This window comes from Cotesia typhae, unplaced genomic scaffold, assembly GCF_013202065.1.
Source record: "Cotesia typhae breed Kobodo isofemale line unplaced genomic scaffold, CoteBio_Ctyphae contig_48, whole genome shotgun sequence".
NCBI lineage: Eukaryota > Metazoa > Arthropoda > Insecta > Hymenoptera > Braconidae > Cotesia > Cotesia typhae.
The window spans coordinates 1,110,721-1,254,899 of NW_027423756.1; the positions used below are offsets into that span (position 1 = coordinate 1,110,721).

Consider the following 144,179-nt stretch of genomic DNA (forward strand, 5'->3'; position numbering starts at 1 on the left):
ATTAACTTATTTTTTTCAACTAATTTTAAAGTGCCGTCGTCTTCGAATAACATATTTTTTTTTTGTTAATTCATATGACAGTAACAAATCTCATGGATAATGACGCTCGATTGCTAATGCTAAAATTTTTTGAATTTCTTTCATATCATCCCTAAGTTTTGTATTTTGTTTTTTATTTTTATTGTCTGTAGAATCCATAGTTTTTAAATTTACTCTTTCAATAGGATCTGATAATAATTTTTTTTTTTTAATATCAAACGTTCCACGAGAAAATTATTAAAATTATTACATCCTGTGATCCAAATTTTGTTTAAATCTACTGAAATATTCAATACTGGCACTTCATCGGTTATAATATTTCTTAAAATTTGATTCCCTGCTTTGAACGGGTTAACATATTTATTGATATAAGTAATAATTTTTATAACTGATAAATTTGATGATTCGGTATGACTGTGTGATAGTTCATGATGATATAATTCATAGTTGTCTTCGTCAACAGATATTAATTTTCGAAAAAAATTCTTAATATCGAGTTCTTCATGATATACTAAATTCCACGTGGTTACGTATAATTTTTGGGCAGTAGAACCTATTATTTCAGCGACATTTTTTGCCGAATGGTTAATTGAACACTCTAAAGCTTGGTCCACTGGTATTGATGAAAAGGGTGTATCAGAATTTTTTATTGTAAAATGGCCCGACATAAAAGCATGGAATAATTCTGGATTGTCTTCTTTTATTTGTAATACGTCACCCACGTATACTGGCAACCAACGGGCATAGTTTGTCCGATCTAAAACATGGAATAAGGGTTGTAATTTAACCACAGTATCAATGTGTAGTAACCAGTCTCCAGTTCTATCAGCTTTCACAAGATTTTTCGCTAATCCTATCATTACAATAGCATTATTCCAAAAAGAGAATAATTCGGACTAACTGCATTGTTTGACAATGAAAGATTCAAAGTCTGATTTGAATTTGCAAGATTTTTTTGTCAATTGCTCGTAAATAGCTTAAACTTCATCGTAACTTCCTTCAAGAATTGTATCTCTTAGCATATTAAAGGTTACAATATCATTATCATGAACAGTAGTAGATTCATCATCCAAAAAAGCTTCAATTTGAAGACGTTGAAGAGCTTCAGATATTATACAGAAACCTTTAAAAGATCGTGCGTAGTTAGAGCCGCTCAGTACTTGTTCAACAGTTCCTGGTCCAAATGTTTCTGTTTTCAACTAGAATATTTTCAATTTCATTACCTTTCAAAAATTTACCAATACAACTTAAAACAAATTTGTTTAAGTGAAACGATCCAAGCATCACGAAAATATTGTTAAATTCTTCAGATTTTAGGAACTTTATGTGACGGGCTATCCTATATACTCCTTCATCACAGAAAACTGGCAAATATTTTTGATTTAATTGTAATAAAACGTTTTTAAAATTACATAAAGACGTGTAAACAGTGGAACATTCAGTTAGTGGGAATGGTAAGATGGGCAAATACCCACTTATTTGTATTGGCCGATTATCAATCACTAAAATCCACAGATTCGGTAGAATCTGGCGCCAAGTTCCGTTTAAAAATTCCGTTGTAAACGGAGCGCCAGACTACCGACTGTGTTTACTGTAAGCAGAATGGTATTTCGAGGTTGCAAAATTTTATTTAATTATATGGTACTCCTTTTTCCAAAATGATATATCATAAAAGTAAGTCATACTCTATTTTACTGATATCAATTAATTATAAGCAATTATAACATTTAATTCACTTAAAATTATTAAATTTTATCAGCACAAACTATAGTAAGCCCAGAAATTTCGATCCTGACTTTTTTTTCATGGAGAAAAGTCACCACCACAGACTAGATAAAATAAAAATGTGTAGTAATCTTACTATAGATACCCAACTACACTGAAAAAAGTTAATTCACAGCTTGCATCTACAACCACCAGAGGGCACTGGAATTATTTCTACATAAACTGTAGATTCAACGGGATAGATCACTGAAGTTAGAACCCCAAATTTTTTTCTTTTAATTTTTGATTTTTTTTTCTATCACGTTTTCAGCTTTTCGTTTGTTCTTTATTATTCACTCTCAACATTTGATCGTTCTCCATTTATTTATTTTAAAAAGAATTTATTAATAATGTATCTTTAAGTTAGCCCCCCTGTCGCATTTTTTAATATTTTGGTAGCAATTTGGGTCATCAAGCCTCTATTTTTGATTGTTCATGTATATTTAACATTTGTTCCTACTTCACATTTTTTATTTGTTGTTTAATTAACATTTTTAATTAGCTGTATGTATGCATTCTAAATATTTGCACTGCGCATGCATAAACTTTACGTATATAGACTTTTAGCGCGGTCTTTTGAAAATTATAGTGACAAGCACATCTCATGCAGTGTGGCCAGATCGTGCGATTTTTTTACCCCCTCTTTGGCGTCGCGCGCGCCTCGGACACAAGCAAGCGATGCGTGTCTGTGAGACGGAAAACCGAGCGGAGCCGAAGGAATCCGAGAAAGTCGAACGAATCGAGGGGAATAAACCTCCTGCCACACGAAACAGAGGAATAACTCACACAACAGTAGCTCTCTGTTCGTGTGAAATTCTAAGAATCCGATTTCAGCCGAAACATACAGCGGGAAAAATAATGTTTTAATTTTTATTAAAATAAATAAATAATGCTTTTTTGTTAAAAACATGTAGGTTTAATTTTTTTTTTTAATATAAAAAATAAATTTTTTTTATCAATAAAAATTAAAATACAAAATTTTTTTTTCTTAAAAAAATTAATATCAATTTTTTACGCTGTTATTAATAATAATAATTTATTATTAAATAACACTAATAATAATAATAATAATAATTATTATGGTAACTAGAAATTCCCAAACGCAGTTTTTATATTAATTCTTACTTTTATTCGATACGACGTCTGATGGCTACGCGGCGTAAGTGAAAGCTTACTTCGGCGAAACTTTTGAGATCGAGTCCTCGCTGAAACAATTTTTTTTTCTTAAAAATTTTTTTTTACTCGATCTCAAAAGTTTCGCCGACGTAAGCTTACACTTACGCCGCGCAGCCATCGTAGGACCTGCCGTGGAAACGTAAGAACTGAGATAAAAACTGCGTTTGAGAATTCCCAGTAACCAAAATTATTAATAATAATTATTATAAATAACCATTGTTATTATTATTTATAAAAATAATAACAGTTATTATTATTATTATTATTATTATTAGTATAGCAACAAAAAAAAACACAATTTTGCTGTCATCAAACTGTCATTCTCAACAACCTGGGGAATATCTCCTGGCAGATAAGGCAGCACTGGTGTCACGTCAATACCGTAGCAATGACGAAGATAGTAGTACAGTACTCTCAGGGCAGCATTGTGACGCTGGATATATGCACTCCTCGCCAGCACTGGACATGCCGACAAAAGGTGCATAAGCGTCTCCGGATGTTGTCTACACCTCCTACAGGAAGTGTCCGGTAGCTGCACCTGGAGCACCTTGCTACGGTACTCAAGAGTGTTAATGACACCATCTTGGCAGGCAAATATGAACCCTTCAGTCTCGGACATCAGGCCAGCTGACTTTAAGAAGGAAAACGTCAGCTGGGTGGACAAGCCATGATCACGAACGTGTTTAAAGAACACGCTGTGCATGGACTTGTCCATCAGTTCGCCAAGGAGTAGTTTTTCCTCGGCGTTCCTGATGACGCTCTTAAATTCCTCCTTTCGGAGTTCCATAAGAGCGTTTATTTCTCCAAGACCAAGGGTTCTTGCCGCATATATTGCTGCCTTATACAAGAATGACCCCTTATGCGCATTTTCATGATTATGTACAATTTGCATAAGAAAGTCATCCTCGTCTGCAGTGAAATTGACAACTTCGTGTGTTAAACCCAGGACCAAACGGTCGTGAAGCCGCTCCAAACTCTGCAAACCTCTCCCACCGATGGACCGAGAGAGGTATAATCTGGCGACAGATGAATTAGGGTGCATGCTTCGATTCATATTAATGATCTTACGGGTTTTAATGTCAAGATCGCGTAAATCCTTTCGGGCTCATTTCAGGACACCGAAAGAGTATAGTAAGACTGGGACAGCGAGCATATTAGTAGCTGAGACTTTATTTTTGCCGGAAAGTTCGGAGGTCCAAATTTTCCGGAGTCTCCTAACATACTCGCTCTGGAGAGTTGCTCGGACTTCAAAGACCGCATGCATACGGTGCTCTTCCATTCCTAGGTATCTATACAACTCTCCGGCGTCTAATTGGTTTAAGACGCTCCCATCTACTAACTCGACATCATCCCCGTATCAGAGCACTTACCCCTCGCCAGATGTACGACCGCACACTTATCCAACCCAAAAGACATTCCGACATCTCGTGTGTACTCTGCTACGATGTTGAGGGCCGCTTGTAGATGATCTTTATCAGCACTATAGAGCTTTAGATCATCCATGTAAAGCAGATGGGTGATCGAATAGTTTCGATCACCCGGAGGCCCCACAGAGTACCCATGAGTTTTACGGGGTGCAACAGATATAGGCAGCAGTGAAATGCAAAACAGCAGAGGGTTCAAGGAATCGCCTTGGAAGACCCCCCGTTATTATTATTATTATTATAATAATTATTATTATTATTATTATTGTTATTTAATAATAAATTATTATTATTAATAACAGCGTAAAAAATTGATATTAATTTTTTTAAGAAAAAAAAATTTTGTATTTTAATTTTTATTGATAAAAAAAAATTAAACCTACATGTTTTTAACAAAAAAGCATTATTTATTTATTTTAATAAAAATTAAAACATTATTTTTCCCGCTGTATGTTTCGGCTGAAATCGGATTCTTAGAATTTCACACGAACAGAGAGCTACTGTTGTGTGAGTTATTCCTCTGTTTCGTGTGGCAGGAGGTTTATTCCCCTCGATTCGTTCGACTTTCTCGGATTCCTTCGGCTCCGCTCGGTTTTCCGACTGACAGACACGCATCGCTTGCTTGTGTCCGAGGCGCGCGCGACGCCCAAGAGGGGGTAAAAAAATCGCACCATCTGGCCACACTGATCTCATGTGTAAAAAATTAAAAAATTTACGAGTGTAATTTTTTAGGAATTACTATTTAATTAATTCAAATAATAAAAAAAAAATTGTTAGACGTCAGCCAATATCAATGTCATTAAGTAAATAAATAAATAACGAATAAATATTCATTTCATTCTAAATTTCGTAAAAAATATCGAGAGAATTGTTAATCAATGCATGTACATTTTTGTTTTATCTTCATCAATTCTATTTTCATGAATACTACGAACTATTAAAAAAAAAAAAAAAAAAAAAAAGAAATCCATAACAATTAACAAAAAATTTCAATACTTTATTAAAATAAAAATTATTATAAAATTATTAAAAACTACACGTTGCCCTTTTGTCCTGTGACCTGTATAATTGAAATTACAAGAAAAATACACTTACTCTAATCACTGTGCTGGTCAATATAATTTTCAAAAGTCCGCGCTGAAAGTCTAAACGTAAAGTTGACGCATGCGCAGTGCAAATATTCAGAATACAAATACTCAGCTTATTAAAAATGTTAATTAAACAAGAAATAAACAATTTGAAGTTGGAACAAAGGTTTTTTGTACATGAACAATCATAAACAGAGGTTATTCCCATTGGATAGTGTAGCATTCTATGATTTTGTGGTCGTTGCCGATAGGTTGCATTGTTATCTAATCAAATGGATTTCAAATAATTGTAATCTTTAGGTGAAAAGTCTTACAATTATGCGCATGGTGTATTGTGTCATTTACTTACAATAATGTCATAATAACAATAACACTAATAATAAAAATTATGAGACTGAAATTAATTATATCGGTAATACCAAATTGAGGTTAAAAATATCATTATCATTATTATTACTGAATGAATTATTGTTATTATTAAATTAATGTGTATTAGAGTATTAAATCCAAATCAACAACTTTTTTAATTCAAAAAAATGTTAAAATTTTTACTGTATATAAATAAAAATGTAAAATCCCTATTAATAAGATAGTTAATCGCTTTTAACCGCGGAGTTTACTCGGATCAGTCACGATAAGTTTTTTAATGCTACTAGCTACTATGAGAGAAACAGAATTTCAATTTTTTTATTAGGATTTGATCATCAAAATTAACGAATAAACAACCTATCATATTAGAATTGCTTTGCCTGCATTAATTTATTCATTTATGAATTTTCAATTTTGCGCGGGAAAAATTTAATTTTGAAATTAAGAATGTTAAAATACTTTATAAATACAAAATTTCTACAACAAACTATCAAACAACTTCATATGTGGATGGTTTTCAAACCTATTCTTTCTACTGAATTTCATTTATTAACTAGACTAAATACACAACAAGCTAAAGATTGTTTGAGTTTTACTTTCTTCCTTCAGGCCAGCAGTTCAAGATTTAGGCAATTCTCATTGGATAGCGTACACATTCTACGACTTTGTAGTCGTTGCCTGTAGGTGGCATTGTTATTCAATCGAGCGGATTTCAAATAATTGTAATTTTTAGGCCATAGGTATTACAATTATGCGTATGATGCATTGTCCCCTTTATTAACAATAATGTCATTGTAACAGTAACAATAATAATCATTATAAAATTGAAATTTATTATATCGGTAATGATAAATTGATGTTAAAAGTATCATTATCATTGTTTATCATTACCAAAATAATTATTGTTATTGTTAAATTAATGTGTAGTATACCATTAAATCTAGATTAACAACTTTTTTAATTCAAAAAAATGTTAAACTTTAACTATATATACATAAAAAATTTAAAATCCCCATTGATAAGCTAGTTAATTGATTGAAACCGAAGAGTTTACTCGGGTCGGTCACGTTAAGTTTTTTAATGCTACTAGCTACTATGAGAGAAACAGAATTTTAATTTTTTTGTTCGGATTTGATTTTCAAAATTAACCAACAAATAACCTTTTATATGATAATAGCTTTACCTGCATTAATTAATTTATTTACATATTTCTATTTTTGCGCGGGAAAAGTTTAATTTTTAAATTAAGAATGTATTAAGAGGCGAGCTAAAAATTACACTTAACAAAAAGATATGAAATCCGAACAAAAACAGGTTCACTGTTAAAAATTGCGCCAATTCTACGTTCATAAAACTCATCTCAATAACATCTGCACTTTGCAAAAAAAAAATAAGACTCGTTACAATAATTTTCATTCTATACAAAAAAAAGTTAAATACAAAAAAATACCAAGAAACCGTCATAATGTTGAAAAAATTGAAAAAAATTTGTTGAAAATTTAAAAATTAAGAAAAAATTTTTTTATCGTACTTGGCGCGCGTCATTGAGTACCCCAAATTTTTTCGGACGAATTTCAACCCGAGAAAAAAAGATTTCGCTTGAATTTATGTAAAGTAATTATATATATATATATATATATATATATATATATATATATATATATATATATATATATATATATATATATATATATAGGGTGATTCAGAATAATCTTCACAGCGGAAAACTGTAGATAGAGGAGACGATTCTAAGTATAAAGTGCCTTAGTCGCTTTTCGATATTCTCAATAGTTTTTGAGTTATTTTAAATGTAAATTGATCAATCATAGACAAGCTTTAGGAATTAAAAAAAATAAAAAAGAATAATAAATAAGTTTAGCAACACTGCCACAGCAGACTTCAAGTGAAACAATATTTATTTAATTTGAAAAGTTCGATTTCTCACAGAAAAAAAACAAAACATGCAATTACAATCTAGAACGTATTTGTTTATTTTTAAAAATATAATTTCCGGAGAATTGACAAAATAAATTATGTATTTTTAAATATATAAACTTCAATCAAGAATGAAAAAAAATTTTTATACTAATAAAATTGTCTTACTGAAAAAATATCAATTTCAAACAGACAAAAATATAGATATAGACAATACATAAAATATTTATTGAAAAATCTCTGGTTTGCTTGCTCGGTCTTGCTCAGGACTTCGCTAAGCGCTTGATGTACGTCATAGCATATTTGCGAGACGGCCAGCAAGACGTCCCGCGAGCTGTTTTGTAGGACGTCTCGCTGGCCGTCTCGCTAGGTGTTTCGTTGACCGTCTCGCCGGACATCTCGCTGAGTGTCTCGCTGGACATCTCGCTAAGTGTCTCGCTAACCGTCTCGCCGGACATCTCGCTGGACGTCTCGCCGGACATCTCGCTGGACGTCTCACCGTACATCTCGCTGGCCGTCTCGCTGAGTGTCTCGCAAATATGCTATGACGTACATCAAGCGCTTAGCGAAGTCCTGAGCGAGACCGAGCAAGCAAAATCAGAGATTTTTCAATAATCATTTTATGTATTGTCTATATCTATATTTTTGTCTGTTTGAAATTGCTATTATTTCAGTAAGACTTTGGTTTTTTCTTCCGGTGTTCAGATTTGTTTTGAAATAGGATACATACAGTATTGTGTGAACTGTCTAAACCCGACAATGAACCTTCATTGTGGTCAAAATTATCAAATGCAGCAACTGTGAATTGATTAGAATCAAAGTGTGATGGCAAAGGGACATTTCCTTCTCCACGTTCAATGGTATATAACGCTAAACGTAAACGTACACGACGGATATCATCATATGATACAGAAAGGCCAATTTTATTAAAACTTGTGATTAATGAAGCGCTCTTACATGTAGAATGAATTGCAATACCAGTAAGTAGATGAAGTGGAGTTTTTTTTTTACCATTATGTAAAATAAAGTACATTATTTGATATAATGATTTTATTCGAATAATGTCATTTTGTTTTTGTTTATTCTTCATATTGTGGTAATTGGAATTTGTTGGTTCACTATTTTTACAACTTTGAATATCTTCCTCTGAATAATTAAAAAGAATAGAAAAAAATTTTAATAAAGGGTCAGGAATTTCTAGATCATTCCAAGCATCTTCTAAATCTAACTTGTCACAAAATCGGTCGTTCAAATCGAAATGTATTTTTGATAATGATTCTTTAATCAATTTTGCACTATTTTCAATAATATTTACAGAGCTAAGTCGTCTTATAGCATCATCGCGTGTAATTGAGCTTTTGAAAAAAAGTGCTGACTGATTACGTTGAGTAGAATTTATAAAACTAATATTGTTTTGATAACTATTTTCAATAAAAGTTCGAAGATCACGATTTGTAACTTGACATTTTAAATCTAATGACTGATTGATATGATCTGTGATTACACTCAATTTGAATATTTCACCTGCATCAAGTTGTGGCTGAATAGATACTAGTTCTTTTGAGATTTCTAATTTTTCTCTTTCAGAGATATTTTCATCATATTCATTACACATTTTTTTTATTTTCATTTGAAATCAAGTAAGCTGTCTTTTTTTCACAATTCACATTAACATTATTTTTATCAATATCACTGTCAAAATCACTATAATTAGTACCGTCACTTTCAATGTATATATTATTACTGTATATAGAAATATTGTTGCTATCATTATTATGATTACTACTATCGTCACTATCACTATTTTGATCCAAATGATTATCAAAGATTGATTTATTGAATTGTCTTTCATAATTTATAATATACGAACGCATACAATTATTATGATAATGAACGTTTTTTGTTAAAACATCTTCTGGTGTTTTAATCGAATTCGATGTCATACGTAAATAAGTTAAGTCCGAATTAAAATGACAGGCTACAAGAAATTTTTTAGCCTTTTCAAATGAACTTATCTTTAATTTGGTTCTATCTTGTTTGTACCGTTAAAATCCATAAATAATGCAAATTTTTTCGAAGTCTTGATTACTAATATTAACTGGTAAGTCATGCACAATATGCGCGATATTAGTTTTTGATGTATATTGCCTGAAACACTCATTATTCATATGGTAGAAAATTTTATGTTCCAAATTTTTCACCCTACCATAAATATCATCTTGCCTTTTTAATGCCGAACATTTAATTTTTTGGCATCCTCTTATTGTTGAACACAACCTTCCGGCAGAAGATAAACAAATAATACACAAATAATACACAGAGCGTAACTGATTTTTATTACAACTATTATTGCTAATTTTATCCGTCATAATTGTTTTAATAAAACTATTAGCATCAAATAAGATAAAATGAAATATATAATAATATGCACTTAATATACGAGATGACACTCAAACACATTTTAACGAAATGACATTAAATAAAAGAATGACAATATGTAGATCTATGAATGTATATCGGGTACGAGGTATATGTATATATTAGGGTGATTCAAAAAAAAAGAATATTTTTTTTTTCGTTTGATACTCTCAAAAATAGGTTCCTAGACACCTCTAAGAAAGCCTCTCCAAGCATGAGTTCTTAATTGTAACGGGAAGGTCCTCCTTCTTACAGTTTTCTATTTTTTCTTATTATCAGATAGAAAAATTTATATCTCGCTTCCAACTACTTGAAAAAATATCTTGTTCCTTAGATTTTGTAGGAAATTGAATGCTCTACAAAAAAGGTCTCTTACGATTTTTTCGTAAACCCAACCGTTTAAAAGATATTAACGGTTAAAGTTTGATTATTTTTGGGAAAATTTTTTATTTCTTATGAATTTTATAACTCAATGAAAAAAATCATTATGAATGATGAAACTCATAGTTTTGTAGGAAATTTACTGCTCTATAAAAATGGTCTCTTATGATTTTTTGATCAAGTTGAGCGTTTACGAGATATTCATCGTCAAACATCAATGCATATCAATTTTTCTAGTTTTTGATCAATAATTCGAAAAATTTCAATTTATTCTGTGAGTTTCAAGGAAATTTAGACAAATTTGAGTTTTTATTATAAAAGCAACTCCTATAGATGTTTTCAGTTCAAAAATTCATTTGAAAGTTTTTATTCTAATAATATTTTTTTAATTTTATCTTTAATAATTTAAAATCTTAATCGCGTTGTCATTTATTATTATGAAATTTGTTCAGTGCGTATTTTTAAATTGTTTTTCACAAAATATACATAAAATTTTCGTTCGAGGGGATTTTTGTTTTGAATTCCATTTCTTCTTCTGTTTGTCTTCTGAAACTAACGCCATCTATGTTTTTTACTCTCAACTATCTTCAGTATCTACCCATTTAATACCGTATTTTCAGTGTTCCTAAAACTGATCATCTTGAATACGTAATAAAATAATTCATTTTAAATAAGTCTTATAATCATCACATAAATTTATTTATCATCAATTAACCTACAATGAATAAAGAAATACGTTTTATCGGAATACCTCTACAAAGAATTTCGGAACGTAAGTTACCAAAAGTGAAAGAGGTTATGCGTGTGTTTTTCTACCAACTTAAAATTTTAAAGTATTCAATCAAACAAAGTGCTAAAAATTCAGTTGACCAAGTTATTGAACTGTGGAGAAAAAATTAGATTCCAACTAGTGGAGCTCCTAATGCAGTCAAAAAATTTCTTCGCTATCACAGTCAATGGTTAAAATTACAAAAAAATTTCGATAAAAAGAATTCAGCGCAAAACCAAAAGGAAATGAAATTTCAGACTGATCTTGAACAATTATTCGACATTGTGAGCGAAAAATCCTTAAAAGTGCTTGATGATAATATTAGAAAGTTGTATTTGGATCAAAAATTCGGTACCCATAAAGAGATTCTTTCTAATAATGTACCTGTATCAAACTTAACCACAACTATGATGATAATAGATGAGAGTAGTAAGTATCTGAGATATTTAATTATTATAAAGTCAGGTAGTAGTGTAACTTTTCATAGATGACTAGATGACATTTGACTAGACAATTTTTGGAGTCCTTTCTTAATTATTTGTCATCAAAATGAATAAATTCTATACATTTTCTTCGTTTAATTTATAAAACAGATCTTATTCCAGACTTAGATTAACCGTCTACCAGTCATGCGATTGTTCCAAGTGAAAAATCAGAGTCGTTCTCTACGTATACATTAAGTGGAGTTACAAATTTTGGATCTGATTCAGAGTATGAACCTCCAATTCCGACAAAACGAGCAAAACTTGATGTCTTAACTCCTGAAGTCATTTTTGGACTCGACCGAGCTAATGTCAGCAGTAGAAATGCGATGTTTATTATTGCTCCGGTTTTACTAGCAGTAGGTATTAAAATTGAAGATACAACGCTCAGTTATAGTTCAATTCAACGAGCTCGTATGCTTCAAAGAAAGACATTGCTAAAGGACTTAATGACAACTTTAAGACACACGATAAATACGTTGTGCATTGGGACGGAAAAATGCTGAATGACCTTGTTGGATCAAAATCTGTGGAACAGATTATGATTTATTTTAACTGCAGTTATTTATTTTAACTGCAGCTACCAGTTATTTTAACTGCATTTGGTACCGAACAATTACTTGGGGTTCCAAAAATGAATTCTGGGACGGCAGACAATCAAACATCAGCCATTTTATCGACATTGAGTGAATGGGGTATTACTAATTATGTTAAGGCGATGTGTTTTGACACGACGGCAGTTAATACAGGTAACTTATCAATGATAATTTAATCTAAAAAATATTTAATTATTAACGTTCTAGTTTAATTTTTATTGCTTACTGAATTTCACTTTTGAAATTATTGAGAATTATTTACTCATTTGGATTTTAAATATAATCTACAATTTGTTGAAAATATTAAATTTAACGATAGTTATCTATTTTCTTTATACAGGAATTCATAACGGTACATGTAAGGCAATTGAAAAGACTTTGGGAAGAGAGTTAATCTAGTTACCATGTCGTCACCACATTTTTGAGATCATATTGAGAAGTGCATTTGAAGTATATTGGCCTGTGTCATCTGGGCCAAACGTACCAATGTTCGGAAGATTTAAAAAATCATGGGATGAAATAAATAAAACAAATTATAAATCTGGAATTGAAGATAATGTTGTTGCTGATATCATTTTGGATAAAAAAAATGAAATATCTAGTGTAATTGCACAATCCTTACAGGTATGATTTAACTGCGATTTTAAGAAAAAAAATTTTCTTGTTTCTGACAAATTTTTAATTGTTTTTGATAGTTACTACAACCCCGAGATGACTATAAAGAATTGTTGGAATTGTCGTTGATTTTCCTTGGAGAAATGCCTCAAGAAGAAATTTTTTTCAAACGTCCTGGTGCAATTCATCATGCTAGGTGGATGGCGAAGGCAATTTACAGTTTAAAAATGTTTCTATTCAGAAATGAATTTAAACTTTCTAATAAAGAATTGGACGGTCTTCGGCAAATTTGTATATTTATAGTTACACTGTATTTAAAAGCTTGATTTTCATCAACTTCTGCAACAACTGCCGCTAATCATGACTTGCAGTTTTTGAAAAATTTATTCGAGTACAAAAATATCAATTCATTGATTTCTTCAGCAACTTGTGAAAAAATGATTTTGCATTTATGGTATTTAAGTGATGAACTTGCCATTTTATCATTATTTGACGTTACCGTTTCATTGGAAGTAAAAAAATATATTGTTGGAGCTGTTAATACTCGTAACGATACAGATTCTAAAGCTAAAAAATTTATAATTAATAAAAACGATTTGAATTCATTAACGCAAAAAAGTCTGAGTGACTTTGTTTCTAAAAAGTCTTTAAATCTCTTTAAAATCTTTGATTTACCATATGACTTCCTTGATAAAGATATTGAATCGTGGCCTACTAATGACAATTACATTGAAAATAAAGAATACTTTAACCAATTGAAAGTTGTTAATGATTCAGCAGAACGAGCTGTTGCATTAGTTAGTGAGTATAATCAATGCTTGACAAAAATGAAGAGCAATTCCAATACTTATTGCAAATTATCAAAGAACATCGAAAAAACTACCCAAACTGCAATAGAGGAAATTATTTACAGTAAAAGTGTACCGTTATGTTGAAAATATTGAAAATTATATGGCAGTTGATAATTAAATAAATAAATTCTTCGATAAAAAAGTGAAACACATGTGAAACACACTAAATTGAATTATATATTTAAAAAAATGCACTAATTTTTTGTTTTAATGTAATCAAACATGTCCAAGACTAAAAAAACTAATTAAAAAAATAGTTCATAACATATTTCTATTCATAGAAACTCAAATTTGTCTAAATTTCCTTGAAACTCACAGAATAAATTGAAATTTTTCGAATTATTGATCAAAAACTAGAAAAATTGATATGCATTGATGTTTGACGATGAATATCTCGTAAACGCTCAACTTGATCAAAAAAATCATAAGAGACCATTTTTATAGAGCAGTAAATTTCCTACAAAACTATGAGTTTCATCATTCATAATGATTTTTTTCATTGAGTTATAAAATTCATAAGAAATAAAAAAATTTTCCCAAAAATAATCAAACTTTAACCGTTAATATCTTTTAAACGGTTGGGTTTACGAAAAAATCGTAAGAGACCTTTTTTGTAGAGCATTCAATTTCCTACAAAATCTAAGGAACAAGATATTTTTTCAAGTAGTTGGAAGCGAGATATAAATTTTTCTATCTGATAATAAGAAAAAATAGAAAACTGTAAGAAGGAGGACCTTCCCGTTACAATTAAGAACTCATGCTTGGAGAGGCTTTCTTAGAGGTGTCTAGGAACCTATTTTTCAGAGTACCAAACGAAAAAAAAAATATTCTTTTTTTTTGAATCACCCTAGTATATATATACATATACCGTGAAACAAACGATCGTCGATTTCTCAGTATTGAGAGAATTTTGTTTCTTATCGCGGTATTAGCAACAAACATCTTTGATGAACATACTCAGACATAAATTTTAACAGTTACATTTTCTACTACATCCCAAGCGGCACAAAAAAAATTGTTGACTTTATACTAAATTTAAGTCAACAATTGGATACTTGATCAACAAATTGTCGCTCTAAGTTTAACAAGAAGTCAGCAATTTTTTTAGTGCCGCTTGGGATACTCAATGTAAAAAAAATTCTTTAAATGAATTAAAATAAAAAATAATCTTAAATACTATCTAAAGTAACAACAAACAAATTGTTGCTATTACTTCGCTAAAAATAATAATAAAAATTTTTGGACAGCAGATTTTAAAGAAAATTAAATTTCCTACAAAATCTAACTTATAGATCATTTTCAAACAACTAACAATTTACAAATTAGACTGTCAAAAATAATGATTTTAAACATTTTATTTTTTTTAAAGTGCTTGAAACTCTGTGGGAAATTGACCGAATTGAATTATAATTTTTTGTCAACTTTCGTTTTTTGATGTACTAAAATTGTCGATTTCTCATGTATATTATGAAGATTTTAAACTTGATTGTGATTCGTTTAACTTGAAAATATAAATTTATGTCAAAAATAAACCACATTAATTTCTTTTCCAAAAAATACATTAAAAAACAGAAATTTAAAAAAAGTAATAACTCAGTTAATAAAGTTTTTGAAATAATAAACTTTGATAGTTTGTAACTTTTGAACTGTTTGTTGTCGAAAAATTTTATCTTCATTTGTTACGAAGCTAAAAAAATAAAAATTCCTATGTTAATTGTATGGACAAAGTGGACCACCTTTTAGCAAGCTTCGTCATTAAGATCGAAATTATTTCCTTGGTGGAAATTTTTTTTAAATTTAAAATATATATTTATAAAGTATAATAAAAAAAAATTCTATTAATACATCCTAATTTATATATATACATATATATATATATATATATATATATATATATATATATATATATATATATATATATATATATATATATATATATAATAATTTGATTAAAAAAATGTTGAAATTATTTTGCATTGTTTATTTATAAATCCGAATATAACTAAAAAAAAATATAAGTAAAATATTAAATTATTTAAGCTGGATGAATAATTTTTGAAAAGGCGCGCTTGTCTGCGCACGCGTAGACATGTTCATCAAGCCCGACATATTTTATTTTGAGTGACGTCACATATTGCCGCTCAACGCAGCATGAGTGTAAAGGACAGCGACATAAAGTACATTAGTTGGAGCGAGAGGTCTAATACAGCTATCTACTTTTTCGCACAATTTTTACAATATCTTAATAATTAATCATTTTATCAAAAAAATCATAGATATCTTTTTTATGTATTTTGAAGTCACGAAAATTTTTTCCTGAATATATTTTCCTGTGAAATTAACCGTTCGGAAGTTATTACCGTTTAAACAATTCAATTGTTTATAAATTTTGTTTGCACTCGAATTTGAAAAAAATTCTTGCAAATTCGGATTTCCCATCTAAAAATCTAGATTATTTCGCTGAAAAATTTTGCGGACACTATTTTGCATACGGCATACCCTATCCAGCCGATGGACTATATAGTCTTCTAGTCACTAATTAGTATTCTGAAACCGGGAATGCATGATGCTTAGATTTTTCGAAAAATTATGTATTTCTTTTTTTTCAATTTTTTCTTATTAAGGGGTCCCGGTGGTCTAGCAGCCTAAAATTTAAGATATTTTAAAAATTTTAGTTCTATATGAAGGGAATGAAAAATGCTTTCAAATTTTTTTACACTTATCCTATTACTTATCAACTACACAAAAATAAAAATCAAAACAAAAAAAACCTTTTTTTTTAAATCAGAATAATGGCGTTGAAGTCCCCCTCAAAAAAAATGGACTTGACTGGTGGAGGTAGATTGATCTCTTCCTCCGATCTAAAATTAAAAAATATGACTGATTTTTAATTTGTAAAAGTACAGTTATCGTCGATAATAGAATGAAACAAAAAAATATATTTGACAAAATGGCACGTAGTTTAAAGTTAAAATCTAAAATTCGTTTTTAAAAAAATTTTTTAACTACGCTCTATCTTGTCAAATAGTTTTTTTTTCCTTTCATTCAAGTATCGACGATAACTATACTTATAGTGATTAAAATCGGTTATATTGTTTGATTTCAGATCAGAGGAAGAGATCAATCTACCTCCTACATCACCAGTCAGGTCCATTTTTTTAAAGGGATTCTTTAGTGCTATTTTTCTAATTTAATAAAAAAAAATTTTTTTTTATTTTTATGTTTGTGTATAGTTGATAAGTAATAGAATAAGTATGAAAAAAGTGGAAAGCATTAAACATTACCTTCACATAGAAATAAAATTTTCTAAAATAAGTAAAATTTTAGGCCGCTAGACCACCGGGTCCTCTCAATAACGTTATAGTAAAATTTATCATAAATTCATAATTTTTGAAGTCTTTTGGCAACAACTCTAAAATAACTCAAGAAAAAAATCTGGAAAACGGTTGACCCTGCAGGCCATTACTGGAACATGCCACTTACTTTTAAGCGTAATGCTCGAAAATCTATTCATTTTTTCAGCTCTTCGAGCTCTAATTTCTACTCTCAAATATTTAAATAACTAAAATTTTCAAACGTGTTGTTCGACTCCGACTTGTTTGGCGGCATTCGACGAAGTTTCTTCAGTACAAAATTAATCTAAAAAGAAATGGAGGAGCTATGTGAATTAAACACTTGTCCCCAAACTTTTGATCAATGATATCTCTCGAACCGATTGTAACCGATTTTAACGTTTTCGACGGCGATCGACGTGGTTTTTTTTGGTTTTCAAACTTATTTTATTACATAGAAAATGATCTGATAAGAAGTGCTGGAGTTAAGTAAAAAAAAACACTGTTTTTCCAATTTTTCGTCAAAGATTTCTCTCGAACCAATAAACCGATTTTGACGTTCTTGGAGTTAATCAATATGGTTGTTGACGGTTAAGATATGATTGGTTTATGAAATTGATAGGTTAAATATTTAAAAGTTATTTTAAAAAAAAACCACATAAGAAAAAAATTGTTCGCAGTTTTTTTAAGATTTCTCACTTTTTAGATAAAAGTGTAATACATTATAGTTTTGATATCAAGATTTGAATGTATTGATATAATATGATTCCTTTCTTAAAACTAAAAAAGGTCTATTTTATATTATTTACAACAACTTACCTTGGATTGACAACTTTTGAATGCATACTTACTTCAGTCATTTCAGTCATCACTATTATTTTGTATCCATTTCGAAAATAATAATGATATAAAATTGCTTTAAAATCAATAATCAATCTATTTTTTCCTTTGAATATAATAAAGAATAGAATTTATCATTTCTATAGATACTTAAACGATTATTTATAAGAATTGTCGTTTCAATCATAGAGGCATCGGATTTTCATTCAGATTAAAGTGCATATCAGATTTTTCTCTAATTTATAAAAAGTAGCAGAAGTGAGTGAGTAATTTCAACAAATATAGAAATTAAAGTTTTTACGTTCAAAAGAAAAAATTTTTCCAAATTCAGAGTCGAACATAAAAAAATAATTATCAAAGTCCAAGTATCATGGCAAGAACTCAAGCTTAGTGATTTGAGATGGGAAGTACAAAACACCCCGCACGATTAAGTTATATAAAGTTTCAATGAAGTGATGTGAACACTCTACGCGACTTTCGAGTACTTAGAATAGGTACTTAAATATACATTACAAAAACAGCTGCATACATCGAATAATGAGCTTTTTTAGACCAAATATATGCAATAAAAAAAAAAAAACTGAACTTTGCGTCCGCAAAAACCCCACAAGACATACATACATACATACATATATTAGGGTGGGTCAAAAAAATCGAATAATTTATTTTTGATTTTATACTCTGAAAAATAGGTTCGTAGACACCTAAAAAGAATTCTCTCCAAGTATAAGCTCTTAATTATAACGGGAAGGTCCTCCGCTTTGCGGGTTTCTATTTTTTTCGAATAATCAGATAAAAAAATTTATATCTCGCTTCCAACTGCTTGGAAAAATATTCCGTGGCATAGATTTTGTGAGAAATTGAATGCTTTACAAAAAGGTCTCTTATGACTTTTTCAAAAACTCAACCGATTAAAAGATATTCATAGTTGAAGTTTGGCTATTTTAAGGAAAATATTCGTTTTTATTATGAATTTTATAAGTCGATGAAAAAAATTATTTCGGATTGCGGAACTCATGATTTTGTAGGAAATTTACTGCTCTACAAAAATGGTCTCTTATGATTTTTTGATTAAGTGAAGCCGTTACGAGATATTCATCGTCAAACATTAACGAATATCAATATTTCCAGTTTTTGATCAATAATTCGATAAATTTTAATTTAAACTATGAGTTTCAGGAAAATTTACATAAATTTGAGTTTCGATCGATAACGAAATGTTATAATAAGTTAGATAAAGAATTATTGGAATTATCATTGATTTTCCTTGGAGAAATGCCTCAAGAAAAGATTTCTTTCAAACGTCCTGGTGCTGTTCATCATGCTAGATGGATGGCTAAGGCCATTTATAGTTTGAAAATGTATCTATTCAGAGATGAATTCAAACTCTCTCAGAAAGAATTGCATGGTCTTCGTCATTTCTGTATTTTTATAGTCACATTGTATTTAAAAGCTTGGTTTTCATCAACTTCTGCAACAACTGCTGCTTATCATGACTTGCAGTTTATGAAAAATTTATTGGAGTACAAACATATCAATCCTTTGATTTCTTCAGCTACGTGTGAAAAAATGATTTCGCACTTATGGTATTTGAGCGATGAACTTGCCATTTTATCACTGTTTGACGATGGCGTTCCATTAGAAGTAAAAAAAGTATTGTTGAAGCTGTTAATACTCGTGAAGGTACAGATTCTAAAGCTAAAAGATTTGTAATTGCTAAAAAGATTTGAATTCATTGGCGCAGAGAACTCTGAGTGACTTTGTGTCTAAAAAGTCATTAAATCTTTTCAAAATCTTCGATCTACCGTATGACTTTCTTGATGTCGATGTTGAATTATGGCCTACTAATGAGAGTTATCTCGAAAATAAAGAATACTTTCAACAACTAAAAGTTGTCAATGATTCAGCAGAGCGAGCTGTTGCATTAGTCAGTGAATATAATCAATGCTTGACAAAAATGAAGAACAATTCCAGTACTTATTGCAAGTTGTCAAAGAACATCAAAAAACATTCCCAAATTGTAATAAAAGAAATTATTTATAGTAATAGCGTACTGTTATGTTAAAAATATAGACAATTATATTGCAATTGATAATTCAATAAAAAATTTATCTATAAAAAGTTAAATACTGGTTGTTTCTCACTTGATTCAATACTTTTCATATTAAATTTGACAAAGAAATATGTCATTCACTTCAAATTAAACTAATCATTGGCTATATGTCGAAAAAATGCTCTAATTTCTTGTTTTAATGCAATCAAACAAGCTCAAGACTGAAAACAATATTAAAAAAATTGTTTATAACATTTCTTTATCGATCGAAACTCAAATTTATGTAAATTTTCCTGAAACTCATAGTTTAAATTAAAATTTATCGAATTATTGATCAAAAACTGGAAATATTGATATTCGTTAATGTTTGACGATGAATATCTCGTAACGGCTTCACTTAATCAAAAAATCATAAGAGACCATTTTTGTAGAGCAGTAAATTTCCTACAAAATCATGAGTTCCGCAATCCGAAATAATTTTTTTCATCGACTTATAAAATTCATAATAAAAACGAATATTTTCCTTAAAATAGCCAAACTTCAACTATGAATATCTTTTAATCGGTTGAGTTTTTGAAAAAGTCATGAGAGACCTTTTTGTAAAGCATTCAATTTCTCACAAAATCTATGCCACGGAATATTTTTCCAAGCAGTTGGAAGCGAGATATAAATTTTTTTATCTGATTATTCGAAAAAAATAGAAACCCGCAAAGCGGAGGACCTTCCCGTTATAATTAAGAGCTTATACTTGGAGAGAATTCTTTTTAGGTGTCTACGAACCTATTTTTCAGAGTATAAAGTCAAAAATAAATTATTCGATTTTTTTGACCCACCCTAACATATATATATATATATATATATAATATATATATATATATATATATATATAAATTATATATATACATATATATATATATATATATATATATATATATATATATATATATATATATATATATATATATATATAATATATATTATATAAATGTATATATATATATATATATATATATATATATATATATATATATATATATATATATATATACAGGGTGTCTCTGAAGTGGCGGGAGTAATTGTTGGGGTCGATAGAGAAAAAAATACTGAATCGAAAGTTCCTGAGCCAAAAATTTTTTTGGGCCATAGAATTTGAGTTATGAATTAAAAACGATAGCCAATCAGAAGCGCGCTATTCGAGAAATGAAAATGAGCGGGGAAGTAGAGGAGACGCGAGAGTGAGATGCTGCAATAGCAGCTTACTCGCTCACACAAAGCCGAGCATGAGAGGGGATTGTGACGCTATGAGCCGAGTACGTAAGTGTGAATGAGTGGATGTATGAGGTCGCAAGCGGACGGCTTAATGTATGAGTGTGTGTCCGTGTATCGCAGCATTATTGGAGGCGTTGTAACGCTGAATTAAAGCTAACCGGGTACTCTAAGACAGAGGAAAAAATTTTAATTTTTATTTTTATTCGAAAAAATTTAATAAAAAAAAATAAAAAGGCCCAAGATTTAACCAGACCCACAGAAACGGAGAGTAAATTTTTAATTCTCATTTATTTTGCTGGGGATTATTTTCAAATACAAAAAAAAAAAAAGGCTAAGATTCAACTGGAATCCAAAAAGAGATGGATGAAAAAATTTTATTTTTTATTTTTAATCAGCAAAATTATTTTTCTTTAAAAAAGAGCCCAATCTCGACTGGAGCAAGAAAAAATGATTGAAAAATTTTATTATTAATTTTCAATCAACAAAATTATTATAAAAAAATAAATGGGCCCAAGTCTCAACCGGACCCAAACAAACGGATAAAAATTTTTATTACTAACTTAATTTGCTGGAAATTATCTTTAAAAACGAAAAAATGCCCAAGACTCGATCGGATCCAAAAAAATAACAGTACAAAAATTTTTTCCTTATTTTCAATCAGCAAAATTGTTTCTTTTAAAAAAGGCCCAATCTCGACTGGAGCAAAAAAATGATTAAAAAATTTTATTATTAATTTTCAATCAACAAAATTATTTAAAAAAAAAAATAGTCCGCAGACTCAACCGGACCCAAACAAACAGATAGATAGTTTTAATTACTTATTTATTTTGATGGGAATTATTTTAAAAAACGAAGAAAATCGCCCAAGACTCGACCGGACCCAAAAAAAAAAAAATAAATTGAAAAATTTTGTTTTCATTTTCAATCAGCCAAATTAATTTCTTTTCGAAACAAGGCCCAATCTCAAACAGACTAAGAGAAACTAATTAAAAATTTTATTTTTTATTATTAATCAAATATTATTTAAAAAAGAAAATAAGCCACAGACTTAACCGGACTTAAACAAACGGATAGAAAATTTTTATTACTTACTTAATTTGCTGGAAATTATCTTTAAAAACGAAAAAATGCCCAAGACTCCATCAGACCGAAAGGGAGATGAATAAAAAAATTTTACTATTCATTTTTAATCATCATAATTAACTTTTTTATAATAAAAGGCTCAATTTCGACCGGACCCAGAAAAAATGATCCAAAAATTTTATTTTTTATTGTTGATCATCAAAACTAATTAAAAAAACAAATGAGGCCCTAGACTCAACTGGACCCAAACAAACGGATAAATAATTTTTATTACTTATTTATTTTGCAGGAAATTATTTTTGAAAACGATAAAAATGCCCTAGACTCGACCAGACCCGAAATAAAATAAATTGAAAATCTTTGTTTTTCTATTTTTAATCAGCAAAATTATTTTCCTTTGAAAAAGGGCCTGATCTCGACTGGAGCAAGAAAAATAATTGAAAAGTTTTATAATGAATTTTTAATCAACAAAATTTTTTAAAAAAGAAAATAGGCCCCAGACTTAACTGGACCCAAACAAACGGAAAGAAAACTTTTATTCCTGTTTTTTTTGTTGGGAATTATTTTTCGAAACAAAAAAAATTGCCCAAGACTCGACCGGACCCGAAAAAAGATAAATCGAAAAATTTTATTTCTAAATATTAATTAACTAAATTATTAAGAAAAAAAAAAATAGACCCAAGACGCAGCAGGACCCAAATAAACGGATAGAAATTTTTTATTACTTGATCACCAAGATTAATTTTCCTTGAAAAGAAAGGCCCAATCTCAAACAAACTTCGAATAACTGATTAAAAAATTTTATTATCAATTATTAATTAACAACATTATTCTTAAAAAATTAATAGGCCCCAGACTCAATCGGACCCAAACAAACGGATCGAAAACTTTTATTTCCCATTCATTTTGCTAGGAATTATTTTTAAAAACGAAAAAATGCCCAAGACTCGACCAGAGCCAAGAATAGAAGAATGCAAAAAAATTTATTTTCTCTTTTCAATAACAAACAAAAATTTATTGAACAAAAATCAGCCTAATCTTGACAAGACGATAAAAAACTGATTGAAAAAATTTATTATCAATTATTAATTGACAAAATTATTTCAAAAAGAAAATAGGCCCCAGACTCAACCGGACCAAAACGAACAGATAGAAAATTTTTATTACTTATTTCTTATGCTCGGAATAATTTTTGAAAACAGAAGGAATTGCCCAAGACTCAACCGGACCCAACCAAACGGATGGAAAACTTTCATTTCTCATTTATTTTGCTGGGAATTATTCTGTAAAATAATTTTTCAATTAATCGTCAGGTAAAATGTCAAAAAATAAATTAAAACAAACATTGAACTCAAGTCCCAATAATTTTGATATTTTAATTAAAATTATTTTTTAATTAATTGACAGGTAAAATGTCAAATAAGGAATTGAAAAAAAAAATCGCTCTCGAGTCCTGATAATTTTGATATTTTTATTAAAATTATTTATCAGTTAATTAACAGGTAAAATGTCAACTAATAAATTAAAAAAAAAAATTGAACTCAAGTCCGAATAATTTTGATATTTTAATTGAAATTATTTATCAGTTAATTGACAGGTAAAATGTAAAAAAATATACTAAAAAAAAAATCGCTCTCGAGTCCTGATAATTTTGATATTATTATTAAAATTATTAATCACTTAATCAACAAGCGAAATGTCAAATGATAAATTAAAAAAAAAAATTGAACTCAAGTCCGAATAATTTTGATATTTTTATTAGAATTATCTATCAGTGAATTAACAGGTAGAGTGTCAAATTATAAATTAAGAAAAAAATTGAACTCAAGTCCGAATAATTTTGATATTTTTATTAGAATTATCTATCGGTGAATTAACAGGTAGAATGTCAAATTATAAATTAAGAAAAAAATTGAACTCAAGTCCATTGTTTGTCCGGTTGATTCTGGGCCCTATTTTTTTTTTCAAAATAATTTTCTCGATTAATAATAAAAAATAAAATTTTTCAATCAGTTTCTTCTAGTCCGGTTGAGATTGGGCCTTTTTTTAAAAGAAACAATTTTGCTGATTGAAAATAAGGAAAAAATTTTTGTACTGTTATTTTTTTGGATCCGATCGAGTCTTGGGCATTTTTTCGTTTTTAAAGATAATTTCCAGCAAATTAAGTTAGTAATAAAAATTTTTATCCGTTTGTTTGGGTCCGGTTGAGACTTGGGCCCATTTATTTTTTTATAATAATTTTGTTGATTGAAAATTAATAATAAAATTTTTCAATCATTTTTTCTTGCTCCAGTCGAGATTGGGCTCTTTTTTAAAGAAAAATAATTTTGCTGATTAAAAATAAAAATAAAATTTTTTCATCCATCTCTTTTTGGATTCCAGTTGAATCTTAGCCTTTTTTTTTTTTTTTTGTATTTGAAAATAATCCCCAGCAAAATAAATGAGAATTAAAAATTTACTCTCCGTTTCTGTGGGTCTGGTTAAATCTTGGGCCTTTTTTTTTTTTTTTATTAAATTTTTTCGAATAAAAATAAAAATTAAAATTTTTCCTCTGTCTTAGAGTACCCGTTAGTTAGCTTTAATTCAGCGTTACAACGCCTCCAATAATGCTGCGATACACGGACACACACTCATACATTAAGCCGTCCGCTTGCGACCTCATACATCCACTCATTCACACTTACGTACTCGGCTCATAGCGTCACAATCCCCTCTCATGCTCGGCTTTGTGTGAGCGAGTAAGCTGCTATTGCAGCATCTCACTCTCGCGTCTCCTCTACTTCCCCGCTCATTTTCATTTCTCGAATAGCGCGCTTCTGATTGGCTATCGTTTTTAATTCATAACTCAAATTCTATGGCCCAAAAAAATTTTTGGCTCAGGAACTTTCGATTCAGTATTTTTTTCTCTATCGACCCCAACAATTACTCCCGCCACTTCAGAGACACCCTGTATATATATATAATATATATTATATAAATATATATATATATATATATATATATATATATATATATATATATATATATATTATGATGGGTTTTTCTTCACGATGCTGGCGTCGACAGCGCCGGGGAGTTCTAACTAAATGTGGGCTTACCTGGTTCGTAGTTTGTTGGGCGCCAGGAACGTTACGTTCCGCGGTTCGAATTCAGCAATTGATCGTCGTCGGGCGGCAGGTCAACGTCGAAGAGATCCTAAATTTTGTAGAGCGAGTGTAGAAATCGAGGCGGAATATTTTTACCACCAGAGAATAGAAAAATAGAGACAGCTCAAAGAAACAAGTAATGCGCAGGGACTATTCAATTAAAATAAAAGAATCTGAATATGATCGAAATTACAGATAATGAGTTATTCTTGGTTCGTTTAACAAACAAAATTTCGAATTAAGAAAATTTATTGCATTCGCTTTATTATCGCCAACAACAAATAAAAAAGAATTAACACAAAAAAAAACAAAACAATTAATCGTTTCGCTTATCGTATCGTAACAACAAATTTCGAATCTCTCAATAAAACAAATTAAATGTCGCCGCTGCGTATTAACCAATTCAAAAAAAATTAACAAAGAGACGGAAAAAAAAATGTTCTAGTTCGCGTTTATTTTCCTAACAACAAAAATTTCGACTTCATCAATATAATCAATTATCGCCACTTTCTTCGTAACAAATAAATTTGAGTTTTCAAAAAAAGTTACAAAAATATAATTGTCGTAGCCTTTCTTTCGTAATAACAAATTTTTAAATAAAAATTAAATCAACAACAAAAAAAAATATACTGTTTCGTATTTCTTTCCTAACAACCAATTTCGCATTTATCAATAGCATCGATTTGTCGTATACTGGTTCGATGATACAAGCGATCGATCAATTATCAGCCGCGGCGGGTAAGTGAACCGTCGGTAACTGTTGTTACCCGGCGGGCAATCTACGGGACAAAGCTCGAGGTATAGTTCCTAGTTACGTTCGTAGATGGACCTGGGTTCGCGCCAATTTTATTCGGCATGCAATCTCAAACTTTGGTCAATTAAATTGACACTGTACACAACATTCCTTACAACGGATTAAATAAATTTTTTTTTGGCACCGAATACCTGGCTGACGTCACCCCGAAGCCGAAATTCAACAACGCAATTGCTGAATTTCGGTACGATTTTACTTTCTGACTTAATTACAACATTCGTAATTATCTGAATTTCGATAACAATAAAAAAAATAATCAATTAATTGCAAATCATAACTCTCTGCGTAATCGTGGACCGCGGTGAAGTCACCCAGGTGTATTAACAAACGGCGACCGCACTTACCTCGTTCAGTCGACTCTCCAGGTAGATGTGAAAGTCCTTGCAGCAAGTGTCGGCGGTACTGATGGCGGCAGAGGCTCTCGGCGATGGCGTCACGCAATTTTTGTTGTAGGAATGACCAAAATTTTGTTCGAATTCTTGACTGCCTGGCAGTTGACAATTACAGCAATTTACGAGAGAAATTCTAGCGTCGATTGGATCGACACTCAAGATAACAATAACTCAACAAAATAATTAAATTCACCACATAAGCGGCTGAATTTTCGTAATAATAATTAACACTCATTTTAACTGTATTTCGTAGCGTAACAATAAAATAATCAGCGGTTCAACAGTGGCTTTTACGGTGTCCGGCCCAGAATTGCTGGCTTTTTCGTTTTCCAGCAACATGTGGTGTTTTCGCTAGCGCAGCTACAAAGCTGCGCGTCCAATCAGCCGTTGTTGGATAAATTTCCATAGTCGATGGTTGGTCGATTCGCAATTTAGTACTCCATTCGGCGTTCAGGTGGAGCCCTGGTGTGCTCCCGTTGCTTCATGGTACGGTGATTCGTAGATTCCGATTCCGGGTTTTCCTCGTTGCTCGTTGTCACTCCCAGATGTCTCCCTGGTCATTGATGGTAAACTGAACTGCGGGTTCGCCCGGTCGCTTTTGTCATTCGCTCTCTCTCTCTCGCTCACACACTCTTAATTACATAGTAAATTTATTTCGGACGCATCCATTCATACTCATTTTGATAATTTGGCATGGTTCGGCTTAATTTTTAATTACCTCGAGCTTCGCCTTCTGACCGGAAACCACTTGGGGCGACACAGGCGCGTCGAATCTCAGCAGTCCATCAGCATAGCCAACTTTATAGACTAATTAATACGTAAAAAAATAATCTCTATTAATTTTTTAATCGACATGTCTACTCATCATAAGTAAAAAAGTCCTGATAAAGCCACGCTGCGTGAATATAAGGGCCTTCAATCCACGTTGCGTGAATATAACAGCTCTTATATTAACGCTACGTGGCTTTATCAGGATTTTTTATATGTGAATAAGTGGACACTTTTTTTTTTTAGTTATCAATAAAAGAAATGTGAAATTCGATATCATATTTTAACACCGCTTTGATATTTAGGAAAGCACGCTGAAAATTAATGAAAACATCGGTGTCAGTGTAATAATTCAACATCGAGACCGTTTGGACTTATTCGCCAAGCGTCACAAAAAATAGTTGACCTTTTGGTAAATTCTGCTTACCAAGAAGTTAAACATTAATAATTATGTCAACTTAAATTCAATAAAATATTTTTGTGCCACTTGGGGCGAAGTTTTATATTTACTGTACATAAGTATTTTCAACCACGGAGGTTACCTATTTTGGCATTTTTAGCTGGGAGTTTTATAATTTAATTTACCAAAAAATAATAATAATAATAATAATAATAATAATAATAATAATAATAATAATAATAATAATAATAATAATAATAACAATAACAATACTAATAAAAGAAAAAAGTGAACTCAAAAACGTGGACTAGAATATGCGTGCCTGAAAGTGAGTAAGAAAAGTATTTCATAAGAGTCTGGTTTTTCCAGTTGAATTATTATCGACCGAGAATATATGCAGAACTTGTATTTTTCTTGCGTTACTATTATTATAATATCATTTTATTCTCATCGTTTTCAATTGATCTTATTCATGAGTTATTTTACTATCATTACTTAAAGTTGTAACCGGGGGGGGGGGGTTAGCCCAGGTCCAGTTAGCTACCCCTTTCCTCTTTAGAAAGGGCGCCACTGGGATTTTAGACACGGTGTCCCAGAAACCGGGGAAGCATGAGAAGGAAAGGACAGGGTCGTGAGAAGTTCGAGAAAGGCTGTAAATAAGACTGAGAAAATTTATTTATAAAAATTAAACTGATTTATTAACCAACTCCACAAACTTAACAATCTCCTTAAAACTAACTTAATTGTGAGAACCTCTCACCTACGTTGGCCCTTGCCAATTTTTTCCATAACTAATTTACCAATTTATTCAACCTCGTCACTCCGACGGAATACCTTAAAATCTAAATTTTCCCTCGTCAACCTGACGGAATACCATAAAATACCAATTAATTACCTCGTCAACCTGACGGAATACCAATTAACATTATTTACCTCGTCAACCTGACGGAATACCAATTAAAACCTATTCCCGACTGCGCCCCCGACTCGGGCGTCTACGCAGCGGTTTCCTAACTTAATCCGTTGTACCCCCGACTCGGGCGTCTATACAACGTTTCTAAATAACTCCCTAATTCCATACAAAATCGTCCACCGGACGCTAACTCAAATTTTCTAACTTTTACTCGATGTGCTAATTCTCTCAATTTTAATTCCAATTAACAATTAAATTTTTCTAACAATTCTCAATACAAAATTTATCTATCTCACAAAATTTAACACTTGTCGGTTTTCTAAATTATTAATTTCTTACTTCCAAAATTCTATCAAAGTTTTTCAATTAAATTTCACTAAATATCTTTTGACAATTTTCCTTTAATAATTTACTAATTCCAAAATTTCATCAAAAGAAATAATTAAAATTGTTTCATTAAATTTAGCCAAACGGCCTTAATTTATACTTCCACAATTTCCAAGAACTTAACACATAACTGTAAATGACCTCTATTCTAAACTACGTACTTTTCGAATTTACCAAGTTTTCTAAACTAATTGTCAACTAATTTTGAATATTTATAACAAAAAGACCGAATTTATTTTAATTAATTTCTTGATGACAGTTATTTGATAATTATTCTTAATTCTATTTTCTTAATTTCTAAATGACCTTGACGAACTTAACTCGATTGGAATTTGCTAATACGTAAAGACTACCCGAGACGATTATATTTATTCTCAATAAAAACTTAGATTGGATAATTCGGCCTAATGACGATTAGAATGGCCTGAATAACCAATTTACCTGAAGTTCCAATTAATTCTGTCGACGATGGAGTTATCCCGAGCAAGTAAAATTTTGCGAATAGCAACTTTCCTCAGCTTCTCGAGTCCGTCAATTCTTTCCTTGTCTCCTCGATCTCAATTATCTCTCGTACAAATTATATGTTATTTTGATGGTAAATCACTGGGCACTGTACTGCCACAAGTCTCGTCCGCCAAAAAGGTCGTGTTTTTGGTCTTCGTCGGCTCTTTTATAACCTCTCTCTCAGGTTCTCGAATTTTCCCCGTATCTCGTTCCCGCTTAGATTTTCTGGGGAACAGCGGTGGGGACTTAGCGATCCGTACGACCCGGTGACGAGTCTTACAACTAGCTACTCACGCTCAGAAGGTACGGAGTAGTCCCTACTCACCGCGACAAGATAACAGTGACACTAGCCCCGCGCGGGAATTCAAATTCCCTGTCACACTCCCCCCTGCCAGACTGTCACCAGGGCGTATGTATCGCGAAGGCCTGACCTCTAAGGATAGGGTATAGCCGTGGGTTACAAATCACTGGAAGAAACAAATTAGAAAACAGTCCTTTATTTCAGACAGCCACCGTTAGTACAATTGGTCATCATCCGAGCTAGGATGGATGTTCAGTACATCGTCTAACTCCCATCCGGAGTTCGCTGCGAGTTCATCCTCCTCCTCGGCAAAGTCCAACTCGAACACTTCCATGTTGGCCCAATCGGGGCCTCTTTCTAGGTTCTTCCTTTTCTTCTTTTTCTTCTTTTTCTTCTTCTCCTGAGGTCTTTGGGCGTATCCACCTGGGACAGGAGGACTTGGGGCCTGAACATAAGCTCCAGCCAGTCCTTCTGCTATGGGCATTGGCGCTGATGACTCCGCTTCAGGAGAAACCGGAAGAGCTCTGGCCTCATCCTGCCAGCCTGCAAATTTTGGAACACTCTCTGGTACCTCCCCTGGACGAGACGCCTCCGTGGAAGGACCCTCTGCATCAGGGTAAGACAGTCCGTTCCTTAAAAAACTTCGGGCAGCAGTGGTACCATGAGCCAGATGTCTACATAAGTTTCTCAACCTCTCTGGACTAGCATCGGGTCGTTCCAACCACTCGCGCAGCTTCCGCTTCCGATACTGGCGACGTTTCTGCCCTTTAGTACGACGTTTACTAGGGCCAGCGACGGGCTCTTCTAGTGGATATGGGCTCGACGGTGGTGACTCTGCTTCAAGCGTCTCAGTTGACGTCGTTCCTGAACTTATCGGCTGGGTATCTGTCTGAGGATCGGGTAGCCTTGCGGCCTGCTCCGAATCCCGACGGACAGTAATCACCAAACCACGAAACGGCAATTGTTCTACCCTCGGCTCCGTTAAACCTGGAGCAATTGATCTGCTCGAGGGGATCACCGGACCAAGTCTATCAAAGACTGACCGGCCAGTGAGTACAGCTCTTCCCTCTGGAGGTTCACTAATAGTGCCGATCTGGAATGAGCTAGACCGAATCCTGATGGCTCGACGCGCTACTCCATATGCCCGACCAAATCGGGGCACTTCCCGGCGACTGACACATCGTCTCATCACCTCTGCTCTGCCAGCCCCTCTAGACCGGCGTCCTTGTCGCTCCATCTAAAAAAAATTTTATATTAGCAAATTCCAATGTAACACAATTTAACTTCTTAATTAGTCATTTTCTTAGCTAGTCTATCACTTCTACGAGGAATTTTCAGATCTGGAGTATAATGAAGGCCTGCGAATTTCCCTGACTCGTTAACTAGTTCAACAACTAATGGACTAACTACCCTAGAAATCGTAGCCGGACCAAGATATTTATTCCCCAGACTAACACTATAACCCTGAGCTTTACTACTAAGCTTCCTATTCGGATAGTAGACTTTATCCCCGACCTGAACTTCCGGTATCGACCCAGCCTGATTGTAGTACCTAGCCTGTCTTTCACTCTCTCTTAGCATATTATCCTCGATTTTATGCCTAAGCTCGTCTAGACGAGCAACTCGCTGTTTCCAATCATCCTGATCCAAATCGAGGTCTCCCAATTCGAACTCGGTCAAGTTCCCAGATAGACGAGGTTCTTGACCATGGACCAAAAAATATGGGGAAAGCTTCAGCGCAGCATGATATGAACTATTATAGGCTAACTGGAAGTCCCCCAGGTGTTCATCCCACTTGGACTGATCCTTATTAATGTATGCTCGAATCATGGGTTTTAAAGTCCTATTTATCCTCTCTACTGGATTGGCCTGCGGGTGAGCGACTGCTAAGAGAGTAAATTTTACTCCTGTAGTTCCTAGATATTTCTTAAGCGTATCATTAACAAATTCTCTGCCATTATCCGTTATTAAAAATAACGGATAACCTCTCAAGGAGAAGGTACGCTTTATCGCATCAACAACCGTAGCCCCAGTATGACGACGTAATGGGTGTAACTCCACAAATCGGGTGTACAGATCCTGAATCACCAATACGTACTGGTTACCTTTCCGGGACCTGGTAAATGGGCCTGTAATATCCGCAGCTACTGCAGCCCAGGGCCGGATAGGTTGCCTGTTCTGCATCGGTGCCTTAGACGGGGTTTGTTTGTATTTTACTCTTTTACATACTTCGCATGCTTCAACAAACTCGCCGACATCTTGATACATCCCAGGCCAGTAATACCGTACTCTGATACGCTCATACATCCGATCGCGACCCAAGTGCGCTGCATCAGGATCCTCATGATTCCTTCTCAGAATATCGGGTACTTCTGAGTCCTTCAGGACCAATTTCCAAGCCGTCTCATCCCCGACAATTGATTTTAAAGGATCTGGGCGATGGTAATTCAGACGGTCATCTATTATTCTCCAGTCAGGAAAATGTTCTGGGTTCCTTCGGACATTATTGAGTTTCCTTTCATACCAATCCGCTAACTGGAGTTGAAGACAGCCAGTGTTACCGAGGCCTTTCTTCACATCCAGCCAATCTTCCGGGTCTTGATCCTCATACATCCGGGACAAAGCATCTGGACCTTCATTTTCAGTCCCCCTGCGATGTTCAATGTTGATCTGGTGAGAGAGGAGCTCTATTGCCCATCTCGCAAGCCTACCATTGGGATCACGCAATGAGTGTAACCATTTCAACGACGCGTGATCGGTCACGACTGTAAATGGGGCACCCTCCAAATAACAACGGAGTTTGCGCACTGCCCAAACTACCGCCAAGCATTCCTTTTCGGTAGTAGTATATCTAGTCTCAGCACCCCGAAGTGGTCGACTGAGACAGATAATCAAATACTCCTTACCGCTATCCAGATCTTTTTGCACCAGGAATGCTCCCAATCCAGTGTCACACGCATCTGTATATAGGTAGTATGGCAGTCCCAACTGAGGAATAGCCAGTGGACGAGCGTCCACTAGGGCCTGCTTCAACTGTTGAAAAGAATGCTCCTCTTGCTCTCCCCATTTCCACTCTGAGTTTGCTCCTGTCAGTTTATTCAGCGGCCCTTGTGCTTTTGCCACATCTTGTAAATGGCGATGATACCAATTTACAAGGCCCAGAAAACTGCGTAGCTGCTTACGGTTTGTTGGTCGAGGAAAACTGACGACTGGGGCTATCTTCTCCGGGTCAGGGTGAAGACCATCCCTGTTGACAATAAATCCTAGGAACTTAACCTCTGGGCGGCAGAATTTCGATTTATCCGGGTTAATCAGCAAATTGGCCTCTCTGAATACTTCAAAGACCAAACTCAGGATACTTTTATGCTCTTCCAAGGTGGTACTGATGACAATCCAGTCATCCAAGTACGCAAAGACTTTATCCAACCAGTCCATATGTAGAGATCTTTCCAACAGCTTTCGGTGAAAACGTTCCTTCAGCTCATCCATAGCCTTTTGGAACGTACTAGGGGCTCCAACCAAACCATAAGGCATCCGCAGCCACTCAAACTGGCCTCGTCCTTCCACAGAAAAAGCGGTAAGGGGAATGGACTCGGGAGCCATGCAGATTTGGTGGAAAGCTTCCTTTAAGTCCATGGTGCTTATCCATATTGCTCCATATAGAGCACTCAATATCCGCAGCATGTTGGGTAGCGGATGAGCTGGAGGTATGGTGACCTTGTTTATAGGCCTATAATCAACACAAAACCTCCAAGTGTTATTAGCCTTGGATACCATGACTGGAGAGCACGACCATAAGCTACAGCTCGGTCGGATGAACCTTTTCTCCAAAAGCTCGTCAATCTGTTTATTAAGTTCTTCATTTACCACTGGACTCCTCCGATATGGCCTGATCCTTACAGGAACGGCCTCGGGTTTCAATATTATTTCGTGCTCAACAATATTGGTGAGTCCTTGGGTTGATAAGTCTTTGAATTTCTCCAACTCGCATCTGAGAAACTCCTGGAATTTCAGCGCAGTCTGAGAGTCTTTCTTTACAGGAAACTAACTGGAATGGGTGAAATTCTGGACTTCCGCTAAATTGCCAGGTCCTCTTTTTGCTGTCAATTATCACTCCAAATTGGAGAGCAAAATCCATACCCAAGACTATTGGGTGACTGAGATCTTCTAGGACACTTAGATACTGTTCTCCAACAACAGAGCCGAACTGGATGATAAATGGTGCTCCACCTTGACTTTTACACCGAGTGCGATTCGCCAATAAAATCCCTCGTTTCTGAGTCTCGTCTGCCCTGAGCTCTCCTGAAGCAAGTTCCTGAATATTGTCATATATCTTGCTATTGATATACGATCTCTCACTGCCCGTGTCCAAAATACCACTCAGAGTAACTCCAAATATCCACAAGGACACAGGGATCCTAGCCGTAATACTTGGAGGCCTAGGACCTGTTCCTGGAATAAAAATTTTTCTCTCTGCCAACTTATAGTTGATCTTATTTATCAAAGGTCCACCCTGGAGTATTCTCGGGATGAAAGCTGCTCTAGATGTCGTTTCTGGTGTATTGTTCGGGGCCTGTTGGTCCGAAACCCAGCCACCAGGTCCTGTGTTTTGGGACCACAGCCGAGTCTTGTCATCTTCAACTTCGAAACCTGGGTCCAGTTCATCTTCCCATGAGGTTTCGGGTTCATTGTCCTCCTGATGAACTTCTAACGAAGATAAATTACAGTTAATATTTATTTTATCATCAGTATTAATTATAGAAAAACCAGGATCTTCAAATACCCTTAGAACCTGCTGAAGAAATTCTGGTTGATCTTCTGGTAGATCATCTTCGACCCAGGAGATAAGTTGATTAATGCTGCCTGTATCAGCGGACACTTTCGTAGTTGATGTTGGTGGGCCTACTTCAGAGCGAGGTAGCCGATTGGCCTATCCTGGTTCTGAGCAGCCAGATGTCTCATTCGTTAACTTGTCATTACTAGACCCCAATATTGCTCTTCTAATGACCTGGACCGACGGGGAATTCGGGACAGGTGAGGTTAGTTTTTTGCTTCCTCTTCAGTCCGAGGTTCACTTTTATGCTCACTAGGTTTTGGACTATTCTGAGGACTCCTTGAGTGGATGTCCTTCGACAACAACGGACAATTCTGTCTGGTGTGACCAATCTCGAGGCAGTTATTGCATATGTCCTGTCTGGGATTAGTACAGGTATCAAAAGAATGTCCCAGGAGACCGCAGTTATGACATGGTCTAGGAAATCTCGGGGACTGGGGCCTATAAGGCTGGTGATAATAATTCTGGTTAGCTCTAACTCGAACCCCATACTTATTATTGTATGAAGTGGTCGGTGATGCTAACGCGTTGCAACCCAGCAGTTCCGGCTCTTCCTCCTGGTAATTCTCTTTATCAAACTCCATTGTCCCAAATCTGGGTTTGTCCTGGAATTTTACAGATTTCTGAGTCTGAAAAGGCTGTGTAGCCTCTCCGAGGCATCTCGTGGCTTCGTGTAGAGCGTTCACCAGATCTTCATAGGAAAAAACCGGCCTGGAGAAAACCAGATTTCGTAGTTCATCTGTTAGATGGTTTCTAATATTTGACACCTGATCCTCTATAGGTGGTGGATTCATCATTGTCAAATATTTATGCTGAACCTTTAACACAAACTCTGTAACGTTCTCTCCAGGTTTCATCCGCAGTTTACCAATATCGTGTATGATTTGATAATCTGTTGACGCACTTCCTAAGGCCTTACGAAATTCTATTTTGAATTGCATATAAGATCCCCATCGCTCGTAGTTGTTATCAAACCAGCGTGCCGGAGTTCCATGTAGCATATATCCCATGGAGCCCAGGATTTCATCCTCTGTCCAGCCCTCGCGGTATGCTCTGCTCTCCACTGCTCGGAGAAATTCTTCGGCCGAAATTCCATCTTGTGGGAAGATCAAGTTACCCACCGTCAAGCTTGATAAAATGTCCTTCCGCCTTCTTTCGTGCAGGAAATACCTGGTGCCAATGTTTGGGCTTTTGTATTGACTTTGGAACGGAGGTGGAGCCATCCCCGGCCCTGTGTTTTGGCCTTGGGAGTCTTGGCCTGGACCTCGTCCAGAGTGGTCTTGATTATTAACCGCAGAGTCGCCTCGTGTGTATGTTCGTTGTTGACCCTGGGACAGTTGAAGCTGATTTAATTGTTGTTGAAGGTAATTGATCCTTTCTGGTAAAGGAATTGTTTGGACATCCTCAGTCCTGACCCTGTTATTCTCCGATTGATTTCTTAAATTGGGCGGTGGAACCGTTCCTTCCCCCCCTGCCAAACCTTGACCCGGAGGGGCCAGGGTTGTACCACGTAGCTGAAGATCAGTAGCGTTGAAATCAACCGGTGAACGTGACCACCCCGAATTGTCACGACTGTCAAACTTGTTCATCAGCTCATGTTGGGAATGAAGTATCTCCTCCAGCATATGCGACAAACGACCAATGACAAGAGAATTTTCTTCGTTTATTGTCCTTTGGTCCGTGCCCATTTGTCTAACCGCATCTGATGCTCGATCCATACGGTTGAAAATTCTCTGCATATCTGGAGGTACAACCGTTTCATCTGAGCGATGATCCACTGGAGGTTCAAAGTATTGTTCATTGTTCTGTACAGCGCCTCCAGCCAGAGTACTCTGTCGGAGTAACTCATTATAGGCCTGTGAGGTGTGCTGACCCATAGAACTCTCAGCAACTCTGCTACTCATCGTAGTTGTAATCGTTGAGGTCGTAGTTGTTGCTGTTGTCAACGTTGGGGTTAGTGAGTACATGTCTGTCGAGCCTGGGTTAGCCATGGCATTATACCGGCCTTGCCCGCGGCCTGCAGACTGTCTCTGTCTGTCCGATGTATCCTTATTATTTTGATTGCTCATAATTGACTCACTAAGTAATACAAATCACAATAAAATGAGAGAAAAAAAAAAAAAAAAAATTTTATTAAAACTTGACAAAAGTTGAATTTTCTCAATCGACTACTTTGAGTGAAATTAAATAAACTTAATCCCGCAAGGTATTTTAAGTAGATAAAATATACTACCTTGACGAAAATTTTAGAATTATATTCGAAATTACTTTCTAAAGAAATTTTTCAGAGGATTAGTACACAATGAAAACTTTTGCTAAATTTACTCTAAGCTTGTAGCTAAAATTTTCCAATACTTATTTTCGGTCTTTGAATTCTAATTTTAGTTGTCGCTAAATTTATTTTTAAATTTCTAATCTCCAAAATATTTTTATCCTCAGCCTTTTGTGAAAATTCTTTCTCATTCTTTCTAAAACCGACAAAAAAAAACTTTTATTTTTTTCCAAAAAAAAAAAAAATTTCAACCAAAATATTTCTCAGCAATATTAACCCTTCTCAAACTTCTCAGGGGTTGTTAGAGTAGTTGGGCGCCAATGTAACCGGGGGGGGGGGTTAGCCCAGGTCCAGTTAGCTACCCCTTTCCTCTTTAGAAAGGGCGCCACTGGGATTTTAGACACGGTGTCCCAGAAACCGGGGAAGCATGAGAAGGAAAGGACAGGGTCGAATGTTGTAGGTCGAAAATTATTGTGGATATAAATTAGATATTGTAAGCAGATAGAATTATTTTAAATTACTAATAAATTACATTTAAAGATAAATTTATTTAATAATATTATTTTATTTATTATCATTGGGCTTTGAGAGTGTAACAAAAAATATAAGCCACCATTGATATAAACATATCTAACAAACCACTGTGAATCTAACACATTTATAATTTTTTGAAGACCAGTCTATAAAAAAGACTATTGATAATTTTCTTTTTAATAGAATATCAACAATACTAGCTGACAGCTAAATTTTTTTAATTTTTGTATCAAATCAATTACAATAAAAAAAAATGCTTCTAAAAATGTTCACTAATTATTTTTTTAACTTTCAAATGTGGAGTTGTTTTTATTAAATTTTTTTCATAATAATTTTAATTTTATAAAATTAAAAAAAAATTTTTTCAATATCTGTCAATTTTAGTTTCATAAATATTATCAATTATTAAAAACATCGCAGTTTTTTCGGAAATGAAGTTATACGGTGTTATTGTTGCTTAGACAAGTTTATATATTTGATCTCTCCAGTAGTTAATTATCAGAACACAATAAACAAGTGTAATAATCAGATCCAAGTCTTAACAATAATAAGTCAAGACAAAAAGGGTTATTAAGTAGATAGTACGCTAACATTTTTTAATGTTATCATTAGCTGCTTTATTAGCTGAATACTAAAAATCAGTTATCATAAATTGTTTTTCAGTTATTGGAATTTTTTTCTATTAAATCAGTTCTATATTTACCATGAATACATTCATAATTATTAATAACAATGGGTTCATTGTAGAAAAAAATTTTAAGTACATTACTAATTTTTATTGCTTAACCAGCTTAAAAAAAAACTAGCTAGATTTTTAAAAGACCAAATTTCGTCTTTATCTTTATATTTTTGTAATTTGTGCCAAAATGAATCTACAGGATCGATAACTTCAATATCTTCTGGCAAAGTAAAATTAGGTAGCTGTCGCCACTCACTGTCGATGGATTGGTAACATTCTTTAGTAACAAGTCGCGGTAGTTGTTGCATTAGTGGTAATAGAGAAGGTGTTGTGTTCCGAGTGGATTGAGCCATAGCTTCTGCAGGATTAATAATGGATAAATTTTTTAGTAGTATGTTATCGAAATCATACCTTTTTTTTATTGCTAGGCAGCCTTTTACTAGAAAACTTCTGCAATTAGTAAGAAATTCGATTTTGACTTCTTTTAGCGGAGATTTTGAGTACTCTGGCTTGTTAAAAAAATCAATAGAATTAACACCAGTGTAAACATTCAAAATATTCAGATATTTTGATTCATCGGCAGGATTAATTTCACTTAACGGTGTTTTATTAACGTAATCGGCGACTATAAAGTTTTTAAGTAATTCTATATACGTTGAGCTCATAGTTTTATGTACGACAGTAATAAAAGGTTTCTCGGACTGAAAAAGTTTGCTTAAAGTAGAGAATTTAGGTAAAATCCACTCAAGAAAACGGTAATATAATTTTATAATCGGGTCATTGAGTTATTGAAGTATAAGTACCTCTGTTTCAAAATCTACAGTCTTCGAAGTAGTTTTTGTTTTGCGGGAGTTTAATCTTTTTAATTCAATATCGTAAACAATATTATTAAAATATAAAATTAGTGCGTCCCACTGCTCTAAAAGCCTGGTAATTACAGCTGTTACTGATAGCCATCGAGTCTCCACTGGACGCAAAATTTTATGACTTTTCAGCTCTAAGAACTGTTGATACTGTTTAAATTCATGCTGCCGCTTACAACTTGATGAGAAGTGATTGTAAATAGAATGAAATAATTTTTCACAATCAGACGATATTGAGTCACAAGCCTCACTGGCACACAGGTGAAGTGAATGACAAATACATGTCATGATGTAAATGTTAGGACAACATTCTTCAAATCTTGTTCTTACTGAATTATTTTTACCCATCATCGCATTACATCCGTCTGACCCGAAACCAATAATTTTATCAAAAGATACTGAGAAGCGTTGAAAGGATTCCCGGACACAATTAAAAAGATGATCTGCTGTAGCAGATACTTCTCTAGAATCATCATTAAAAATTCTATACAGCTCGCAAAAATGACTAACTATGCGTCCTAGATCTTCATCGTAATAACGTACTACAATAATACACAATGTTTGAGTCATTAAAATGTCAGTTGATTCATCTATCATAACACTGAAAAGAGTTTTTTGTAATTTACTAGCTAGTTCTTCTTTTTCAGCATATCCTATTACATTTTTAATAATGCACACGCTCTTAGAAGATTTTAACCGCATTTGTTTTACAATGTCACTATCAGAAAAACATTCTTGAAGTAACGATGTTAAGTGATTCATAACCCTAAAAGATAAATTGTGTTCTGCAAGAAAACTACACAATTTAATTTCTGCGCGAGAAATTTGAGTATCCAGTGATTCGTTTCGAGCTTCACTTAAAGCTTTATCCGTGAAACTAACAATTCTTTTTTGTTTATTTAAACTTTTTAGCCTGCTTAAATGATTTTTGCTAGTTGCATGTTTGCGAATAACTGTTAACTCCGCAGTGATTGTCGCTTTGCAGAGTGAGCATTGAGCTTTTAATTTATTGGAATCCGGCAGCAGCCACGAACAAAACTCCGAATTACTAAGCCACTCCTTACGGAACTTTTGTGGCCGTCGGGTGCTTGGTTTTTTTAATTTCGTAGGAGACGTGTTATCTGTCATGGTGAATATAATCTATAAAAAATACAAAAGATAAATAAAAACCTGAATAATTAAAGGAGAGGTGTTTGACAAATCAATATTTAACAAAAAATGTGCAGCAGTTTAGAATTAATCTTCTCTTTTATCAATAAAACTTAAACGTTCGTCATTATCTAGGAAATAAATTTTTAGGTTAAAATAAAACATGTATAGATGAATACATAAAATGTGATTAAATCATAATTTTTTTACTATGAACTTCTTCATTAGATGATGCTGTTGACACTACGGATGAATTGAAGCTGTTATTTGGACTGCAATCTTCGGATCTTAATTTTTCTGGTGCAACAGCAATAACCTCTCCACCTAAATAATGCATAACATAATTAATTCACAGCGTTCATTGAATAAATTAAATAATAATTTAAATGTAGAAAAAAAGTATAAGATTTAATTCAATTGTGAGGTTATGTTAATATTTTTTTTAATTACCTGGATTAACAATCATCAAATATTCACCAGCTCTATTTTTAACCCACTTTTTTGTTGACTGGTTTAATAACGGTACGATAGATTTAATGTTATTTGAGTTCGACATTTGATGAATTATAAAACATTTAAAGAAATCAAATAATCATTCACAATATATTTTCTTCGAAGAATTAGACTTGAGAGAAGAGACTGCAGACTAGAGACAGTAGAGACTATAGATAAAATATTATTTAGTCGGTAAAGAAAATTACATATGCATGTTACTATAAGACACTGTGTAGGGTAATAGGGCATCCGTGGGGCGCTGCATCCGTGGGGCGCTAAGCGGGTAATAAATAAAAGTTAAGCCACACGGATCAGAATGAAAATCAAACATATCGAAAATTATCGTACAATTATCGTACAAGACTCATATTATCGTAACTTTTCGTCACATAATCAATGTTGGATGTACGATCGTACAATGCTTCAAATTATGTGACGTGTACGATAATTATGTGACGGATGGGAACGCTGCATATTATATTCTCAACATATTAGTGATGATTTTTTTGAAAACATTTGACATAAATTATTTTTTTTTTAATAAATAATAATAATTAACGTTTCTTAGTTTGAAATTACGCTAAATGATATCAACAATCAGTAAACAATTTTAGTCACAAGAAAATCACAATATTTTCAGAATTGTAACATTTTAATTAGGCACTAAGTAATATATTTTCATAACTACGTATAGTACTTTAGCTTAAATAACAAAGTTTAAGTCATCTTTAAAAAAAAATTCTAATGACATAAACAAACAAATAATTTGCTAAAGAAAATTGCGTTTCATAAATAGAAATTAAGTTGACATAAAATTTTTTCTTCATAAATTAAAATTAAATTATAATTGTTTATTAATAACCGTAATAATATCAGACTTAGTCATTTAATTAAAGTTTAATTTCAACATTTTAAGTAAGAAAATAGCCTCAATGTTTTAAACATTGTTACATTTTAAGTATTTAGCAATATTCTTTGGTAATTATGCATCATTTTTTGGTAAAAGTAACCAGATTTATATAATATTGCATTTTTACCTAAAATCTAAATTACAAGTCATCCTTGGAAATCAAATTCGAATCACAATCAGTACAATATCTCACTGTATGTTGATTGCATAGTGGTGTATTGCAAGATGAGCAGCTTTTAGTTGTGTAACTATTAGCTCTGCGTGGACAATAACAGCACAGACGACGACTAGACACATGCGTTTGTTTTTCTGGTTTAATATTATAAATTTTTAAAATAATAGATCGTAATTCTAACTTCAAAGTACGCAACTGACTACGAAGGACTAACTGTGGTTGCACTAGTTGAAAAAACAGTTGACGTAAAAATTCTCTTCGAACAATTTTCTTCCCCTCATTTTCTTCGTAAATAATTCTCGAGTTTATCCCAGCGATGTTCAAGATTGCGTAAAATACAACCATTGGCCATCGACGCGTGTCGCGAGCAACGTTGTAATCTCCTTGAAGCTGATCAACAACATCTACGCCAGCTTTTATCTAATTATAAAGAGTGATAATTTCTGGCTTCATTTTTACTCCAGTACTATTGTCAATGCTTTCAGAATTATGCATAGTGGAATACATCAAAACATTTTGTGATTTTTTAGGTATGTACGAAACTAACACGCTATTGTCGGTAAATACAAATTTACTGCTACATATACTCCGATTCTTAATTTCTAACAATTCTCGTGGGAGTTCACGCTTGTTGCGTCGAATCGTTCCAACAATAGTTGTTTTGTTTTTCAACAAATAATTAGCGAGAGGTACGGAGGTAAAATAGTTATCACATGTGATATTTCTTCCTGTATTGAGTATTGGAGCAGTTAGTCTTTTGACAACATCAATCGCAGAGTTAGATTTTACATGTGGACCTGGTGGCTGTTTACCACAGTAAATTTCCATGTTGTACGTGTAGAATCGTTTAGATTCAGCCATGGAATAAATTTTTATTCCATATCGTGCAGGCTTATTCTCAATATATTGACGAAATTTACATCTACTATGGAAAGCTTGAAGCATCTCATCAATGGTCAAGTATTCACCTGGAGTATAATTCTGCTGGCAACGCTCAATGAAACTATCTGAAAATTCTCGAATTGGTGCTAAATTGTCCACTTTTTTGCGTTCCTCGCGGTCATTGATATCATCAAATTTTAATGCTGATAACAAAGTGCAGAATTGAGACATAGACATTACAGCACGATAACAATCAGGAGCCGTCCCATCAGTGGCCCAAAGCTCTTTCAAACTAACACGAGAATTTTTGTGAACACCAAGCATGTATAACAATCCAATCATAGCATTAATTTCTACATAAGACGTTGGTTGAATATCTGTTTTCTTTTTCTTCGACAAGCGTAGTTTTTCTAAAAAAATGTTGGTATAAGCAACAATTTGTTCAATAGTTTCAGCCGGTAAAAATAAATTCCAACAATCTTTTGGTGTTTTTGAATTTTTTGTTAGTTTTGTAGGTCCAATCAAACCAGTGACAATATTATGTTTTTGAGTCCGAACCTTCGGATTAGGAGGATCACTGAACCACCGAGTACTTTTATCCTTGCCGAGAACATATTTGGTATTGACAACTTTATTTTTTACTGACTTATTGTTATTCGTATCTGTATCTGTATCACTGTCATCATCGGAGTCGGTTGCTGATTGTTCTGTTTCAGAATTATGTTCACTGTGTTCTGACTCACCATCAGACATAATATCCAGATCAGAAAGATTTTCCTCTTCAGACAGTTCGTCATCAGAATCAACTGAGAATCAGCCCATGTTTCTTAGCTTTGCACCTGTCAAAGGAAAAAAAATTCATTTTTTTAATTTAATACATAAATTATATCAATAAATGTGAGAATAGAAGATAAAAAAAATTTTGAATTGATTTTTATGAAAAGCGAAAAAAACAATAAATTATACTTCTAAAGTGCTATAATTACATTTTTTGATATTTTTTGTACATTAAAATATTTAAACATCCTTATTACTTATAAAAAAATCATCAACACACGTTTGTAGGTTACATATGTTTACATGTCAAAGTACTCAATTAATTCCTGGGAAAAAAAAATTTTTTTAAATTTACTTACTTATTTAATGCTTAAAGAAGAATTGTGTCACTTAAAATAAATTACAATAATAATTAATTATCACATTTTTAAAATATTAAAACAATCGCAACAACAGCAGCATAAAAAACACGGAGTATTTATATACATATATATCTAATTTAAAAGATGGCGACTAAAAATTACGGAAATAACCGAAGTATAACGAAGCCATCCGAATAGCGTTTTTTTTTATCAACGACTTGACTGGTGTGATGAGAGAAATTCTCACAGCTATTAATAAATATTTTTATTTTATTTATACTTTCGAGTTTTTAATAAAGTTTTTTTGTTTATCCTGTAAAGCATAAAATTCTGTAAAGGTAAAAAAATTTTCAAATGGTCATTCCATTTGAAATTAAAAAGAAAAAAAAGTTTTAAAATGAGCGTGAGAGATTCTCTCTACGCAACTGGTACGAAGGGTTAAGAATTAGTTTTGTCTTCTCCGGGAGTTAATTTTTCATTTTTACGACTACTACGACGCGGTAATTTTAAATCGGGAATATAATGAGCTCCTGCAGATATTCCCGCCCCATTTACCAATTCTACGACAAGTGGACTAATTATCTTAGCTATAGTCGCGGGCCCTAGATATTTCGTTCCTAAACTAGCGCAGTACCCTTCACTCTTACTAAGCTTCCTATTCGGATAATATAATACGTCTTCAACCCGTACTTCCGGAATCTCGCGGCTCGCGGACTTATAATTAGCCTCTAACTTTATTTACTGATGACTTCCTCGACTTTATGCCTGAGTTCGTCTAATCTTTGTTTTCTATCTCCCCAGTCTGTGTCAGTAAAATTTATGCCAGATAAATCTAGCTCAGTCATGGTGCCTGCTAAGCGTGGCTCTTGTCCATGAACGAGATAATAAGGTGATAGTCTCAAAGACGAGTGGTATGAACTATTGTACGCGAGTTGAAATTCTCCAAGATGCTCGTCCCACTGAGTCTGATCCTTGTTGATGTAGGCTCGTAGCACTGGCTTCAAAGTTCGATTTATCCTCTCTACAGGATTTGCCTGTAGATGAGCCACGCCCACCGGTGTAAATTTTACTCCGACTGTCACGAAGAACTCCTGGACTTGGCTATTAATGAACTCCTTCCCATTATCGGAGACGAGAAACAGTGGGTACCCCCGGAGAGAGAAAGTTTTCCTAAAGGCCTCCAGGACGGTCGAGCCAGTACACCGTCTCAAAGGATGAAATTCAGCGAATCTTGTGTATAGATCTTGAATAACCAACACATATTGGTTTCCTCGCTTGGACCTGGTAAAGGGTCCAGTGACGTCAGCTGCCACCACAGCCCATGGTCTAATCGGCTGTCTTGTTTGATTGGGAGCTTGGGAAGCCTTTTGATTATATTTAACCTTTTTACAGACCTCACACGCCTCGACGAAGTCCTCAACATCTTTGAACATACCAGGCCAATAAAAATTGACTCTCAGACGTTCGTACATTTTATTCTTGCCTAGGTGTCCGGCATCAGGTTCTTCATGGTTCCTCTGTAGTATGCCTAGAATTTCTGGCTCCTTTACTACAGTTTTCCATGCATGCTCGTCTTCTAGTATCGCCTTAAATGGATCCGGGCGATGATAATAGAGTCGATCATCCTCGATTTTCCACTCTGGGAAATTTCCTGGATTCCTACGTACGTCGTTAAACTTTAAATCGTACCAGTTGGTCACCTGGATGTGAACAAACTTCACGTCTTGTAGTTGTTTTTTAACTTCCAACCAGTCTTCGGGTATGTTATCTTCATGCATCCTGGACAGAGCGTCAGGACCCTCGTTGGCAGTGCCGCGTTGGTATTCTACGGTAATCTGGTTGGAGAAAAGTTCAACAGACCACCTGGCGAATCTTTCATTCGGATCCCTCTAGGAATGTAGCCATTGGAGAGCTGCATATTCTGTGACCACGGTGAAAGGAGCCCCTTCAAGGTAATATCTTAATTTTCTTACAGCCCAAACGACCGCTAGACACTCCTTTTCAGTCGTTGTGTATCTGGTCTCAGCACCCCTCAGTGATCGACTCAAGCAGATAATAAGATACTCTTTCTTGGTTTCCAAGTCCCTTTGCACCAGGAAGGCCCCTAGGCCTGTATCACATGCACCAGTATACAAGTGATACGGCAATCCAGGTCTCGGCACGGAAAGTGGTTTGGCGTTGACAAGTGCCTGTTTCAACTCCTGAAACGACTTTTCCTCGTCTTCGCCCCATCTCCACTCCGTGTTGACTCCAGTCAATTTGTTAAAAGGCCCCTGGGCCTTGGCGACGTCTTGTGAATGTCTGTGGTACCAATTGACAAGCCCCAAAAAGCTACGTAGTTGTTTTCTATTAGTTGGTCGAGAAAAATTGACAATGGGAGCAATTCTCTCTGGGTACGGATGTAGACCATCTTCATCTACGATAAACCCCAGGAACTTTACCTCTCGACGACAGAACTTGCATTTTTCTGGATTGATCTGGAGACTGAACTCCCGGAAAACCTCCAACAAAAGGCCCAGGATTTTCAAATGTTCGTCAAATGTCTCACTGATGACAATCCAGTCATCGAGATAGGCAAACACGTGTTCAGTCCATTTTAAAGGTAATTCTCTCTGGACCAGCAGCCTATTGAAGCGTTCCTTGAGGCTGTCCATTGTCTTCTGGAACATACTTGGGGCACCGACTAAACCATACGGCATCCTCAGCCACTCAAATTGACCTCTATCTTCGACTGAGAAAGCTGTGAGGGGCACTGAACCTGGAGCCATCCGGATCTGGTGAAAGGCTTCTTTTATATCCATCGTCCTGATAAACACTGCACCATACAGCGCACTTAAGATCCTCAGCATGTCAGGTAGAGGGTGTGCTGGTGGAATGGTCACCCGGTTCAATGGTCGATAGTCTACGCAGAGTCGCCACTTGTTGTTTGCCTTGGCTACCATGAGTGGAGAACAAAACCAGACACTATAGCTGGGTCTGATGTACTTTTTCTCCATCAACTCGTTTATTTGTTTGTTCAACTCCTTGTTGATTACTGGACTCCGCCGATAGGGTCTGATTTTCGCTGGTTCCGCTCCTGACTTGAGAACAACTTCGTGTTCAATGTTATGTACAACTCCCTGGGTTGGAAGTTCGTCAAATTTCTTAAGCTCTTTTTGTAAAAATTCCTGTAACTCTTTTTCCTGGGCAGACGATATTGCCTAGATTTTCAACGACACTCAAGTATTGTTCTCCTACCACTGAGCCGACTTGAATAACAAATGGAGCTCCCCCAAGGCTTCTGCAGAGAGTCTGGTTGGCTAGCAGGACTCCTTTTTTAGTTTGATCTTCTTGTAGCTCACCTGAGGCATATTATTTGACGTCATCGTAGACTTTGGCATTGATGTATGACCTTTCACTGCCTGTATCAAGGATCCCATTTTTTATACCAAAAATCCAGACCAAGACTGGAATCCGAGCGGTTATAGTTGGTTTCTGGGAGGCTGAACCACGACCAAAAAATTTTCTGGCTGATAACCGGTATCTTATTTCAGCAGGAAGTGGTTGGTCTTGTATAACTTTAGGAATGAAAGCTTCACGAGCGGCTGAACCTATTGTATCAGAGGCTGCCTGCTGTCCCAAGTTCCGGACTAGACCTGGTTCTTGGGATAGCGACTCAGATGCCCCTTCTACGGGTTCAAGACCAGGCTCCACTTCTACTTCCCAATCTTCTTCGCTCTCTGCATCATCTTCGACTGATATAATGCCTAGAAAATTAAAATTATTTATAGTAAGGTCCTCCGGTTCAAGCTCGCTTGAAGTTGGCCAGGAGTTATCGAATGTTGTTGTCAGCTTTGTGACCAATGAAAAGATCTTATCTTTATCGTTCTCATGTGACATAATGAGATCAACCAACTGGGTTGAGTCGATTTTCGAATTCGGCTGGAGAGTTAGCGACGTGGAAATAGAAACTTCACTTGCCTGCTCAACTTCCAGTCGAATCGGTGAAACAGATTGTTCGGGTACTTCTTCATTGGACTTATTATTTGTATTTCTCCCTGTTTTGGATACTAACTGTTGACCTAGGGAGAAGTCGCAGGCCAACACCTCTAGTTTTTTGTAGGGGTAACACCTGAGATTGCAGTGGACTGGCCTCCCACTTGAGCTGGCTTATTAGCTGGTTCATTCTAGTTAAGATCAGCACCAAGGCCTAGCATCGGGCACGTCTGGCGTAAATGTCCAACAGTCAGACAATAATTACAAACTTCCTTCCTGGGATTTTTGCACACCTCAAACACATGTCCAGGAACACCACAGTTGTAACATGGTCTAAGACTTCGTTTAATCGAAAGGCCTTGTGAATAGCCCGAGTCCGAAGTAGGAACCGGTGCCGGATTCTGCGCTAGGGATGACGAAATCTGCTGAGGTTGAAATTGAGCTCCAGGCGCTCTTGGTTGATAAAATTGATATCTTGGTTGACCTCAGCCATATCCGTAAGTCGGGTTGTTTACTCGGCGCTGGACTCCATATCTATTGTCATAGAAGACGTTACCTGGAGTAGTGATGGCATTAGATCCAGGCCAGTTAGTCTTGTCTTCTTCTTCTGAAGCAAGGAAATCAACCTGAGATGGTTCGACAGCCGTGCTTTGCGCAAAGTGGCCTGGTGTCATGTTGGACACCGGCGTGTCTTCAGGTCTCAGCTGAACGATCCCAAAGCGGGGTTTATCAACCGGTTTAATTGACTTTACCAGCGAAGTAGGCACTCCAGCTTCTTCTAGGCACCTAGTAGCTTCATGTACAGCGTTTAATAGCTCCTCGTAAGTGTGGACATTTCTGGCAAAAACTAGTGTTCTCAATTCATCAGTAAGATGGTTTCTGATGCAGGTTACTTGCTCCATGATAGATGGTGGAGCCATCATGGCTTGATATTTTTGCTGGACTTTCAGATCAAATTCCGTGGCTTTTTTATTTGGCGTCATCTGCATTCGAGTAATCTCCATAATCAGCTGGTGATCTGTAGCTGAACTGCCGAAGGCCTTACGGAACTCTTCCTTAAACTGAGCAAAATTTGTTCATCTATGATTATTAGTGTCCACCCATCTGGCAGCAGGATCTTTCAAAATGTAGCTGACAACTTTGAGTAACTCTGATTCTGTCCAACCTTCTCTGTTGACTCTGGCTTCGAGCGCGTTGACAAAATCGTTTGCTGACATTTTTGACTGAGGAAAGTATAGACCAGCTGTTTGGAAACTGTCTTTGATGTCTTTCCAGCGACCATATCGTCCCAACTGGCGTTGTAACGGAACGGAATACTGGAGTCCCGATATGTCTGGAAATCCTGCCTGGGCAAATCTTCCTGGATTTCCCGACGTACTTGGAATTCCTAACTGAGAAGGTCCTACTGGATTTTGTTGTGGAACTCGTTGTTGTTGAGGATTCTGCTGTCTAAGTAAATCAGCTAACTGTCTGAGTTGTTCATGTGACAGTTGAATATTTGCAGACTGTAGTTGTGGACCTTGCGGGACTTCATGCCCTGTGGTTGGTGCAGAAGTTGGTCTTATGGGTCTCGTCACGTTTACGTGCTTCCTCCCCCCCAGACCGTAACCTCCTGGGTTAACGGTTGAACGTCTTAGCTGAATTTCTGAATTCTATTAATTTCTTTCTGCCTAGTTATCATACTATTTAACCGGCGTGTTTCGGTGTCCATACGAGCTACCCATCTATTCATTCTCGGTGTTAGCTCGTCACGGAGTATATCATCACCATCGTTGTCAGTATATATGCCCAAAGCCTCATCGCTCTGCCTATCATCCCCATTTGCCTGCTCAGTACGAGCGGTCTGCTGGTTCTGATGACTTTTTCCAGCGATTTGGCTCTTACCTATACTGGCTGTATTGTTTAGCTGATCTTGATTGAGGCCTTGAGTGCTCTTGGATACGACCGTTCCGGGGTCGTGTACTACCTGATTTGGCCTGTTCCCGCGGCCTCTGCCCAAGGATGTGCGTCGATTCTCACTATTTTCTAGTACAGGTCCCTGTGACCTCAGGTGCATCCCTGGTTGGTCGGTCATCCTGAAACTAGATGGTCCTTTTAGTACTGTGAATAATAATTGTATTATTGTCTTCTTAGTTTTTAAGTCCTTATCTTCTAGTTTCCAACCTCGGTATTTTAATCCATATTCGGCATCGAACTATCACGCTTTGTCAAGAAACTTAGTTATAATCTGCACTTCAAGGGTCTTTCGTTCTTTCACTTTTGATTTTTGAAATAGATAATCCTCTAAGGAATTTTTATTATAGACTGTCAGGTGAAGTGACAAAATTTTCTTCGTCATTTTAATAAGCTAAAGTGACTAAAATAATATTTTAAATGAAATAAAATATTTCAAGAGGATTTAGGAACAAAAACTAAGTACGAATGAAGGACAAAAGAATGCCTGAACTTCTCTTGAACGAAATAATTATAATAATAATTCGACACCGGATTATTTTAATTTTCAAATTTAGCAAATAAATTCGTGTCATTTTTTTTTCATTTTTCTTCAATTAAAAAAAAATTTTTTTTTTCATTTTATAATTTAAATTTTAATTTAAAACTTAAAAAAAAAGAATTGGACGTAACGACGACTAGATTTGATGTTAATTTTAATTAATTTTAGATATTAGGATGAAAAATTTTTTTAAAAATTGACAACAGATCTCGACCGATAAAAATAAAAAAAATTATACACGAGAAAAAATAATTTTTTTTGACAATTTAATAAAGTACGAAAAAAAAATTTTTTACTAATAAACCATTCGCTTGAAACTACTGAGTCAACTCACAGGAGTAACAGCCTAGTGACGAAACGTAGACCTAGATACCCCTTCAGCTTCTCCATACTGTGTTACAGAACAACAGCCCAGTGACGAAACGTAGACCTAGATACTCTGCAGCTCTCTCTCATACTACAGAACAACAGCCCAGTGACGAAACGTAGACCTAGATGCTCTGCAACTTGTTGTCTCTCATACTGCTATAGAACAACAGCCCAGTGACGAAACGTAGGCCTAGATGCTCTGCAGCTTAATGTCTCTACTTAAAATTTCCCAATTAAATTTCTCGATTACCTCTGCTCCTACCAACAATCTCTCAGGGATCTTAAAAGTTGGGCGCCAATGAAACGGAATGCGACTCTTTTGACAAAGCCCACTCGTTCTCTTTGGTCACCCCTAAATAAATTAAGGGGTAACCAAATAGAACGAGTGGGCTTTGTCAAATAAGTCGCATTTCGTTTCAATTTAAATGTATGAATAAAATATGTATTTCAATAAAGCATACCTTAATTATTTTGAATTCAATTATTTAATTGTAGAAATATTTTTGCTTCGATCATCTGTAAATTTATTATTTTGTTGTATCGTTTTAGAGTTTGATTGTTCAATATTTGTTTATTTTAAATTGTTTAATTATCAAGTTCTATTTGTTTATTTGTTTCATTATTTGCATTTTTGTCACTTAATTTTATTGTAATCTATATTGTTATTAGTTAGAATTTGCTTTTTAAATTATTGTTATTGAAATTTTTTTTATGCATTTTATTTAAAAAAAAAAATATTTCTGTTTTGGGTCTAGATAAAGTCGGGCCCAACTAAATGTGGGAATTTTCCGAGTCGTAGTTAGATAAGAAAACTATTTTTTTTATCTGCTCGGGTCATAAAATTATTATTTACTATTCAACCCAGATAAACCGATAAATGTTCTTAAAATAATTTCTATTTGAGAAAAAAAAAAGTATCTACAATTTTGAAGAAAAAAATTTTATAAATAAAATAGATGTATGTAATTAGTTGTGAAAACATAAAATTATGGATGAATAATTAAATTTTATTTGTTATAAAATAAAAATGTCGGACGTTGAGTCCGATTTAACAACAGCTTTCAACTTTTCGATATACTCTAAATTTTGTTTCGGAGCAACAATGTCAGGAGTTGAAGTAAACCAAACTTTGATGTAACTTGTGTAGCTTTGATGTAAGATGATGTAGCATAAAACAACAAAAGTACAAATTTCTTGTAGATTTTGTGTTTCCTGTGCTCTTAACTGAAATTCACCTCTAAACAAAAATATTCTAAAACTATTATCGAGAATTATTGAGGATAATTTTCAGAGCTCCTTATAAAAATATCAATATTAAAAATTCAACTTCAAATGATTATATTTTAATTTTTTTACGACCGTATAAATTTCGACGATGTGCAATTTTTTGGTTAAATTATAAATTTTCAATTTTAGCTTTTGGTAGCAAATGTTTGCTAAACAATAAATATTTATTGTTCGAAATTCTGTTACTTAATGATCAATTAAGTTTAAATTACTCATTGAATAGCTAAGGCTAGGTTACCCAATTCTGGTTCAAGTATGGGTTGTTCCCAGCCTTGGCCCAGGCTCGGGTAATCATTGTGCCGGCCAAAGCATAGTTGCCCAGTCTTGGCCCAAGGCTGGGTTTTCTTGCCTCGGCCATTCTATGGAAAACCAGTCTTGACCCAATGCTAGGTTCTCCTGTCTCAGCCATTCTATGTCGAACCAGTGTTGACCCAGGCTCGGGTAATCATTGGGTTGAACTAGTCAAATTACTCAGTTTTGGCCCATGCATGAGCCAATATCGGTGCGTCATGCTTGGTTGGGCAGTATTGAACCAGGCAGAACCCCGTCATTCATCACTGGCAGTTTCTACATGGGTATAACTTTCAAACGCGTTCTTCGATTTTGATTTCCTTGACAGCTGTCAACACTTTTTCTTTAAGTGCAAGGAAGTGTTCTCAAGGACTTTAGTTAATTTTTCGAGTAGTTGCAGAGTTATTCGAAAAAAACAAAGCAATAAATTAGGAAAGCGGTTGACCCTGAAGGCCATCTCTGCAACTTCCCAACAATTCTATACCTGAATGCTTGAAATTGTGCTTTTGACGGTTTTGAGCCCTTCAAGCTTTTTGTGTGAAACTTTTTTATTCTTTGAAATTTTTTTTTAAACCATTTTTCAAAAAGTTATAAGCAAAAAATCATGAAGAGAGCAATTCGTTAGGAAATTTTATATCTTTTGGTTCAATGATGAAAAAAATTGCAATTTTCTAGCAGGATAAATTTTTTGATAAGTACAAAAAAAGAAAAAAAAATGACGAAAATTAAAAATGAAAATTTTATAAACCATCCGATTTGGCGTGGAAAGCTCCATACATATTATTTGTCATCAAAAAAAAATTTCAAAGATACTTGAAACTTTTTATTTGCGAGATCAAATCGCATTCATATTTTACGACGTTCATTTTTTCACTATTTTCAAGGAAATTTTTAGAAATTGATAAATAGTTAAAGTAAACGGTAAAGTATCTAATGATAAAATTTATCGAACGCAATTTGTGCAGCTACGTATTTCAACGGCTTGCATGTTTGATAAAGAAAATTATTAATGTTACGCAAGCTAATGGTAAAACAATATGACTATCTTTTAACCGATAGTGGAGCATTCAAAATAAATAGTTGATAATACTTCTACTGTTATCAAAACATTAATAATTTCGTAGCCTACAATTATTTTTGTGTTAATTTTCACTTCAGTGAGAAGAGTACTCAAATTTCTCGCCTTGAAATTACAATATAATAATATTTTGTCAACATTATGACTTACAAATTGTATATTTTTCTATGTTTCTCAATACTGTGTGATTCTCATAGAATACGGAAAGAGGTATGGAATTATTAAATGTTCTTCAAATTTAAGTCGATCGAATACTCATGATCGATTATTATGAACTGTGTTCTAGCAAGGCATAAATGAACCCACACAGATTACTGAAAGCTATGTAATCTATCACAATGGACAAAACGTTTCAAAATTATTCTTCTACCCTACTTCACAGTTGAATTCTCAGAAGCTAGCTTATACCGCGTTTCATTATCATTATATTTACGATAAAATTCGAAATCATTCTAATGAGGTAGCTGAATCCGACGACATTGAGAATATTCCTTATGATTTGGAAGAATCAAGTCAAACTTTTAACAATGAAGGAGAGAGTGATCAAGTCACGGAACCGTCGGAAGCGAACATTGTTGGATTGAGTAATCCTACACCCAACTTATACGCTCAAAAAATGATACTCGTTAATCCGAATCATCATCCTTGGGTATCTGCTCTTATTTTACTGGACTCAATATTGGAGGTAAATTTTCACTAATATTTCTTTTAAGCAATAGAAACTTCTTATTTAGTATAATGTGTTTTTATTCTACTTCAAAATCTACAAAGAATATAGACTAATAAAAAATTGATCATACCCGGTAGCTTTTAAGTGCCTTTTATTTCGTAAGAAAATTGAAATGTGTTGAATAACGAAAATGATACACTCATAATGTAAGAAATTATAGAATATAATCTGTTATGGAAATTTTTTTTTTTGGTTATTATTGGTCTCACGTAGAATTGGATGAAAAATCGCTGTCCAAAAAAAATGCTACTTAAATAACAATATGCCTGAATGGTCGTCAGAAAAAATAGCCCAGGAAAAAACAGTCTGAAAAGAACAGATCCAGAAAAGAATAGATTCAGAAAAAATATTACCGAAAAAAAAACTCCGGACCTATTTCTTCCGGATGCATTTTTTCCTAAGTCTACGTTAAAACAGAATGTTGTTTGCTTTTTGGTCGCCCCTACAATTTATTGAGCATGCCACTGGATTCTTGTACACAATATCCAGAACTGGACCAGAACATAGAGTTTGTCATCAGGGTCATGAGAGATTGCTAGGAAGGAACCGGAAATTATTCAGAAAAATTCATCTTTAAAATTTATTTATTTAACCAACCCTTTCACAATTGTAAGTCCGCATATACAATAATCAGCACTTGAAATTAAGCCTTATTTCCGTCTGCACCCCCAACCCGGGCGCCTACACATCGCTTTCGGTCAAAGAAACTATTCTTGATAATACCTCCTTAACGAGTGTCTATATCGCGGCTTCTAACATATTCCCTATTTTACCCCCAACCTGGGTGACTATGCAAAAGTTTTTAAATGACCTGGACAAGAAACAAAGGAAGAAGCCATGAATCTCTAGGTATCACTGTAATCATACGCAGCCACACTATTTTTGTTTTGATCCAAACCTTACACACTAACTTTATTTCCTAAGTTATTAACTAATTTTTCTGATGATTTACAAATTCGCATAAAAATAGTTTCACTGCAAAAAATTGCGCCAAGTCCATGTTCATAAAACTCATCTCAATAATAATTGCACTTTACAAGAAAAATAAGACCCGTTTCAATAATTTTCATTCTCTACAAAAACATATGAAATACAAAAAAGTACCAAGAAATCGTCATGATGTTGAAAAAATTGAAAAAAAAAATTTTTTTTATGGTACTTGACGCGCGTCATTGAGTACCCCAAATTTTTTGGGAAGAATTACAACCCGAGAAATAACGATTTTGTTTGAATATAGATAATCAAATAATGCTGTGAAGTCGGAAAGAATAAGAGTTACAGTTACTATTACATGAAGCGTTCCACATTCACGTAACAGGATACTTGGTAGGGAAGGATTGAGAAAAGAATGTGGAGAGGATCTTCTTAATGTGAGTTTATAGAATATGCAAGAAAAGATTCAGATAGTTCGGCCTGGAATTCGAACCCAGAATCTTTCGAAGAGATGTCGGCTACTCTACTATTTGAGCTACCCGGTCTATACTAAATTTATCTTTTGCTTATTCTATACACATTAAGCCACACTGTCCATCTTACAGAAAGTATTTTTACAAATGAAATAATGCTGTAAAGTGGGAAAGAATTATATATATGTATATATTCTCGATAAAAATCTGAAATTACAAAAACTTTATAATAAAATATCTCCAGAAATAGAGACCGAGCATCTAGACTGTCCCATTAACTGATGATAGAAATTGTAAGATCTGGGCAAAAATATTAAACTCTAACATGTGATTTAATATTGATTTATTTTGGATTTAAATAAATTTATAGATGTTTCGAAATTGTTTCAACTACAGGGTTTTGAAATATTACGACATAGATATGTCTAAGTATATCAAGTTGGAACTGTCAAATAGACAAACGTGTAAAATTTTATTTTTCGCTCAGTACCAGTGGGACTTTATAGAAAAATAACAGGTATATGGCGTGTTTAAAGACGGAATTGAACTTTGGAGGCTATATTTACATGGCTATTCGACTAAATAATACTAAATTTCTTTTATCACATTAAATATACACGGACTAAAGTTTTTTTTAACCTTCTGAATTGTTTTTGCGTCAAATACGACCGATTAATACTAGTCAAAAAACATAATTCATTATTTTTTCTATTATTAAGTAAAAAAACATCCTAACTAGTGTAATAATTTTTGCCGATTTAGTGCTTTTGTTAGATACCAGGGCACGACACTTTCGACAGATGTGCTGCCTCTACTGTTAGTGCTTGGTCCCTATATTGATTTCAGTGAGTTGGTGCTTAGGACCTTTTTTGTAGAAAATTGAATTTTCTACAATTTCTTTTCGACATTCTTCTTGTAGCTTTTGTCAATCACGAGATAAATGCGAAAAAAACGTGAATTTTATGGAAAAATTGAGTTTAGAGATCCTGTACTACCGCGCCGGATCAATTTATGGCTTTGCCTCAATATACAGTTTTGTAGAGCATTAATTTTACTGAGCTATAGAAATTTAATGATAAGAAAATCAGAGTTTCTTTGTTTTTTAATGGGAAATCTTTACACGCTTTGGTCGAGGATTTAATATTAATATTAAGGATCCGAACTTTCAGGGAATTTTTTTTGGGGTACTTGCAACAAAATTTCACGATGAGACAAAAAAAAATATTAATATATATTGTAACAATATTTTTCCCTGTATTAAAAATTTAAACCGGAGGCGGAGACACCGGCCGGGTAGAATAAAGTACGCTCGCCCTGAAATAAAATAAATAGGTTCGAGGACACATAGGCTGGGTTAGACATCGAGTTGGACGCCAGATAATTTTATCAAAATTCCCAAAATCACGAATTTACTCAGGGGCCCTGGGTAAAATCTAAATTTTTATGCAAATAAGAATTAAAATAAAAATAAGAATAAGAACGGAAACAGAATTAATTATTAAGCAGGGAATATCACACTGAAAGAAAAATTTGTAATTAAAAAAAAAAAAAAACTTCCGAATTTGCAAAAATGCATATCTTGTGATTGGCTAAATAAAATTATTTGTAATAAATTACAGAAGCTTCTTTCCAGGGGTGAAAAAAATGCTCAACTTTCAGCGAAATCGGTGATGCAAAGTTCATTGGTAGGTTGAGTTGGCATAAAAATCCCCATATAAACTAATGCCCCATGTAATACAGTAGAACATTCAATCCAAACATACACGACGGTATTCACGGTTCAAAATTAAAAAACGCGGTCTATCAACACAAACTAGTTCCCAAATAACACCTCCCCCCACCCAAGTATGACTAGCCGTCAGCCCTGAGGGCCCTAAACTCTACCCCGAGAGCGAGTAGATAGTCTCCTCCTCGCCCTCACCTACACGGCTTTTGATCACCTACCTTATCTTAGCAGAGGGCCTTGGCACAGGGAGTCTCACTTTCATCCGGTCGGTCCACGATACTTACCTGGACCTTGGTCAGACTCCAGGTAGAGTATCATCTTCTCGAATTACTTGGTGAAGAGTATTCAACCGACTAATTCTCTCGAAAAAGAATTGCTTATCCAAATTTATTTTCAAAACGGAACTTAACATATTTTTGAACTATCACTACAAACGAGAAATCTTCGCCCTCTGTCGAAGCTCGCGCAAACTTATCGGTCATCGACAATTTCTAAGTTTTTATTTTCAGTAAAATAATTTAGTCGAAACGCTGATAATTCTTTTCTGTTTTAATCGTCAAACTTTCATTATCTATCCATTCCGTCAGCCCAATTGTGAGTATTTACTCTTCAAAATAATTTCTTCTAAAATTACTTCTTTTCCACACTAATACGGTTTGGGACTTGAAATAATTTTCCATTCTTTTAAATTCTTTTACAATTGTTTTCTTCTGGTCACTAAACTTGCTCGGTTTCAAAATAATTTCTCATACTCTCCAAATTTCTAATTTCATCAAACTTACAATGACAATGATGTAATAACATTAACTAAATATAAGCGAAACTGCGTGGCGACAATTTTTGTTCTTTTAAAGAAGAAACATTTATTTTACCTGAAAGAAAGATTTAATCAAAATCTACGAACAGATTCAAAATATCTGAATAATTATTTTGTTAATTATTTTCATTGCGGAATTAACTTTTTTACTAAGTCCCAGCAATGAAATTAGTATAGGAAATTATTTTGGTAAAAATTATTATTAGGCAAATGTTATTTTTTTCTAAGTCCCGAACGACTGTTGTATGGAAATGATATTGTGTGAAATTTATTGTAATCTGAAAAATTGTTGAGTAAATTTGAATTTTGATCAGATTTAAATTGTCGAAAATTTGAAGTTCGACGACGAGCGTTAGGCGGCGATAATTTTTCAAGATCTTTCACTTTTGGAGAAAGGCCTAGAAAATGATAAAGCCGAAAATTTAACCACGAAAGAGCAACTAGTCTCCTGTAGTGTTCTCTAGAAGAAGACCATTCTCTGGACAACACCAAGGAAGTACTCTACCGAGAGTCTGGCCAGGACCAAGGTAAGTGAGTCAGAATTACGGGAGATTAGGAAATCCCCGTACCGAGGCCTTCTGCGGAGGTACGGTAGGTGTTCATAGTCGAGTAGGTGGGGGCGAGACGGAGACCATCCGCTTACCCTCTGGGGGGAAAGGGACGAGTAGGGCAATTGGGGTTTGTGGACCAGACACCCCCAAGGTCAACCGAGAGTGACTAAGACCGCGAAAAATTAGACCGCGAACTTTTGAAGTGTGTGTGTGTGTTTTCGTGTGTGTGAAATCGGGAAATTTTGTTGTAAAGGTAGTAGTAGAGAACTACGGTAATTTATTGTTTATAAAAACAGTAAAATAAAGTTTGTTGATTTTGTTGATTAATTAAAAAAAAATTGGTTAAAATTTTGTTTATCCTCTTTACGATCTTGGACACCGGCGAGTAATAAATTCGAACAAAGGGATAGTCGAATGACAGATCCCTACACTTTATTATGTGGTTTAATATCTAAAAATTTACTTCGTTACAACCGTTGATTCAATTTTACCAAATAATTTTAAGTCTTTCGTCGGTACTACAAAAGTACATCAGTACACGTGGAATAAACTACAACATAATTTTATTTCCATTCTAGGCGGACATATGAGGGTTTTTACGTGCAGACGAAACTTAATCTGTAAATAATACGCGTACGCGCCAGTATCTACTGGGCTGTATAGAACATTATGCAGTGGAGGACAATGTTACACATGCGCCACTAATCTTTATACAGCCAAATAGCTTATGTTATAACTAAGGCCAGAAATCTGGTATCGTTAAAAGAGTGAGAAAGAAGAAAGGCGGGGCCAACTTTTCTGCTTGACTGTAAAATAATAAATATTTTTTTGTTTCTCGTAATCGACTGAAGAAATCTGCGATAAAAAAAAAATTGGATTCATAAATTACAAGTAAAAAATTGATAAATAAATAACCTAATATTTTGAGCCCTGTGACAAAATTTCAATGCAATCGTGAGCTGATATAAAAGTACTCGAGTAACGAGTCCAATAAATAACAGCAGATGAATCAACATTTGAAATGTCAGTAAGAATTTTCAGAGTTTCTACTGATTTCTAATTGATAGAAGATAATTTTTCCTATGTCCGTGACAATCTTGAAGCTCAACCGTAAGAGAATTTTCGACAGCTTGTGAAAATTTTTGGTCGCTCGTGTATCACTTTGGACCAGATAAGTACCCAACAAAATTCTCGGAGGCCCATGATGAAATTTTAGCCTGCCCGTGAGAATAGTTGGTCACCCGTATATAATTATTGGATGAGATAAATACCTGATAGATAAGTACACCCGTACATAATTATTGGACTGGATGGGTACACGGCAGAATTTCCCCAGGCCCGTGATGGAATTTCTGGCTGCCCCTGAAATTTTTTGGTCGCCCGTGTATTACTTTGGACCGGACATGAACTTGGTAGAATTCTTACGGGCCTGTAAGGAAATTCTAGCCTGCCTGTGAGAATTTTTGGTTGCCCATGTATTGTTATTGGACCAGATAAGTACCCCACAAAATTCTCCAGGCCCGTGATGGAATTTCTGGATGCCCGTAAGATATTTTGGTCACCCGTATATAATTATTGGACCAGATAAATACCTGACAGAATTATCGAGGGTTGGTGATGGAATTTGGGCAGATGATATTGATTCGTCTCTTGGTATCTGGTATAAGCTCGAGATACGACAGATTGACTTACACCCATCCGGATAGCAACTGCATGTTGAGTGTAACCTTCGTCGATAAGAGTCACTAACCGAGCGACTTCCACCTCCGATAAATGTCGTCTAACCATGATTAAGAATCAAAAGTCAGAAATTTTCAATTTTGACCAAAAAATTAAAAAAATTTTTTTAGCGCAGAGGGATTAGTTTTGAAAAAACTGTTGAATGAAGCGATTTGCTAAGGATTCACAAAAAGAAAAGAAAAAAACTCCGAAAAGCGTATGAAAAAATCGAAATTCGATTGGGGGTATTAACTTTTTTATTAATTTAATTAAAAGGAGATCAGTAGAATCAAGGAATGCAGCGGTGGAAAGGTGATAAAAATCATTGGGCGATGGTTTTTGAGTTTCTTAACTTGTTAAAAAAATTTTTCCAAAAAAATTCTTTTTTTAAATTTTTTTCGAAAAATTTTTTTTTTTGAAAATTTTTTTTTGAATTTTTTTTTTTTTCAATTTAAGCACTTTCTGGAACAAAAATGTGGAAAAAGCTCGAAAAAACAATTTTTTTTCTCATTTTTAAAAATTATGAGCTTTTCAGAGCAAAAAACGTGACCCTTTAATTTTTTCAAAAATTCGATCAAGTGAAACAAAAAAACGGCTGGCTGGATTAATTTGATTCTTTGTAGGGTTTTTGTGGACATATTGAACTGTAAAAGGCACACTTAACATGTAACGGGTAATTTTTGGTGGGTTTATTCTTTTGAACGAATAAACGCCGAACACCTATGAACGATTTACTGCGACACAAAACGCCCCCTCGCTCGAATCTGAAGCTCGCCGGAGTCCAGGGTAAAAAGGGGGGTTGAACAACAAAACACAATCCAAAATAAAGCCAAACGAAGCCAGTTAAATAATTAAATAATAACTACGTCTAAATAACTCAAAATATCAACCAGGTTATGATATAGAAACAAAATAAATCATTTATCTATCAAGATCATCTCAAACGGTTAAAGAAAACAAGATTACATAAAAATATAACAAAACTCGTAGTACAATCTTTGGTTATCAAAACTCAACGACTAATGACAATAATACAAAAAAAATGAACTCATGACGTTGGTCAATGCGTGATCAAAACTGGTCTGTACAAGACAACTTTTCACTCATTCTTGCTCCCGTGAGCGTTCAAATTGCGAACTACGGTTCCAAAAGCTGGTTCCCCACTCCCCAGGAGACTAGTCGTCACCCCTGGGCCTAAATCTCTACCCTGAGAGCGAATGGAGAATGTCCTCTTTGCCCCCACCTGCACGGCGTGTGATTACCTACTGGGTTTTTGACAGAGGGTCAAAAATCCAGGGAGTCAAGTCTTGCTTAGAGTATAAAGGTACTTACCCGTGTTCAAGACGAACCGAGGTAAAGTCGAGGTAAAGTCGAGGTAAAGTCGAGGTTCAGCACGTTCCTCGACTTCCATCGGTGTACCAGATTCAGCAGCAGGTTCAACAGGTTTTGTCATCTGTGGCGCAGTCATCAACTGGGGACTACGTTTGAAGCGTGGGCCCGGGTTGGCTGTTGCGTTGTGGTTTCCGTCTTCGATGTCTGGATTCTTCCTTGGAGAGATTTCCCGTGTGGGGCTGGCCCCAAAGAGGTCTCCCAACCTACTGGCTTTGGATCTCGGCTTCCTGGTCAGTCCCAACAAGCTGGTCGTGACTGGCCTGATCAGTGTCTTGGGCTTTTTGTGCTTAAATAGCCCCTGGCTAACCCTTTTTGCTTGCGTTCCGCCTGTGGTGGTCGCAGGGGTGGTCGGTGTGGCTGGGCGTCGATCAGGTCTTACCAATCCTGGATTGGCCGGATCGTAGGGCTCTGGTATTGCGACGTTTTCGGGGTTAGGGGTTGCCGGTCTCGCAGTTTCTGGCAGGGGGGTGAGAACAACGTTCAACGGTCTCCTCAGCATCTCCTCGAGTAGCCATATTTCCTCCTCTTCGGTAAATTTCGGCTCCATGTTGTGAGACTGATTTTAAACTACGATAGAAAATAATAATCTCACTTAACAATACGATTCAAACAACATTCCTAAGACCAGTTTTGATTCTCGATCCTAAGTTTTCCTACTATTAAACAAAACAAAAAAAAACGCGACTTTGTATTTCGTTAGACATGATTTTGACTCATAACCCTGTATCGTCATTTCGAGTTAGGAAAATTACGTGATTGGCTACTAAGTGATACAGTTTGAACAGAATTTCCAAACTAAACCAGTCTAAATATGTCTAAAACAACAAGAAAAAATATAACTTGGCTCTAACAATGTACTTGGCATCCCGCTTTCAACCCGGTTCTCCGGCGGCTGAGGCTAATTTTGCCTTTTTGGCCATGGCTCGGGTTACACGACGCGATCCCAAGGTTTCGTCTAGCTCTGATTCGGGGTTCTCGCGGTCAATTTGTTCGCGTTCAGGTTTTTCATGGTCAGGTTCCGGAGGATTTCCCTCATGAAACGGTTTCAAGTCCTTTATGTGCGCGGTAAAAGTTTTACCCTCTTTTCTAACCTCGTATACGGAAGGTCCGACGATTTTAGTTACGGTAAAACCCGTCGCGTACTTTTCAGCAAGTTTAGCCGAAAAGTGATCAATTGCTGATGACAAATGGTGCTCCCTCTTGCTGACCAGGTCTCCAAGAGCTGGTTGCCAGGAGCCACGCTTGCGATCATAATACTTGGCTTGTTTCCCATAGGCTTGGGCCAGGTTAACCTTGACCAACTCGGTGGTGTCTTCCAAGGTCTTGGCTGCCCGACGCGGATCATAAACCTCGTCTTTCCCTCGGTTGGTTCGTGCTCTTATTGACAAAGGGGGGAGGATTTCGCGGCCGTAATTTAAATACGCCGGGGAAAATTCTGTTACGTCATGTTTCGCAGTGTTATAGGCGAAAGTGAATTCTGGAACTTGTTTGTCCCAGTTTCGTTGATTTGATCCTACGAATTGGGCAATCATTGTTCCTATGACCCGATTTGTTCTCTCGACGGGATTGCATTGAGGCGAATATGGTGGGGTTCGCACGTGATTTATCCCGAATTGTTGCAATAAGGAGGTGAACTCCTTGCTTACAAAGGGGGTACCGTTGTCGGTGATCACTGTGTCTACCCTACCAAAACGCAGCAAGACTCTTTCCTTGAAAGCAGTCGCAATCGCGGAGGCGGTTTGACGTCGTAGCGGTTGGATATCTATCCACTTGGAGAATTTGTCTTGAAAAACTACCAGATAGCTCATCCCTCGCGACGATCGTGGTTTGGGGCCTATTATGTCTGCAGATACGACTGACCAGGGCTTCAGGGCAGGGATTGTTCCCATTGGGGCCGACGGGGGTTGCTGTGAGGCTTTGAATGCCTGACATGTCCCGCACTGGCGTACATAGGATGTGATTTCTGCCCTCATACGTGGCCAATAGTATTGGCTCGAAACACGAGCAATCGTTTTTGCAATGCCTAAATGGCCGGCTGAAGGAACGTCATGATTTTCTCGTAATACTTTGCTGACTCCTGCGACTGGAACACATAATTTCCAGACGTCGCCTCTGTCAGTGTAGTCTAGACTATGATAGCGATGTCTGTATAACAGACCTTGCTTCAAACAGTACTCGGGATAACGCTGGGGGTCGTTTTCGACTCCTTTGACGATTCTTTCGTACCAAGTGTCTCCAAGCTCTAAAGCTTCTAGTATTAAGTTGGATTCTGACTCGTGAAAATCTTCTTTAGTGGATTTTTCGGGGTTACTTCGCGATAGCGCGTCCGCGACTTTGTTCCACTTCCCCTTTCGGTACACAACGTCGAAATTGTACTGTTGCAAGTACAGACTCCATCGTGCTACGCGTCCACTCGGACTCTCTATTGATCGGAGCCATTTTAGTGACTGGTGGTCCGTGATAACTGTGAACTCATACTCTTCGAGATATGGTCTCAGTTTCTGGATTGCCCAGACCACTGCGAGGCATTCCTTTTCGGTTACGCTGTAGTTTCGTTCGGCTTTCGTCAGCCCTCGGCTCGCATATGCGACGACCTTTTCTGCGCAATCGTGTTCCTGTGTCAACACGGCGCCTATTCCAACGTCACTCGCATCAGTTTGTAGCACGAAGCGTTTTGCGAAATCCGGAGGTACCAATAATGGATCCGATTTTAGATGGTTTTTCAGTGTATCGAACGCGGTTTGTTCGGGGGTTTCCCATTTCCAACGTTTCTTCTTTTGGAGTAGGGAAGACAGAGGTTTAGTCAAATCAGCGCAACTCGGAATAAAACGACGATACCAAGAAATCATACCAAGGAACTGTCGTAGCTCTTTGGTATTCCGCGGTGGTGCAATCTCGGTGATTGCTCGGACCTTATCTGGGTCCGTTCGAATTCCCTGCTCGTCGATTACGTGACCTAAATACACGGTACTTTCCTTCAAGAAATGCGATTTCTCTGGATTCAATTTCAGGTTCGCTGCGCGAAGTCGAGTCATGACCTTTTTCAGGATTGTCATATGTTCGCTCAGGGTTTCACTAACCACGATTATGTCGTCCAGGTACACTACTACGTGTGTTTCAAGATCCGCGCCTAACACTTCGTACATCACGCGCTGGAACGTCGCAGGCGCTGAATGTAGGCCGAAAGGCATTACTCGGAATTGAAACAGTCCATGACCAGGAATCGTGAAAGCAGTCAACGGTTTGCTCTCTTCCTCTAGTGGTATCTGCCAGTACCCACTTTTCAAATCGATAGTACTGATAAATTTTGCTTTCCTCAGTTTGTCCAGTGAAGCATTTACATGTGGTATCGGAAAGGCATCTTTCTCTGAGACGTCGTTTACTTTCCGGAAATCTACGCAAAACCGATATTTCTGGTCCTTTTTCTTGACCAACACGACAGGAGAGTTCCACGGGCTGTTTGATGGTTCGATGATCCCATCTTTCAGCATTTTGTCAACTTCGTCGTTCATGATTTGCTGCATTTTCGGGTTTTTCGGAAAGCAACGCGCCTTTACAGGTTCTGTTCCGGGTTTAATTTTAATTTTGTGCGTCGCACACTGGGTAGGGCCAACTATTTCTTTGTCTAGTTTGAGCCAGGTCTTTATCTCTTGTCGAGCAGTCTCCAAATCGTTTCCCATGTCTAACGCATTGAAGGATTCCGCATTGCGTTGCAACTGGTAACCTAATATCGCTAGGTTATCTACGCCGAGGAGCATATCATTTGCATAAGCTGGCATGACATGAAATGGTAGCACGTAAGAACGATTATTTTCCTGGACATTGACCCAAGCTGTACCAGATGATAGAATCACTTGATTCCCTAATGTCGATCCCCGTATCGGAGTGGGGTTATGTTTAGTGTATAGGCTCTTTTCGCGGATAAAGTCCCAGACTCGTTGGGAGACAATAGACGCGGTTGCCCCAGTATCCATCAATGCATGGATGGTTACATCACCGAGTCTAATTGCGGCGAAGGGTCGTTTCTCGCCAGGCTTCAGTGCGATTGGCTGGAAGTGCCCGGTTGAGGCTCTGGGTTGGTCGGCGTAGTGTCCTTTCTCTGCAGTGATGCTCCCTGTGGGTTCAAGGGCCGGTTTTGGGAGCGCGTACCGGTCCTCGCGGCGTTTCCCTGGTAGGGGCAGCAATCGCGAGAATACGTGTCCATTTTTCCGCATCGCATACAAAACTTTACCGCTCGATTCGTACATTGTTCTCTGGTGTGCCCCTTTTGGCGGCATCGCCAGCAACAATCACGCCAATTATATTCAAAAATCTCCACGGGTGCCGGTTCCACGGGTTTCGCGGGCTTTCGATTGAACACAGGTTCCGTTTTCCGGGGTGCTTGCCTGGTCTCTTTGACCGCGGGGGGTCTTTCTTGACTGACGAGTTGCTCGTACTCTCTTGCAAGCCGTAAATGTCCTGGAACGTCAGCGAACTCTGTGCGCTTCATGTAACGTCGGTATTCTGGTCTCATGTTCTGATATAGTCGGTTGAGACGGGCCGAGTTCGACATCTGGCCATGTCTTCGCATCAACGTTTGCAGTCTTGTTGCATATTCTGCCGTAGTTTCGGTTTCCCCCTGTACATTGTTCCGGATCTGCTCTTCCAGCTCGAGTTCGAGGCCCGGGGGCAAGTAAAAAGATTTCAGGTCTGACACAAAATCTTCCCAAGAGTTCCAATCTCTCTTGTTGTTGCGATACCAGAGCAGAGCCTTTTCGCGCAACAATATTGGAACGCATGGCAGCAGGTGGTCCATCTCGAACCCATAACTTTCTGCCATTTCCTCCAGCCGCTCTAAAAAGTCTTGGACGTCACGCTCTCCCTTGAACACGACGTTCCACTTCCGCACCAGGTCCCTCCTGTGGAGTTCAACGGAATCATCCCCAAGTGATGAGTGAAAATGTTGATCGGGCTTGGGGGTTCCTGAGAACGGATTGCCTGGCCTGGCTAGGCTCACGAGGACGTCTATGCGTCCTGACCGGCGATTTCCGTCTTCGTCTCCTCGCCGCACGTTTTCTGCGCACGGAACACGGTCACGGTTACTGCTGTGAGTGTTTCTTGCTCCCCCTTCCTCTGCTGTTCAGCCTCGTACCTCCTTCGTGTTTCGTTCGTGTCGAGCTGACGTTCGTGAGCTCGTTGCTCCTCCTTCTCGCGCAACAGTCGCGCCCTTATATCCCCGCGCAATCGGTCGCGTAGCTCCTTTTCGGCTTCGGCTTCAGCCTCGCGTGCTAACCGTGCGCGTTCCTCCCGTTCTATTCTTTCTCTCTCCCTCCGCTCCTTTTCCTCCGCCTCGATCTCGGCTCGCAATCGTTTCTCCTGTGCACGTCGTTGCCGGGCAGTCGGTGCTTCGGGTGACGTGCTCTCGCCCTCTGGCTCCTCGCCTGAGGGTTGCTCATCTTCATTCTCGGATTCCTGCTCGTCTCTTTCTTCGGGCAGGTCATCCAGATTCTCCAGGTTATCTAATTCCGCTTCGGACCGGTCGAGGTCACACAGCAGTTGGTCATATCGCCCCGCGCGATCCGCGTTTGCCGCTCGCGATTTGTTAAGTGCCGTTTTTAACAAAAATCTAAGCTCTGGCAACGTCGCCTTTGGTTCGATTGCCACCTGATACTTCTCTAGCTCGCTAATGACCGCCTCTTTTCTGAGCGACCACAGCCATGTTTGTGTCCCCGTTTTCTTACTCATTTTAGCTGAAAACCGGAGAAACTAACTAAAACGAACTCGCAGTACCCGAAATTCCCGCTACCACGAAACAAAATCACCGGGTCCCTGTTCGAGCGCCATAAATTTGTAACGGGTAATTTTTGGTGGGTTTATTCTTTTGAACGAATAAACGCCGAACACCTATGAACGATTTACTGCGACACAAAACGCCCCCTCGCTCGAATCTGAAGCTCGCCGGAGTCCAGGGTAAAAAGGGGGGTTGAACAACAAAACACAATCCAAAATAAAGCCAAACGAAGCCAGTTAAATAATTAAATAATAACTACGTCTAAATAACTCAAAATATCAACCAGGTTATGATATAGAAACAAAATAAATCATTTATCTATCAAGATCATCTCAAACGGTTAAAGAAAACAAGATTACATAAAAATATAACAAAACTCGTAGTACAATCTTTGGTTATCAAAACTCAACGACTAATGACAATAATACAAAAAAAAATGAACTCATGACGTTGGTCAATTCGTGATCAAAACTGGTCTGTACAAGACAACTTTTCACTCATTCTTGCTCCCGTGAGCGTTCAAATCGCGAACTACGGTTCCAAAAGCTGGTTCCCCACTCCCCAGGAGACTAGTCGTCACCCCTGGGCCTAAATCTCTACCCTGAGAGCGAATGGAGAATGTCCTCTTCGCCCCCACCTGCACGGCGTGTGATTACCTACTGGGTTTTTGACAGAGGGTCAAAAATCCAGGGAGTCAAGTCTTGCTTAGAGTATAAAGGTACTTACCCGTGTTCAAGACGAACCGAGGTAATGTCCCTTCTTGCTGTTAATGATGGAAGAATATTCACCTCAATAACACTCTGTCACAAGACTCGCCTTTTCGTGCCAAATTTTCGGGCCTTATTATTTTTCCAACCATTCTCTTCTAACGAAACGGAATAATCGTTTTTGCCATCTATCTATTGTTTGTAAAGTACTTATTTAATTGGCAATTCCCTCATTATCTATCCCTTCGCTGTGTCAAATTCTCAGTTTCGAAATTCGATTTGACTATTTTAATCGGTCTTCCTTCATTCTCTGATCATTCTTTGCTTTTCCATACTAAATATCGCCCGGGACTTAGAATATTTTCGCTCGTTTAAATTATTACAAGTTTTCTTCAATCTAATCAATCTTAAAATTATAAACAAAACGCCGTGACAATTTTAGTGGACAATAAACTTTGACTTATAATAAAGGAAATATTTTTCGCATCAGTCCTGGCAAAATTATAAATCAAAATAACAAAATATCACAAAATTAAATAATAATATGCCAATAATTAATAATTATTGTCTGAGATCTCTTGGTTAAATACTATGAACTAAGTCCAATATAATAGTAATTTGATAAATCATAAACAAAATAATACTCGTTCGTAATAATAATGGTATAAATAATAATAGTTATAGTACTGATCACTAATAACATAAAAAAGAAATATAATCACAATTAATAATCGTCGTAGACAAAATAATATCTTATAACTAAAACGCTTCATCCGAATAAATGTTTTATAATTGCTAATTATTAGCCCGTCTAGAATTCGCCGTTCATAACTAAACATTAAACACTAATTGTTTTAAACAAAACGCTATTCGCTAACCAAAATAATTTTAGAATTAATAATCAAAACAAAATTGAATAATAATATTTTCACACGTCTTTGGTGATAATATAACCAATAATCAAAATAATAATACTGAACTCGTAACTAAACAATTTAAATCAAGGAAAACGGACTATTTACATTGTATATCAATAAATTTTAAGAAATTACGCCGGTCGAAGTATCAGGCGATCATAAGAGACGAAGAGTAGGTAGCCGCCGTTGTTTCCCTCCTTGTCCCTTCTTCCGCGCCCTACTCCTCAGCTGTCCTGCACTGGCCATCTGCCCTCTCTCTCTGACTCAGTCCCATTTCCCTATATCTCGGTCACAAACATTAGTGGTTTCCTCAATATTTTCGATCCAGCGCTTGATTTTCCAAAAAACCACTAAAAGCCCTTTTTTTGTTGCATTTTCAAATTCATGTGACGGAAAGAAAAATTTTTTTTTCCAAAAAACAATGGACAGTCGTTAAGGGGAATTCATTCAAGTTCTTGAAACCCACCTTTAACTTTCTGTGCGATCATTGGTTGCTGAGATATCGATAATCAAAGATAAAAAGATCCTTTTCCATTTGAAGACCGATATCTCAGCGAGGAGTGGACGTATCAGGGTGTTTAAAAGAAGAAATTAAAGCTAAATGAACAAAGTATCCGATCCTTATGGTGGTTAAGCTAAAAAAATTTTTTCCACGCCCGTAGACCAAAAAAAAAACTAAAAAAATTTTGAGAATTTTTTTGTTGCTGGTTTTTCTACGATTACGCAGAAACCGCGGAGGCTACAAAATTTTGAAGTTCTAATCCAAAAACTAGACACTTGGAGCTACAATTTCCTTTTTTTTTATTTCCTGTACGACCATTTCTCTCAAAGTTACGGCCTGTTGAAAACTACCGAAAAATTTGGAATTTTTTTTTGATCCCTTAATTTTTTCCAGTAGTGTAGTATACATACATACCAGGTACTAGCGACCCGGCCACGCGTTGATGTGGCTGAGTAATCTAGAAAATATATTTATTTCGATATATGTATGTCAGGCAGTACTACAGTTAACTGTAAGGCGCCATCTGTTTGAGACTTATGAAACTTACAATGAATAACAATAATCAACATAAGTAATCATTTTATTGTTAATTAATAAATATTGCGACCATGAATTGAAACGGAAACTATCCAATCTCTCAAGTTGGAACAACGCACACATTTAAAAGAAAAAATAACTAAAATCGCTTAAGTAGCTTAGGAGTCCATCGCAAACAAACATCGTGACAGGAGATTTTTATATATTAAGATATATATAGATATACGATGTAACGCTGGGCTTGTCGCGACGATAGCGTTTACAATTTTAAACGCATCCTCTTCAAACTCAACATACATCATCTATTGATAAATACCAAGATTAAGTTCGAAGATGAGCTTAATTGGTCAAGTAATTGAGAAATGCCAGGATTTCAAAATTTTCAAAATTAGAAAAATTCATATTTCTTCACTTTCTAACTCGAATAACTTTTGAATGGAATAACTTATTGAATCTCTATAAACTGCATTTGAAAGGGCTTTTAATAAGCTTGATTTCGAGTACCAAATCATATGTGTAGTCTTAAAATTGACTCCTATTCCGCTATGCCAAATATGAAAATTGCTGTTGCTTTCGTTTTAGCAGATTTCATAAAAAAATTAACGATTTCCAGCGAATTAACGATTGTACTTCTGATTAATGAAACCTACTTCCATTTCGGCTGCCGAATGGCCTTTTTTTCTAATAGCATTTTTATTCTCTCTATTGCTCCCACGTTTTCCAGCAGAAATATTTTCCCGTCTTGATCCAGTTCAATCATGTCCGCAATATTTAGTTTGTAGCTGTCTGTCTGAATTTTTTTTTATCGTCTCTGCAGTTCCCATTTTTTCCAAAATTGGTTTCACTATTTTATCTTTTGAATTTTTATCATCGTCATTTGTCATGGCACTGTCGGAGTGTGCGTCATTTTCAGTCTCGTTCTCTATTGAAGTTACTGGTGATCAGTGCGCAGATGCATGATTGTCTATTTTAGTCAATTCTGTCATTTTGTCTCGAAAAAATTCTATTTATAGTCCTGTTGTCTGTTTATTGGTCAGTAGATTCTTTTTTAAATCTTCTAGAATTTGATCCACTGCGATCTCTTCTGCGAATGCTTTAAAGCGTTTTGTCGGTGAGTTGTTGGTTCCGTCGTTTTCAAGGTCCTTGTCTTTAATGTTTTCTTCGTTTCCGTATCTTCGTTTCTTCTTTTACTTTCCAATGCTTTTGTCCGTATAAGTTCGTACTCATTCCACGTTTTTTTCTTTTTTTTTTTGGTCTAGAATTATAAATGTACAATATTAAATAATTTGTATATTTTCTCATAATACGAGTGACTGAATGAATAGCAATTCAAATTCTATGATGGTAATTATATTCATAAAATTTTTCCTGGGTAGTTTTATATCATTAAAAATTTCAAATTTCCGCTAAGAAAATTGAAAATTTTCAAAAGTTGGAAAGTTATTGGTTTTACCCCGTTTTATGAAAATCGAGTTTCCGTCAGATCTCGAAGATTTGACGTCCTAAAAAGCTTTCCTGATTATTCCTGCGGTAATGGCATTGTGTGTGCGTGTGTGTGTGTGTGATGGCGATAGCTCCTGATTCAGGATCCAACCGCGCAGTTAGTTTTACTGGACATCCGGATCTATACAATTAGTCGATATCATTATATAATAATTAGAATTGCTTAGATTTTTACCAGTGATTGAGATAATTTCATTTTTACTTACTTTGAGCAATTCAGGTACACTTCATAAAGAGTAATTTTATCGTGGGGTTTTTCAGGATTTCCCATCTTCTAATACGAACTGATCCACCTTGAGTTGAATGAAATGAATGTAAACTTCGTTACCCTTTTATACTCATCAACATCACAAAAAAAATTCAAAGTCCTTTCGTACTTTTTATTGATATTGAATAAGTCATTAATTCTTTTTCAAAAACTTTTCTCGATATGACTGAGTTTTAAGAATCAAAACACTTCAATTAAATACTTATTTGGAGTATTGTCACAAAAATTAACAGATAGATCAGTATTGCTAGCATTTAATAAAGAACGGAATTCAATTGACAGCTGAGGACAAATTTGTCAACACTTTGACGTTTGCAACTTACAGTTACGATAGAAATTTCGACAGTTAGCTCATTTTCTAAACTTAAACATTTATTGTAGATGGTTTAATTAAAATATACCTCAAACCTAACAATTAAAAATTAATGTTTAATCAAGAATGTTATAGCAAAAAATTCATTAACGTTTCAATTTTTATTAAGCAAGGATAACCATTTAGAAATGCTAGTAAGATATAGAGGAGGTTCCAAAGCTTCTAAATAAATAAATTCATAAAAATGAAGTTGTTAAACAGTCAGAGCATGATCAGATGAGTAACAGCAATAATGAAATTTGTAGCTTTCAACCGATATCTGGATATCTTGGCGGTAACTTAGCAGAAATTGTGATTCAAACTTGAGAAAAAGACAAAACAATTATTATTTGAAATAATAAAAATATTAGAAATTTCTATGAAACTACATATAATTTAAAAACACTATCACTACAAATCAAAGTGTTCTGAGATTTCACATAGAGTGTGTTCCTATTTTAAGTTAATGTAGCCGATTTTAATATACACTTCTCACAAAAATTGAAAGGTTACATGGGTTTCGTCGGGTAAAAAAAAGCCCATTTTCAATATTCTTTTTTCTATGTAAAAAATTATTTATTTAATTCAAACTTTTTTCTGTCTTATAGATACATATTTAAAGAATAATTTCTGAAGTTTTAAAAAATAAAAAAAAAAATTAAAACTCCTCCATTGTGACGTCATTTCCAGTGACCCCTTGGAAAAAAGGTCCGTCCGCGTTGTCAGCATAACTCCTGACAAAATCATCTAAAAAGAAAAAACAAAAATAAGTCTTTTTGTTAAAACCATAAACTCGTGCTTGAACGAAGGAAAGAATAAAAAAGTGTAAATTGGAATTTTAGCAGACATTTTTCCAAAAAAATTAAAATTTCGGTCAAGTTTGCTTGACATTTTTTTTTAAATAGTTGTAATTGAAAAAAAAAATCATTCCTCCAAGCACGAGTAAATTGTATCTCGAACACCTGAGTAAAATTTCATCAAGATCGGTTGAGTAGTTTTCGAGAACATTTGACAACCGACTTTGAAAACACGGTTCTGAGAAAAACGCGTTTAAAGTTTTGAGTAACAATAAAAGTGGAAAAAAAAATGTTTTTTGTTACTTATAGTGAATTTTTGATTCCTGGGCCATAAAGTAAAGATCCTGCAGCAGTTGCAATGTCCAGGGCATCCTTTTGCTCTTGTCAATGACGGATTCTGGCTTCGCGAGTCTCGCTCGCAGATTTTTTTTCGGCTGCGCATACACGGTTTTCATCCGAAATTCGAGCATATTCGTAGGAGTTTCGGGCTAAATTTAAATCCATACCGTGCATAATCAATAATAAAGCTGATGTTCCTTCATTGAAGATACAAGCAGCGACCAATGACCCAATATTAACAATCTTTGAACCACGTTTCTTCCAGGTACCGTCACTGGAAACACTCATACTTGTCGTATCTTGTAAATCGTTTTCAATATTTGTAAATTGTTTTTCTTCTTTAGCAGCAGATGAGAATAGAGTCTGAGTAACTGTCTCAATACACTCATGTATATTATCAATATAAAAATCGTATGTAGACTGTTTTAAAAATGAACTACTTATGTCCATCAAACTGCAGAATTTCTTGCATCCAGCGAGCCCTAATATAATAATAAGCCCAATATTCTCATAACAAAAATGAACTGGCGATTTAGTTCATATATTCTTCGGATTTTTTGACAAGATAAAGTATATTTTGGATCACATCGTTCACATTCTACTACGATTTTATATCCCAGGACAAATTTCGAACATTGCTTAAATTGTAGTTTACCATTACACAATTGATCTTCATTTTCATCATCAATCATATTAGAACACTGCACAAACGATGAGAGAGTTGAGAAAACCAAGGCAAAATCTATGATAAAATATTGGAGCGTATCCTCTTCTGGCATATGCTCTTTATCATAACCTTTTAATTTTTTTGTTAAGGTGCTCGTGAAAGAACTATCATCAGTTTCTGGATCTTTAGAATGAAAGGACTGTCTCCTCTTTCTCGGTCTATCTTTTCTACGAGCTCCAAGGGTTAACTTTTTTCTTGAAATTTTATGCATTGTTCATCAACTTCACAAATGACACTAGATAACCATAAATAATACCACTTTTTAAATAAATTATATGATAGACAACAAGAACCCTACAAAGTGTCAATTTAATCCAGCTTACTGGTTTTTTGTCCCACTCGATTGAATTTTTGAAAAAAATGATGAAGCAAGATTTTCGCTTCGAAAAAATCACGATTTTCATGAAAATGAAAATAAATTTTTTCTTTTAATTTTGCATCAGTGACTCAGTAAATTTAAAAAATAAAAGAAGTAGAAAACAAATTTGATATTTTTTCAAATGAAATTCTAAACTTTTTGAAAAAAAGACAATGTATTTTCATTCTATTAATAATTGTGACCTTTCTAAGCAAAAATCTTGCTCCTTTCATGTATCCAAAAATTCAATTAAGTGGGACAAAAAAGCTAGTTGGCTGGATTAAATTGCAACTTTGTAAGGTTTTTGTAGGTATATTAGGGTATATTAGGCTATAAAAGGCACATTTACCACCAGTAGTTTCCACGATATTTTCGATTGGGCGCTTGATTTCCCAGAAACTACGAAGACGTTTTTTTGTTGCTTTTTTAAATTCGAGAAATGATTAAAAGAGAAATTTATTGCGAAAAATCAATAGCTAATTCTTATAGAGAATTTATTCAAGCTTTTAAGTCTTACCTTAAATTTTCTGTACGATCATTGGTTGCTGAGGTATTGATAATCAAAGACAAAATAATCCCTTGCTATTCAAGCACCGATATCTCAGCAAGAAATGCTCGTATCGAAGGTTTCAAAATAACAAATTACGGCTCAATGAACAAGTTACCCGGTCCATTTAGAGGTTGTGTCAAAAAAAATTTTTCCAAATCCGTAGGCTGAAAAAAAAGCCAAAAACATTTCGAAAATTTTTTCAAGTGAAACTTCTTTACGGAGGGTAAAATTCAACGATTTGAGGCGGAAAAGGGAAAGTATCGATATAGAAGAAGCATTGAGTGAAAGTCTAGAGTAGGCAAGTGGGGGAATTGCTTGTATATCAAGCCTTAAATATTTTAAAAAGTGGGGAGAGTTAAGGAAAGTCAAATAAAGTGGACGAGAGCAGTGTGTTTGCGCCGTAATCCTACCACGCTACTTATATATTGTAACAGTTTTACCTGCTCAGGTTGGCCCCTAATCAATTTTATAAATAAAACAAACAAAACTAACAAACAATATAATTATCAGGGTGCCACCAGGATTTTTAATCGCGGTTCCTGGAACCGATCCAGAGCTGAGAAATCTTAATCTTAGGGTAGAGAGAGTGGAGGAAGGTGCTGTTGAATAATAAATAGTTAATTAACAAGATCGATTGATATTTATTAACAATAAAAGAAAACTTAACAGTGTTTTGACTTAAAACAAGTTAACAAAATTCATTCACTCATACACTAACCACACTTAACAATATCCTTATTCTCGACGAGCCCCTCCCGGCATCTACCCGTCGATTTCTAACTTATTCTCGACGAGCCCCTTTCGGCGTCTACACGTGATGGGCCCCTTTCGGCGTCTACCCGTTTACTAAACCTATAATCACCCGCACAGAGACGAATCATATACCGGGATCGTTGACTCGGCTCACAGGAGTAACAGCCCAGTGACGAAACGTAGACCTAGATACTCCTGCAGCTTATTCACATTTTGCTACAGAACAACAGCCCAGTGACGAAACGTAGACCTAGATACTCTGCAACTCACACATAATCCACACTTGTCTCACACTAACACTACTGATTTGACTCTATTTAATTTTTACTTTATAAATTTTATTTTAATAAAATTGACTGTAATTAATTATAATTAAATATTCTAAATTAATTATTCAATCATTAGTAAATTGAAAAAACGATAATTTTCAATTAACAATCAATTTCTAACTAACTACACTAGTCACAAAAATTAAGGGATATAAAAAAAATTCCAAATTTTTTGGTGATTTTCAGCGAGCTGTAACTCCGAGGAAAATGATCGCACAGAAAAAAAAAAAAAGCAAATTGTAGCTCCAAGTGTCTAGTTTTTAGATATGACCATGGAAATTTCTTGTCATCGTCAGGTCTGGAGAAATCCTAAGAAAACTACTAAAAAAAATTTTTTCGAAATTTTTTTTCGTCTTAAAAAAGGTCTACGGGCTTCAAAAAAATTTTTTTGATTGTTTCGTTTAAAAGCTCTTTTAGTAAATTTAATACCCTTTAATTTGACGTAATCAAAAAAGCCTGTACGATAATTTGCCGCGGAGTTATCGTCAATCAAAGCAAAAAAGGTTTTTTTGACTTTGGAAATCAATAACTCTGGAAATAATGACCGTATAGGAAATCGAAGGAGGGTTTTGAAAACTACACAATATTCTCTATAAGAAAACGTAAACCGCTTTTGAAGAAAAAATTTTTTTGAATTGAAAACTCGGACTGAAAAAAGACAAAAATTCGCATAATTAAGGATATTTGGATAACTTGGTATAACTTTGGATAAAATGGATGAACGAAGGATATCGTTGGTAATTTTTAACTTCAAAGTGTCCCCTAAAATCCCTAAGAAATTCAAAGCGCTGCGATTTTTTGTTCATAGTGCCCAGAAGCTTCAAATTCTGTGTTTTCGCAAAAATCACCATTATGAGCAATTTTGTGATTTTTATTCATTTTTCCATTGAAAAAAATTTTTTTTTCAAAATTCTTTATTTTTCGATCAACGAGATTGATTTTTCAAGAAATTTGAAAAAAAAAAATTTCAATTTTTTCGAAATTTTCTCAATTTTTTCGACTGTTGTTTTACCGCCGGCATTAGCGTTACCCAAAGCGTACCACGTGGAGGTTGCTCGGTCGGATTTACGCTCCTCACACACGTGTGTGTGTGTGTGTGTGTGTGTGTGTGTGTGTGTGTGTGTGTGTGTGTGTGTGTGTGTGTGTGTGTGTGTGTGTGTGTGTGTGTGTGTGTGTGTGTCTTTGTCTGCGTGTTTGTCTGTTTGCAGCTGCCGAATGACCTCTGTACGCACGGCAGTAACTGCTCAGTACCGTGTATTGCCACCTCTGTTCTGAATCACAGCTCGTAAACGCTCTTGCATGTTGATGCATCGTCGAATATGACGTTGCGAAATTCCTTGCCAACAACGTAACAACGCTTGAGTCAACTGATGAAGATTGTGCAGTTGCGGATAGTCTCGCCGCAATCGACGCCCAAGCATGTCCCAAACATGCTCAATTGGGTTCAAATCAGGACTCATCGCTGGATGATTAAGCGTTGTTACGTTGTTGGCGCGGAGAAAAGTTCGCGTACGAACTGCAGTGTGAGGACGAGCATTATCCTGCATCAAAATGAACGGTCTTGCCCCCATGCGTGTGCGCATAGGCAGGAGGACGTGTGGCTCCAGAATTTCGTCGACGTACCTATCGGCAGTCAACGTCCCACGAACGATGACCAACGGGGTTCTGGTATTGAAGGACACGCCTGCCCACACCATGACTGATCCACCATTGAAAGCTGTAACTGGTCTCGTAAAACCATCCCGATCTCGTTCTCCACGACGGCGCCAAACGAGAGATCGTCTATCGCTGCCATGAAGACAAAATCGAGATTCGTCAGTCCATAATACACTGGTCCACTGTCTACGACCCCAATGGTGATGATCATGAGCATAGGCCAATCGGGCTCGGCGATGTCGTGGAGTGAGCATAGGCACGCGATTTGCGCGTCTAGCGCGTAGTCCTTGCTCTCGAAAGCGATTTCGAACCGTCGATGCCGATATGTGTTGTTGGGGAGGACGTTGTCGACGATTGCGAAATTGATGAGCGATCGTGTGGGCATGCGCAGTAGGGTTTCGACGAGCTTCTCGAATGATAGCTCGATCATCACGCTCGGTAGTGATTCGTAGTCTACCTTGACCCGGACGACGATCGTAACTTTGAGTCGCGTTAAATCGGGCATAGGCCCGACTGATAACGGACTGGCTCACTCCCATAGAAGCTGCTACTTCCACCTGACTGTAGCCCTCTTGAAGGAGGGTAACAATGCGAGCCACATCTGTGGCAGCTAAATGTCGACGAGGCATATCAAAAGGTGCTTATCAAAGAAAAGCTTACATAAAATTCACGTAAGGAATTTAGGCTAAAAAGAAAACGTAAAATTCAAGTTTTGTGTGAGGAAAAGCCGAACTCCGCGGGGGGTATATCAATTTGTTTTTATTGAATTTTTAAAATGAGATTTAAAACTAAGGCAGTTGTAGCGGACAGAAAAAATTGAGTTAATTTTTTTTAATAATAGTGAAGCATTCTGAAGACGATAAAAAAAAAAAAATTAAAAAAAAATTTTTGATAAAAAAAATTTTCGAAAAAATTGAAAATTTTTTTTTTTTTTTTTCAAATTTCTTGAAAAATCAATCTCTTTGATCGAAAAAATAAAGAATTTTGAAAAAAAAATTTTTTCAATGGAAAAATGAATAAAAATCACAAAATTGCTCATAATGGTGATTTTTGCGAAAACACAGAATTTGAAGCTTCTGGGCACTATGAACAAAAAATCGCAGCGCTTTGAATTTCTTAGGGATTTTAGGGGACACTTTGAAGTTAAAAATTACCAACGATATCCTTCGTTCATCCATTTTATCCAAAGTTCTACCAAGTTATCCAAATATCCTTAATTATGCGAATTTTTGTCTTTTTTCAGTCCGAGTTTTCAATTCAAAAAAATTTTTTTCTTCAAAAGCGGTTTACGTTCTCTTATAGAGAATATTGTGTAGTTTTCAAAACCCTCCTTCGATTTCCTATACGGTCATTATTTCCAGAGTTATTGATTTCCAAAGTCAAAAAAACTTTTTGCTTTGATTGACGATAACTCCGCGGCAAATTATCGTACAGGCTTTTTGATTACGTCAAATTAAAGGGTTTTAAATTTACTAAAAAAGCTTTTAAACGAAACAATCGAAAAATTTTTTGAAGCCCGTAGACCTTTTTAAGACGAAAAAAATTTCGAAAAATTTTTTTTCAGTAGTTTTCTTAGGATTTCTCCAGACCTGACGATGACAAAAAATTTTCATGGTCATATCTAAAAACTAGACACTTGGAGCTACAATTTGCTTTTTTTTTTTTCTGTGCGATCATTTTCCTCGGAGTTACAGCTCGCTGAAAATCACCAAAAAATTTGGAATTTTTTTTATATCCCTTAATTTTTGTGACTAGTGTATTACAATTCTCAAATTCCGATTGCTAATTTTAATTCTATTAAAATATTAGATGGATTAAAATTCCTCAGTAACTTATAGTCATGGTCTTAATAATATAACAATAGTTATTTAAAACAAAAGGTCTTAATACCTTGAATTAACTTTTGGTAATTAAAATAATCACAATATAACTTTTACAATCACGTTCAAAATTATTAATATAAGTTAATTCACTATTTCTGACTAAATTTTTACTGTGACAATTTTGACTCAAATAACTGATTTCTTGGACTTAATGTCCAAGCCGATAGTTATCAAATTGGAATAAAAATTAATTTAATTAATTCACGGACTTAATCCCCAAAATTACTAAATTTATAATTATAAAAACATTTTACAATATAAAATAATTTCGATAATTTTCCAATATATATTATTTTCAATAATTAATTCTTAATAGTTTTCTAATCGTTGTATCAATTATAAAAAATTCGACACACGTCGAAATATTCAAATTTTATTTGCTAGAACATTCGCTAGCTAAATTTTACTTGACCTTGGGTATTGGAATTTACTGCGACACAAAATTATATTGACGCTCGACCAAAATTTCACGAATAAAAATTTTTCGATTTTTTTCCAATGAAAAAAATTAATCAATTTTACTAAGTTAATTATTATAAAAATTATAACAATAAATTTAACGAATTTTCAGATGTTAATTAATTGATTGATTAATTTTTAGTTGTTAATTTTTTTTCCCGCAAGGTCGATTGAGTGATCCTCGGGTATAAACCCTCATGAAAATCACTAAATCCAAAACTAGCAAATGTTCAACGATTAATTTATTAATAAAATTTTATATGTAAAAAGAGAAGAGGAAGGATAGACCGAGTGCAAACCGCGGTCCACTTTCCGCCCACGGAATGAAATTAGGTACCTGAGTTTTAGACTCGATGAGAATATCTCTCTAACCTGGTGAATTCTCCTGGATAGGTGTTGTTAGAGTTTTCCTGGTATCCTTTGTTTTTTTTCCACTCCGGGGATCCGACTTCAAATTCAAAATACAATTTCCTATAACAGTAAAACAGTTAGAAATTTTGTCTCCAAGATCCACACGCTATCTGCTAGAATTAATTGATACCTAACATATTTTAGTTTACGAATTTACAGTTAGAATCTTTGAGTGTTCTTAGTTTCTAATAGGTGGCATGTGGTTAGAAAATTCTTTCCTACCTAGATCGTTGACTTTAATATTTGATAGTCCAAATTAAATACCGATTGGATTTACTCTTTGAGTAATATCTGTTTCCAACAGCAAGTGCACTTCATTTGCTGTTGATGTTTTGACTTACTCAACTATGAGTGATTCGATGCCCATCAAAGTATTTTCGTGATGAAAATATTATTTAAAAAAAATTTTTTTAAAACATGCATTAATTCTTTTTTATAGTTTTATTTAATTCTGATAAGTAATTTTTTTGAAAAGAAATATTTTCTTCTTTTCCTGTAAAACTGAACAAGTCTTATCAAGTCGTAATAACTCTTTGAGAAATTCCGAAATTGCAGGGAAAATTTGACTTTTGAAGAGTATTGCAGAGTTTTGAAGACTTATTAAGTCTTTCCTTCACTTAGTTAGGGAGGTGAAGAATTTCGAAAAGTCTTATTCAGAGTTATAAAGACTTGTTAAGAGTTTTTTCAGAGAATTATTTCCACAAGGGATTGTTTTAATTCTTAAGAACGGAATAAAAGTTTCACTTCTATTGTGACCTTATGTCTGAGAGGATCACTAATTTTTTTCTCAGTGGTTTCCTTAAGATTACTGGTCGAAAAATTAAAAAACAAAAATTTTTGGAATTCAGACCCAAAACCTCAATACTCAGAGCTGTGATTTGCTTTTTTTTTATTTGCTGTACGATGATTTTTCTAGAAGTTACAGCTCGTTGAAAATCTCCAAAAAATTTGGATTGTTTCTTGTTCCCTTCATTTTTGTGAGAAGTGTATAATAAAATTGACTACAATAATTTAGAATAGGAACACACTTTAGGTGAGTTCTTAGCACCATCTAAAATTGGACTCAGCATTTTTAGATGCTAAACTTATACATATTAATCTTTAATTTATGAAAAAAAATATGTGAATAGATATATGTGAATCGACAATAAAAATGCCCGATGCATAAAGAATTTTAAAGTATATACTATTAAGGATGTTCGAGAAGTTATAGACGATTAAAATATACAATGATGTGCTTTTCTAGGTTTTCGATAGTAAGTGATTGAAAATCTGAACGCAATAAGTGTTTCAAGCTTGAAAACGACCGCTCAATCTCGCAGGACGTAGTTGGCGCATGTGTCATGCAATGAACGTCAGCCATCGTCCACCTATTCGGAACTTCAATGTTTGGCATTCCTTGTAAAATTTGAGATATCGCCATCAATTCATCACTAAATCCAGTATTATTGCGCAATACGTTGTGTATCTTTTGCTTTACATTTGCTGGGATCACTGGGTCGCCTTGAATTACGTTAGAAATTTCCGTGATGGTTCCAATTGAATTTTGTAGTGGCATGCCTCTACTTTGTAATAGCCTCTACTATATATATATATATATATATATATATATATATATATATATATATATATATATATATAGTCTTTAATGACAAATTTAGCTATTATATATGGCTCTTTACCGTAGGATAGACGTGGTGTTTATTACTCGATAGGCCTTATTAGGTGACTGAATAGTAATTACGGACAGTGTCTCGGATAGCTTAACTGGTAGAGCCTTTGGCGCGTAACCAAACGATCCGGGTTCGATTCCCGGTCTGGGCTGTCCGAATTACTTTTTCAGTTACCGAAAATTCCTACTGAGTAAAGGTCCTCCCCTTCCCCCTTTATCCTTTATTTCCCCCAGTTCCCAAAAATTTGTCTTTAATGACAAATTTAGCTATTATATATGGCTGTATACTAGCTGTTACCCACCCGCTTTGCTGGGCATTTATAGAATTGTATTTTTCGATCTAAACTTAAAATTTGATTAGAGTATTGTTTTGACTCACAAATTCCAAATTTCATCGAATAAGCATCCTTTTATCTATGAAATTATTCCAGCTAATATTCATTGTAACTTTCAATGTGCAATCACTATAATGTTTGCGTGGCCTTTTTTTCAAAAATGAATAATAATTGACAGGAAGAAAAAAATTTGAAATGAGAATTTGGAGTCTATAGGAACTATAGCTTGGAAATTAAAAATTTTTGATGTTAGCACCCACCTTCGCAAACCCCTGTGATGAGCTATCATAAAATTTTTCCATGGAGTTCTTTTATATCTCCCACAGAAGATTCCTACCAAATTTGGAGTCGATAGGAGCTATAGTTTGAAAATGGGAATTTTTTATTATTAACGTTCTTACAATCCTCTTTGGGGTAGAATATCGTAAAATTAGTTCATAAATTATTTTTTCATCATTTATAGAAAATTTCTACAAAATTTGGAGTCTGTAGGAGTTATAGCTCGGAAATTAAAAATTTTGATTGTTAATATTCACCTCCGCAACCCCCTGTGAGGTGAGATATCGTAAAATTTGTTTATTGTTAATTGTTCAACATTAATATTTATGTTATATTTATCTGTTTTATGATATAATGGAGTTCATCCTTCATGATAATTTCAATACATATTAGCTATTTCAGTTATTAATGATTTAGTTATTCTTTCTTAAAAAAAGTATGATTATGAATTCCTACTGTCCCAACAATCAATCGATGAAAATCCATGTATTTGCCTAACATTGTGTAGAATAATACTGTTGAATAATAATTGTATAGAATATTAATATTTAGTAACTTTCTACTTTTATTCTAATCATTCCTCTGAATTTAGTTTACAACCGAATTTATTATTCCAATTTATTCATTCTAACAGTTTTTTAACAACGATAACCATGCTAACGGTAACCATGGCAACGGTAGCCATGGCAACGGTATTCATATCAACGGTAACCATGGCAACGGTTGATTAGCGTGGGTAGTTGTGGGGGAGGGTAAGATGGGGTTGAGTTCTATAATTGATAGGTGCCACTGATGGTTTCTTAGATTGGAGAATCAAAATACCCCCAAAGAGAGAGAGAGATAAGGAAGCGGGAAGAAGGCACGGGAAATAGGGCACGGGAGGGGAAGAATAAGAAGGAGGGGAGGGGGTAACATACGTGATGGTTATCGAAAAATCCATTTTGGCTAGGAATTGCACAAAATTCCTTCTTATCTCTCGTCTACAGTGAAAAAAGAGTACCTATGCCAAATTTTAAATGAATCGGTCCAATAGTTTCGGAGATCTGGTGATGAGTCAGTGGTATTTCGCTTATATGGATATAGTATACAGGGTGTCTCAGAAGTCGTGAGCCACCGGGCAGGGTGTGGTAGAAAATTGGATTCTGAATAGAAAAGTCCTTTACCATTTTTCGATCAGACCCATAGAAAAATTACTACGAATTTATGAAAATAGACCAATGAGGAGCGCGGTTTAGCGGCAGAACGGTAGGCGCAAGAGCGAGCGAGTGGAAGCGCGACAGGCAATGAGTGCGCGCTCGCTTGCACACGTGTGATATCATTGCTCAGTTATAGCGGGATGCCCGCATGCAATAATAATGATCAATGATACTCCTGTAAATAAAAAAAATTAATATTAGAAAAATCATCCCATAGACAGCCCCATAAAATAAAAAATGTGCGATTTTTTGATAATTAAAACTCAAATTTTCGGTGTCACCGAAAAATGAAAAAAAAAAAAAAAAAGCCAACAGTCATATTCAATGATACCCCTGTAATTAAAAAAAAAAAGAAAAGTTATAAAAGTACCCCATACACTCTGAGATACAGCCCCATAAAGCCAAAAATTTGCGATTATTTAATGATGAAATTCAAATGATCAGTGTGCACTTGAAGTTAAAAAAAAAGCAATAAAAATAATCAGTGACACTACTGTAGACCAAAAAAATTGAAAAAAAATAAAAAACTACCCCATAGACAGGGAGATACAGCCCCGTAAAGCCGAAAATTCGCGATTATTTAATAATGAAATTCAAATGATCAGAGTGCACTTGAAGTGAAAAAAAAAAGCAATAAAAATAATCAGTGACACTACAGTAGGTGAAGAAAATTTTTAAAAATAAAAAACTACCCCATAGACAGGGAGATACAGTCCCATAAAGCCAAAAATTGTGCGATATTTCAATAATTAAAATAGAAATTTTCGACGACTACTCAAAATTTCAAATAAAAATCTAGGACTAATATAGTTAATAGTTAACTATACCCATAACAATCAGAAAAAAATTAAAAATTACAAAAACCACCCCATAGACACTAAGATACAGCATAATAAAGCCGAGTATTTCGGGATTATTTAACATAAAAATTAAAATATTCACAGTGCATTCGAAATAGAAAAAAAATACCAATCAAAATTATCAGTGGTACTTTTGACCATCAGACAAATTTAAAAAATTGTAAAAACACCCCATAGATACCGAAATATGACTTGATAACGCACAAAAATCGGGATTGCTTAGAAATTAAAATTCAAATTATTGGTGCCCATTGAAAATCAACAAAAGAAACCTTTTGTACTTATCGATTAAACTCCTGTGTATCGAAAAAAATTATTATTTAAAAACCACCCCGCAAACTCTGAATTATGATCCCATTAAGCTGAAAATTTCTGATTTTTTAGTAATTAAAATGCTACTTCTCGGTGTTCGTTGAAAATAAATGAAAAGTATGAAAACTCATTTTCAGATATACTCTTGTAAGCAAAAAAAAATAAGATTTGAAAAAAACACCCCATTAACGGCGAGATAGGACCCCATAAATCCGCTAATTTGTGATTTGTTAGTAATTGAAATTGAAATTCTTGGTGTCTATTTAACAACAACAAGAGAAACCTATTGTACTTTTAAATTACACCCTTAAAAACATAAAAAAACTTAACTCTTGAAAATCCACCGCATAGACACTAACAAACATCCAAATAAAGCCAACAATTCGCGATTTTTCAATAATTAAAATTCATATTTTCATATGACACCGAAAATTTCGATATCAATCCACAAAAAATCGATAAATCGCGGCTTTATGGAGGCGTATCTTGGGGTCTATGGGGTGAATTCTTGAATTTTGATATTTTCATTTATTAAAAAGAGTAAATTGGAAAGTGGAATGAGTTTATGCTCTTTATTTTAAGTGGACACCGAGAATTTCAATTTAAGTCAATTAAAAATCGACAAATAGCGACTGTATGGGGATGTATCTCGGTGTCTGTGGGGTGGATTCTGAAATTTTGATTTATTATTTTATAACAGAGATAACATTAAAAAGTACAATAATTTTCTTTTACTTATTTTGAGTAGACACCGAGAATTTCAATTTAAATCAATAAAAAATCGAACAATTGTGGCATTGTGGGGTTGCCTCTCGGTGTTTATGGGGTGGATTCCAAAATTTTGATTTTTAATTCATAAAAAGGTTAAACTGGAAAGAAAGATAATTTTCTTTGAGTTATTCCGAGTTGACACCGAGAATTTCAACTTAACTTCACAAATAATGGAGAAATCGCAGCTTTATGGGGGTGTATCTCAGTGTCTATGAGGTAGTTTTTTATTTTTTTTCAATTTTTTTGGTCTACAGTAGTGTCACTGATTATTTTTATTGCTTTTTTTTTTTAACTTCAAGTGCACACTGATCATTTGAATTTCATCATTAAATAATCGCAAATTTTTGGCTTTATGGGGCTGTATCTCAGAGTGTATGGGGTACTTTTATAACTTTTCTTTTTTTTTTAATTACAGGGGTATCATTGAATATGACTGTTGGCTTTTTTTTTTTTTCATTTTTCGGTGACACCGAAAATTTGAGTTTTAATTATCAAAAAATCGCACATTTTTTATTTTATGGGGCTGTCTATGGGATGATTTTTCTAATATTAATTTTTTTTTATTTACAGGAGTATCTCATTGATCATTATTATTGCATGCGGGCATCCCGCTATAACTGAGCAATGATATCACACGTGTGCAAGCGAGCGCGCACTCATTGCCTGTCGCGCTTCCACTCGCTCGCTCTTGCGCCTACCGTTCTGCCGCTAAACCGCGCTCCTCATTGTTCTATTTTCATAAATTTGTAGTAATTTTTCTATGGGTCTGATCGAAAAATAGTAAAGGACTTTTCTATTCAGAATCCAATTTTCTACCACACCCTGTTCGGTGGCTCACGACTTCTGAGACACCCTATATATATATATATATATATATATATATATATATATATATATATATATATATATATATATATATATATATATATATATAAATATATATATATTTATATATATATTTATATATGTAACGTGCTGAAATTACAACGCACGCGGACTGCACTCGAACACTTTACTTGACTATCCTTAACTCTCCCTACTCACCTAATCTAAACTTTCACTCAATGCCTCTCCTCTAGCGCTACTTTCCCTTTTTCGCCTCAAATCATTCAATTTTACCCTCCGTAAATAAGTTTCACTTCAAAAATACACAACATTGAGAAAAAATACGGCGAATCTTAATGATAATAAGAAAAAAAAATTGACCTTTAATCTAGCAAATATTCGGAAATCAATTCACAGTCTATGTGTGATCACTGAAGTGATTGATAAGAGAATGAAACGAAAATGAATTTAAATGAAATTGAGTTAATATGTCATACTAAGTCAATAAACTGAATTTATTAACTTATTATACTTGTAAAAATTTTAAAAACAAAAGTAGGATTTTCAATCGAACAATCGATTCGTGACATAAAATAATATGCCTCCGGTGATTACGAAGACACGTCGGAAAACGTGGAATCGCAGTCCGCAATTAGAAATAAATCTGAATTCTCATAATCTGGAGCTGTATATAGAAGCTGACTTATAAATTTTATTTCAATGTTTGACTAAAAGCCTTTTTCAGTCAGGAGTACAAAAGTGGATTGTATAGGGCGTATACCTTATCGAATGTGAATAAATCAATTGTTACGTTCTCAATTTTTTTGGTAATTATTTTATTACGCCTTTAAATTTATAGTGACGATTTTCGCACTATTCTTACTCGCGGTTCGACAAGTATCTCGTTGTCGATTACACGTGGTAACAGTTTTGTAATCTGCACTACTTCCACGCGCGACTCAACTGAAATTATCGGTAACGACAAATGAAATGGCTGGGCCAAGAGACGACGACCCCTTTGTACCGATTTACCTGATCGACGCGACCGTTTTTCTCGAGGCATGAAGTGAAGGAGTTTGGTGCTGGTGAAGAGATCGGAACCTAGTGGAACACCGGTTATGCATTCGTTCAGCAGGAGGGTTAGCCTGGAGAAGCACTGGCTAGCGCGTCTGCCGAAAGATTTCTTTATATATGAGATAGAACGACTGTAAAGCGCTCCGACCCATAATAAGTTTAGTTGACTATAAGTTCGGTATAGTTGGTTTATTAAGAATAGGATCTGGAGAGATTCAAGTCCGAGAACGGAGCTCTCTGCACTAATGAGTCTCGAGATCTACTGACTTGAATTAGCTTCAGATTAGTTTTTATAAACAATTTTTCAGCTATGTTTGCAGCTCAGGTTACTCCTGAGAGAGTCGATGAGGCCCGGGTCCCATGCTGATGCAAGATGTTTTGGTTATCCGCGGCCACGGCGACTCTCTGCTGACGCCTTATCACAAGAGATTTCCGTCACTCCGCTGTTGGTATAACCACCAGCGAAGCAGCAGATATCGCGTGTTATGCGTTCTGAGAATCGGGTTAGATAAATTTATCCAAAATATAATATTTATAAATTAATAAATAAAAAGTAATTTTAGGCGTAATTTTCAGAACATAACACAATACTTACCTGAATGGTAAATCTGTAAAAGACAAAATAGACAAAATTTTTATTTTTAACGCATGTTCAAAAAAATTAATATAAAGATAAATGAAGCATTTTCAAATGTACAAGGGATTCCCGACATTTAATATTAGAGTATAAGAATATCTTAATCATCTAATAGATGGCGCGATTTAAAACTTTTCACAGAAACACCAATCACGGCTTAATTTACTGCTATTGACTTGTAACGATAATTACGGCTGTCAAATGCATACTAGTAAACTGATAAATTTTAAAGAGCAGAACAATAATCATCAACTTACTTAGAGCCAATATTAGATTTGAGACTTTCACTGAGACTCAACTTAAGATGCAATCAGCTGCCATTAATTCAAGACTATACTACAGAATTATTAAAAAGCGTAAAATTCCATCACGGGCCTGTCAAAATTCTGCTGTGTACTCTGGTCAAATAATGACACACGGGCAACAAAAAATTATCACGGACAGGCCTAACTTTTATCACGGGCCTTCGAGAATTTGGTCAGGCACTTATCTGGTCCAAAGTAATACACCGGCAACTTAAAGTTCTTACGGGCATGCTGAAATTCCATCACGGGCCCGGAAGAATTCTCACAAGTTCATATCCAGTCAAAAGTAATGCTCAAGCAACCAAAAATATCTCACGGGCAGGCTAAATTTCCATCACGGGCCTAGGAAAATTCTGTCGTGTACCCGTCTGGACAATACTGATTCACAGGCAACCAAAAATTCTCACCAACAGGCTTAAATTCCATCATGGGCCCGAAAAAATTCTACCGAGTTCATATCTTGTCCGGAGTGAAACACAGACAACCAAAAATTCTCACGAGCAGTCCTAAATTCCATCACGGGCTAGGAAAAATTATGCCTGTAACCCTCTGGTCAAAAAATGACACACGGACGAACGACTATTCTGACGGGCAGGCTAAAATTCCATCACGGGCACGAAAGAATTCTACTAAATTCATATTAACTGCGATGTACGATTCAATCGACGCTTAACTAGTCTGCGAGAATACTATGGAATTTTCTCGTAGGATATCTTATTCGATTTTATTTTATTAATTAAAATAGTTGTAACTGAACCGATTTTCCCGATGTTTGGAATTATTTATAATTCCAATAATATTTATAATTAATCGAGTAATAAAATAAATCTTTACGACAATTAACACCACAAGGTCCTTGACCAGTCCTCGGGTATAAACCCCCTTGAGGTACTCTCAATGAAAACTAGCGAATCAAAAATTGAATTGCAATCAATTAATTATTGAACTATTAATATTAATATTGAGAAAAGTTAATTAATTAAATAAGTATTTTAAGGGGTTATATCCATTTGTGATTTTCAAAAAATCGATTTTTTTTTCCTTTTTTGAATGTACATATATTCAAGAATATTCTCTGAAAATTTCAAATCGATCCGACAATTAGTTTCGGAGATATGAGCGTATTAGTAAGAACGTCTCCGAGCGTTCGAAAGTAGGCGGAGCACGAGCCGGAGTAGCAGCGGTTTCTGGTAGCTTCTACCCTTTTATTCTCGACTTATATTGTGTTTGGGACCCTAATATAATAATACAAAAGATCTAGTTCATACCTGAAACCTATGTTGAGGAATTTTAGGTTAAAAATATGTGAACTCATCAGTTAGAAGTGATCTTTCACGTGGACAAGTTGTGTTTGTGCTCAGTTTATGTATTTCTCACTGTGTATAGTTTAATTAATTAAAGTAAAAAATGCCTCGTAAAACTAGCAGAGAAACCAGCATGATAATTGTCCTATAGGAGAAAACTCGTGGTGTTCGTGGCAAAAAAACGCGAGCCTTGGAAACTTTGCCCAGCTATAAACATGATTATGAGGCCTTACCACCTGATGTTGCAACAGCTATTTTTCCAATTTACGAAGATCTAAGTAACAAAAAATTATTGGAACGATGCGTTGGTGGTTTTACCCAGAACAATAATGAAAGTTATAATCAGCTGATATGGAAAATAATTCCAAAAATTATTCCAGCTGGCTCTAAAATTGTGGAAATAGCTGCAAACATTGCAGCCGGGGTCTATAATGAAGGTAAAACATCTCTTCTTTATTATATAAGTGCTATGGGATTATCACTTGGACCCAATGCTCATTCCTACGTGAGTAAAGAGGACGCAGAGCGCATCTCAATTTCGGACGCAAGCGCGCAAGGGTCGACGCGCGAGGGGAGAATGGCTCGTAGACAACAACAACTAAACATTTTGGAGGCAAACGACGAAGCAGAGGGTTCCTCTTATGGTGCTGGAATAGATGACATGATGTAAGTTGAAAAAAAAATTTTTAATTTAGTGTAAATCGTTCCCGAAACTTTAAACGCGTTTATCTCAAAACCGTGTTTTCAGAGTCGGTGAACAAAATTTCTCCGAAACCGCTAAACCGATCGGTTTGAAATTTTTACACGACTTACTCAGATATATTTTTCAGGTAATGATCGAAGGAATAAGGTTTTGGACAATAATTTCGATTTTTTAAGCCACTTTGTAGTGAAAAATTTTCATGAAAAACTGAATTTTTTCTTGAACGGCCGCCATTTTGTCAAAAATCAAAATTTTGACTAGATCTTCGATCATTACCTGTACTTATTTATTACAAAACTAAATATTTTTGGTTTTTGATTTTCAGATAATTTGGACCAGAGATATCTTGTTCACCGCCAAGCACTTTTTTTGGAGGTCTCTCCGCCGATCATCTACAGGAGCTAGGGGATCCAATATTTTTTTAAATAAACCGCTGATTGTTAAAGTACATTAAATTCTGTTTAAGTACATTTTTTCCATTAATGTATAAAATAAAATGCCTCTTTGGAAAAAATTCACAAAAAAACGCGTTTTTTCTGCCTCGTAAGTGGATATAACTCCTTAAACCGAGTCAGTGCCGATAGATTTCAAGAAATCTCAAAAAAACAGTGAAAAAAAATTTTTTTTAAAGTGGTTTTTTTGGAATGAATCTTAAACGGCTGTATCGATCAACTTCCAAGAATAATCAGCTCTTAACCTTGAAAAATTACGTCGATCGCCGCTAATCCTGTCGAAATCGTTTCATTTGTTCGAGAGATATCGTGCAGAATAGAAAATCGAAAAAAATTTTTTTTTGGAATTACTCCGAAATTTTTGATCTAAAAAATTTTTGTTGTCAATTCTTCCAAAAGACAAAAAACTGCATCGATTGCCGCCAATCGTGTGAAAATCGGTTGATTCATTCCAAAGTTATAGCAGTTTGAAATTTCAAAAAATAGTGTTTTATTACACATTTATCAAACTTTTGAGTTTAACGAGCTAAAAAGAATAGAACAGCTATTTCTTTGAGCTCGGAGAGCTTAAAAAATTTACATTTTCGAGCTCGAAGAGCTCAAAAACGTAATAAGTGCAATTTTGAGCGCTTAGGTATAGAATTAGCGCGAAGTTGCATAGATGGCCTTTGGGGTCAACTGTTTTCCAGATTTGTTTTGCTTCCTTCACTCTCTCCAGAAAAATGTTTAAAACAATATACAAAAAAAAATAAATCTTGAAGTTGGATAGCGCAACTCAGCATATTTATTGTTAATTCTTTTGTATTTTTTTCAAATGCTCAATCTCGCATCTGATTGGATAACTAAAATTTTTAATAACTTAAAAACTACTCAAAATTATCAATTATGACTACGGAGTTTTCTGTTTAGAATTTTTTTCTCCATTGGAATATTTTCGCTGTAAAAGTAATTCTAAATCACCGTGTATTATTAAGTCACCCTATCAGTATCTACATGGCTGTTGAGTGTTGTATGAAGAAAATATATCATATATAATTTCTGTTGAAAATAATTTTTTAGGCGTTGATTATTTAGGTAGAGAAATTCTCAACTTCAAGAAGAAGAAAATTTTTATAATATTGTTCCAATACTCAATAGCAGACAATCATTCATTGACATTTCGTTTGATATATTCAGTTATGTTGAATTCATAGAACTAGATGTTACTAAGAACAAATTTTCTTTATTATTATTTTTCTCGGGCGTGACCTTTCAAGAACATTTCTAATTGAAAATTCCATGACCCGAGTGTCAATATCAATTGAATTTATAAATTTTTTAACTCAACAGGAAGTTTTTCTTAATCACTATTTTTAGTGCAATATTGTAAATAAATGAGAGTACAAGAGATATTGTTGAATAAATTTGCATAATTTATTTACAATAACGGAGATAGTGAGCTGCATTCCATAACTCACATATTTGAGATAACACCGATACACGAAAAAAAATTGTCTGTACATCGGGCGCCACCTATCTACGGGCAGCCTTCAATTTCGAGTAAATTGCAAAAAACTTCGAAAAATATCGAAAATTCGATGTTTATGCAAGAAAAAAAATTTTGAGATCTAAAGCAAGCATAATTCTTATGTATTTTGATCTATTAAATACAAATTTCGATCGTACTTTAATCAGAAACTTTTTTAATTCTTAAAAAAAATTGTGATAAGTCCTTGAAAATTGTAGAAATCATGAAAAATTGGGATAATCTTGCTAAAAAATTTTGTGGACCTGGATTGACGAAGATTTTCATGTAATTTAATCTGTTTAATCTGATTCTGCAATAAATTATGCCCAAAAACATTCATAAAACTGCAAAAAAGTGATAAAATAACAAAAAATTTCTGCTGAAAAAATGGAAAAAAATCTTTTAAACACAATTAAATAAATTTCTTGTTTATTTTTTTAATTCTAAAGTACAAGATTAAGATCCAAAAATGTAAACAAATTTGATTTATAACGATAATTCGATGGTATTGTACTGTTTCATTCTCAAATGATCTACGACGAAGATACCTCTTTTTCCACCTTTTCCTTTATTTAGTAAAAATTTGGTATCGTGTTAGGATTTCAACTTCTTCGATGTGCAGACTTTATTTCATTGCATGACCGCTTGTACTTGCAACCAGGGCACCTCCTCGGGATGACGGTTGATAATAGAACCATCTAGCAAAGTCCCTGGGTTAACGGCATATGTGCCGTCATAGCAGGTATAAGTGATGAGTACCTTACGATGCAGGGAAGTAGTTAGGGGCACGGAGGGCGAGACACAACAAACCCTCACTCCTCGGCCACTGGCGCCAGACCTTTTCCGCTCCCCGCGGTGAGGGGTTTCTCCGTGTGAAGGAATTCAGTTGGTAAATTTTGGACATGAAGTTTTTCCTGTAAGGGGCTAGGGGTTTTACAATATGGGGTGATAAAGACGTATCTCATAAATTAGTCATGGCATGGGGTTAATGGGAAAAAGATGTAGGATTTTCTATTTATTTTTGAAGATCTGATGAGATTTTTTTTTAAATTGGTCGCAGCAGGGGGTGTGAGGAGGGGGCTTTGGAGAAGTGTGTTGTTTCTCGAAAAGAGAAAAAATTTAACTTTTATTTGTGGTCTTATTTCGAGAGAGTACATTCCGTTTTTAACTTCTAGATACGATGGATCCCAACGGTTTTAGTGACTCCTTTGAGAACGAATGGTTTGGTGAATATGTTTTACCTGAAATTTTGCCTGATTTAAATAATTATTTGGCGGATATCGACGGTCTCTTAATATATGAATAATTACTAGGCTTTTTAAAATAATTAGGCTCGCTAAATTTTTTATTTATTTTTAATTTAATGTCATTTTTAAAAAAGGGGTATCTTCCAATTGAAAATCCAGTATCATATGATAGTAGACAAATAGAAAACAATGATGATGATCAGATTGTTACACATTGTGTAATATTATTACACAATGGTTAGAATCAAATGAACTTCCCGAAAATTTGCCCGTTTTAAATAACGACCCTCTTTTGGCAGTGCAAAACGACGAAATGCAACAAAATCTCGATGAAGGTAAGTTTGAGGACGCAAAGATATTATTATAATTATTTTAGCATTATATTTAATAATGATTCTATTTTATAGGTAACATTCAAGTTGGTGGGGGAAACGAGCCTGCCGCAGAAGTAGAAAATAATATTGAGGAAAATATGGTGGATAATATTAATGAAGATGTTAATATGGATCAAGGAGAAGAACCCCGTGCTCTAATTCAACTCAATTATGGAAGGCAGCGACTCCCTCGATTTTTAATGGATAATTTTGATATGGAATTTCGCATTGCAGACCCACCCGCGGGTCAAAACACTATTACTTGGACTATGAAGGCGTTTAGAGAATTATACGACTGCATCATTGATGCGGGGAGACATGGGCATAACCGTTTCACGATGAGCTTCAGTTTTGAAGGTATAGAGAATATGCCTGCGTATCAAAGATTACGACAAATTGATGGCTACACGTTTGAGGATCTATGGAACCTGGTTTCACAAATTAGTCAAAGTGCAGGAGGATTCAACGTAACAAAGACGTTCCATATCAAGCTGTGTATTATTGACGGTCTTGAAGGCAGAATGTGGACCCTTGCTGTTGATTTAATAAGACCAAATGGTGTAATGCATTTACGCAACAATGATGAATATTGTTTGCCTAGAGCACTGGTAACAGCGATAGCGGGTCAAAAGAGGTTACTCAAAAAAGCATCAACAGGTCCACGGTATGACTATTATAAAATTATAAGGGATGGTAGAGGTGAATAACAAAAAAATCGCGCAAAAGAATTATCAAATTTTGCTGATGTATCGGTTCCTAATGAAGGATGTGGGCTTGAGGAAATAAAATCTTTCCGAAATTATTTAAAATACCAAGGAATGGCTATCATAGTGTACAGTGCTGAAAAAGATAATAGTGCAAAACTATACCCAATACTTTTTAATGGAACTGAACAAGTGATTGAAAGCTATGGAAGTGTGGAGATTACGCTACGAATCCTTTACTACCCACAGGAAAAGCATTTTGAGTATATATACACTGTTAAAGGTTTACAATTTGCTAGGCATTATTGTGAACAATGTTCAGTGAAGTATAAAAATCAGTACAGTCACAAAAACTGTCCATACTCTTGTACCAAATGCTATGCAAAAGGTACTTGCGATACAACTTAGCGTAAAATAACATGTGTCAAATGTAATCGGTTTTTCTATGGACAACAGTGTAACAATAATCATTTAGTCAAAGGCTCGTACGGAGGAAAAGAGCAAACTGTGTGTGATAACAAACAATTTTGTTTAACCTGCCATAAAATTATATTCCCGAGAAAGGCTTTACACTGTTGTGGGAAATTTTTGTGCTCTACGTGTAAAGAACTTTACGAAGAAGGACATTTTTGTTTCATGACACCTGTGAAGTTACCTCCACCAACTAAACAGTGTGTAAAATTTGTGTATTATGATCTTGAGACTCGCCAAGATGATAAATTTCATGGCAGTGAAAAGATGAACATTCATGTACCAAATTTATGTGTCGCTCAACAAGTGTGTAATGTGTGTTGTGATTCTGATGACCTCGAGTTGGGTACCACCAGACCTTGGTGTAATAATTGTCGGGTTTGTGAAACAATTTTTCATGGCGAAGACTGTGTAGAAAAATTTGTGGACTATATCTTAGAAATAAGTAAACTTAAGACTTGTAAAAAAGTGGTATGTATAGCATACAATGCGAAAGGTTTTGATGCATAGTTTATCCTGACGGAGTTGTTTAATAGACAGTTAAGTGATATTGATACGATCATGACCGGTACTAGTGTCACCTTAATTGAACTCAACAGTAAAAAAAATAAATTTATTGATAGTCTGAATTTCATTTCGGCACCATTGTCAGCTCTACCCAAATCATTTGGCTTCGAAGATAAAATGCGGAAAGGTTATTTTCCACATTTTTTCAAGAGCAGAGCCAATCAAGATTACGTCGGTGTAATGCCGGACAAACAGTTCTACGGCTTCAACTCTATGTCTGAGAAATCTACACCTCCAAAGAAGTCGGAAAAGCAAGAATTTCTCGAATGGTATGAAAATAGAGTAAAGACAAATAATAATTTTAATTTTAAGGAGGAAATTATCCATTATTGTAAATTAGATGTAAGTATTTTACGATTAGCATGTAGTAAATTTAGGAAGCTTATTCTTGACTGTGGTAATGTATGTCCTTTTACGGAATGTACAACAATCGCTTCAACCTGTATGTTGTTTTACAGGCGAAATTATTTAAAGGAGAAGCAGATTGGTATTTTACCTCGGTCGGGATATAGGTTAGCAGATAATCAATCACGGCTTGCTATTGAGTGGTTGACAAGGTTAGAACATAGTCAAAATATTAAAATAATTCATGCGTTACGGGGTCGCGAAGTAATAATACTTGGTGGAATTAAACTCGATGATTACAGAGAGGCTGAAGACGGACAAAAGTTTGCATATCAGTTTCATGGTTGTTTATAAAGCATCAGTGAAAGACTTCTCTCCCTGACATACTTGGCTGGACGCAACCAAGGGACCCTCGAGGATTCTATATGCCCATTTATCCATACCAGCCATAATTTGGCTATCACTTACGCAACAATCAAAATCAGCATTCTTATTATTATTATCAATTGCTTCGCGCACAAACGTATCATACGCGTTTAAAAAACACTCGTCACTAACGTCTTCCCAACCGTTTTCCATGTTTTATTTTAAATTTGAAACTCTGCAGAAAACTCAAAAAGACTTGTTTGCTTCCTAGAGGAAGCTTGAGAATAATGTCCTTTCCAAAAAACAGTAAAGCTTTTGTAAGCACCCCTTCCCCTCTCCCCCACCATCTTAGTTTTGGTCATCATATGGTATTTTTCCCTCACCATGGTATAGTAGTGTAGGAGGATAATATGGAAAATAATGAATTCTTGTCCCCCAGAAATTATCTTTCCATACATCTGTTACTATCATTGGATGTTCAACTATCCCAAAGTCTAGGGAAGGAGAGTTTTTCATCTCAACAATTTTTGTAGTGGGGTTAAACTGCATCAGAAAAATAAGATATTTCAAATCTATGGTTTTTGGTAATTTCTCACAGTGAGTTAAGATAAAAGCACATGCTAAACTACGGAGTGATGGGGGGTCCTGTTTCACTTTCCAAGATTCCTGCTGATAATAGCTTTCTTCTAGTCCTGCTGGTACACATAATTGTGGAATTTTAATAGATTTTTCAAAATAACTCGTTTCGTCGTTTATTAAAGCTGAAAACTGCCAGTTTTTGTGTACTCCAGGCTTATCTGATTTACATAACTTACAATGATTTTTCTCACTCAATGATTTTTGAACATAAATTTTCGAAATGGAAAACTTGTAAACTGTTGTATTTATTTTTATCCTCCGCGTGATTATCCGGCGTCTACGCTCAGTTAGCTTATCTTTTAGGGTTTAACAACGTAATGGTTTTAAATTATAACCTTGGAAGGACATTTTCAGATTACACCAAAGAATGCGACTAAAAGCCTAAACAAAATTAAATACTTTTCAATCGTTAATAGCGTTTTTCCTCTTTTAGTTATATTCCCCCTCTATCATTATACACTAGTCACAAAAATTAAGGGATATAAAAAAAATTCCAAATTTTTTGGTGATTTTCAGCGAGCTGTAACTCCGAGGAAAATGATCGCACAGAAAAAAAAAAGAAAGCAAATTGTAGCTCCAAGTGTCTAGTTTTTAGATATGACCATGAAAATTTTTTGTCATCGTCAGGTCTGGAGAAATCCTAAGAAAACTACTGAAAAAAAATTTTTCGAAATTTTTTTTCGTCTTAAAAAAGGTCTACGGGCTTCAAAAAAATTTTTTCGATTGTTTTGTTTAAAAGCTCTTTTAGTAAATTTAATACCCTTTAATTTGACGTAGCCAAAAGCCTGTACGATAATTTGCCGCGGAGTTATCGTCAATCAAAGCAAAAAGTTTTTTTGACTTTGGAAATCAATAACTCTGGAAATAATGACCGTATAGGAAATCGAAGGAGGGTTTTGAAAACTACACAATATTCTCTATAAGAAAACGTAAACCGCTTTTGAAAAAAATTTTTTTGAATTGAAAACTCGGACTGAAAAAAAGACAAAAATTCGCATAATTAAGGATATTTGGATAACTTGGTATAACTTTGGATAAAATGGATGAACGAAGGATATCGTTGGTAATTTTTAACTTCAAAGTGTCCCCTAAAATCCCTAAGAAATTCAAAGCGCTGCGATTTTTTGTTCATAGTGCCCAGAAGCTTCAAATTCTGTGTTTTCGCAAAAATCACCATTATGAGCAATTTTGTGATTTTTATTCATTTTTCCATTGAAAAAATTTTTTTCAAAATTCTTTATTTTTCGATCAAAGAGATTGATTTTTCAAGAAATTTGAAAAAAAAAAAAAAATTTTCAATTTTTTTCGAAAATTTTTTCGAAATTTTTTTATCAAAAATTTTTTTTTAATTTTTTTTTTTATCGTCTTCAGAATGCTTCACTATTGTCAAAAAAATCTAACTCAATTTTTTCTGTCCGCTACAACTGCCTTAGTTTTAAATCTCATTTTAAAAATTCAATAAAAACAAATTGATATACCCCCCGCGGAGTTCGGCTTTTCCTCACACAAAACTTGAATTTTACGTTTTCTTTTTAGCCTAAATTCCTTACGTGAATTTTATGTAAGCTTTTCTTTGATAAGCACCTTTTGATATGCCTCGTCGACATTTAGCTGCCACAGATGTGGCTCGCATTGTTACCCTCCTTCAAGAGGGCTACAGTCAGGTGGAAGTAGCAGCTTCTATGGGAGTGAGCCAGTCCGTTATCAGTCGGGCCTATGCCCGAAATAACGCGACTCAAAGTTACGATCGTCGTCCGGGTCAAGGTAGACTACGAATCACTACCGAGCGTGATGATCGAGTTTTTTTTATATCCCTTAATTTTTGTGACTAGTGTATAATAATATACTGTATGGTAATTGGTTTAGAATATCCCCCTCTCCTCGTTAAAATGCTATAAATAATAGATAGCTACAGAATACATACCCCTTCCCTTTTTAAAGTTATTAGAACTATTCTGTTACAATTAGTAGTCAGTTTCATCTTGTAGCTCCTAACGCAAGTATTGAAAATGGAAAGTCACCAGTTTGTATATTTATCAAAAGTAATAGCATTGAATAAGTTACAAACCAAACAGGTGTGTTGTCGTTTAAAGTATAGTGAAAATAATTTTTATCCTGTGGTTCAAATAATAGCTACTCATTCAAGAAGCCTAATTCAATTAAATTTAAACGAATGGAAGAAATTGTGCTCTACATGTGATACATTTTCAAACTATTTTCATGAAGAATTAAACATCAACTTTTATCGAAAGTTCTGTTCTATTCAGTGCGAAGACCTGAGAGGTGACTTTTCCGAATTTAAACAACAGCGTTGTATTATATTAACTCATCAAGATACACGCATTTTCTTACTAGCCCAAACAACAAACACATTAAAGTGCATCAATCAAAGTATCAACCATTGGCTCGACCATCTTGAGCAACTTCCTATTAGGGACTACATAAACACCATAGAAGAAAATATATCAAGATATATTCTGAAAAATCTTGTACCCAAGACCAGAGAAACACCAAACACAAATACAATATTAAAATATTTTGAAAAACATTTTCTAGATTTATTCAAATATAACGAGAGGACTCCTTCAATTCACAGTAATCTTGGAGATCTTGGGTTTTCATTTTTCTGGGATCTGCTACACCACCACGAAGAACTTGTTCAAAAAATAGTACACAAAGTTGACAACCAACTGTCTCAACGCTACAGCATGTATTATAACACCGACGAAGGCCAAGACATCGCCGATTAATATGGACTCAATATTTTTATCTCTAATATTATCATTATCATTACTATTCTTATTACTATTATTATTATTGTAATGAGTGATATTATTATCATCAGCATTATGATTATTACTAATTATAGATGAAAAAACCTGTTTTTATAAGTATGAATGTGAGTGTGAAGAAAATTGGTAAATAAAAGAAAATATTATATACTTGTTGTTTATTATTTAATTATATATTTTACATCAGATATAATTTTATCGTTTAAATCTAAATCTATAAAATCAGTAAATCCTAAATTATAACTATCTAAATTATAATTTTGCTGCTCTTGCAACAAATAGTTAATCCAACGAGTATGGTTATCATCGCTAACAATATTAAATTTTTCAGTGTACATTCTTCGTGATTGAATCTCACACTCAATTAAATACCATAAATTACAATCTCCATATTTCTTTCGCATATTATAGAAATGATAAGTTCTTACAATATTTTTCATTTCCCTATAATGCGCTTCACAGTATTGATATTTTTTATAGCAAAAATTTTTACATTGAGAGTGATAAACATATGCTCGACATGGGTGTATAAGAAATACAATTTTATTATATAAATATGTAATCATCATATTCCATTTATACATATACATGAAAAAAGTATTAATCCACATATTAAATCGAACACAGTAAACAATAAAATTATTAATATAGCCACATAATACTATGGATACAATTTTCTAGTATGACTTCTGCTGATACTCGTCCCCGAGGTTTATATAACATCATACTTCTCCAAAGCCCCCTCCTCACACCCCCTGCTGTGACTAATTTAAAAAAAAATCTCATCAGATCTTCAAAAATAAATAGAAAATCCTACATCCTTTTCCCATTAACCCCATGCCATTACTACTTTATGACATACGTCTTTATCACCCCATATTGTAAAACCCCTAGCCACTTACAGAAAAAACTTCAGGTCCAAAATTTACCAAGGGAATTCCTTCACACGGAGAAACCCCTCACCGCGGGGAGCGGAAAAGGTCTGGCGCCTGTGGCCGAGGAGTGGGGGTTTGTTGTGTCTCGCCCTCCGTGCCCCTAACTACTCAGGGATTCGGAAACCCAGTATCGGCGTCTGATCAGGGTGAGAAAGCAGGCCCGCAGGCGTTGTCATCCAGCGACTGCAGCTCTTCAGTAGTGGAAAACTTGGCTACTAAAGAGTATACTATTACACGAAGCAATTTCCATCTATGCATTAAGAGTCCTGATCTATTTTGTTACGATTGTGGGGAGTTTGAGCCAGTAAAATACTGCAGAACGTTTTCAGATAGATTAAAACGAAATTATGAAAAATGCCTTTGCATTCAAATTACAAATTTTGATTCTGCCTGGGTCCCACACTTTGTTTGTGGTCGATGTAATATTATGTTGACACGATGGGAAAAAACCGAAAACAGAGAAAACTTGATATTTACAATTCCCATGATCTGGACTTCAGCAAAAATATGTGAAAAATCTTATAAAATTCTTACGTAAATCATTATTACTTTATTTTATTCTATTGATGCTATCATGAAATTGAGATGAAATGTAAGTGGCATCGATTTATTTGTGATGTGATTGGTCGAATATACTATAAGCATGACAATTTTTCCGAACCTAATGTTAAGTCGCGCGCTTGTGTGCGTATATTGTATTCTTGTTTCAGTAAAAATAACGTGTTCTGTTGAATACTTGTTTGTTGGTTTTCATTTGTTCATGAGTTAACTTAATCACCACAGTAAATATTCACTCTTAATTAATTTGATGGCTCACTTCAGCATACAGTTCTGACGTCTAACTGCAGACATGTATCATAAAAACGCACTATCGTCATTTTTTAAAACGGGCCAAAAGAAATGTAACTTAAAGAAGTTTTTAACTTCCCGCTAAGAAAATTGAAAATTTTCAAAAATCGGGAAGTTATTGTTTTCACCCCGTTTTTCGAAAATCGAGTTTTCATCAGATTTCGACGTTTTGATTTCTTAGGAAGCTTCCTTGACTATTTCCGTGATGGTGTCTGTGCGGCTGCGGCGCGCGCGCGCGCGCGCGTGTGTGTGTGTGTGTGTGTGTGTGTGTGTGTGTGTGTGTGTGTGTAAACCTCTTATAACTTTTGAACGGCTTGACCGATTAGATCAAAATAGGTGGCGATCCAAAGAGTATCATTGCCATCAAATTTCGTAAAAAGTTGTATTGATTCGGTTCCCTAGATTTTGAGAAATCTCAAAAACAAAATTTTCAAAAAATTGTTTTTTTGGATTAACTTCTAAATGGCTTGACCGATCAACTCTAAAAACTATTCGCTCTTAAACTTGAAAAACCACGTCGATTACCAACAGTCTCGTCAAAATCCGCTGATTCGTTCAAGAAATATCGAAAACGACAAATTTCGAATAAAGTGTTTTATTACATAACTTCGAGATTTCTCTATAGATCGTTTTAAAAAACTGGGTGGAATTCTGTTAACCGCGTGAAAATCAGTTCATTCATTTAGAAGTTATTGCAGTTTGAAAATTCAAAAAATACTGTTTCATTAAACTTCTATCAGACTTTTGAGCTCGAAGAGCTCAAAAATGTCATATGGAACCAGCGGGAAGTTGCAGGGATGGCCTTTAGGGTCAACCGTTTTCCAGATTTTTTTTTCTCAATCTGACGTTTAGTATTTCTTAGAATCAATTATCTGAATCTGTTTCAATTTCTCATGCCAAAATTATAGAATAGTATTTTTAACAAAGTTTGATAACGCGAATTTTTTTGTTTTAGTTTCCCAAGGTGATTTTTCAAAGCACAGCGAATTCCATTACCAATTTTCTTGGGTAGGATATCAATATATTTCTTAAACAGTGGTTTGTATTCGATAGTTAAGTAACTTAGTTATTCTAATATCAATAAAATAGTTCGTCTATCCATAAATATATTAAATTCATAATAACAATAATTGTGTAACAACAGAAGTGACCAATGTTATCTCAAATGTATTTAAAATTAATCTCTCAAAATTTCGTAATTATAAATTAAATGTTAATACCTCCTTTCAATAAAGATTAATTTCAGAATGACTTGCAGGTACAGATACATTTAATTATTCATTTAAGGATCACTCCTTAATCCTTAAAGGATCATTGACCTGCTTGAACATCTTCTTAAGGGGTTATGTACAGTTAGAATTTTCAAAAAATCGATTTTTTTTATTTCATTTTCTTAATGTACATATATATTTAAGAATACACACAGAAAATTTCATATCGTTCCAGTGAATATTTTCGAAGTTACACGCAAATTTGATAAGGCGTTTCAGAGTGCTTGAAAGTGCAAGGCCGGAGCGGCACTTAACTGAAACGATGTCCCTTTTATGCACCTGCCTATTGTAAATGTTGCCTTCCAATGTATTTAGATGCGTAAAGCAACAGTATGGTATTGTGTTTTTTATACATGAAAGGTAAATTTTTATTTTTCTCTCCCTAAACTGAAAACTATTTAAGAGCGGTAGTCAGTATAAGCAGCTAAGCAGTAAACTTGTGAGTTCGTTCATATTTTTTCTGTATTTTTTTCGTGAAAATGAAGTCTTATAGAGAAATGAGAAAATCTTTTAAGATACGTAAGTCGAGAACAAAAAAGCGCAAAAATGTTTTTAATCCAAAAAACAGCTGAAACGGATGAAAGTAGTTTCAGTGCCTCGGCGAAAAAAATTTGAAGAGCAAGAAAAAATCTCAGTTCCACGTGATCCGTCTGTTAAGTATCGCATTTTAAATTTTATAACAGTGCTTGCAGTAATTTCTGAATATGTGAAATGTAAGATCTGTGACGGAAATGTTAAGTTTCAAACTGCTTCTGAACAAGGACTTGGTTTTAAAATTATTTTGCTGTATGATAAGTGTGCAGATCGTAACATAAATTATAGTCCTTTTTTCGCGCACTCTTATGAAATAAATCGACGATTTTTATTTGTCATAAGAGTCCTCAGATTAGAGTTAAAAGGTGCAGCAAAATTTTGTGAATTAATGGACATGCGAGCTTTTAAATCACAGCCCACTTACGATTTAATGATGAGTAATATTTACTCCAGCGAAAAAACAGCCAGCGAAAAACTTTTTCAACAGACTTGTACTAAAGAAAAAAATTTGACTTCTGAACATCAAGGTGATGAACATTCAACAGAATTAACTGTATCTGGCGATGGCACATGAAAAAAGCGAGGGTTTACATGCTTGTACGGTGTGACATCATTGATCGGATACTATTTTTGTAAAATCATTGATATTTCTGTAAACAGTGCCTACTGCAAACTGTGTGAAACTTGGAGGAAGAAACTTGATGCCGAAGAATATAATGAATGGTATGTAGAACATAAAAATACTTGCAATGCAAATCATTCTGGTTCTTCTGGGAAAATGAAAGTAGATTCAGTCGTTGAAATGTTCATTGGAAAAACTTGGAGTCATGTACAAAAATTCCATTGGAGATGGTGACTCCAAAACGTACTCGGGAATTTTAAATGCTGCACTTTACGGTGATTAAGTAGTTGTGAAAAAAGAATGTATTGGACACGTACAGAAACAAATGGGCACGGAGCTTCAAAATTGTGTCAAATAAAATGTTGAAACTGTTGAAAACAAAAAAAGAAAAAAAAATACCAAAAAAAAAAAAAACTCGGTGGAAAAGGCAAACTTACTGGAAAGATGATCGATAAGTTGACAGTTTATTATGGCTTAGCAAGCAGGAGAAGTTATGATTCCATTGAAGAAATGTATAATGCTGTCTGGGTCATATATTATCATTATTGTTCAACTGACGAAAAACCTCAACACGATAAGTGCCCGGACGGACCAGACTAATGGTGCAGCTGGCAGAAAGCTGCAGCTGCCAATCAATTATCTACTTTCGAACTTGATCATAAGCGATTACCAGAAGATGTTGCTGAAGCTATACTTCCGATTTATACAGATCTCAGTCGTGAGAATTGATTAGAAAGATGTGTAGGTAGTTTTAACCAAAACAACAACGTGAACTACAATCAACTGACTTGGAAAATCTCTCCAAAAATTGTTCCGGCCGGTTCGAAAACTGTGGAAGTCGTTACATACATAGCTGCCGGCAAATTTAATGAAGGAATGACATCACTGTTGTATTATATGAAGGCAATAGAAATTATACTTGGGCCCAATGCGCATTAATATGCCGAAAAAGAAGATGAGCAGCGCGTGAACATTTCCGATCTCAGAGCGCGTGAGAACTCTCCAGATGGAAGAATGGCCCGCAGACAACATCAGCTTGAGTTATTAGAAGCTACCGAAGCGGCGGAGGGTGTATTATATGGTCCTGGAATAGACGACTCCATGTAAGTTAAAAAAAAATTTTTTTATCCTGTGCAAAGTGCTTTTCAAACTTTAAACGCATTTTTCTCAAAATAGTGTTTACATAGTCGTTGATCTACATTAATCGAAAATGGCTAAACTGATTAGTCTCATATTTTAACACGAGCTTCTTAAATATATTTTTTAGTAATTAATCGAAGATTTTTTCTCACCGATAATTGTTTTTATTTTTATATACAATTTAATCCTTCGTCACTCGCGTCATGAGCGCTGCGCCGCAATTCGCAAGTTTTTTTTTTATTTATTAAATAACTATGAATGTTACATGTTCACCATAAATACAGTATTCCTTTTTCAAATATCCTATAATCTATTACAATCAATTTTATTGCGATACTTCGCTCAGAAAATTAAATTTTAATTTTTCAATGCAACAGGATTCAGAAAATGCGGCGATCTGCTCATTATGCGACTGAAATCGTACAGAAAATTTCACGTACAGGGGTGCCAGATGCCCAGCTCTCCTAAGCGGCGATTATTAAAACTATAAAATAGCATCATTCCTGTCAGTAACAACAAATGCAATACAAAATTGTAGTATTTATTTATCGTGATAATATTGTTGTAATTAATTAAACAAATGAGTAAATAGTGTATTTAATTACTGTAAATATTTTTTTTTACGTCCATCGCTATTTGTGTGACAATTGACAAGTCATATTATTATTATATTTTAAGGTTAAAATATTAAGGTAATATAAATATTCATTGTTTAAATTTTATTTTATTTTAATTTAATAAATGAAGTCAAATAAATAAAAATGATTCCGTAAAATTAAAATTATCATAATCTTTTGAAACTAATTTTTTAAAGTAATTAAGTAAATGAAAATTCTTCAAAAATCAAGTTGATGAAAATAATTAATAATTATTATATTTTTATATAGAATTCTACTCTTTATGGCATCACGACGCATTACTCGATCACAATTAACAAATAAAGATTGGGCAACTCAATTATTGGATGATCAGAGTGATTGCTCGGATATTGATTTTGATGAAGAACAACAACATGAACGACAAACTAAAGATTCGGAATCTGATGGAGACCACGCTTTAGTTGACGATTCGTCAGACAATGAAGGTTCATCAGACAATGAAGATTCGGACACTTATTTTATTGGAAAGGATAAGCAGACTAAATGGTTTAAATAGCCATTGCCGTCATCGAGAACTCTAAAACGCGACCTCATTACTCAAAGTGCTGGTGTAAATGATGCAGCTAAGAATCGCATGTCAATAATCGACTGTTGGAAATTATTTTTTCCCGATGAAACAATTGATATGATTGTTACGTTGACTAATTTAGAATTAACAGAATTAAGAGAAAAATATGATAGAAATAGAGATTGCCCACCTACAGATAGGGATAGAGTATGTGCATTATTTGGACTTTTGTATCTTGCTGGTATTCTGAAAATGTCGCATGTAAATATTTTAGATCTATGGTCAAAAGATGATTTTTCTCCTAAATTCTTTAGATTAGTTATAAGCTGAAGCAGATTTGCTCCATTATTGCGGGCTTTACGTTTTGATGACTTAGAAACAAGATCAGAGAGAAAAAAAGTTGACAAGTTCACACCGATTCGTGATATTTGGGAAGACTTTTCTCGAAAGTGTAGAGAAATGTATACTCCTAGCGCTTATCTCACAATCGATGAAATGATTTCAGCTTTTCGAGGCAAATGTAGTTTTCGGCAATACCTTCCGAAAAAACCTGATAGGTATGGCATAAAAACTTTTGCTGTAGTTGATGTTACGAACAATTATACAGTCAACATGGAAATGTATTAGGGAAAACAACCCGGAGGAAAATTTCAAAAAGATAATTCATCTGCGAGTGTTGTCAATCGCATCTCAGAATCTATTTTAAATAGTGGAAGATATATAACTGTGGATAATTGGTTAACATCTATTCCCCTTGTTGTAGATTTACTAGAAAATTTTAATACCACAGTGGTCGGAACAATTAAAAAAAACACTAGAGAGCTACCACTTTTATTTAGAGAAGCTTCAGCAATAAAAAAAAAGAACCATCTATTCAAGTTTGTTTGGATTTCACCAGAAAAATATAATGCTTGTGTCTTACGTACCAAAGGAAAGTAAGAACGTACGTTCTTTAGTTTCATCCATGCATACTTCAGACATAATTGATTCAGAGTCTGGGAATCATAAAAAACCTGTAATTATTACATTTCATAATGTGCATAAAGCTGGAGTCGACACCGTTGATAAATTAAAAGCTACGTACAGTGTCTAACGTTCGAGCTGTAGATGGCCATTAACAGCTTTTTTTACACTGATAAACATTGCAGGGATTAACAGTAAGATAATATATGAACTTAATACCGGAAAAAAAATAACAAGAAAAGAGTACTTGAAGATACTGGTCGAAGAACTGACTATGCCATTGATGATGAAGAGGTCTGAGTGTTCCTCGTTGCCTCGAGAACTTCGTGATTCCATCAATATTCATCTTGGAATATCTCAACCAAATAATGTACCTAGTCAGATCAAGAGCAACGAAAGACTATTATGTGATTTTTGTCCCAGAAGACTAAACCGTAAAACTAAATCGTTGTGTGCAATATGCAGTAAAGCAGTCTGCGGAGAATACACTATTTATGTTTGAAGTGATTGTCATAATAAAGCACCAGTTGACAGCGATTATAAAAAATAATTGTTTTAATTATCGTTGCTAAAAAACATATTCAAATTTACGTTTTATCAAATAATCTTGCAAATAATATATGGTGATAATATTTTTAAAATGTTGAAAAAAACATTGACGAAAGTGATATTATTATAGTCATATAAGATTATTGATAATTGTTGATTATTGATAAAAATATTATCTGCGAATAAAAAATTATCTACTTTTGTTTACGATTACGTTTTGAGTTTTTGAGTTTCGATCCCAGCCGTAGTCAGTTCCTGGAGAGCATCCACCAAAGAAATATCCATACTCAGAACCTCAATGGTTTGATTAAAGATTTAAAATATTTGAGAATTAATTGATTACAGAGATTTTAGTTGTGAGTGAGTCACGTAAAACAGTCGAGTTTTGGACTTCGTAGAGTATAGTCGTGTCTGAGAGTTGCCGTTCGTCACTCCAGGTGATCGAACGTGCGTTGAGTTTCAGTTTCAGGTTAAGGTTTTAGTCTTCTGCATTTGATTTTTGGCTCCAGATGAGAATACAGAGTTATAAAGTTGTTAAAAATAAAATACAAAGTTACTCAGCATCGACATTGTTTCTAAAAGGTATGAGATCGTTTTATTTATTGTAATTTGAGCGTTAATAATTGAGTTCTTGGTTATGAGACATTAGATAGCCGATTCTACAGAATACTTTTATGTTGTAAATAATATAGAGTACGTTGATAGATTTATTCGAGAATATTGTTCAAGTTGTTTAGATTCATTTATTTATTTGAGATTGTTATTCTAAGATTTGCTTAGTTTATTTGTTAATTTTATAAGAATAAGGGTCTGAAACATGACTATAGCGTTTCCTATTGTTAGTTATATCGTTCCGATAATTGTGTCGTGGTTATGTTCAAGTTTGTTATTTAAGATTTGGTTAAATAAATAAATAAATTAAATAAAGTTTTGGTTAAATAAATAAGGATTTTGTTGAGCATAAATTTTTGGTGTTGCGAATAAAATCATTGCAATCATGGATCCACTCTACTCGAATCACACCCTCTCTCCACGAACCAGTACACTGAGCAACCCCGAGGTATCTCGTTGTCATTCCTGTTGTTGGTTATTTGGTCTATGTTTTGTCAAGTTTTTTGTGTTTCCGATTACGTGTACGTTTATTGGCTAGTTTGATAATTTCTAGCGAATCAAAATTATCTGATTACGTTTTCGCTTGTTTAGTAATTCCAGTGATTGAAAATTACCTGGCGCCCTACTTTTATTGAGACCAGAAACCAAAAATCGGAAAAATACCGAAGTATAATTTAGAATTTTGTAAGAAGTAAGTTCCCCTGAACCCCCAAGAGAAATCAGATTATAAATTGGCGATTCCTGCCAAGGTCTGGAAGCGTGGAATACTGTAACGATCGAACTCCTGGATCGACTTCAAAAATTCTCGTTATAATATATATATATATATATATATATATATATATATATATATATATATATATATATATATATATGTTTATCCACGCTTGCTTATGCGGACTATTCTACATGTCAAGTACGGCTTTTGCAGACTTTCCAGGTTTATGCGGACTGTCCGCTCTAAGTTCAGGCATACAGTCTGGCTTTTGAAGACTGTCCGCATTAGATTTATGCATAAAGTCTGGTTTATGAAGACTTAGCGCGATCTTCTGGTCTACGACATCCACTCTTATATTATCTGTACTACACCCCACGTGATTATTCACGAAAACAGTCTATTTTTTTTCTTGACTTGATATTGCATTTATAATTTTTATTTTGAGCTTTCAATGAATTTTATCTATAAAGTATAACTGTGAATGTCATCCATAAATATTTCCGACATAAATTTACCTTTCACTGAGTTAATATTTCTAAAGTGGAATTATATAGTTTATTGGTTTGCACAATTGAGACTGAAATTTCCAACGAATTAATTAGCCCATAAGTTAAATTATAAAAAAAAATTCATAAGAAATTTTCTTATCGAAAAAAATACGTAGCAAATAATGTTTGTCACTAACACTCAGTTATATCAATTAATTGAAATATTAGCTAATTGATTATAGGAATAATCGACTCATTGTAAAACATACGCGTGGGGTATTAAATAACTCATTGTAGTTGATCTGCTGATTACAGTTTCTCGGAAAATTTATAGTCTAAAAGGTATAACTAACTTGAATGAAAATCGCTAGCTTAGTTGTTATTCATAGAGTTTAGTTATGAATTAAAACATTAAATTACAATTATACATTTTTCCAAATACGGACAAAGAAAAATTATCATTTTAAACACTTATTAATATTATCCACGCAAATATGAGCTGACTTATGATTTTATGATGATTGATATGATATTCAATATGCATGTGCAGGTATCATAAGCATTTCGTGATCAAGGTGCGGATCTTTTTTCTCATTGGATTTATTTGATCTAAAATATTCAAAACTAGAATAGAAATTTTCAGCTAATGAATAACATCTCGAATCGAGTAGAGAAAACAAATTGATTACAAATTATTGTATCATCGAAGTCAGCAAAAAGACATTTTTTTATTATAACATTCATTTCCATTACAAGTTAACGTCAAATTTATTGGTTAATTTTGTTTCTTAGAATGAAACAAATGTCTTGGGTTTTATATTTGACATCCTGTTATAATGGGCTGATAAATTTTTCTAGTTTACGGTTATATCTAACCGAAATGGAAATCTCCAACGTATTAGCAATGAGTCGTCAAATTTTATCAAAATGGAAAATTAAAAAAAAATTGATTACAAATTTTTCGATTGCCGAGGCAACTAAATTATGAATTTTTATCTACAATACTCACAGTTACAGAAAAATGATCTTAATTCAATAAAATTTTCTCACGAAAAGTTAATTTCTGTTCAAGACTACTTAGTTTTTGGAAGATACTCCGCTAAGTTATAAGATAAAAAAATAGTACTTATTAGGCGATTCCTATTGTCTAGACAAAGATTAAGGAATTTTTGAATAATGCATGGTGGATAATATCATGCAAATATCAGCGAATCGTTTTTAGTGATATTTTTCTTAACATAAAACTGCTGAAAAAACATCTATTACAAATTTTTGGATTGATAATCCAAGTAATTATCAACTTTCATATACAATCCTCAGTTATATTTTCAAGTCGAAATATCAGCTATTCACAGCTGATATTGAAGATTGTAAAAATAACAGGTGCCAAGTTATTCTAATGATATTCTGTAATGAATTAGGTGATAAGCGTTCTCAGTTAGTACTAATGTCACGTTACATTAGCCAATATGTGTATCCAACAGGGAAACATTCAGTTAAGTTATAACGCCTAAAGTAAGGTTATAAAAAAATTCATCTTGAATTCTCTCATTGTAAGAGCACATTATAAAAATATTTTACTCATTAAACTCAGCTACTTGATGCTAATATCAACCATATAATTATCATTATATCATTATAAAATAAAACGTATGCTTGTGGCGTTATAATTAACATTTTGATATGAATCAGCCAGTTGGTACATTTAGGTAGTTATAAAATACATATATTTTTATCAATGATGAAAAATTAATATGAAGCATACTCGCAAAATCGGATTAATATTAAATTGGGAATATCAGATTCATTCCATCTTTTTCAGTCAAAATAAACAATAAATAATCATGGTATTTAATGGGATAAGGAAAATTTTCTAAATCTAAATATGCATGCATTACGTTTTTATGCTATTTTTCAATCCGTCATTTATCTTTTGGATTACATTATGATAGTAATCAAAAAATATACAACATGATCATTAACTATATTCTATAATGAAAAATCAAAATTTTGATTCGAGCAAATGTTTCACTACAAACGTTTTCTAATTAATAGCAATACTATAGATTAAGACTTCTCACTTAATTCACATCAAGAAAATTTCTGAACTCAGTTCGAATTATTATAGTGTTATTCAGAAAAGGTCATTCTCTTTTTAGTCTATGAAACTTGATATCGATCTTGATCATTTTTAAAAAAATTTTACTTTCTGTAGCACATGAATCTCTCGTTAGTAATTAAGTTATTTTTTTAACTAAAAACATGAGCTGAATTCTAATTTATCAATCCTCTGTAATTCAAAAAACGAGAATAATTAAATATCTTTTTATTACACCTAATGTAAAATGAAAAACATAGTTACTCACAATTACAAATAAAACGCATGGGGTGTTAATTTTATTTTTATTTTCTATCAACGAGTTGGCCAAAAGATATCATGCTTTACTTTAAAGTAAATAATGATCATAATGGATACTAGAAAATTATTAGAAGTTCACAGCAAATAGCAAAATTGTTTTTCATCATAATATTGAATGCTCCATTTCCAGTCGAAGGATGATGAATAACATTTATTGATATCAAATAGTGATAAAATATATTTTATACAGAACTAATTTATTGCAAAAATTATGTTTGATAAAATGATTAGTCTAACAATATTATGATAGATTTGAATCGTGATTTATCAAGAACATCCGTGTCGAAGTACGATTATTCTATTGAAGCAAATTTTTAATTTGAAAGCTAACTTAGGAAACATAAATTGGTAACCTAAAATTTTACATCTTACGGTTAACAAAAAACTAGTATCTATTATTTCCGTAGCCGCAACAGATTCAAACGAAGTCAAATTAATGATATCATTTGGAGACAAAATCACATGGTACAAAATATCTCCTGATCTAATTCAAGCTAACTATTGAATAATACCGTTATATTAATAATCGGAAATCAATATTCATTGATGTCATCGAATTATTTTAATATACAATCAGTAATTTAAAATTCTATATTAAAAATTGAAAAATTCGTTGATAAATTTTATATTCTAATATTCACTTAAAAGACGTCGATATATTATTCAAATGAGTGATAATTTATTTTAGAAAATTATTTTTTGGTTCCAAGTTAAATTATCAGCATTATTATGATAATAATTAATCACTTAAGTAATAAAAAATATTTTAATAACTTCTTATACTTTTATGATTATACGATCTAATATTAAATAAAATTATTTATAAATATGACTGTCAAGGCCACAATAGATGAAAATTTGTATGACGAGTGGCTAAAAATTCAATTTTAGAGTAAATCCGACTATTTGATCTCGATGTCTTATTGAATACAATTTTTTTTAGTTTTTGATAAAATAGCTTATAAGTATTTATTGTTAATTTAATTTTTATTATTATTATTATTATTATTATTATTATTATTGTTATTATTGTTGCTATCTAACATGTTTAATAAACAGATTGAAAGCTTATTCAGATTATCAACAGTGCCAATGTCAATTTACAAACGATTTTATCTGAATTCTGAGTGATTACATGATTTTATTCAACTATTCATGCTGATATCACACTATTATCAATTCACAATAATCTTAGAAATCGAGATACTCATTAAGAACGGAGATGCAGTTATAAATTTTTATGAAAATTTCATCATGAAAGCATTGTCATTAAGTGATAGAGTGATAGTTTTTATTTTTTTTTTTCTAAATCAACAATTGAATGAATACTCTAGTCAATTTCTTATCTGCGTATTTTCTAAAGAAATTAAATAGTTTAATTGGAGTTTCCAATTCAATTCCAATAGTAACCTCAAACATACGCCTGGGGTGTAATAATTAGAATACATTGTCACATTTGACAAATATATGTCTTGCAGTTTTAGCAAACATTTAGCAACGCACTTATTTTTTGCATGTCCTTTCGTAAAAAATGATATCAATTACAGTATTTTTTGGACAATAAGCAATATATTTTGATCTGGCAATTATCGAAGGTCTTCAGATCTAAATCACCTGATCACTTAATTCCTGTAAATAAAAGTAAAGATGCATAAACTGACCAATAGTTTTAAAACACTTTGACACGTAACTTATGACATGGTAAGATTGATTATTAGAGCTTGATAATCATCAGCAAGTCAGATGTAAAAATCAATCTAAATGACAATATCATATTTTCTAGATTTTGTTATTTCCTTTTATTTATCATGAATTTATTCCGCTTTTGACGAAACCCCGATAGAGGTCGGGTAGAGTAAAAAGTTACTTTTACAATGTAAATTTTAAAACTTTATCTATATTCTCAAGTAATGACTATAAAAACAGTGTTGATATCCAAAAAAAATTGATTAAAATATATCTAAATATATTAATTTGTCCGAGGACGAATAATAAAGTAAAGTAAAATGTTTGTTAAACGTTTCATACATACTAATAACTATGTGAAATTTGACTGGTAACTTTGGAAAAGTTACAGTAAACTTCTAAGCAATTTTCTGTAGAAGAAAAGTTAACTTAATTTATTGCACTTATTACTTTTCTGAACTCTTCGGTTTGGCGATCATACCACTAACATTTGTATAGAATTTTTCCACTGGCCAATATCAAAATGTACGCTGCATTGATTTGTTATTTGGAGGTTAAATTGTGAAAATCATTCCTCTAGCTTGTAATTTCATTGACCGTTTTACCTAGAAATTATCCTTCGCTTAAAATATAATTGGTCAATAAAATTATAAATTTATTCTCTGATAAAATGGTAAGTTGATTACAAACTTCTTTCAAATACCATTTCGAAAAAAATTTTTTAGTTTATTCAATGTCGTCATTTATCGAAAATTTTTTTAAAGGCTGCTCGAATGTTTGATTTCAAAGGATTAAGAGAATGTTTGATCGACGAAATAACGAATAACTTGGAATGGGATGAATCTGAAGAAAGTGATGGTGAATTATCATTTAATTTGCAAGATTCTCATGATACAAGTAATTTAGTGAGTCAAAAGGAAAACTATTCAAAGATTTTTGCAGTGAACGAAGATGTTAATGTCAGTGGTGATGATTTTTATATAGGACGAGATAATTCAACAAGATGGAACAAAATATTGCGAGAATTAAGGAATTGTGAGCGTTCAAAATCTATGTCACAAACAGCTGGTCCATCAAATAAATCATTACAAGCCAAAAGCGTAGAAGATTGTTTTAATCTATTTGTTGATTATGAAAGTCTTGAAATAATTGTTCACAATACAAATTTATACATCGTAAGTATTCGTCATCAATATAGCCGAGAAAGAGATTGTCAAGAGACAAAGATTGATGAAATCCAAACACTTATCGGTTTAATTCTGTTGATCAGCTTATTAAAAGCAAAGAATGAAAATTTAGACGAATTATGGGAACACGCTGGACTGGGTGTTGATATATTTCGGTTATCAATGAATCTCAACCGTTTTAAATTTTTGTTACGGTGCTTACGATTTAATTCAGAAAATAATGAATCTCAAACTAAAAAAAAGATTGTCTTGCTCCAATAAAAATGTATTTGATTTGTTCACATCTAATTGTTGGAGTAATTTCAGGGTGAGTTCCGATGTAATATTATATGAACAAATTGTTGAGTATAAAGGTGTCGGACCGTCCCTCATGACTATTAATAAAAATTCACCACGTATTGGTCTAAAAATTTACACACTGGTCGACAGCTGCTTTAATTATATATTGAATATGAAAATCGTTGTCAATAAACGAAAAAGACAGGATTTTGCTTATCCTAACAGTACTGGTAAATATATAAAACAGATAATGGAAAAATGCAAATGTAATGTCTTTCTAATGGATAATTTGGCAAGTTTTGACGTCATGAATAATCTTGTAGAAGATAATATCTCTGCGACTGGTGAATTAAATGGTCATGAACCTGAAATTCCGACAGAACTTTTGAGTGCTTCTGGTTCAAAACAAGCCAGATCTTTTTGTTGTTATCAAAATAATCTCGCGCTGACATCTTGTTTTGATAACGAAAAGCAAAATAGGATATTTATTTCAACTTTGTATAATGTGGAAGCTCTTAATATGCATTATAATATATTAATTGAAGATGATTACATCAATAGTGTTCACGCTACAGAACGATTGAAAAAAATTTTCCTTGAAAATTCGATTTCAAGAAAAACACGCCGATTTTCTCTAAGAATATGGTTTCTTTTGATTGATGTAGCAATTTTGAACAGTTTTATCATATTCTCTATCAATAATAAATTAGAAATTTCACGCAGAGATTTTGTAAAACGATTAGGATTATCCCTTGTTATTAAAGCTATTGAAGGGAGAGCAAAATCGATATTTACCTCGTCAGTTACGAGAGGATGCTGCAAAATTTTCTTCATCAGAAACTTTCGTTGTTAAACCAGCAGATAGTGATAATAAGCCAAAACGCTGTTCTATTTGCCCTAGATTAAAAGATATTAAAATTCGTACTTTTTGTCATTCTTGTAAATTGGCTATGTGTAAGAAACATATGTTATCAGTTTGCGAGAAATGTTGGAATCTGGAAAATGATGAATAATAACACCAATGCTTTTAAAGCCATTAATACTTGTATTATTCTAACAGAGACTCTATTATTTCAATTCTCTCGCATTTTTGAGTCAATTATTTGTTCAATTATCATATTTATTTATATAACATAACTTTGTAAGAAATACCTAATAACGAAGTATCGTATAATTTAGTGGTTAAAATACTTAATTAAAATTTTCAGGAATAAAATATTCTCTTAGCTTGTAATATCCATATTGACGTATTTTTTTCTTCGAGTGTTAATTAATTAATTGGTTTGTTAAAAAATTATACTTGATTCTAAGATTATTCTATATAGTTTTGGAAAAATTATTCTAAAATCGTAATTGAATGTAAATAAATCACGTTATAGTAATTAATATAAAATAACAGTTATTAGATCTAGTTCTAAATTTACAAAAAGAATATAATCTTATATATTATATATAATATAATCACAATGTGAATGAAAATTTTTCAAAAGTTTCCTCAATGCTAAAGGTATTTTATTAGTGTTATCTCAATTTATTGACTGGAATCTCATAAACTCAAATGGAATTCAATCTATGAAATTTAACTATTTCCGCAAAAAATTGTATTATGATTGCACCGAATAATAAATAATTACAATTACTTTCTCATTGTGAAAAGTTTTATCCTATGATTAACGAATAATAGGGTTAACCTATACGTTATTCAAAGTAACTCAAATATTATAACGAATATATATAAATATATATGAGAATATATAGACAAACTTGCTGTTTGAAAAAAATTCTCTTTCAATTTTTTTCTGTCACAGAAACTTTTGTAAATCGTTTATTGAAATGAAAATGAAAATTTTTTTTGTAATATTACAATCTACTATATTCAACGAGAAACATTGTGTAAGATTTCTGCTAATTAAGTTTGAAAATAACACGATCATTCGTCCAAAAAGCTATCTGTTAAAGTAGAATGCATTTCACATTTGATACATATTAACGTTAAAATTACACAAACATTAAGCTAAACCCTAATTTGAAACACCTATTGAAAAATATTAAAAATCATGAAATTAAAGTATTTTTCATTATTATCAATTTCTTTTTACGTAAATAAAGACGAACAGTTTCAATACAGTAAGTACATTTTGATAACTGATTTTAGTTATCAAGTAAAAAAAGATACACATTAAAATAATTTGTTTACCCTGTACCCTTTATCTACGTGATAATAAGTTGAGAAATAAAGTATAAGCTATCGAGACAGTAGATATAGAAATTTTGCTCCAATTCCTAATTAACTCTGGTATATTTTGATTTTGATAATAAAATTACATTTATAATTTTTTACAATTTAATGAAATTGATTTAAATAATTTTTTTCACAAAACTTTTATACAATAATAAAAGGTATCTCAGAAATTTAGCAAGTTTCTTCGTACTATTAGTTGCTCTGAACAAATATTTTCCTGTAAATTTATAAGTAGTCATGTCTCAATATAGGCTCCCGTTCTTAAATAAATATATAACTATAATTGTGTATAAATAAATACTACATTTTGATAATTTATTTTTAATTCTAAGCAAATGAACAGAAATTGATATGCTAATTCAAATTTATTTCCCGCGTTAGAACGATGAAATCTATGCGACTAATAAATATTCGTATTAGAAATATTATAAATATTGACATTTAACCAGGAAAAAGTTGCTAGCATTATTGCTTTTATAAGTAAATTATAAATAAATATGATTTTGCTGAGATTCAAAACTACGGCTGAATTCTGCAGCAGAGACATCTACCGTATGTTTGATGGTCAAAATAGAAAAAAAAAAGACCACTCTAACCTGGCTCACAAGAAACATAGTTAAAGAAAAAAAAATATATGGATAGATTACAAGTGTCAGTGATTGTGTCTTGGTTAAATTAGAAATTAATCCGTTTTTTTAAATCTACAATGATGATTTAATTATAGAAACAAGTTTATAGTTATTAATACCTATTTTGTATTAAAAGGATCGATAGAAGTTATTTTTGTAAGTATGTAAAGGATTTACTACAGATAATTGAGAAAAATCAATATTAAATTGAAAACTTGCCATGAAGTTGGACGATAAGCTTGAAACTTTCGTGGTTCAATTGTGATGATGGACATCCAATATTTGATTAATTATTTTCTTAGTAAAATATATGTTGGATGTTGTAAATATTTAATCGATCAACTTTTTTTATTGCAGATTATTATTGTCTAATGCATACAAGCAAAATGTTGACCTTTAATGTGCCGTTCGTACGAATAAAACGACTTAATGACAAAATGTTGTCAAAGAAGTCAAATAAAAAGAAAAAAAAAAAGTGGTTCTGAAATTATCAAAAATTCATTAAATCCGGATTTTCTTTGTAAATCGCAGATGCCTATAGTTTTGCTTGAACGTTTCGATAGAAACCTAAAATCTACAATGTTTACTGGAAATGAAAATGTCCGATCGATCTTAAGAGAACATTCACCCGGAGATCCAAAATGTGATTTTAGGCAGAAAAAAACAGAAAAAATTTTCAAGATGATAATGATCCTGAATTTGTTGAAAAACTCCATTTAAACGATCAAAATTTCCAGTCAGAATCAAACCTAAGTCAATGTTATATAAAGGTTTGTATTATCTTTGATTATTATCTGATCAATTTGTTGATACTATAATAAACTTCACTGTAATGACATTTTACAAATTTTAAGGTTGTAAATCGTACAGTTGACGATTCAGCGTTATTCGAACCTCTATGTACAAAACTTTCTTCAAGCATTCTAAACATTTCTATCACTGAGCAGACTAAAAGTGATATTAGTCAAGATTCCGTTTTGAATATGGCAAATACAATACCGAAAATGATCATTGATTTGGATAATGAAGAACAAAGACAAAACATCTCGATTATCAAAAATTCTGAACTTGATAAAAGTGTAAGCTTAAACGATATGCCTCAAAATAATGAGGTTAGTTATTTTCTATTTATAGATTTAATAAATTTTTTTGGATTAAGTCATTCAAATTTAGTAATTTGCCGTACAATAAACTAACTTTTATTTCACTAAAAATTGTATCAATACTTTATAGATGATGGCAGCGCTTGTTGATGGTCTAGATGATCAAAATTTGCAAAGTAGTGAAGTAGTCCATAACATCGTAAATAATACCAATTATAATCTACAATCAAATGGCCAGATAACAATCGACTGTACTTCTGATATGAATGATATTAAGACTGATCAAGTCTTAGATAACTCGTCATTATGTGATGCATTATTCAATCCTAGTATAAATCCAAATATTCAAGTAGAAAATCAGGATATCAAAATTAAATATAAATCTGATAAAGAAGTTGATAATTTAAATAAAGTTCTACAACCGAATGAGGTTTGTGATAGCTCAAATATATTATGGACGCCTAGTTCAAGAGTTTATTATAATTATTCATATTCTGTTGCTACTTTTATATTTAGTGTATAATTTCATCTTTAATTTTTTTATTCACGTAGTTTTAGCATTAGCTTGGTCTAATTTTTGCCCGAAATCTTTTTATTGTAATATCGACACGAATGCCTGATAATCCATAATTCTTGAAGTTATCATAATTAAGTATTCATCACTAATGAATAATGTGTTCTATGCTGTTTAAAATATTTTAAGACTCTTGAGTTCAGAATTTAGTATTTACAATAATTCCGATTTGATATGTTTTCCATATGTTTACTCCAATAATATTTAACAAAAAAACGGCTCATTAGCTTATGCAAACCAATATCACGATCATTTGTCGTATAAAGTTTACTTTTCTTTTTACAGAATAATTTTGATCGTATTTTTCAAAAGAATTTAATTTTGAAGTTAACAACAATTATTTATCTGCACAGTTCACTTCTCCGGAAGATGAATTAATAGATGCAGTTATAATTCCCATTATTGATGAAGCAAACTATGACGATTCAGATTTGTCTCAATATAACTCCAATTATGAGGTAGTGTACTTTAAGTGGTTAGCATGTATGAATTACTAAGATATAACTTATTATATTTGTTACTTTTTAATATATCACAGATTTCTGATCAATTGGAGAGTATTCTGTCGTCACAATTGAACAGTGAAACTGTCGAAATTATACGAGATTCTAGCATCAACGTTATTGATGATAATCAGAATTTATCGATTCCACAGTTAGAACACCACCCTAATGAATATAACTCAGATAATATCAATTCAGTTTTATCGGGATATAACGTGACTGATAAAAACTCGAGTGATGTTGATTATGACCCTAAAAAAATAACGCATTCCTCGACTATGGCAGATGATTCAACTGAAATCACTGGATTACCAGCAACTTTCAATAATAAAAGTATTGGATTCGAAGATAAACTGACAAATTCATCGCCGTGTGCTTCAAGTACACAAAATATAATAATAAGTAATTCATCATCTATTAAGATACCTCTTCCGTCAAAAGGATCTTGTGATAACTCGAAATTAAATGCAGAAAGTATTTTTATCACTAACAAAGAAACTGGTGACGTTCTGCACAAGCCACGGTGGAAAAAAATATTTTTGTATTTACTGTCACAAATTAGTAATCAAGTTACCTCGCCATATTGAAACGGTCCATAAAGATCTCGAAGAGGCACAACAACTTAAGAATACTCCAAAAGGTTAGTAGTAATTATAAATAGAATTTTATTAAATACCAAGATTTATTTTTTCTATCATAACTCCTAAAATTCTTTTTATAATAGTTGAAAAGTAATTCTTAAAGATATTTTTATCTTATTTCTTATATATATTGGCTATTTAACTCAAAACAGATTTCAATTGTCTGAGTCTTACAGCTTTTTAAAATCTTTACTCATGATGTGTTTATGATTATGCATAAGATTATCTTAACTGTGATTATTACCATGATATTAAATCAAAATTAACTATATATACCGTTATTTTTTAAATGAAACCCGTAAAAATTGTTCTGCAGTCATAAACACTCTAATTATTTTTGCAGGTACAAAAGAAAGGAAGAAATTAATAGAAATTTATCGAGATAACGGACGTGCGATGCATAACACCCACCCTGATTATAATACTGGACTTCTTCTAGTCAGTCGTCGTCCAAAATTAGATAACAAACCTGCAAATGACTATACAACTTGTCCTAAGTGTCTTAAAACTGTAACTAAAGCTAATTCGTACAAGCATTATGCAGTTTGTATAAACGCAAAAACAAATGGATCACAATCGTATAAATTTCTTGGTCGCTACGTAGAAGGACGTATTCATGCTACAGCAAGTGATACGCTGAGTCTCGTTATATTTCCGGTTTTTCATGAAGACGTAATTGTACGGTTAATCAGATATGATTGGCTTGTCATTTTATACGGTAATAAATTGTGTATAAAATATACACCACATTACCAGCATAACATGATACGAGCCAGATTACGATTGGTGGGTCGCTTATTATTTGCAGCTAAACAAATAAATTCACAAGTAGAGGATCTTGCCTCACTTCTTGCACCAGAATATATTGACACTATAGTGAAAGCAATTGAAATAGTCGCAAGAATAAACCGAATGGAGAATAATTGCGGCGCACCTTCTTCAGCCTTAAATCTAGTTACTTATTTAAAACATATAAGAAAAATTTACGAGAGTGAATTGGCAAAAAAAAATGATAAAGATGGCTTAGATAGAGTTATAAGATTTAAGAAAGTTTATAAAAATGAAGTACCAGATTCTATTAATAAAATTGCCATGGAGGGTCAAAGTAAAATTAAGAGACAAAAAATAGTTATGCTACCAATGACTGAAGATATTGGACGACTGATTTATTATTTGAAAACTGAACGTAAAAGATGTTTTAAAATTTTAGAAAAATCATTTAATTTACTAGAATGGCTGAATGGGTTGAAGCTGGTTTCCGCTTTTCTTTTAGTATTTAATCGTAGAAGAGTTGGAGATATACAAAATATTCTTATTAGTGATTTTAGTCGTATCGAGTGCATTGATAAAAAAAAAGATCTCGAAGAGTTTAATTTGTTAGATGAAAGTGGTAAAAAAATTGCTCAGAAATTTTTTAGAGTTGCGATCAGAGGAAAAAAAAAAATCGTACTGTTGCTGTAATTGCTGGTGGAGATATAATAAAAGAAATTGGTTTATTGATTCGGCATCGAATAAGTGCAAATGTACCTCCCAGAAATGAGTACTTATTCGGATTACCAAATAATGTTGATGATCGTATCAGAGTAGTTAATATTTGCAAGGAAATGAGATTATATTCGGTCGCTTGTGGAGCTGAGAAACCAGAATTACTCCGAGGAACTGGTCTTCGTAAGCATGTTGCTACTAAATGTATGGAATTAGAGTTGAATGATAAGGCCCTTGGTGATGTCATGAATCATATGGGTCATTCCGAAAAAATCCACCGTGATTTTTACCAACAACCGACTAAGTCTAAAACAATTGTTCAAGTAGCAAAAGTTCTGGAAGCAGTTCAAGGTCCTATTGATGATGATGAAGAAGAAGGAGATGATGATCTTATCGATGACGTTAGTGACTATATTGTTATCTCAGACAAAGTAAATGAAGATGATTTAGATGAAAATCCTAGGGAATCTTCTGCTTATTCTCCAAAACCTGGCTGCTTGCATGAAATAAAAGCAATTGGAGACGATAAAAATATTATTGATTCACAACTGTCACCTATAAGAAATATGGAATTCGATGAAAATTCTGAGCTCAGTAATTCTCCAGTAGTACGTATGACAGCTGATTTCAAAGTTGGAAAAAGAACGGGCAGTTAACTCCTGGTACAGTAGATAATATGATTTCTATTCAAGTTATAATGTTTAAGATTTTGCTATCATGATAGGTTTCAAACTGTTCTTTTTTTAATGTAAATTTAAAAATCGTTCAATTTCCAGGTAAAGTTCAACGCAAACGATGGACTTCTAACGAACTTAACATTGTATCTTCGGCGTTTCGGCAATATTTGCATGCTGGTACTTTACCTCCGTTAAATGAAATTGACGATCTTCAAGAAAAATATCCATGTTTGCAAAATCGCTCAAGACAATCAATTAAAACCTGGGTATCAAATCAATTTAAGTCTCAGATAAAATCTACGACCAAACTTAAAGTAATCAACAACCAACCTGTGAAATTTAATCTTACGAAAATTGTCCAAAAGATAATAATAACGCACCACAAGTAGCATAATTTTTCTATTTTATAGTTGAATTGTGTTGTCAATGATAATCATCCTTAAAGCTGGGGATAAAAAATGATGCATTAAGAGATAACTTTTTATTTATGATTTCTATTTAAGTGTTATAATAATGTTTTCTATCGGCTTTTAAAGTTAATGTAACTTTTATAAGATTGCCAAAATAAGATTATTTAATTTTCTGTTATTTGCTCAGAGTATTATTAGAACTTAAAATATTAATATTTGTTATAAAAAAATTTGTACTCATGTTGAAAAAAATAAAAACGATATGTATGAGGATGAAACGTAAAAATTGGCCATTTTTATAGAAAAATAGTTAATATCAGTATTTAGAGGGCTAAAAATAAATATATGGAATAATTTTTGCAATTACATGCTCTACTTTCTCTTGTAGACAAATTTAAGCTTATGATTCGTCCCAAAATAATAACTCAAATTTTAAGTATTCATTAGAAAAGTGAATTTTGTTAAAAATACCGTGTGATTTTTTTATATTCCTCAAATTTTCATACAGAATTATGAGTGCTCGTTAAACTATATACGAATTCGTGAATAAAAACTAATTTTCCATCGAAGAGTAGACAATTAAAATTTTAATATCTCTGAGGGTAAAATTTGATTGATTTTGTCCCAAGGTAAAATTCCAAAAATTTGTATTTTATTGGATAGTAACACTCAAGTAGAAAAATTTGGATTTAGAATTAACTTGAACAGTAAGATGATTGTTGGAACTGATAAGGACGTTTGAGCTGCAAAAGGTTGTTTTAATATTTATCCCACATTTTTATGTACAATATACAATGTATTTCTGGAATAGAATTTATGATATCAGGACCTCGTTTATATTATTTATAAAACATCGTTATGGATCATATGATATGAGAAGCATTCTAAAATGTATATACTTATAGTACATACAAACTTTTCCATATATCTTGCATGGTTTTTATAGACTTTTTTATCATATGTATAACACCCCACGTGATAGTACGTTTGTTTCATTTATAAACAAGTTATGTATTTTCGTTACTAGTTGATAAACTAAAGGAAAAAAAAAACAAATCTGAAACAATTTATTTAGATCAGTATTGAGCAACGACTCAGTTATTAAAAATAATTACGATTTTCGTTTTCATAAATCATGATTTTTAGACAAATAACATATTATTTATCAATTCGTACCTGTTCTATAATTAAGTTCTACTTGAGAATACTGTTAAAATAGGAAATGTCAACATATCTTTATTCTGTATAATAATAACTCAGATTAATATTTTATTTTTTCTATCAACTGACGGCGTGATTTAGCGTCAGCAAAAAGTCGGATTCCTAATTTAATCTTAAAAGAAAAACGTAGTATAACCGAAATATTTATTTTTGTTTCACTAAAAATTTATTTAAACTACGACAATTTTATCGTGGATCAAGACAATCAATTTCCTTATTAAATCTATAAAAGAGAACGTATTGCTTTCAAGTGTTCGCTGGAAAAACAAAAAAAGAACATAACTTTAACTTATCGCTTATAATGGATGCAAAAATGATCTTTTTCTTTTAATCTTAATAACACAATGTGTACTCATATGTCACCGTAATAACTAAAGGTGACTGAAATTTATTAACGACCAGAAAAACTAGTTTATTTCAACCGTCAATCGCGAAAAAATAGATTCGATTAATTTGATAATTTCAAATTACCGGAATTTATTATATAATGCACAGTGACGTGAGAATAAGTAACTTTTTGTTACGGTTGGATTCCAACAGGACGATTTTTTTATTGAAATTTATTGTTCCTTTCGAACAGCCGAAACGTTCTATAAAAATATTCTCATATAATAGAATTAAGTACCATACATAAAATTAGTACGGAAAGTAATATATTTTTAAGATTCTATGTATGTTCTATGAAAACATATATTTAGAATTTGTAGACATTTTTGTAAAAGATGTTACAAAATGAACATATAGAATTCTTAAATACACAGTACAAATTTGCTTTTCATATGAAGCGTATAACCATATCGTTCAAAGGAGCAAACTGTGTTGAATTGTAATGGAAAGATTAGGAATTACTAGAACGATGATTTCTAATCGACTTCATTCTTTCTGTTAGATCTACTGTATCAATTACATCTATCTTCATACACTATGGCTTATGCAGACTATATTTGTTTACTTAAAGCATTCAAAAAAATTTTTTTAATGCATCATGTGATTGTAAGACAATTTACATTATACATACTTCATTCAGTGATTTTCATGTCATTAGTTGAATTGACAAAATGTATAAATTTTTCCGTAATTTATTTTTCATTCTACAAAAGACTAAATTTTGATAGTACCCCACGCGTCAAGAGTTGATATCTGACGCAATAGACATGCGATCAAGTATAGGTGATAAAGTAAATCTCAACGATGGGGTGCCCTGACACCCCCACGCGATTGTTTATTTATTACTATCAGAGTGATTTGCAATTTCAGAAAAAGTATCGCATACATGAATTTATAACGCATTAAAATGATTTTATATGTAAAAAAATTATCTGTTTAAAAATGTCCGCAAAAGCCATATTCGATAAACATATATATATATATATATATATATATATATATATATATATATATATATATATATATATATATATATATATATATTAGGTGGTCCTTATGTTGGGTTTTTTGAAATTTTTTTCACGATAGTTCAAAATCGGTTCAAAATCTATAAAAAAAATCATGCCAAGTTATAGCTCTTAATTTTAATATTAACCCGCGCCCCCGACGGTCAAAGTTTTAAAGGAAAATAACATGGGAAAAGTTATATTTTTACTTTGGAATTTTTACGTCATAAACTAACCAACAAATCACATCAAAAAATTTTTTCTAATGCAAAATTTAACGGTCTACAAAAAAGGTCTCTTATCATTTTTTGATAATTCTAACGGTTTTGAAGTTATTCGAGGTCTAAATTGAAACTATAATCTTTTTCATAGTTTTTTCTGGTCATTTAATAATTCAACAATCATAGACGGGTTATTATTCATATTAGATTACTTTTTTTACTTATGCATGTAATTTTGAACTATAATTTACGTGAAAAGTATTAATCAATTAAAGAAGTGTATTATTAATATTTTAATGAATCGAAAATGTACAAACATTACCATTTTTATTTTTAAGTACAGATACTTTCATGAAGTTTTTACATTAGTTTTTTTAAGTGCGTCAGGAAACATTTGACGATGATCTTTAACCAATTGTAACACGTATTGCATTTGTTTTTCATCCTTAGTATAACGATTACAAAAATCTTGCACTAGTTTAACTCCTCTTTCAGCACAGTCATTCACAACCGATAGTTTTTTAGAGAATCGTAATGCAGTTTTATAGTGTCCATTATGAGCCCATTCAGAAGGATGAATCTTTAAAAATTCTGTTTGTAACTCGAATCTATTGAAAAAATTGATCGATTCTGCAGTTACGAAAAAGTCAATATCATTATATAATAATTCAGTTATGCTCTTAGTTTGAAAGCGTTTAACACTACATTTTTCACTAGTATAATCCAAGTCTTCTTCCGGAATATCATCAATCACAATTGTTTCTTCTTCTTTACGCAGCTTAGCGACAATTTTTAATTTTGTTTCTTAGAAACTTCCTCATCAAAAATAGCCATGATTGCTAATTCTGATGATAAATACCACAAGTGATTCATAAATCTACTAATTGCCACAGTAGCAAGATTACTGTTGATTGCCTTAAAGTTGTTGAGTTCTTTTATAAACTGTAGATCATGGTACGGAGCTTTGACACTATTTGACGACGAAAACCAAGCTTTAACATAAACCATTGTCACAAAAACACATATTTGCCGTAGTTTACTATCTTCACCTATTTTCAATGACAATTGCTCCCGAAGCATGTACATTTTCAATATATAAATAGCTTTTGCCATCCATCGTGCATGGTGACAAGCTCCTGGCTTACGAAAACTAAATTTTTCGGGGATGACACCGATAAAAACTAAAGTAAGCTCTAATAACTCTTTGTAATCTTCACGAGGCAGTTGTGATGCAAGAGTTTCAGTCGCAAAAGTTCTAATAGATTCAATTTTTTCATTTGTCAAGATATTATCATTTTTCGGATCATCTAAACCTGTTTTGTAACTGAGTTTATTTAAATCTCTCCATTGCTTTTGGAATCGGATAAAAAGTGGAACATTAGGACCAACAGTATTTGGAAAAACAGCTTCGAAGACATATCTTAGGACTATTTCAAATATATGATGCCTACATGGAAGATACAACAAATCTCTTTCTAACAATTTTTCCAGTAATGCAGCAGCACCATTACGAAGGCCTAAATTTGAAGGAGTAGTGTCACAGCATATTGCTTTTACAGATATGTCGAATCCCCAGTCACATAATGTCTTATGAACTACAGAAGCTTGTGCCATTCCAGTTCCATCTTCACTCGTTGGTACACCTAACATAATTTCTTTACTTTCTGAAGTAATTATTACAGGCAATCGATGAACAGTTTCTGTATTTACCAAATTAGGTAATAATTTTCCATCCCAATGTACAACAATAGATGATAACTTTAAGTCTTGGAAATGTTTTTTTATTTCTATTGATTTTGACTCTCGCATAGTAAGCCGACATCGGCGAATAGATGATCGATTGACAATAATGGAATTAATATCCACTTCTAATAATTTTAAATCGATAAGCGACTGACAAATAGCTGTAGTTATGAACACAGCATCTCTGTCGCTTACTTTACAACGATCAAAAGTAGCTACAACTCTTTCGTTGAGAATATTGTGAGTTCCTCTTATATTTCTTGATTTAAATTGGCCGGCAGTAGTTGGAATGTATACTTCTCCACTAGAGACGGATTGAGCACTTCCTTGGCTTGATAAGAGTTCAACGTTTTTGTCTACAAAAAGGATAATGATAAGACAAAAATATCTTCACTATAAAATAATAAAATATCAATGAGTAAGTTGATTATTATAATTTACCAAATAATGATTTTTCTTTTTCACTTTCCAATTTTCGTTTTTCGAAATCCAATTGTTTCTCTAATTTTTTAACACCAATTTCATCGTCATCGTATTTCGTCTTAATATTTGCAATAAAACCAATTCGTTCATCTGATCTCTGATTATTCAAGAATTTTTTGGAATTTTCATCAACCATTTCAAATACATTTGACGGTGCGATGTCAAATAATTTTTTTAATGAACAGGAAAATTCATTTTGTTTTTTCACAGCAACTTCACTCCGATTTCTATGTCTAACAAGTATGCGCCACTCATCATACAGTTTTTTCAACTTATCTCGACATCTTTGCACATCTTGAACGGGAATTCGAGCTTTCTTCCAAAACACAATAATTTCATCAATCACTACAGCAACACTATCTGTGATAGTATTATTTAAAATACGTGTATAAAAAAATAACACTTTCAAAGCTTGCAATTTCGATGGTAATTTGTTACCTACGATTTGAACGTCAACATCACCAATCAAAAAATGTTTTGACGTAAACGTGATAACTCCATATTTAACTGATTACTTAAATATCGGATAAATGAACTCAAAAAATTTATTTATATATCAAAAAGACATCAGTACTAGTAATTGAACGATTTTGATCAAGCTGAGAAATAAATGTAGGTTATGAGTAATCTGAGAATTAATTTTAGTGTTAGAAATTGAAGTAAAATCTAATAGATGGCGGCATGATCGGTTTCTAAAATGTTTTTAACCAGAAATCAAAATTTGAAATTGGAGTTTGTTGATATTTGTACCAATAACAATAAAAATCGAGACAATAGGTCCCGAGTTTCTTTTGTATCCAAAAAAGTTAAAAATCTTTAAAATATTCGACAGTTCAGGCTAAAAAAATGAATTGGTGTTACTATTATTCCAAAGTTACAGTTACTTTGAAAATTTTCTAAACAAAAAATCTAATGAGATTATAAAGAATAACCGGTTCATGATTTATGAACTATTAAATGACCAAAAAACAGAAAAACTATGAAAAAGATTATAGTTTCAATTTAGACCTCGAATAACTTCAAAACTGTTAGAATTATCAAAAAATGATAAGAGACCTTTTTGTAGACCGTTAAATTTTGCATTAGAAAAAATATTTTTGATGTGATTTGTTGGTTAGTTTATGACGTAAAAATTCCAAAGTAAAAATATAACTTTTCCCATGTAATTTTCCTTTAAAACTTTGACCGTCGGGGGCGCGGGTTAATATTAAAATTAAGAGCTATAACTTGGCATGATTTTTTTTTATAGATTTTGAACCGATTTTGAACCATCGTGAAAAAAAATTTCACAAAACTCAACATAAGGACCACCTAATATAATATATATATATATATATATATATATATATATATATATATATATATATATATATATATATATATATATATATATATTATTTGACTGTGTCAAAAAACGAAAAAAATTTTTTTTTCCGAGTAAGTACATTTAAAAAGTTTTTTTAACCTATTATTTATTCCAAATGAACATCTTGCAATTAAAAAAATATTAATTACTAATAATTCATATGGAATAAGGCTTTTCAAACACTGTGAATTTGAAAATGCGTAATGAATTTATGAATGTCGTTGAAGTTTAAAACTTTACATACAACAGTTGTTGAAAAATTAGACATTTTTTTATATTCTTGTGAAGTCTCTGCAACTTTAAAATAATTATGAATTGAAAATGATTCTTTTCAGTCACGTATACTCAAAAAGATATCACTGTTCTTGTAAGTCCCAAATATAATTCAAACATAAATCAGAGTAGACACTTCATTCAATGTATGGCTTTCGAACCTCGCAAACGTTTTTAAATTACAAAAATTAATTTCCGGGTCACTCGATCAACTTATAATTTACTTTGTTTATTTCTGGTAAATGTTTAAATTCTCTTATGAAAAAATTGGACTGTCGCCGGATTTTGGAACGATAAAGTATACCACTTTCCGTTAAATTGTCACTTTAATTTTTTGTGGAATATATTAGAAACCTACAGAGGCTGTAACTTCAATTAATTGTAGTTAAAATAATCGGAAATAATTTTTCTGTACTTAATATTTAGTTCTTTTGGAGTCGTTCTATATAAAAAATAAGTATAAATAATAATGAAATACGATTAGTTTTATTGAACATCAACGTTTGACGTTGGTGTAATCATTTCAATTTGTTTGCATGTATTTTCTCAATATTTTTGAATATTTCCTTTTAGAATAAAAATTTAAAGCAGCAATTATTAGATTTAAAAAATCAATGTACTGAAATAAAAGAGGAAGTTTTATCTGAGAAAATTTCTGATTTACCTGCTTTACAGCAAGAAACTGTTAAAAATTGTTTATTGGCATCAAAAGCTAAGTGTGCTAAACATCGCCGGTATTCCGTTGAGTGGGTGTATGAATGCCTGTTAATGAGCATTAAGAGTAGTGCTCTCTATGAACACATTAGAAAAAAAAATATCCTCCCTTTACCATGTAAGGATACTTTGATGAGATATATACAAAAACTCGATAGTGCTTTTAGGTTTCCCAAGACGATTTTTGACACACTGAAACTCAAAGGTTCACGTATGGAAGTCTATCAAAAAAGGAATACTTTAATACACAACTCTTACTGCTGAGTAGTTAACTAACGATTTCCAGTACACTTTTACTAATACTAATTTATAAGAAATAACAAAATCATTATTGATATTTGATAAGTAAATGTTGCTATAAAAATTAACTCGCTTCTGTAATTAATGGGTTATAAGGATGAAAGATTAACTCGATATTAATTAATTTTTTGTTGACAGCTTTATTTTATAATTTATACTCTTTTACTATTAGTTTCAACTTTATTAGAAGTGGGTACGCTTTTCATCTGTTTTAATTTTTTTCATGTTAATTAAACATAACAACATATTTTGTAGGTATATTGTCAGTCAACGAGATAGCACTTAGTGAAGGCATTGCATTAAACCATAAAACATTACAACTGGAAAGTTTTGTAGACCTTGGGGAATACACGCCTGACCATTTAAGACACATTAGAGCTGATCATGCGTTGGTTTTTTTGTTTCAACCCTTTCAGGGCAAGTGGGTGCAAGTTGTTGGTCAATTTTTAAGTAAAGATTCAGTGACTAGTGAAATTTTTCAGAAATTACTTTTAGAATATACAATTCTGCTTGAGAAAGCTCGTTTTTATGTGGACGGAATTGTATCAGATGCAGCACAATGGAATCGTGGTGTATGGAAATTGCTCGGCATACAAAATAGCAACTATAGTTGTAAGCACCCATATAATTTTTCAAGACGTCTATGATTTTTTTCGGATTTCCCTTATTTATTGAAAAATTTTAGAAATAAAATTTTGGAGCAGTCTGTCTTCTGGGTAATATTTAGAAATTGTTGGTTTTAAAAAATTATAATAGCGATAAACTAAAGTAAATTTTGTACTGTTTCTCACAGACTCCGGATTGAATTGTTAAAAAAAAACATTGGAGTGCTCTGTTACAATATGAAAATTATTTAAAAGCTAATTTAAAAATGGCTTATAAATTGACTCCTCACCATCTTAAACCCGACGGCTATCAAAAGATGAATGTTCCGTTAGCTATAGAGGTATGTGCGTGAATAACTAATATATAGTTTACAATAAAATACTACATAAACATACATAACTTAATATTTTTAATAAATTACTTACAGCGATTCTCTGAGTCTATCTCAAATGCAATGAAGTTATTGAAAGATGAACGTGATTGCATTGAATTACATGACTGTGATAGTACTATAATTTTCATCGAGAAAGTAAACAAATTAATTAAAGCTTCACTGTCTAGAACTCCGGTTGATGCTTTAAGACCTGCTGATAATAATGTTTCGAAAAAAGTACGTTAAGTATGGTTAACACTATTTCATCATTGAGATGTTAATTTCAGAATTTGCTATTTATAACTAACAATTACTTATTATTTTTTGATAGGCTATTATTGAGTTTGATACTTTTATAAGAAATTGGGAGACTACAGCTAAATAAAAAATAGAACAACTTAAGCAAAGAAAAAAAAATAGTGACTCTGCCGATCTGGAGAAAATGAAAAGCTTTTATTTACTAATTACAGCTAGTACCCTGACTGAACTAAAAATTTCTTTAGGGTCTACCTTGGAATTGATAGATTTTTTACATTCCAAGTGCAATTATGATTATCTGATGACGTCAAGATTAACACAAGACATGCTCGAAGTGAGTTTTTATGATTTTTTCATTTGCGTTTCACTAATAAGTTTAAAAGCAACTTTTAAGTAATTTTGTCTTCTTCATTATGATTGCAACTTATTCTAATTATTTAATAACGCAATTATATGATTTTAGAAATTTTTTAGGATCGCTAGAAGTGCGTGTGGGTCCAATGATCATCCTGACCCTATTTAGTTCTCACAAGTATTCCGGTTGCTCTGCTCTTATTCATTAGCAACACCTCCAAAAGGATCTAATGTGACTGCAGGAGAGTTACTAGGTTCATTAATGCAGACTAGACAATCGTTTGAAGCAAGTAATGTTAAACAAAGAAAACTGGAGTAAAAAAATTGATGCTATCATTGAAAATGCATCTGGAAATCCCAGTAGTGCAGAAGCAAATACTGACGATGATCGTACAGGTTCTAATAATGCAAGTGACAATCATGATGATGATGATGATGATGGTGGGGGTGGTGGTGGTGGTGGAGGTGGTGGTTATTGGGATTTTTATGAGAAGGTTTGGGAAACACCCTTAAACTTCTTACAAACAAACTTATACATATTTTTAATCCTAATACAATACTTTTATTAGGGTCTCGCCAGTTGCGAATGTGAATTTTATTACTTGCAATGCAATTACAATAAAATAAAATTTCCCAAAATGTTCTTGCAGCAAACGAGACTCTATCAGTTGCTTGGCATCACCAAGTAAATTATAATCCGGTATAATTTATGGTGATGCGACACAATTGAAACTTCTCTGAACGAAATCTTAATAACGTTGTAGAAAAATCTACAACTTAATTCATAACTATATTATTTAATTAATTATAACTAATGAATAACAATAATTAAATAATTATAAATAATAACTAAATAATTATAAATAATAATAATTAATAATGAAATAATTATGAATAAATAATAAATAATTAAATAATAATAATTAATAATGAAATAATTATAAATAATAATAATTAAATTACTTAGGAGTGGGTGGAATATATGACCCCCACAACGTTTACGTTTATTGGCTAGTTTGATAAATTCTAGCGATCAAAAATTATCTAATTTCGTTTAAGTTTTGGTTACGTTTACATTTATGTTTAAGTTTTAGTTTGAGTTTGGCTTGTTTGATAATTCCTAGCGAATAAAAATTGTCTGATTACGTTTTCACTGGTTTGGTAATTCCAGTAATTAAAGATTACCTGGTGCCCTACGTTTATTGAGACCAGAGACCGAAAATCGGAAAGATACCGAAGTATAATTTAAAATTTTAGCCAGAAGTAAGTTCCCGTAAACCCTCAAGAAAAATTCGATTATAAATTGGCGATTCATGCCAAGGCCTAGAAGCGTGGAACACTGTAACGATCGAACACCTGGATCGACTTCAAAAATTCTCGTTATAATATATAGGAGCTGTATAGATAGATTGACTTATCACAATATCTCGGGATCTATCGGACCTAGAGACTTGAATTTTGGTAGGATTATTACTTTTGCCATGTAGAGGTCAGCTACGAACGAATTTGAAGAAATTCCACCCTCAAAGAGGTTCGCGGGAGCGTTAACAATGAAAAATTTTCATTTTAAAACTATAGCTACTATTGACCCCGAATTTAGTAGGATTCTTCTGCAAGAGATGTAGAAATAATCTATGAACGAATTCTACGATATTTTACTTCCACAGAGGGTTGCGAGGGTGGATATTAACCATAAAAATTTTTAATTTTCAAGCTATAGCCATTACAAATTTCAAATTTTGTAAAAATTTTCTATATGTAATGTGAAAATAGTTTATGAACGAATTTTACGATATTCCACCCCTCAGCAGGTTGCGTGGGGTGGGTATTAACAATGAAAATTTTAAATTTCTAAGCTATAGGTGCTACATATTCTCAAGTGGGTAGCTATCTTTTATATGTGATATAGAACTTATTCATAAACGAATTTTGCGATATCTCACCCCGAAAAAGATTGCGGGGGCGTTAACAATGAAAAATTTCCGATTTTAAACTATAGCTCTATAGGCTACGAATTGAGTAGGAATTTTCTGTGAGATATGTAAAAACAATATACAAACAAATTTTACGATAGCTCACCATACAGCGAGGTTTGCGGGGTTAGGTGTTAACTATCAAAATTTTTAATTTCCAAACTATAGTTTCTATCGTGGCCAAATTTGGTGAAAGTTTTCTTTTTTCTACATGTGATACAGAAATGATCTAAGAGCGGATTCTACGACGAACCACTCCTTCTAAGGATCGCGTCGGTGGGTTAACAATAAAAAATCTGAGTTTCTAAAATGTGTCTTTTAAAAGCTGTAAATTTGATAGGAATCTTTTATTATTCACGAGAAGATCATCTCAAAACAGATTTCAAAAAATTCCACTTCTAATAGGTATTGCGGGGGTAGGTGTATTAATATCTACAACTTTAATTTCCAATCTCTAACTTTTACAGTCTCAAAATTTAGTTGGAATCTTTGTGGATAATGTCAAGTTCAGCTGAGAATGGATTTTCTCAAATTCTAACCCCAAAACGGGTTGCGGAGGCGTTTACAATGAAAATCTCTCATTGTAAACTAATAGTTTCTATGGACTCGAAGTTTTGTTGGAAGCTTTTATTTATAATGTAGAAATCATCTCGAATAGGATCTTATGAAATTCTTCTCCAACATAGGAGTGCGGGAGTAATAATTGTCAAAAAATTCATATACTTCAAATACAGTTCCTACAGCTATACAATTTGATAGAATCTCCAGAGAAATAGGAAATTACACGGATGGCCTTCGATGTCAACTGAATCAAATATTTTTTTCTTTATATCAATTATTATTCATTTTTGGAAGATAGCTACGGGGATTTTATAGAGATTGCACATTGAAAGGTACAATAAATATTAGCTAGAATAATCACATGAATAAAAGGTACAGGCCAATCGGATGGAATTTAGAATCTGTGCAGGACAAAACACTATTCTAATTAAATTTTAAGTCTAGATCTACACTGAAAAAAAAAATTTGCTATTGTAACAAAAGTTAGGATTACGCAGTTATTTGTTGAGATAACAAATCCATCTTGGTCAACGCAACGAAATAATATTTGTTGTGGCAAGTAAAATGAAGTTGCCGTTGAAACAAATGACATGTATTAGGCAAAATAATAAATCAGGTTTTATTAACATTTCATATTCTTGGTTACCAAGTTATTTTATTTATTTAAGAGATAAAAAGGAAGTGATCAAATTATAATTTACTGTATGCATAGTTATTCAAGTTTGATTAAAATTACAATTTAAATGGACAATGAAGAAATGTATGATTTGTTAAGAAATTGGGGGATAAGTGACGAATCAATCAACAAGTTCATTGGTTAGTATCAATATGAAAGGTTTTCACCATTTGTAATAAAAAATAATTAAAAAATTTATTCACAGAAAAAAATGTTTAACAAATTGATAAATTTAAATATTTTGTGAAATTTAAAAACTTTTACTCTATAAAGAAAATTTTCACGGTTGTCAATCATTTTTTTGGACTTAGATAATATTTTTTTCTGTATCGAATGTAAAATCAATAACTTTTTTGTAAATATTTAATTGAAAAACAATTAATTTTAACAATATCCACAGGTCAAGAGATTACAGTTGACCTTCTGCCTTCCGTTGATGACTATATTTTAAAACAATTAAATTTATCACTAGGCGAGCAAATCAAATTCCGAAATAATTTAAAAAATCTTGTTAGTAATACTAATTTGGAAGAATCTTCAGCTAAGGTTAAGCGTTAATAATTAATTGTTATTATTCGTTTAGATGTCATGTATTAATATTTTTACATTGACAAAAATTTTTTCATTCAGAAATTTTAAATTGAAAATTTGATGCGTTTTCCTTAATTAATTTAAGGTTTACAATAAATTGAAATACTTAATTGAATTTATTATCACAGAAACAGAGTCACCAGCGTGATTTTAGTGCGTCTAGTCTTTCGCTTGCTCCAACAGAACTCATTTCCACTTCCTTCGTGGATGAAATAAATACTCCATTGAATGGTAATTTGTTTATCCCTGATTCAGAAAGATGATTTGAAATGATTACTTTCATGTTAACTGTAGATCTATATAGTATTAAAATCCGATGCATTTGAATCATTTCAAATCATTTTAAATTATTTCAAATTAGATTTCTTAATCAGGGATACTCGTTCTAATTTTAAAAAAGACTATTGATATTACTCAAATCATCTGCTATGTGCATTAGATGATCCACGGCCTGCTGATTTGGATTCTGATCCGAGTGATGAGAGTCCTATCCCCCAAAATCCGCGAGAAAATCAGAGACCTATTTTATTTAGTGAATCGATGGTATTACCCCATAATTTTACTTATACTTTTAACATTTAACTTAAGGCTTAGCGTTGAGTACGTAAATTTTATACCTTTAAATTTATCTAATGAAACCAAAATTTTTCATTTGAGAGATTTTTGCTTTACTTTAGATAAGAGAGTCATAATATGCGTGATTTATTTATTCTATTGATTATTAATTTTTCACTGTATGTTATCAATAGACACTAGAAGAGCTTTTAAAAAAATCCAGTTTTGGTAAAAAAGTTCTTGCTTCATATAAAAAAAATCCAAAACGTAAAAAAAATTATGAAGGTCTCACTGAACACGATCGGAATAAACTCATCGACATAATTATTGATGATGAAATCAAAAGTAGCCTTGACAAATGGTCAGTAAATCAAATTATACTCTTTTGTGTCAATTAACATTCATTTCTTCTTAAGAGGTAACATTTAAATTACTCAAAAAAATTAAAAACGCTTTCCAAAGGTCTTAAAAAGTTTAGCGATTTAAAAATTAATTGCTATGAAATTTTAGACCATTTGAATATAGCAAGAAGTTGCATGTAGGGTCTTAAGTTTTAACTATTGTTTAGGCTTTTTTTTTTGAGTAAAACTTACCTTTTAATTCGATTCGAATTCTCGTAAATTTTGTAATTTTTGCAGCATATCAGGAAAACGTTTCATAGAAATAGCTGAGGCCATTGTAGAGCTTTTTCCCAAAGAAAACAAGGTTCGTTAGGGTCTTATATTTTTAAGAAGAAAATATTTTTTTGAAGATCTAATGATTGTTCAATAAAAACTTTGAATTAATTGTAATAATAGCTGACGTACATTTTTATTACTGAGAACGGACAGTTTGTAGCTGGCCATGGCAAATTATACCGACGATGGTCAAATACGAGACGGGAAATGATTAAGCTTGGTTTGATTTCCATTAACAAAAATAAGCGTAAGAGAAATGAAGGTAATAAGAAAATTTCGTAAGAAAAAGTTTAAGATTGTATTGTATATTATCAAGAAAATTTTACACAGAAAAAAAATTATTTGATGTATATAAACTTTCTTAATTAAGGAATTGTTCTAATCAATCAAACAAATTTCGGTGAAAGTATAATTTTTTTGATATTCAAGAAAAGTTTTTTTGTGTTATGAACTAGGGGAGGGTGGGGAGGACGGCCCAGGTGGGGCAAGACGGCCCACCTCAAAAATTGACCAAAATTTTTTTTTTTAATCACGACAAATTCGGGTTATTGATGAATTGTTAGCCCTACGTGTGAAAACAAAGGCAAAATGAGCCACTGAAAAGTTTTAAGAAGAAGTTTTCTTATAACTTTATAATCTAATCATGATTAATGAAGTAAAAATCATATTTTTCAGCTGATTTTATAGATTTAGGGCGAAATAGACCATTCGAAAAAATTGTGAATAACAATAACAAATTCTTTATTTAAAAGAAAAATAACAATTATTAAGACCTTCAGGATCATCCTAAAAAATTGAATGACATGTTCTAGATTTCATGTTTCAAAAAGTTCTAATTTATAAACAACAACAATTTTTCTATTCTACTCATCTCTCTGACACATCCTGCATATGAAATATACTCGTATAAAACTATTGTTTGGAAATAAGAATTATTCGTTATTAACACCCCTACAATTTTTATTGAGGTTGGAATTTAATTAATAAGATCAATTCTTAGCTGAATTTGACACGAAGATTATACATGAAGATTTCTACCAAATTGCAAGTGTGTAAGAACTAATGTCGAAAATTTACAATTTTTATTGTTGACATTCACCCCTGCAACCCCCTGTGGGAGTGAGATTTATCATTTAGAATTATTATAAATCAATCCTCACAATATTCATAAATGTAATTATCGGTACTGTACATTTGGTAAGGGGGCGTTCATTAATTACGTGAGGTGTTTTTTTGAAATTTCAGACCCTCCCTCCCCCCTTGGTAAGATATCGTGAGATTTTATTCAACCCCCTCCCCCCATCCCCCAATCTCACGTGAGATTTTTCAAAATGTGGGTTTCTTACTTAACCGCGTTAGATTATTATTGTAAAAAGAAAAGAAAAACTTGAAAGCCACAACAAATAAAAACCGGCTTAGGTGGGCCGTCCTGCCCCACCCTCCCCTATTGTTTTGGCTTCAAGTAACCTTAGATCTTTCAGCGAATTTTTAAATTTTCTCGGTTGAAATTAATCTTTCTTTCTGTGTACAAAATTTCCGATCTATATTTTAATAATGAATATTTTGATTGTTCTTTCAAAAGTTAATAAAAATATTTTTTTTACTATAGATAACGAAAGTGTAGAAAGTGAAAATGATGGCTCGACTATAACTTTAGAATCTTTGAAAGACCTCGATGTACCTTTAAATGAATTTTTAGTGCTTTGGAAAGCTACTTTCGATGAAAGAAGAAATCTTTTACAAAACTATGATTTTGAAATTTATAATTATTTGTCTGAATTTTTCGCTTTCAAAGATGATAGAGGCTATTTATTGGTATGCCAAATGCGCTGTTATTTATAATTTAACTTAAGATAATTTATTAACGTAAAATTAAGAAATTAAATGAAATTGCTCGCTATTTTTGAAACTTTTTGCGGTTTATTAGATCAGAATTTTCCATATTACATCTATTTTTATATAATTGAGCTTTTTAATAGATCGTTGAAAAATTTGAAATTTACAAGACTTACAAAAATTTTAATTTATTTAAAAACACTTTCAAAAACTATTCAACGAAGATACTTTTCGAGCAAATTAACAGATTTATATGTGGCTTATGATTTCAATGCGATTTTTTGAGAAATATTATTCATTAGTTTATTACGTATTATTAAATACATTAATTAGCGATAGAAATTTTTATAGTCGTATTCATTTTATTTGATAAAACAATAATTTTTTAATGTAAATATGATTAAAAACTAACTACTAAACAGAATAATAAAAATTTCTCATTAGACATCTTTCAATAGAAATAAAATAAGTCAATCGATTTACAAGAAAAATTTGGTATATAATCTCAAAGAACTTAACTTTATTAAATCAAGTGAAAAAGTTCTTGAATAATTTAAAATCAACTCATATTAAATACAAATTGTTATTTCGAAATTTCTTTTTGTTTTATTTGACAGAAACATATTCGTGGAAATTATATCCTTAGTTCTATATTTTTTAGCTCCAATCAACCTAATTTGTTTATTATATAACGAACAAAATGCCTTAAACATATTTTAATTCAAAAAAATTTTTTGAATATAATAATGTTGCTGTTAAAACAATTAATGTTTCTTTCTGTTTATTTTTTTTTCTCCGACTCTTGCTCTGATGGAAGGGAATAATTTATATTAAAAAATATAATTTTTTAGCTTAAACAAGATTTTGATACTTTATATCCTGATCGAGACCAGATTGCAACGGAAAATTGGAGAAAAGTGGAACAATTTTTATATAAAAAATTGATCGATAGGGATATTTTTGATGATTCTGTTACTGACATAAGTGAAAGTAAGTGTACATAAAATCTATCTAATTCAAACAAGCTGTAAAATTAAAAGGTCGTAAAGTATATTACTTTATATAATTTTCTTTATTTATTTAGACGAAAAAACCGCGTTTATTTTAACTCATTTGGCCTTATTATTCGGTGTTTGTAATGCAATCCAAAATAAAAAAATTATTAAACATTTTCGTCCAACTCACGAAGAAATGCAAAGAGGATTCGTATTACAAGTATCAGTAAGTTTAATATTAATAATATTTATTTAACAAATATTTTAGTGAATTTCCACTTGAATGTTCATGCAGAAGTTAATTTAGTAAAATTGAAAAGTTTAACATGAATTGAATGAAAATTCCTCTGATTGCGAAATATTTACTGGTTCAATTTTATTCTATTGGAAAACTTATATCTATTCGATTCAAAAACATTAATTTAAGTTTTCCAAATTAATTTTTTTACTTCCAATCTGTTCTCTACAATAAATTTGATGTTTCTTTATATTAATTTGAGAGTAAAAATAACCAATTAATTTTCAGATAATATTTATTTTATATGATTTTGTTGTAGGAAAAATGAATGGTCAGAAAAATTTATTCTGTTGAACATTCGACTTGACATTTACGTGATTTGAGGTTTTATTTTATTTATATTTCTTTATAATAAAATTAAAATTTTTCATAGGTTGTTGGCAACATTGAAGCAATAGTCAAAAGAAGAGTCGACAAGCTTGCTCAATACAAGTGTACTTACAACCATTCATTGTTGTTGTGGGTCCAATTGAAAACATTTCTCAAATCTTCCTCTATTTGCATGCAGACTATCGTTATGAAGTTAATTCTCTATTAGAAGCTTTTTTTTGCTTTTTAAGTGTATTTTCGCTCTCAACGCAATTTACCCCCCTGAATCGGCACCAATATGGCAGTTTTTCCAAATAGTTCTTTGGGGTTTGCCATATGATGACACATACAACAGCCATTATATAAGCGTCGAAACATTGATTGGAGAGTACAAACATTTTACTCCCTAAAATTAAGTTTAATTATTAAGTTAAAATCAGTTGCATTTCATTGATGGTTTAATTTTACAGTTCCGTAAATGTTTATAATTAGTTAGTTAGCAACATAATTACTTAATTTAAAATGCCTACTTGCAGTATTTGTTCAATTCAAATTGATTGTATTAATACACTCATTTTTCATATCGTTGAACAACATCCAGATGTAAAAATGTATACAATTGTGGAGAATTGAATTGTTACTCAACTTTTAGCACAAAAGATTCTTTCAAAAAACATTTACAGAGAATACATGATTGCCAGTTGAACTCATTAGTTGTAAATGATATAAATATTAATTTGATGAATGAAACTCGAGAATTTTCTAATAGGGAAAATCTAAATTATGATAGTAATACTCAGAGTAACTTTCAGCAAAATAAAAATAATCCGGGTTTTTCAGCGAATGATTTTAAAACTGCCCTTAATAAAGCAGCAGTAGAACTTATAGCAAACTTGTACGCTAATCTTTGCTTGTCTAAAAATATTGTTCAATCTATTATCGATGATATTAAGGTTTTCTTGGGTGATTCTTTTATAGGTATATTAGAATCAAAAGTAGAAAATACTCTTATTAATTCAAACTGTTCCGATAAAGATATTAATGTAATTAAAAAAATGTTTGATGATATAAAACATACTTTTGCGGATTTAGATACAGAGCATCGACGGTTAAAGTATTTTGAAAAATCAGGTTTTTATGTAAAACCGAAATCGTACATTATTGATCGTGCTTATGTTATTTCAAAATCAAAAAAAGGTTCTAAGGGTAAAATGATTGACATATGTGGACAATTTATACCATTACGTGCAACGTTCAAAAATTTTTGTCAGCAACCTAATGCTTTAACTGACACGGTAAATTATATGGAACAACTTAAAAATAATGAAGCAGTAATTGAAAACTATATTCAGTGTAAATCATGGGCTAAAAACGATCTGAATACAAAGATGATGATATTGTGATACCATATTTTTTATCTGGTGATGACGTGGAAGTTAATAATCCTCTAGGCTCTCGATCAGGAAAGATTATGCCCATTTACGCATCAATTCCATGTTTATCATCAGAATGCCGGTCAAAATTAGAAAATTATTTCCTTGTTTTATTGTATGACAGTTGGATTCGTTTAAATAAAAATAAAAAAAATCGAACATTTCGCATTTACCGCCCGCTCATTAAGGAAATAAAATTTTTGGAAGAAAAAGGAATTAAAATTTTAACAAATCAAGGTGAAAAACATGTTTATTTTGTGTTGGGTCTCATCCAAGGAGATAACCTTGGCTTACATGGTCTTTTAGGCTTTACTGAATCGTTTTATGCAACTTATTATTGTCGATTTTGTAAAATGGACAAAAATACATGTCAACATACCATTGTTTTATCCCCTGAATTGACTCGAACTGTACAAAACTACGAGACAGACCTTAAAACAAACAATATTACGCTAACAGGTATACGAGAAAAATGTGTATTTAATTCAGCTTCATTCCATGCCGTAGAAAATTTTTCTGTCGACGAAATGCATGACTTTAGAGAAGGGATAGCTCATGATGATTTAATAGAAATTTTAAGTGCAATTACTTCACAAAATAGTGAATATTATGAGTTTTCTGTATCGGAATTGAATGAAAGATTAGCAGTTTTTGATTATGGGCCTATTGATTCCCTAAACAAACCTCACCCATTTATTAGAGATGACGATTTGAGCAAAAATAATAAATTAAAAATGACAGCTTCAGAGTTAACCACGTTTGTTAGATTATTGGGAATAATCATTGCAGATTTAGTGTCGAAAGATAACCCTTACTGGCAATTATATGTTATTTTGCGAGAAATATTTGATTTTA

The 144,179-nt window shown here is 33.2% G+C and overlaps 5 protein-coding genes across 6 annotated transcripts in view; all 5 read left to right on the forward strand.

Annotated features, from left to right (window-relative positions):
* The first annotated feature begins 53,581 nt into the window (after window positions 1-53,581).
* Window positions 53,582-103,466, forward strand: LOC141529697 (uncharacterized). Its single transcript, XM_074246368.1, has 3 exons — window positions 53,582-53,745; window positions 53,822-54,220; window positions 103,171-103,466. Exons 1-3 carry the CDS (start codon window positions 53,677-53,679, stop codon window positions 103,225-103,227), a joined length of 525 nt encoding a protein of 174 aa, XP_074102469.1. The 5' UTR covers window positions 53,582-53,676; the 3' UTR covers window positions 103,228-103,466.
* Window positions 103,467-118,021: 14,555 nt separating this feature from the next.
* LOC141529289 (uncharacterized) lies at window positions 118,022-121,352 on the forward strand. The gene is made up of 7 exons (XM_074245792.1): window positions 118,022-119,491; window positions 119,576-119,833; window positions 119,955-120,254; window positions 120,684-120,750; window positions 120,828-120,856; window positions 120,937-121,282; window positions 121,324-121,352. The coding sequence occupies exons 2-7, from the start codon at window positions 119,705-119,707 to the stop codon at window positions 121,350-121,352; spliced, it is 900 nt and encodes a 299-aa protein (XP_074101893.1). The 5' UTR covers window positions 118,022-119,491; window positions 119,576-119,704.
* Window positions 120,713-124,062, forward strand: LOC141529696 (uncharacterized). Of its 2 annotated transcripts, XM_074246366.1 has the most exons (4): window positions 120,713-120,856; window positions 120,937-121,541; window positions 121,886-123,689; window positions 123,804-124,062. In XM_074246366.1, exon 3 carries the CDS (start codon window positions 123,147-123,149, stop codon window positions 123,681-123,683), a length of 537 nt encoding a protein of 178 aa, XP_074102467.1. In that variant the 5' UTR covers window positions 120,713-120,856; window positions 120,937-121,541; window positions 121,886-123,146; the 3' UTR covers window positions 123,684-123,689; window positions 123,804-124,062. The 2 variants fall into 2 exon arrangements, with proteins under 2 accessions (XP_074102467.1, XP_074102466.1); XM_074246365.1 differs by lacking the exon at window positions 123,804-124,062 and having other exon boundaries at window positions 121,886-123,150.
* A 12,356-nt stretch (window positions 124,063-136,418) lies between these two features.
* On the forward strand, window positions 136,419-138,078 carry LOC141529982 (uncharacterized). The gene is made up of 4 exons (XM_074246795.1): window positions 136,419-136,770; window positions 137,031-137,176; window positions 137,350-137,452; window positions 137,971-138,078. Exons 1-4 carry the CDS (start codon window positions 136,698-136,700, stop codon window positions 138,006-138,008), a joined length of 360 nt encoding a protein of 119 aa, XP_074102896.1. The 5' UTR covers window positions 136,419-136,697; the 3' UTR covers window positions 138,009-138,078.
* Window positions 138,079-138,628: 550 nt separating this feature from the next.
* LOC141529290 (uncharacterized) overlaps window positions 138,629-144,179 on the forward strand; it is a 6,367-nt gene continuing 816 nt past the window's right edge. Inside the window, exons 1-7 of the mRNA XM_074245793.1 lie at window positions 138,629-138,715; window positions 140,063-140,268; window positions 141,141-141,279; window positions 141,374-141,510; window positions 141,956-142,104; window positions 142,544-143,290; window positions 143,449-144,179. The exon at window positions 143,449-144,179 is cut by the window's right edge and continues 5 nt beyond it. Coding sequence (XP_074101894.1) covers window positions 138,661-138,715; window positions 140,063-140,268; window positions 141,141-141,279; window positions 141,374-141,510; window positions 141,956-142,104; window positions 142,544-143,290; window positions 143,449-144,179 — 2,164 coding nt within the window. The 5' untranslated portion in view covers window positions 138,629-138,660. The remainder of the gene's footprint in view (window positions 138,716-140,062; window positions 140,269-141,140; window positions 141,280-141,373; window positions 141,511-141,955; window positions 142,105-142,543; window positions 143,291-143,448) is intronic.

Excerpts from the sequence above, each read along its gene's own strand:
- LOC141529697 (XM_074246368.1), top strand. The coding sequence starts at position 53,677 with ATGACTTACAAATTGTATATTTTTCTATGTTTCTCAATACTGTGTGAT. Across the intron at positions 53,746-53,821 it reads CTCATAGAATACGGAAAGAG|CAAGGCATAAATGAACCCAC; the intron begins GTATGGAATTAT and ends ACTGTGTTCTAG. Across the intron at positions 54,221-103,170 it reads TACTGGACTCAATATTGGAG|TTTCCCAAGGTGATTTTTCA; the intron begins GTAAATTTTCAC and ends TTTTTGTTTTAG.
- LOC141529289 (XM_074245792.1), top strand. The coding sequence starts at position 119,705 with ATGGCAAATACAATACCGAAAATGATCATTGATTTGGATAATGAAGAA. Across the intron at positions 120,751-120,827 it reads AACAATTATTTATCTGCACA|ATTTGTCTCAATATAACTCC; the intron begins GTTCACTTCTCC and ends ATGACGATTCAG. Across the intron at positions 120,857-120,936 it reads AATATAACTCCAATTATGAG|ATTTCTGATCAATTGGAGAG; the intron begins GTAGTGTACTTT and ends AATATATCACAG.
- LOC141529696 (XM_074246365.1), top strand. The coding sequence starts at position 121,367 with ATGCAGAAAGTATTTTTATCACTAACAAAGAAACTGGTGACGTTCTGC. Across the intron at positions 121,542-121,885 it reads ACTTAAGAATACTCCAAAAG|GTACAAAAGAAAGGAAGAAA; the intron begins GTTAGTAGTAAT and ends TTATTTTTGCAG.
- LOC141529982 (XM_074246795.1), top strand. The coding sequence starts at position 136,698 with ATGGACAATGAAGAAATGTATGATTTGTTAAGAAATTGGGGGATAAGT. Across the intron at positions 137,177-137,349 it reads TGGAAGAATCTTCAGCTAAG|AAACAGAGTCACCAGCGTGA; the intron begins GTTAAGCGTTAA and ends TTATTATCACAG. Across the intron at positions 137,453-137,970 it reads AATAAATACTCCATTGAATG|ACACTAGAAGAGCTTTTAAA; the intron begins GTAATTTGTTTA and ends TGTTATCAATAG.